Source organism: Bufo bufo, chromosome 2, assembly GCF_905171765.1.
Source record: "Bufo bufo chromosome 2, aBufBuf1.1, whole genome shotgun sequence".
NCBI lineage: Eukaryota > Metazoa > Chordata > Amphibia > Anura > Bufonidae > Bufo > Bufo bufo.
In genome coordinates, this window is record NC_053390.1 from 125,701,572 (window position 1) to 125,845,750 (window position 144,179).

At 40.8% G+C, this 144,179-nt stretch overlaps 1 protein-coding gene across 3 annotated transcripts; it reads left to right on the plus strand.

The window, feature by feature from the left end:
* Positions 1–29,128: 29,128 nt before the first annotated feature.
* On the plus strand, positions 29,129–116,587 carry VCAN (versican). Of its 3 annotated transcripts, none has more exons than XM_040421512.1 (16): positions 29,129–29,369; positions 38,214–38,289; positions 59,654–60,031; positions 60,298–60,472; positions 61,729–61,856; positions 67,697–67,984; positions 73,478–75,697; positions 81,604–88,752; positions 89,185–89,463; positions 90,024–90,140; positions 92,772–92,885; positions 99,759–99,917; positions 100,015–100,097; positions 112,395–112,539; positions 114,302–114,484; positions 115,859–116,587. In XM_040421512.1, exons 2-16 carry the CDS (start codon positions 38,220–38,222, stop codon positions 115,987–115,989), a joined length of 11,619 nt encoding a protein of 3,872 aa, XP_040277446.1. In that variant the 5' UTR covers positions 29,129–29,369; positions 38,214–38,219; the 3' UTR covers positions 115,990–116,587. The 3 variants fall into 3 exon arrangements, with proteins under 3 accessions (XP_040277446.1, XP_040277445.1, XP_040277444.1); XM_040421511.1 differs by having other exon boundaries at positions 81,604–88,320; positions 88,753–89,463; XM_040421510.1 differs by having other exon boundaries at positions 81,604–89,463.
* Positions 116,588–144,179: the final 27,592 nt, after the last annotated feature.

The following is a 144,179-nucleotide window of genomic DNA, read 5'->3' on the forward strand; positions in this document are numbered from 1 at the left end:
CTCCCCGCCTACTAAAGCCCCTCCTCCATCCTCACTAATATAAGACGCAGGGGCACTTTTCCCCCACTTTTGGGGGGGGGAAAGTGCGTCTTATGGGGCGAAGAATACGGTATATATATACACTATATATGTATATATATATATATATACAGTGCCTTGCAAAAGTATTCACCCCCCCCCCCCCCTTGATTTTTTTCATATTTTGGTGCCTCACAACCTGGAATTAACATTGATTGTTTGAGTGTTTGCATCATTTAATTTACAGAACATGCCCACAACTTTGAAGATGTTTTTTATTTTATTTTTTATTTTGAAGCATACAACAAATAGGACAAAATAACAGAAAAAGTCAATGTGCATAACTATTCACCCCCCTAAAGTCAATACTTTGTAGAGCCACCTTTTGCGGCAATCACAGCTCCAAGTCGCTTTGCATGAGTCTCTGTGAAGCTTGCCACATCTTACTACTGGGATTTTTGCCCATTCCTCCTTGCAAAACTGCTCCAGCTCCTTCAAGTTGGATGGTTTGCGCTTGTGAACAGCAATCTTTAAGTCTGACCACAGATTTTCTATTGGATTGAGATCTGGGCTTTGACTAGGCCATTCCCACACATTTACATGTTTCCCCTTAAACCACTCAAGTGTTGCTTTAGCCGTGTGTTTGGGATCATTGTCCTGCTGGAAGGTGAACCTCCATTCTAGCCTGAAATCACGCACAGAGTGGGACAGGTTTTGCTCAAGAATATCCCTGTATTTAGCACCATCCATCTTTCCCTCAATTCTGACCAGTTTCCCAGTCCCGGCTGCTGAAAAACATCCCCACAGCATGATGCTGCCACCACCATGTTTCACTGTGGGGATGGTGTTCTTTGGGTGATGTGATGTGTTGGGTTTGCTCCAGACATAGCGTTTTATTTGATGGCCAAAAAGTTAAATTTTGGTCTCATCAGACCAGAGCACCTTCCACCATACATTTTGGGAGTCTCCCACATGCTTTTTCGCAAACTTACAACGTGCCTTATTGTTTTTAGCTGAAAGTAATGGCTTTCTTATGGCCACTCTGCCATAAAGCCCAACTCTATGGAGCGTATGGCTTATTGTCGCCCTATGTACAGATTCTCCAGTCTCTACTGTGGAACTCTGCAGCTCCTCCAGGGTTACCTTAGGTCTCTGTGCTGCCTCTCTGATTAATGCCCTCCTTGCCCGGTCCGTGAGTTTTGGTGGGCGGCCGTCTCTTGGCAGGTTTGCTGTTGTGCCATGTTCTTTCCATTTGGTTATGATAGATTTGATGGTGCTCCTGGGGATCATCAAAAATGTGGATATTTTTTTATAACGTAACCCTGACTTGTACTTCTCAACAACATTGTCCCTTACTTGTTTGGAGAGCTCCTTGGTCTTCATGGCAGTGTTTGGTTAGTGATGCCTCTTGCTTAGGTGTTGCAGCCTCTGGGGCCTTTCAAAAAAGGTGTGTATATGTAATGACATTATGTGACACTTAGATTGCACACAGGTGGACATCCTTTCACTAATTATGTGACTTCTGAAGGTAATTGGTTGCACAAGAACTTTTTATTGGCTTCCTAACAAAGGGAGTGAATACATACGCACATGCCAGTTTTCTGTTTTCTATTTCTAAACAATAGTTTTATTTATATATTTTTCTCATTTCACTTCACAACTTAGACTATTGTGTTCTGATACATCACATAAAATTCAGATTAACAAAACATTGAAGTTGTATCAAAATACGAATAAAGTCATTTGAAAATATCTAATATATAAAGCTGAGTGTATGTATGTTCGCTAAAGGAATCCGCACCATTGCATTTACAATCACGAAATCTGGCACACATGTACATCAGGTGTCCGGAAAGGTTTTAGACTGGGTCTTAGCTCTCTAGCATGTACCGTTCCTGACAGGGCTGGTTTCAGACAAAATGTGGCCCTGGGCAAAATCAAAAGTTCTGTTGAGTTCAGCCCTCCCTCACAGATTTACACCCCGTAAAGCTCCTCACGCAGTTCTTTACCCTCATGGCCCCGGAATACGCCACATGCCCCCTCCCCTCACTCACGGCAAAAAAAACGGAAGCTTGGGATTCCTCTTCAGGTCCACTTTCCACCAGCGGAGATTGGGGAAAGCACCCTGTTCTTAAAATGAGCCGCAGCCTGTACTAGATATAGTGATTTCTTTACAGAGTAAGGCTACATGCACATGAACGTTGTTTGTTTCCGTGTCCATTCCTTTTTTTTTGCGGATAGGATGCATACCCATTCATTTCAATGGGTCTGCAAAAAATGCGGACAGCACACCCTGTGCTATCCGCATCCGTATGTTCGTTCCGTAGCCCCGCAAAAAAAATATAACAGAGTAACATAGTAACATAGTATATAAGGCAGAAAAAATACATTTGTCCATCCAGTTCGGCCTGTCATCCTGCAAGTTGATCCAGAGGAAGGCAAAAAAAATAACTGTGAGGTAGAAGCCAATTTTCCCCACTTTAGGGGAAAATTTCCTTCCCGACTCCAATCAGGCAATCAGAATAACTCCCTGGATCAACGACCCCTCTCTAGTAGCTATAGCCTGTAATATTATTACACTCCAAAAATACCTCCATGCCCCTCTTGAACTCTTTTAGTGAACTCACCATCACCTCCTCCTCAGGCAGAGAGTTCCATAGTCTCACTGCTCTTACCGTAAAGAATCCTTTTCTATGTTTGTGTACAAACCTTCTTTCCTCCAGACGCAGAGGATGTCCCTTCGTCACAGTCCTGGGGATGACCCCTGATATATTTGTACATAGTAATTAAATCTCCCCTCAGTCGTCTTTTTTCTAAAGTGAATAACCCTATTTTTGATGATTTTTCAGGGTACTGTAATTCCCTCATTCCCGTAAATACTTTAGTTGCCCTCCTCTGAACCCTCTCTAGCTCTGCTATGTCTGCCTTGTTCACAGGAGCCCAGAACTGTACACAGTACTACATGTGTGGTCTGACCAGTGATTTGTAAAGTGGTAGGACTATGTTCTCATCACAGGCATCTATGCTCCTTTTGCTGCAATCCATTATCTTATTGACCTTGGCAGCAGTTGCCTGACACTGGTTTCTACATAACATGTCCTATTCTTGTACTTTTTAGGCACTGTTACAAAGGATCCGCAAAAAATACCTGATGGCATACAGATGCGGATCCGTCATGTGCATGAAGGGTAATTGAGCGATTTACATATGATGATTGTAAGTTGTGGTCCTCTTTGGGGACTTAACAAAAAGTAAAAAAAAAAAAAGTTTTTAACCCCTTAGGGACCCATGACGTACCGGTACGGCGGGCGGCGATCGGAACCCGGTGCCTGCTCAAATCATTGAGAAGGCACCATGGCTAAATGCGTGGGGGGGTCCCGTGACCCCTCCATGTCGGCGATCTCCGCAAACCGCAGGTCAATTCAGACCTACGGTTTGCGGCTTTTACCTGGTGCGTCGCGGTGGTGCCATCGGGTCCCCATGGGGCTGTAGGGGGAACCCGATGGCATGGAAGGCAGCGCGATGCCTTCCTTAGGCATCAGCGCTGCCTTCCGGTGATGAGTCTGTGAGATCCAGCTCCCTGGATCTCACAGGCCGGAAGCTGTATGAGTATACACACAGTATTACTCATACAGCCAATGCATTCCAATACAGAAGTATTGGAATGCATTGTAAAGGATTAGACCCCCAAAGTGGGACAAAAAATAAAGGGAAAAAAAGTTGAAAAAATTAAGTTTTCCCCCCCAAAAATTTAAAGTTTCAAGTAAAAATAAACATAAACGTAATTTTCCCCAAATAAAGTTTAAAAAAATTGATAAAAAATAGGGAGGAAAAAAAAGTATACATATTAGGTATCATCGCGTCCGTATCGACCGTGTCTATAAAGATATTAAATGACCTAACCCCTCAGATGAACACCGTAAAAAATAAAAACTGTGCTAAATAAACAATTTTTTTGTCACCTTACATGACAAAAAGTACAACAGCAAGCGATCAAAAAGGCATTTGCCCACCAAAATAGTACCAATCTAACTGTCACCTCCTCCCGCAAAAAATGAGCCCCTACCTGGGACAATCGCCCAAAAAAAAAAAAAAACTATGGCTCAGAATATGGAGACACTAAAACATCATTTTTTTTTTTTAAAAAGCTGTTATTGTGTAAAACTTACATAAATAAAAATAAAGTATACATATTTGGTAGCGCTGCGTTCTTAACGACCGGCTCTATAAAAATATCACATGACCTAACCCCTCAGATGAACACCGTAAAAAATAAAAATAGAAAACTGTGCTAAATAAACAATTTTTTGTCACCTTACATCACAAAAAGTGTAATAGCAAGCGATCAAAAAGTCATATGCACCCCAAAATAGTGCCAATCAAACAGTCATCTCATCTTGCAAAAAATGAGACCCTACCTAAGATAATCGCCCAAAAACTGAAAAAACTATGGCTCTCAAAATATGGAGACACTAAAACATGATTTCTTTTTGTTTCAAAAATGAAATCATTGTGTAAAGCTTACATAAATGATAAAAAAGAATACATATTAGGTGTCGCCGCGTCCGTATCGACCGTCTCTATAAAAATATCACATGACCTAACCCCTTAGATGAACACCGTAATTTTTTTAAAATAAAAACTGTGTTAAATAAACATTTTTTTGTCACCTTACATCACAAAAAGTGTAATAGCAAGCGATCAAAAAGTCACATGCACCCCAAAATAGTGCCAATAAAACCATCATCTCATCCCGCAAAAAATCATACCCTACCCAAGGTAATTGCCCAAAAACTGAAAAGATTATGGCTCTCAGACTATGGAAACACTAAAACTTGATATTTTTTGCTTCAAAAAAGAAATCATTGTGTAAAAGTTACATAAATAAACAAAAAGTATACATATTAGGTATCGCCGCATCCGTGACAACCTGGTCTATAAAAATATCACATGATATAAGGCCTCTTTCACACTTGCGTTGTCCGGATCCGTCGTGTACTCCATTTGCCGGAAGTGCCCGCCGGATCCGTAACACCGCAAGTGAACTGAAAGCATTTAAAGACGGATCCGTCTTCAAAATGCGTTCAGTGTTACTATGGCACCCAGGACGCTATTAAAGTCCTGGTTGCCATAGTAGTAGAGGGGAGCGGGGGAGCAGTATACTTACCGTCCGTGCGGCTCCCGGGGCGCTCCAGAATGACGTCAGAGCGCCCCATGTGCATGGATGACGTGATCCATGCGACACGTCATCCATGCACGTGGGGCGCACTGACGTCACTCTGAAGCGCCCCGGGAGCCGCACGGATGGTAAGTATACTGCTCCCCAGCTCCCCACTACACTTTACCATGGCAACCAGGACTTTAGCGTCCTGGCAGCCATGGTAACCATTCAGAAAAAGCTAAACGTCGGATCCGGTAATGCGCCGAAACGACGTTTAGCTTAAGGCCGGGGCGGATTAATGCCTTTCAATGGACATTAATTCCGGATCCGGCCTTGCAGCAAGTGTTCAGGATTTTTGACCGGAGCAAAAAGCGCAGCATGCTACGGTATTTTCTCCGGCCAAAAAACGTTCCGTTCCGGAACTGAAGACATCCTGATGCATCCTGATGCATCCTGAACGGATTTATCTCCATTCAGAATGCATGGGGATAATCCTGATCAGGATTCTTCCGGCATAGAGCCCCGTTGACGGAACTCTATGCCGGAACAGAACAACGCAAGTGTGAAAGAGCCCTAACCTGTCAGATGAATGTTGTAAATAACAAAAAATAAAAACGGTGCCAAAACAGCTATTTCTTGTTATCTTGCCTCACAAAAAGTGTAATATAGAGCAACCAAAAATCCTATGTACCCTAAACTAGTACCAACAATACTGCCACCCTATCCCGTAGTTTCTAAAATGGGGCCAATTTTTCTACTCTAGGGGTGCATCAGGGGGGCTTCAAATAGGACATGGTGTAAAAAAAAACAGTCCAGCAAAATCTGCCTTCCAAAAACCGTATGGCATTCCTTTCCTTCTGCGCCCTGCTGTGTGCCTGTACAGCTGTTTACGACCACATATGGGGTGTTTCTGTAAACTACAGAATCAGGGCCATAAATATTGAGTTTTGTTTGGCTGGTAACCCTTGCTTTGTTACTGGGAAAAATGGATTAAAATGGAAAATTTGCCAAAGAATTAAAATTCTGAAATTTCATTTCCATTTGCCAATAACTCTTGTGGAACACCTAAAGGGTTAATGATGTTTGTAAAATCTGTTTTGAATACCTTGAGGGGTGTAGTTTCTTAGATGGGGTCACTTTTATGGAGTTTCTACTCTAAGGTTGCATCAGGGGGGCTTCAAATGGGACATGGTGTCAAAAAAAACCAGTCCAGCAAAATCTGCCTTCCAAAAACCGTATGGCATTCCTTTCCTTCTGCGCCCTGCTGTGTGCCTGTACAGCTGTTTACGACCACATATGGGGTGTTTCTGTAAACTACAGAATCAGGGCCATAAATATTGAGTTTGGTTTGGCTGTTAACCCTTGCTTTGTAACTGGAAAAAAATTATTAAAATGGAAAATCTGCCAAAAAAGTGAAATTTTGAAATTGTATCTCTATTTTCCATTAATTCTTGTGGAACACCTAAAGGGTTAACGATGTTAGTAAACTCAGTTTTGAATACCTTGAGGGGTGTAGTTTATAGAATGGGGTCATGTTTGGGTGGTTTCTATTATGTAAGCCTCGCAAAGTGACTTCAGACCTGAACTGGTCCCTAAAAATTGTGTTTTTGAAAATTTCTGAAAAATTTCAAGATTTTCTTCTAAACTTCTAAGCCTTGTTACATCCCCTAAAAATAAAATATCATTCTCAAAATGATCCAAACATGAAGTAGACATATGGGGAATGTAAAATAATAACTGTTTTTGAAGGTATTACTATGTATTATAGAAGTAGAGAAATTGAAACTTGGAAATTTGCAATTTTTTACAAATTTCTGGTAAATTTGGTATTTTTTTATTAAAAAAAATTATTTTTATGACTTCCTTTTACCAGTGTCATGAAGTAAAATATGTGACGAAAAAACAATCTCAGAGTGGCCTGGATAAGTCAAAGTGTTTTAAAGCTATCAGCACTTAAAGTGACATTGGTCAGATTTGCAAAAAATGGCCAAGTCCTTAAGGTGAAATAGGGCCGAGTCCTTAAGGGGTTAAAATATATTAAAAATTATTTTTATTTAAATCAAAAAAAGAAACCATAAAAATAGCATAATGGACATCGCCGAATGAGAAAACGCCCATACTATTAAAATATTAAAAATGTTAGCCCATATGGTGAATGGCGTAACAGAAAAAGATTTAAAAAAAAAGCTGAATTGAGTTTTTTTCATCACCTTATCTCCCAAAAAAATTGAATAAAAAGTGATTAAGTAATACACACCCCAAAATGGTATTGTCAAAAACTACAAAATGAGCCCCCAGACATCTCCGTAGAAATAACTATAAAAAATGTATAAGGTTTAGAATATCGCGATGAAAAGAAAAAAAATATTTTTTACAAAGGGAGTCCTGATGAGGCTTAGCATGCTGCAGTGAGCAGGCCTATAGACGTCCTGAGTGGGGGTGCTGTTAGGGTTGCTACCTTTTCCAACAAAAATACTGGTTACACAAATTAAAAAGGTTGACGTGGGTTAATACGGGTGTTATTTGATCATATTTTACGTTTTGCTCCATTTTTTTCTCTCAATAAAATCTAACTTTTCACTGTTGGGGTCAACCTGTGTATTTAAGTTTTATTTAGCCTCTACTTTTTAAATCATCTACATCGTGTTTGCATCTACATCTACAACCATCTACATCGTGTTTGCGTGGGTTTCCTCCGGGTACTCCTAATGATAGTGAACTTAGATTGTGAGCCCCATTGGGGACAGTTGTATGCTAATGTCTGTAAAGCACTGCGGAATATAGTAGCGCTATATAAGTGCATAGAATAATTAAATAAATAAATTAAGGCAAGAACCTTAACCACTGGGCTATAGAGCCCAATGCTAAGTCACTGCTGAAAAACCTCATAGAAGTTTTTCTTGTATTAAAAAAACCTCATAGAAGCTTATCTTGTATTATACAAGAGACACCTCTATAAGTTTTTTCAGCACTACTTATCCTTGAGCTCTATAGCCCAGTGGTTAAGGTTTTTGCCTTTAATGCAGATGGTTGTGAGTTTGAATCCCCACAGAAACATTCCAAAAATAGAGTCTAAATTAGACTTTTATACACAGGGTGTCCCCAAGCACAGTGACCATGCTTGGGGTGTGATCTGTCAGGACTGAAGAGGATTAGGATAATTGCCCAGTTTGCTGTCCCTGGTTCCTGAGATATTCCCAAAAAAATTCATTAGCCAATAGAAGCCTGGTCACATGACCCTTATCAGCCAATAGAAGCTTGCAGGCCCCTAGTCTCCACATAAACCCATGTTTCCATAAAATCCTAGCCATTCTTTTTCAGTGCTGGATGTGAGCTTTAAAGAGGCATGGCCCTGTGGATGACACTGTTAAAGGAGCGGAGTGCTGTGGAGGTCACAGTTCAGGGGCAGGTAGCGGGACCTGGGGTATGCGCGGTACGCTCCCATTCACTTCTATGGGGAGCTGGCTCGGTGGGGGCCGGACCAGAGTCCTCCAGCCACCACCTTGCAGGGCTTCGTTCTCGATATAGGTGAGGGTCCCAGCGGTGGAACCCACACCTATTAGACAATGGGGGCCTATCCTAGCTCCTAGCTATATGCCCCCATTGTCCATGATGAGACAACCCCTTTAATTATATAAATGGTGAAAAGTATAAATCTGAAGGTGTCCACCCTTTACAAAGGGATGAGGGGAGAGTTGCAGACAGCGATGAGGAGAAATCAAAGATATGAAATATTTTTTTTCTGTACTGTATTCACTAAGGAAAATAAACTGAAATGCAGAATGTAAAAGTAAATTCCTCATTAAAAGTGCCCTGTCTGACCCAGGAAGAAGTGGAGCTGCGTCTTAAAAAGATGAAAATAGACAAATTGCTGGAACCAGATGGCATACAACCCCGTATCATAAGAGAATTAAGTAATGTCATAGACAGACCCTTATTTCTGACATTTAAGGACTCTATATTGATAGGGAATGTTCCACATGATTGGCGCCTAGCAAATGTGGTGCCATTATTCAAAAAAGGTCCAAACACAGAGCCTGGAAACTATAGGCCGGTAAGTTTAGCATCTGTCGTGGGTAGAGATGAGTGGCAGGGGCAATATACGAATTCGCGATATTCCTCATATATTCGTAAATTCGCAAATTCGAGATTATATCCTTAAAAACGAAAATCGGCAATGTATTATTTGCGTAATGCGCGCAAAATATCAGCATGGGGTAGGCAACTTTTCTATTGGTTGCTAGGGATGTAGCTTAGCTGTGACAAAGCCTTCACATTGGCCCACAAGCTAGAAGAAGGGAGGGATGATCACCTGAAATGTACTGTGTTAAAAAAAAAAGAAAAAGAATATTCGTCATTACGAATATATAGCACTATATTCTAAATATTCGTGAATTGTCGAAGGGCCGATATTCTCAAAAAAAAATTAACTTTTCGAATATTCTTGCTCAACATTAGTCGTGGGTAAACTGTTTGAAGGTTTTCTAAGAGATGCTATCTTAGAGTATCTCAAATATCAGTATGGCTTCATGAGGAATCAGTCATGTCAAACTAATTTAATCAGTTTCTATGAGGAGGTAAGTTCTAGACTTGACCACGGCAAATCAAAGGATGTTGTATATCTGGACTTCTCCAAAACATTTGACACTGTACCACATAAAAGGTTAGTATATAAAATGAGAATGCTCGGACTGGGAGAAAATGTCTGTATGTGGGTAAGTAACTGGCTCAATAATAGAAAACAGAGGGTGGCTATTAGTGGTACACACTCATATTGGGTCACTGTCACTAGTGGAGTACCTCAGGGGTCAGTATTGGACCCTATCCTCTTCAATATATTTATTAATAATCTTGTAGAAGGCTTGCACAGTAAAATATACATTTTTGCAGATGACACTAAACTGTGTAAAGTAATTAACACAGAAGAGGGCAGTATACGGCTGTAGTGGGACCTGGATACATTGGAGGCTTGGGCAGATAAGTGGCAGGGGTTTAACACTGATAAATGCACATAGGAAGGAATAATGCAAGTCACCCGTACATACTAAATGGTAAAACACTGATATGGAAAAGGATCTAGGAATTTTAGTGGACAGCAATCTAAGCTGCAGAAACTGTGGGGTGGTTGCCGAATACTGGTGGTGTGTATCCTAGGCCATGTGTTGATGTGGCAGTGCACATCTGCCTCTGTCTCATGCACACTGCCCGTGGATACTTGTGGTGTCCCATTGTATGCTGTGTGAGCTAGTGGCCTTGTTGTGCATACTGGCCACTTATACTTTGTGGTGTGAAAATGACCATTGTGTATAGGTGGATTTACACAACCGAAATATTAGATTAAAGGGAACAAATGTTCCGGCAAACACGTGTTCCTGACAATCTGCCCATCTAATTGTCCAAATTACTTGTTTATTGGGTGATCCTGTCATTCATGCAGGCACATCAATTATTGTTTATGGCCAGCAGATAGTGCACTCTAAACAGCGATCTGCTGCCCAGAAACAAAGCAGTTGTATGAAGACGAGCGATGGCAATAGCGATACCTCGTTCTCATACTGTGAAAGAAAATGCTGCCTGTAAATGCAGCTGTCCCGTTCACTGAACAAGCAGCCGAGTGTCGGGAAGGAAGCGGCTGTACATTGCAGCGTGTAAACTCACCTTATGGCTCTCCTTTCTGTTCAGCAAAGTAGGTGTTAATATGCTCTGGCTTCCTGGGTGTTCTGTGTGCCATGTAACGGTTAATCCCTCTTTGTGCGCACCTGTGGGTGTTTTTGGCTAATGAGACCAGCTATATGTCCTGTCTGTGTATCCCTTCCCTTGGTTGAGCATTCGGTGCTGTTTCTGAGTCTGTTGTTCTGTTTGTCTGTCCAGTCCTTGCCAGTCTGTATGTCTGGTCTGTGTTAGATGTTGTGTCTGACCTTTCCCTGCCTGAGTTCCTGTCGTGGTCTGTCTGTGTAACCCTGTTTGTTCGTTTCAGTTTAGTTCTGTTCATGTTTTGTCATCCCATCTGGTGTTTCTGCTCTTGTTCCAGTCTGCCTGTTGTGGTGTTCCAGAGACCTGTGTTTTAGTCTTAGTTCCTTTTCAGACTGTGCCTGTGGTTCGTGCATTTCCTGTTCCTGCCTGTGTTCTTTAGCCCTAGGGTCAGATGCTAAGTCCACTGGGACTATCTCAGGAGGTAGCAGTCTGGTTGCTAACCCGCAGCGAAGGCAACATCCCTGTATGGGGGTTAAAGGGTGAAGACTGGGAAGGTGCTAGAATTACGCCCTTAGGGTTTGGCCCGGTAAATCCATAGTACACAGTACAGTGTGAAAGTACAGTTCCCAGTATGTCCGGAACAGGTGTAAAAGTATGCTGCAAGTTGTTTCATGAAAGAGAATGCTACCACCCATCATCACACTGTCAACTATACAAGAAACTACAGCACTCATCAGACACAGCCAGTGGCAAAATAATTTATACTTAGTGACTTACAGGGGACATCTCCTCTAGAGTTCTTTTTTCTTTTCTTTCCATTCGGTTCAGACCAACATAGTTGGTTTTTCCAGGCCACAATTCTTCTCTACAGAGTTTGCCACACAGATGTCTTTAGCTTCTTGCTTTACCAACTTTTGCAACGCACCCTGTTTATCACAAACAATGATATTACAGCAGCAGGCACTGTGCCCCTGAATACAATCATACTACATACTATGCCCCTGAAAATAATGTATCATACAATGGCCACACTGGAAGTGCCACACATTCTAGGGCCCCATGCCCTGTGCCCTCTATATATAGTAATACATGCTCTGTGCCCCCTTACTTAGTGCAACAATATGCCACATGCTTTGCGTCCCCTTATATAGTGCTATATTCTCTGTCACATGCTCTGTGCCTATATACTGTGCCTCATGCTTTGTGCCATTTATAGTATTACATGCTCTGTGCCCCCTGCTATGTGCCCCATTGTTTCATGCACCTATGTCCTGTGCATCCTGCTGTGTGGCCCATGGGTCTGTGCCCCCTGATATGTGCCCCATGCTCTGTGCCTCCTGCTATGTGCCCCATGCTCTGTGTCTCCTTTCTCTGTGCCCCATGCTCTGTGATTCCATACTCTTTGCCCCCTGATAGGTGCCCCCATGCTTTTTGCCCCAGTATACAGGGTACACCATGTAATACTTACCTTTTCCTACTTTGAGGACATCCTCCAGCGATAAAGTCCTTGGCTCTTCAGGCCAGGCCGGCATCTGCGGAATGTCACAAGAGGCATTTCGCGCCACCATGCGTCACAACAAAGCTCCGAGTGGCAGGGCAGGGAACTAATAGTTCCTATGGATGCAGATACAAATCCTGGTAAATCATCCCAGTGACCAGGTGCCTGGGAGAGGGATTCATCTGGCTCCCCCTTTAGGACTTAGAGTTGATGCATCCTGTTCAACGGTCGCACATCCCTAAGTCCAGCCCTGTTTGCATTCGTAATCTGGGCTGAATATGTTGAAAACTGTGTTGTGCCGTACAACACAACCATTTGAGAGGATGCCTTTATCTAATAACAAAATATTTTAATAAAATAATAATAATGATAATAGATGATTTCATTAAATGAATGCATCTAGCCATAATTGTAATAAATAAATAAATAAATAGTATAACTCATATCATACAAAGAAAAAATGTGGGGGATTCAGTCAGCACAACCCTGTATGCAAGTGCACATCGCTATGGCGAAATACATATGCAAACTCAAAAACACAAATGCAATAGCACTCTGCAACCAGCATTCTGCCCTGCCTCTATGCTGGATGAGGCATTGGTGTACATTTTGGCCAAAGCGTAATAAGCCACTCACCATGTCAAGGTCGCCTCTATGAGTGGTCCCTAACACTAGTTCCTACCTGTTTATGGGCCATGATAGCCACACAAAGTCCAGGGAGCGCAGGCACAGCATGCACGCCAGGCACACTCTGCTTTTAACCACGTCCGGTGCCATTACAGCTTTCATCGGATCCAGGGATGCAAGTACCAACATGCATGCTGAGCCCACTATATACTTCTCCTGGAGCCAAATGGCTACTGGTAGGCCCTGTAAAAGTAGACTCAGTTTTATACAGACTTTAAAACCAGCCTCCAGGGCAGACTAACTGGTCAGGTGTGCATGACTGCATGGAGATCGCCACGCCTCCAATATATACTACAAAGAAAAAATGTGGGTGATTCAGTCAGCACAACCCTGTATGCAGGTGCACATCGCTATGGCGAAATACATATACAAACGCAAAATACAAATGCAATAGCACTCTGCAACCAGCACTCTGCCCTGCCTCTATGCTGGATAAGGCATTGGTGTGCATTTTGGCCAAAGCGTAATAAGCCACTCACCACATCAAGGTCGCCTCTATGAGTGGTCCCTAACACTAGTTCCTACCTGTTTATGGGCCATGATAGCCACACAAAGTCCAGGAAGCGCATCATGCATGTACAATGTGCTACTTGTTGACAGGGATAGACTGGCCATAGACCCTACATGGAAATTTCCCGGTGGGCCAATGCCCATGGGGCCACCCAAGGCCTCCTCATGACCACCAGCTAGGTACATAAAAATCTGATGCTCTCAGCATTAATGTATGAGCATCAGGCACTTATGCACCTGGCCAGGGGTCACAGGTGCCCTCTTGAATTCAGCTGTAACAACATCCTAAAGAAGCTGATACAGTTTCATATTGGGGCACAGGGGCAGTATTATGTACTGCACTTTGGTATTTCGTTCTGCAGAGGCGGTATTTTTTTCAGCACTATGGTATTTCTGGCCTCTTCTACTTCTGTTGTTCCTGCCTAGAGGTGTTGGCCCTGTCTACTTGTATTGCCCCACCTTTTGTGAGTTTAGATCCACCTACAACATAGGGCCACTTTTAGGTTTTTCTCCAGGGCCACTTTAAGTTCCCTGTCCACCCCTGCTTGTTGATGTGGCAACATATTAAATTTTAGAAATAAGTCAAGAGAAAAACCTACAAAGTACAGCTTCATGAAGAAGAACGTTGTATGATTTCCAGCCACTTATTAAAAGATACTGTATGCTTCCATTCTCTCTGGACTGTAAAAATATAAAAGCTTGACCTTATACTAGGCATTTACTATGGAAATTATGACTTAATTATGTCTTAGTCATTTTGGAGGAAAAACCCTTCCTATCACTATAATTCTTACTTTGTTTTAATCAGCTTTGTAGCAAATAAAATGAGTCAAAAAGGAAGGTCCAACAGACAAAGAACAGAACCACCCGGATAAAAAAGTATTGTGAAATACAGCTACCATGAGAAATCTCTCATATGGCTATAATTGCGCCACACAAAGAACAGCTCCCCTGTAAATGCAATATTACTATTATCAGGCTTTGTCTAGCTTAAGGGGGCATTCACACGACTGTATGTATTTTGCAGTCCTCAAAACGCGAATCCACAAAAAATACAGATGCGTCCGTGTGATGCCCGTGTTGCATTCAGTTTTTTACAGACCCATTGTAACAATGCCTATTTTTCTCGGCAGAACGGACAACAATAGGACTTGTTCTATCTTGTCTCAAGGACTGCAGAACGTACGTACAGATGCGGACAGCACATTGTGGGCTGTCTGTTTTTTTTTTTTTTTTTGCAGACCTGTAGAAATGAATGAGTCTGCATCCCATCCTTAAAAAATGGGGATCGGATAAGGACCAAAAATACAGTCGTTTGAGTGGAGCCTAAGATGGTTTGGCAGTGTCAGAGATGTGTAAACGACGCTTCCAGAATGGCAGGGTTATGTCACTGAAACTGAGATTTAAGCAACCAGGGGTGAAACTGCCGCAAAGCTTTATTGGAGGTTTTTACAAAGGGCGGGGTTTGCTGGAGATAGGGGAGAGAAGGGTGGACTCCCAACTCCTCTAAAGTCAACTCCTGCTTTGGATCTGATGAGGCTCATTAGTAGCCTGCCCGAAAAGCTCAAGAGCCCCCACTCTGGGAAGAAGACAGGCATTGTAGATGTCTATGGGATCCACGGCACAAGATGTATTGGTTTGAACTGTGACGAGTTTTGGGGACAATGGGTGGTAGACCAAGGTCCTGGTAGTGAGGGAAAACTACTGTGTAGTTAGTGGCCAGACAGCTGAGGATTTTCTTTGTATATTTTGAGCAGTGTAGTGTACAGTGTTATGTGACCACCTTTTTAGCATATAGACAAATAAAGCTGGTTTGTACCCAAATCAACAGTGTTAGGGTGACTTCTTGATATGTGCCAACCATCTCACCCAGAAGATGGTTATCCCAGAAAACGAAGTGGCCCTCAAATTGTCACAAGTGTTATAGATTATAGCTGGAAGTTTCCTCATGTAGTGCTGATTGGGGATCCTGATGTCTAATATGGAGGAGAACATGAACCCAACAAAATGTTTTCTTCTTGTACGAAGCCCCTTATTTGCTGTGGAGTTTAGTAATGTCTGCTACACAGTTCATGTGTGTGCCCTATTGAGATTGGCCAAGCCAAATGTGTACATCAGTATATCCCATGTTAATGTGCCCTAGTAGGTCACATGGATATTCTATTAACTAAAACAAAGAGAAGAAAGAGGAGGATGGATGCAAACATATATTAAGAAATATAATTATTATCATTCCAATTAAGGAAAATGTATCATTCTTATTATACTGAACACCTTAGTTTCATGTATTATTGCCACATTCACAACTGGATGCACTGGAATGCATGTAATATCCATTCAAAAGTCAGATGGAAGATTGCTTGAGTAAAATCACCTAACAGTTCCATGAGTGATGGCATTAGCAATCCTTCATTCTCATACTTTGCAGGAGATCGATGCATGTAAATGCAGAAGTCTCCTTCACTGAGCGAGCAGCCGACTGTAGGGAAGGAACGCTTCCTTCCCTACAATTGGGCGCTCCATCGACCTGTCTAAATCCGCCTTTAGGCTTTAGACCACTGTATGCATTGATATAACCCATGGATTCGAGTAAGGGAGGCAATTGCTTTCTTTTCACAAAGGCCCATACCCCTTCTTCAGTAAGAGTGACTGATAGTACATTTTCTGACTAACAAGGTACATGCTATATTTAATGATATTAGGAAAAGGATATTTTAAAAGCTGTTGTTGGCAGACTGGTGAAGGGATGTACAGTATGTAGGGAAGTATGAGCGTATGAATGAATAGGGTATAGAAAAATGGGTATATAAGAGAATAACGGCAGCGCTCTCAGGTCTCAGTGACGCCTATTGGCGTCATCTCGTGAGACCTGAGATTTCCTGTGAACGCGCGTTCACAGGAGCGCGCAGTATACAAGTTGAACTACAGCCTGCCAGCAGCGATCATTGGCTGGCAGGCTGTAGATTTTTAAAAGAACCAATCAAATAGGTATATCAGACGCTATTTTGTAAATAGCGTCTGATATACCTGCTACCTGGTCCTCTGGTGGTCCCTTTTGCTTGGATCGACCACCAGAGGACACAGGCAGCTCTGTAAGTAGCACCAAGCACCACACACACATTGCACCCCCCCCTGTCACTTATTAACCCCTTATTAACCCCTGATCACCCCATATAGACTCCCTGATCACCCCCCTGTCATTGATCACCCCCTGTAAGGGTCCCTTATCACCGTCAGCTAGATAGCTACTTGTTAGGTAGTTAGCGCCCAGCCTACCGCACCGCAGTCACTGATTAGTCGCTGATTAGCACTAGTACTATATAGTATCTGTAAGTGATCAAGACTGATCACAATCAGATCTATATCAGTACATTAGGGTCACCTTAGGCTCTACAAAAAATGCAGTGTTCACCTGATCAGGCCTGATCTTGTGCCCACACTTGCGTTCAGTCGGCCCCACCGCAGTGACAGAATATATATTTTTCTGATCTTTGCAAAAACACCGTAAAATCGCTGCGGCGCTATAAAGATCACTTTTGAGCTTTTTGGATCTTTATTAGCGATCTCAGCTTTACTTCACAAGCGGCACCACATGTGTGACACTTTTTTGCAGCCTAGGTGCGCAAAGGGGCCCAAATTCTAATGAGTACCTTTAGGTTTTCACAGGGCATTTTTAGACATTTGGATTCCAGACTTCTTCTCACGCTTTAGGGCCCGTAAAATGCCAGGGCAGTATAAATACCTCACAAGTGACCCCATTTTGGAAAGAAGATTTATTTTTTTGGCACAAGTTAGCGGAATATTATTTTTTTTTTTCATACAAAGTCTCATATTCCACTAACTTGTGACAAAAAATTAAATCTTACATGAACCTACCATACCCCTCACGGAATACCTTGGGGTGTCTTCTTTCCAAAATGAGGTCACTTGTGGGGTATTGAGAAGTAGTTTGGAATCCAAATGCGTAAAAATGCCCTGTGAAATCCTAAAGGTACTCATTGGAATTTGGGCCCCTTTGTGCACCTAGACTGCAAAAAAGTATCACACATGTGGTATCGCCGTACTCAGAAGAAGTAGGGCAATGTGTTTTGGGGTGTATTTTTACATATACCCATACTGTGTGTGAGAAATATCTCTGTAAATGACAACTTTAAAAAAAATTTTATACAAAGTTGTCAATTTACAACAATGGGCAGCACATTGAACACATTTTATAAGTGGTCAGAAACTTGTAAATAACTCATGAAAGAATAAAGTTACTTGATGTGACCAATAAAGTTTTATGTGTCACATGACCCTCTTCCTATTGAAAAAAAAAAAGTTGGATTTAAAATGGCCAACTTCAAAATGGCCACCATGGTCACCACCCATCTTGAAAAGTTTCCCCCCTCTTATATACTAATGTGCCACAAACAGGAAGTTAATATCACCAACCATTCCCATTTTATTAAGGTGTATCCATATAAATGGCCCACCCTGTACAGTACCCTGAAAGATTATCAAAATTAGGGTTATTCACTTTAGAAAAAAGATGACTGAGGGGAGATCTAATAACTATGTATAAATATATCAGGGGTCAGTACAGAGATCTATCCCATCATCTATTTATCCCCAGGACTGTGACTGTGACGAGGGGACATCCTCTGCGTCTGGAGGAAAGAAGGTTTGTACACAAACATAGAAAAGGGTTCTTTACGGTAAGAGCAGTGAGACTATGGAACTCTCTGCCTGAGGAGGTGGTGATGGTGAGTATAATAAAGGAATTCAAGAGGGGCCTGGCTGTATTTCTGGAGCGTAATAATATTACAGGCTATAGCTACTAGAGAGGGGTCGTTGATCCAGGGAGTTATTCTGATTGCCTGATTGGAGTCTGTAGCGGAGTAATAGTATAATCCACGGTGTCTCCGCTGGTAGTCCTATCCAGCATACAAGATACAGGTAGTGTAAGTATAATCCCTTTGTCCCAAGAACTGGCCGACACACAGTCTGGGAGTCAACAACAACTTTTATTGAAATGTAAAGGTTTATTTACAAGTCCCTATGCACAGGGTTTCTATAATGGATTTCCAGGGGTTTCCTCATGCACAGGGTTTCCATAATGGCATTCCAGGGGTTTTCCCCTGGTGGACTCTGTGGAAAACCTAACCTGCAATGCTATTCCCTCATTGTTCATGACTTGTAAGACAAAAGTAATCAGGGACCCGCCGAGCCCTCGTCTGGCTATTCAGCAGAAACACAATGGCTACAATGTCAATTGGGTTATCCATCAGCGGGGGGGGGGGGGGGGATGCCCTCAGTCTTGTACAGTGAAAAATTGACACATGAACCCAGTCCTTGATATACTGAAGTGGCTAGGTTTGCCACAGAGTCGGGAAGGAATTTTTCCGCTAAAATGAGGAAAATTGGCTTCTACCTCATGGGGGGTGGGTTGCCTTCCTCTGGATCAACTTGCAGGATAACAATCTGAACTGGATTGACAGATGTCTTTTTTTTGTGCTAACAAACAATGTATTATCAAACATGTTACGTCACCTAGCATTAGGCCATGTTCAGTTGTAAAGTGATTTATCGACTCACAGACAAGTTACAATCGGAGTTATAGAAAACTAGCTCACATAAGAAAAAATAAATTAAAACATAGCTTTTAATTATATAATATAGACTATAAAATAAATGACCCCACAAAGAATGATTATTCTTAGATTAAATATATGCCCACAAGAAAAATAATGTGACTAGATATTATATACAGATACATTGGCATGCCAGGACAAATTGTACACGAACAATACAATGTACACACAATGTGGGCCACTAAGTCAGGTTACTCACGGTTCCTGTGAGTGAGAAGTAGCGCCACTTGATGAAAGTACTCACGGTTCCTGAGATAGGAGAATAGTATGCAGGGTATGCTGTAACCAGAGAAGCAAGGTGTTGTCGGGAGATGACCTATCCCTGGGTGTCCCTTTTGGCTATCCCTGTCTAAAAGCGGAGCACCCGCCCCGAAAGGGCGACCCCACTTCTCGGTTGCTAAACCCTAAAGATGCCCTAAAAGAATTTGTCAAACTGAGTTCTGACGCGTTTCCCCATTAATGATAGTAATGGTTCATCAGGGGACATAGACACTGTCAGATGAAATATTGGATGCTGGCAACCAGGATAATGAAGGCGCCTAATGTTCTCAGGAACCTTAAGACTTAGTGGCCCACATTGTGTGTACATTGTATTGCTCGTGTACAATTTGTCCTGGCTATGCCAATGTATCTGTATATAATATCTAGTCACACTATTTTTCTTGTGGGAATATACAGGGAGTGCAGAATTATTAGGCAAGTTGTATTTTTGAGGATTAATTTTATTATTGAACAACAACCATGTTCTCAATGAACCCAAAAAACTCATTAATATCAAAGCTGAATATTTTTGGAAGTAGTTTTTAGTTTGTTTTTAGTTTTAGCTATTTTAGGGGGATATCTGTGTGTGCATGTGACTATTACTGTGCATAATTATCAGGCAACTTAACAAAAAACAAATATATACCCATTTCAATTATTTATTTTTACCAGTGAAACCAATATAACATCTCAACATTCACAAATATACATTTCTGACATTCAAAAACAAAACAAAAACAAATCAGTGACCAATATAGCCACCTTTCTTTGCAAGGACACTCAAAAGCCTGCCATCCATGGATTCTGTCAGTGTTTTGATCGGTTCACCGTCAACATTGCGTGCAGCAGCAACCACAGCCTCCCAGACACTGTTCAGAGAGGTGTACTGTTTTCCCTCCTTGTAAATCTCACATTTGATGATGGACCACAGGTTCTCAATGGGGTTCAGATCAGGTGAACAAGGAGGCCATGTCATTAGATTTTCTTCTTTTATACCCTTTCTTGCCAGCCACGCTGTGGAGTACTTGGACGCGTGTGATGGAGCATTGTCCTGCATGAAAATCATGTTTTTCTTGAAGGATGCAGACTTCTTCCTGTACCACTGCTTGAAGAAGGTGTCTTCCAGAAACTGGCTGTAGGACTGGGAGTTGAGCTTGACTCCATCCTCAACCCGAAAAGGCCCCACAAGCTCATCTTTGATGATACCAGCCCAAACCAGTATTCCACCTCCACCTTGCTGGCGTCTGAGTCGGACTGGAGCTCTCTGCCCTTTACCAATCCAGCCATGGGCCCATCCATCTGGCCCATCAAGACTCACTCTCATTTCATCAGTCCATAAAACCTTAGAAAAATCAGTCTTGAGATATTTCTTGGCCCAGTCTTGACGTTTCAGCTTGTGTGTCTTGTTCAGTGGTGGTCGTCTTTCAGCCTTTCTTACCTTGGCCATGTCTCTGAGTATTGCACACCTTGTGCTTTTGGGCACTCCAGTGATGTTGCAGCTCTGAAATATGGCCAAACTGGTGGCAAGTGGCATCTTGGCAGCTGCACGCTTGACTTTTCTCAGTTCATGGGCAGTTGTTTTGCGCCTTGGTTTTTCCACACGCTTCTTGCGACCCTGTTGACTATTTTGAATGAAACACTTGATTGTTCGATGATCATGCTTCAGAAGCTTTGCAATTTTAAGAGTGCTGCATCCCTCTGCAAGATATCTCACTATTTTTGACTTTTCTGAGCCTGTCAAGTCCTTCTTTTGACCCATTTTGCCAAAGGAAAGGAAGTTGCCTAATAATTATGCACACCTAATATAGGGTGTTGATGTCATTAGACCACACCCCTTCTCATTACAGAGATGCACATCACCTAATATGCTTAATTGGTAGTAGGCTTTCGAGCCTATACAGCTTGGAGTAAGACAACATGCATAAAGAGGATGATGTGGTCAAAATACTCATTTGCCTAATAATTCTGCACTCCCTGTATTTAATCTAAGAATAATCATTCTTTGTGGGGTCATTTATTTTATAGTCTATATTATATGATTGAAAGCTATGTTTTAAGGGTTTTTTGTGAGCTGTAAAGTGATTTATGTTGCATACTTTGAGTGATGTGGTGATACTTTGCATTTTATTGTTCCTGCCAGTTACCAGAACTGAGAAAAAATGATGTCTCCTTCTATGATCATAAGATGGACAGGAATGCTTTTGGAGAAGAAGAATTAAAAGGCCAGAGCACAACCACTAGGACAACCACTAATCATGAGACTGAGGGTCCCCATGCCCTCTGTGTGAATGGAGCAGCAGTGCACATGTGAGACCATTCACTGTGTATGGTGGAATACATATGGGGAATACAGTGGTCAGCTATCTTCATCAGTCCCGGAGAGTGGTGGTCACACATGCACACTACCGCTCCATTCATACCGAGGCATAAGAGACCCCCATTGTCATTTGGGTCCCAGTGGTCGGACCCCCCGAGATCAGACATTTATCACCTACCCTGTTGATAGATGAATATTATTCGGAAACCCCTTTATGGTTTTGTAGTGGAAACGTCTGTGACTTACAATCTATTCTCTGCTGCCCTTATGGGGGGTTTCTGCAGCTTGTGCATGGATTTCTGCATGCCTAATCCAGTTGAATAGGACAGTTGCCTAAATTTCTGCAACTCTGATGTTCATATCCTGATCTGGGGAACGGTGAGAGATAAGTGTTTTCATTGATGTATATTTATGTATTTGTTCACATGTAATAGTGCAGGCAAAGTAACACTACTCCCCTCCCCCAGTAAAGCCACTGCTTAACCCATTGTGACAATCTCAATGAGCAGTATCCTTTACAACTATAAATAACTCAATTGTATTAACTAATTCATATTATAGTCAGACAGCACATTTACTATTTAGTTAAAGGCTGTCAAATGTACAACTGGCCATTAAATACACGGATGTGGTGGATCCACCAGATTGTAAGGCACTCTTTGTGGCACTCTATGCCCCCCACTATCTGGAGTGGGCACGGCTGCCGCTTCACTCACCTAGCTTCTGCCCAACCATCAGACTCCTGTGTCCCACGCTGCCGGCCGTAACTTGGTAGCATGGACTCTTCCTGAGGCTGTGTTAGACCTCTGCCTGTTTCCTGACTACGTGTATTGCCTGATCCCTCTGTGCCACATACTGTTCCCGTGACCCCTGTGGTCAGCAGCCAACCACATCAGGTGCATTCCAAGAGGTAGTGGTCTGGTAGCTGCCCTACAGAGAAGGCCAGATCTCTGTATAAGGCTTAAAGGGTGGATACTAGGGATAGCCCCCTCAGGGCTAGTCCAAAGTCAGATCGGTTGGCTGGCACGTTGGGTCTGCAACACTCTTTATTAGCAACTCCCTGCTTTGCCTGGTAGATGATCTCCATATGTCATATTGTATATACAGAGGAGTATCTTCATGAGAAAACCATTTTAAAGGTATTTTTTTCCAGAAAGTTACATTTTAAAAAAAGAGGGCTCCTTTACCTTAACCCCTTCTGAACCCATTGCCACCAATTTCTTTCCTGTTGGTAAACCCCTTTAATATCCATGACCCCTATTTGCAGATTCAGCCTGCAGGCTGTGAGGAGAGGTGGCCCTTTTCATGGAAGTCTATGGGAATTAAGGAATGAACATAATACAGCTTGTTCGGCTCTTTTGGCAACTCCGTAGTCTAGAGGGTCACAAACCTATCAAGTATCTATGGCAGGGATGGCCAACCTGTGGCTCTCCAGCTGTTGTAAAACTTTAATTCCCACCATGCCCTGCTGTAGGCTCATGGCTGTAGGCAGTCTGGGCATGCTGGGAGTTGTAGTCAGGGGTGCACCTAGCCTTTCTGCTGCCTGAGGCAAAAACTGAAACAGCCCCCCCCGTGCCAATTTCTTAACTTAACCTCTTTGCTACAATGAAACACTTCTGCTGCCCCCCTCTTCCCCCTACCAGGGGCTGCCTGGGGCGATCGCCTCACCTGGCCTCATTGGTGGTGCATTACTGGTTGTAGTTTTGCAACAGCTGGAGAGCTGCAGGTCGGCCATGCCTGGTACATGCAGTGAATATGCCGCACATTTCTATGACGGTAGCCCTCTTTTAAATAGTCGGTTTGGATGATGTGTGCCATTTTCAATGCATGTATTAATGTGGTCACTTCTTTTTTATTAAAAACTATAAATTGATTTTTGTTGTTCTGTGCATTTGATATGATTTATTATAGCGTATATACATTTTACTGTGCTACTACAGTCCACGTGCCTCACAGACTGTGATTTTGGAAGTACTTGATTATGATGATCCATAAAAAATGTAAGAATTTCTGCTAAAGTTTCCTAACGAATCACAAGCTTCTGATTGTATTAAGTCCATACCATAGATTTAGGAATTACATCACGTCAGACTAAAGAAACATAATAAAAGTATATTGTATCTCTATGACGTCACACCGTACAGCTTTAGCCTGCAGACCGCGCCATTCTAATACCTGGCTGAAAGGCTGCAGCTCATTTCCCTAAATTCCTAATGATTTTTTTCCCCCCATTTCTAACGCTAACAAGTTTTCACAAATCACGGCGTATGAAGCGCTAACCTTTCCTTTCTGCCTGTGTCATTGTACTTAGCAGCGACAGTTCATAGGAAGTAATTAGGGCTCAGGAGATGCAATAGTGTTTGATTGATGTGACTGGATGACTTGATGCAAAACGGGAGACAGGGGAGACAAAACCCTGAGCTCAGGGTGTGTTGGGATTTGTGCGGAGAAGGGAGATTAACAGACAACAAAGGATATTAAGGGAAAGAGAGGGAAATGGTGAGGAGTCTGCCTTTCTATGCATTAACCCTTTAAGGAGTTCGCTGGCTGCATCATCAGTAACCTTGTCATTAATTAGCTATGTGACGCATCTAGCCAGGGCTGCACTGGGGCGCTATTCTGCCTCCTCATCCCACCCCTGTAGCATGTTAAATTGGTCTTTCTTCTCTCTGGCTTGGTTTAATTCATTGTGGTTCCCTGAGCAGCAGGGACGTGTACAGTTAATTGCTATGTACAGTGAGAGCCAAGCGACCTCTTACAATGGAGACGGAGCCTCCTGTTTCCAGATCTCTACTGCTTCCTTGTGTTCAGATGCAGGCCTAACTCATACAGCTAGCGAAGCAGTCCATCCCTGGATCTACAGAGGACGAAGGAAGACACCCAAACTATTCAATAAGTACGCAGACGTGCGAAACGCGTCTACAAATAAAACTTACTAAGGACTATGTGTAATATTGCGATAGATAGATGGACGTATATATGGTAGATAGATATTAGACAAATTGTACACAGATGATATTAGATAGATGATGGTGCAGAATATGTCAGCGCTATATAAGTGAGTATACAAAAAAAAATAGATCGATAAAAATAAGAAAAATGGCAGCACAGACAAAAGACAGCGGCAACAAATGGGTGCAAAGCCCGATGGGAATAAGCAATTACCCACAATAGAGCCCGAGAAAGGCTTTATTGTTGAGCTGAAACGTCGCTGTACCACTTGGGTGAATACAAGTTTTTTCTTTTTTACTTTGGAGTGCTGCCCTCCTTTTGATTCTTAGATAGATAGATAGATAGATAGATAGATAGATAGATAGATAGATAGATATTAGGTGGGTAGGTAGACTGATCGACTGATATATAATATAACAGATAGATAGATAGCTATAGACCGAGCTACATTTTCACTTGCCCTTGTGGTCACTAGGGTATATTGGTGACTAAGCACAGACAGGAGCGTAGCGTTCCTTCACTGCTGTATCCTATCAGCTCTCGCACACCAGCCATTGATTTCGCTCTTGCATTGCGCAGATCAATGGCCATTAAGCAATAAGACAACCAATGTCATTCCCTTATTTAAAACTGAAAGATAAGAATGTCTGTTGAATATCTGCACACGTCATGTGAAGGGTCAAGGTAAGCGCTAAGCACCAGAACCTGTGTACAGGGCATGTTATCACAGGATGTCCATATATCTCCACCATATTCCGTAGCGCTGTATCTCCGTATACTGCAGACAGCGTGTGACGTCATGACACTTATTTTTAGCTATCACTTTCACTTACAGGATAGCTGGGACTATTTTGGGCACCAGGGCTGGCATTTTCCATTATCTGTAGGAAACCAGTTGGTGACAGAAATTCTACATGGGAGGTAGCTGCTAGCCCGGTACCTGACATCTGTCTGCATCATTAGTCCCTTACATTTTACTGCATGTCATGCCACTAGAAATAATGTTTTTCTGTCTGTGGCCAGAAATTCTATAAAAACTATTAAAATTCTGTATCTTGCATTCTATTTATTCTAGCCTGAACAGTGTAAAAAAAAAGCTGAAAAACTAACTTTTGATGCTGGTCAGAGATGTAAGTGTGAGGCCACACGGTCAGGTTTCCTGATGCAGTTTTGGAAGACAAAACCAGGAATGAATTCGAAAAAAGAGGAGAAGTATTCGTCCTTTATATGTTCTCTCCTTTTATGATCCACTCCTGATTTTGGCTCCCAAAACCGCATCAGGAAACCTGACCGCGTGGGCATACCCTAATAATGGCTAATAATGATAGTCATATCAGATGATATCATATCACAAACCTTATAATTGTCTAACCATGGCCTGGTGAAGGACTTCTAAGCAGACCACCAAGTCTTTGGCATCATGGAGGTTAATCTCTCAGTCTACAGCAGACGTATTATGCACCTAAAGATTTATAACAGAAAATTGCTACATCTATGGCCGATCAGAGTGACCATAGAGATCAAATAACTGAAAGCAGATCACTACAGTGTGAACTGCCGACAATCTGGTGTCTAGTGAGCTATCAGATCTTCTCTTGGAATGGAAATTGGACAATAGATATTGAGCTGTCCAAATATGATATTTCCCTGAGTAAGACCACCTTCACATGGCGGTATTTTGGTTAGTAAATATAAGTCAGAACCTTGAATAGCTCCAAAATAGAAGAGGTGCCATTTTTTTCATAATTAGTTATCTCCGTAGGTTCCAGTCGTGGTTTTCACTTACAAATACTGATCTAAAAGTCTGACAAAATACTGGTCATGTAAATGGGCTATAAAATTGAGAAGATGACCAAGGACCCTTCTAAGAGGCCGGAAACACGCTATTACCTGCTGTATGCGTTTTAAAGTGCCTCAATAAATTCTAATTTTCCGACAAGTCGTGGTACTAGAACATATTTGGACATTTCTTGAAGTGGTGCTCTTCTAGAGACTCAAGGCAGTAGCTAGGTATCACTTTCATTGTATAGGTTTCAGAAGAGTGATGAAGAAGATTCATCCAGTGCATTATGAAAGGGCAACTACATACCATAAGGTTTAAGAGCGGAGTTGGATATTTTGGGCAACCGTTATTGAATGTCTAGTTGTCCAACATCTGGAGAGCTTTTTCCACCTAATCTGTGATGAGTCAAGTTTTAGTAGCATCTACATCATTGTGTGACAGTGAATAGGAGAATGACCACAAGACATTCCAAGTCTATTTACCTTCAGGTATATGTGATCAGCACTGCTTGCTTAACCTCTGGGTTGAATCATCATTGTATGGGGCTGTATGCAGACAATGAATGCTTTACTACTGTGAGGGCCACAGTCAGAGGAAGAGTGCCTGTTAACAAGGATCACTAAATTCATTTATTTGTTTGCCCTGCTTTCACTTCAACAGGTGTGAACACAGCTTCTAGGGCTGCAGATATTTAAAGTGCATGGGTGTTCAGAGTAAACCGAAGCCTTGTCTGTAGCAAGCTCCCCAGGGAGTCAATGCAGATAATACACACAATGCAGAGATTTCCATCTAATCGTGTTTATAGCAACCACAGTGGTCAGATCACATCGTTCGGCTGGGATGTCTCTCACAAACGAATCCAAAGCGATTACACGACCGTCCTGGCTTCATTCCCAGTCTTCCATCTGTGGTTACACAAACTTCTCTTTCTTCTTTACTAGAAGATCATTGGTTTATCTAGGTGACAGCTGAAAAGACTCATGTGTCATTAAAAACACATTAGGTGCATAGGCAAAACCCATCCCATTCATCTAGGTTTCTAGCAGGAGGTGTTACCTCTAAGAAATACCAGTGCTGTGTTTCCAGTAACCAAAGCCAGCAAAGACAATACTTACATCATGGGAATCTATTCTCTCCTTCCCAGTAGAAGACCTGTTTGTACTGGGAGACCATGCAGTCGCTATGTAAATGCTGAGGAGCGAGGGATGCCAGAAGTTTTAATCACCAGATGTACGAAATGTGTATTACAATCTGCATAACGTAGAGGCCAAAAGGGATGTGTTGGGGGGAAAGGGGGGGGGGGGGAGGAAGACATGGTTTTGGCTCTGGGTCTAATGTCTAGGCGTTTTCTTGGACTGTCACACAGGAGATGATCAGAGGCTATCCCAAAAAGGGGGGTAAGGGGATGTAGAAAAAAAAAAAAGTGGTCCAAAAATGTTCTGATCAGCGTCGTTCCAAAATCCATTCACAGAAATCATCTGCCCTCACGTGAAGGTCTACTGCATTCACATACAATCTACGGGTCTACTGTACTCCATAACAATTAGATACCTGCAAGCACAATGAATTCTAAATGTACCTAATACGTTTTTATTTTTTCGAATAAATCAATAAGGTTGTCCCCAATATCCTAATGGTGGTTATTGTACAAAAAATGATCAGCTTTACAGTAAAGATGAGGAATTCCTCCTGTTCATGTGACATTGGAGTTCTTTTATAATAACAGCATTCATATAATATATATATATATATTAGGCTACTTTCACACTTGCGTTTGGTGCGGATCCATCATGGATCTGCACAGACGGATCCGCACCGATAATACAACCGCATGCATCCGTTCAGAACGGATCCGTCTGTATTATCTTTAGCAAAGCCAAGACGGATCCGTCTTGAACACCATTGAAAGTCAGTGGGAGACGGATCCGTTTTGCATCGTGTCAGTGAAAACGGATCCGTCCCCATTGACTTACATTGTGTGTCAGGACGGATTCGTTTGCCTCCGCATCGTCAGGCGGACACCAAAACGCTGCAGAGCGGAACGGAGGCGAACTGATGCGTTCTGAGCGGATCCTTTTCCATTCAGAATGATCCGTTTCGGAGCGCTTGTGAGAGCCCTGAACGGATCTCACAAACGGAAAGCCTAAATGTCAATGTGAAAGTAGCCTTAGATTGTGAGCCCCATTGTGGACAGCGCGATGCTAATGTCTGTAAAGCGCTGAGGAATATAGCAGCGCCATATAAGTGAGTAGAATAAATATAATAATATATATATATATACTGCTACACCACTTCACAAGGTAAGGGAAGGAAAAATGCTATTTAAATATATATATAATCTGAAGATGTTAGTGGTAATCAATGGATGTGATTGGGTTGTGCTGATCAGGCGCCTCTGAGTGGATTGAGCAGTATCCGGGGATGCAGTGTGAAGGGCTGGTATTCAGGTCTAAAGTGCTGGGGAGGGCTGGTGCTGTATTTAGGATCTCCTTGGAGTCTGGGAGGGTGAGTGAGCCCTCCTCTTACATTGAGTGCCCCTCCTTCTCACAGTGCTGACGGTGTAATGATATAATCATGAGGGGTGTCAGATCCCGCATTTGAACTTGCAGCCAACCAGACTCTGGTTCTTCTTTCACTAGGACTCTGTACAGACACAGGCTGGAGAGAGCTCTGCCATCTGCTGGGAAATCTACACCCCAGGGCGACTGATAACAGCAGCACAGGAAAGACAATAGCCCTACAGCATCCTTTGACCCGGGGAACTACATAGGCATCATCCAGCAGCCTCTCTGGACTACATCCCTGTATAAAACTGGACTTGATGAAGCTAAGACAATATTAAGTCACCTTTGAAGGTAAAATTTTTTTTAAAAAACTACTTTTTCATTATTTTGTGCATGGTGATAATGGGTCAATTGTGGCTACAGCAAAATGAAAAAAAAAATATATAAAAAAATTATATATATACACCAAAATTTGGGGAAAACAAGTGGTTGTAGTGGGGAAGGGTTACACTTAGGATATAGATGCTTTCAATGTCTTTTCTGTATTGTTCTGTGATACTATGTGCCAAGGTGCCACAGAGATGCCGGTCTTCTGAGGATGGATGGAAAGGTGCTTGTCAGGGGTGACATCCGGCAGGTCCTCTGGGCTGCTGTTCCTGGAAAGCTGGGACACCCCAAAAGTCTATTCGAGAGAGCATCAAGGAACATGCAAATGGAGGGGGCTAGCACAAGGGGGTGCCTGCCCCATGAAGCAGAGCGCTAGACAAAGAAATATATTAGGGGAAGGGTATATATATATATATATATATATGTGTGCACTATCACTACCCCACCATCATTGCAGCAGTTTCTTTAGTTCTGTACTTACCAAGATGCCCCTCCAGATGCCCCAGGGCAGGGGTCAGCCCTCGGTACAAGGTAATGAGTACATTTCTCATGCATCCCCCAAAGTCTATGTACATTGACCATGCTGTGTGAACAATGCCCATCCTTACAGGCAATATTGACTCCACATATGTTACACTGTCTTGCTGCATTTTAGTACAGCATGGGAGCAGTATTTGCACTGGTGTTTGACTTTATGGGGTTAAGGATCAAGGCTAAGACAAGCAACACAAATAAACCAGTGTTGTAACAAAAAGAGTCAGACAAGAGCCTATGTGACCTATGGCTCATTTCTGATGGGGGGGATCACAGCTCTGGGGGTATTGTTCTGGATCAGACCCCGGCACTGGGATGTCTAGGAATGTAGAATACTGCTGTGCTAATGGGAGGCGCGACCTCTGCTGGCGGAGAGGAGGACTGCCTGCTTACCGCAGCATCTTGCAGCAGAGCGCCGGGAGCACGAGGTGTTCGCACACCCCCTTTGTGTCAGATCACTCATTTCTGGTAGAAGTCAATGGGGGCAAATTATTAAGGCTTTTCTATGTAGCTAAGGGGTTAATAGCAATCTTGCATCAAAGAAGCGATCTAGTGGACAGCATCCCTGGCACTGAAAGGGTGAAAGGCAGGCACCTGGACTGTAAAACTACAGTCTCTGACTGGCGGTGCATGCTGGGACTTGTGGTGCATCGTCTGCTGGGAATGCCTGTGTCACCAGGGTGGTAGGCGACATTGTGAGGTTATACAGGGACCGGGGACATCAGTGACACCCCAGAGACTGGCACAGGGACCTCTGAGAAGATGCAGCCCAGTGTCAGTCTGCCGTAACAAAAGCCAGCGGTCTCCGTCAGCCACAGATAGGGCGGGGACGGCTATCAGAGGTGGGAGGGAGGCCGGGAACACGGCCGGGAAGAAGGTGCGTATTATGACCGCCACGTGGACCACAGCCGTATAATCACGGATAGTTCTGAGGGAGGCAGCAGAGAAAAGCCGCCCCTTCTTATCATGTGGCCTGTGTCCTGTGCCCATGTGAGCTAGATTTCTGTATCTTATGACACATGGCAATAATATAACAAAGAACAAGATGATGAGAGTAGTAATGAAGAGAATAGTGTGTGTGTATACAGAGAGCTAGATAGATAGATAATAGATAGATAATAGATAAATGTATAATATATAGATGATAGATATTAGATAGATAGGAGACAGATATATATATATATATATATATATATATATATATATATATATAATAGATAGATATTACATAGATATAGATGATAGATATTAGACAAATGTATAATAGATGATAGATATAGATGATAGATATAAGATAGATAAATATATAATAGATATTAGATAGATAGATACAGATGATAGATATTAGATAGGAGACAGAGAGATAAATATATAATAGATAGATATTACATAGATATAGATGATAGATATTAGACAAATGTATAATAGATAGATATAAGATAGATAAATATATAATAGATAGGAGACAGAGAGATAAATATATAGTAGATATGATATCAATAGAAATATATTAGACATACACAGATAGATAATAGATTTATTGAATGTATTTCGATTGTTGTCCCTTGAGCTGTCCAGGGCAGACCATCATAGACCACCACAGACACAATGCTGGGGGACACCTCCCCTCCCCCAGGACTTACAATCAGAGAATTCTTCCTCCCCAGTGTTGATGGAGCCAGTTACACACAGTGCGTTATTGTATGACCTGTGCCCGCCACATGCATTGGGGTCACCACCTCTGGAACAACACAGGGATTGCCCCTAGAAGTCCACATCTTCACCACCCACTTGGAGGAAAGGACAGAGCTTGACAACTGCTTATTGTTAAAGACCACCAGTAACACTGAGGAGGGGGCTGTGTGAACGTGCAGGCTTCAGGAGGAGGGGGCTGGGGGGGCTTTAAAAGGATCCCAGGACTCTTCATCCTCCAGAAGGAGAGGTAAGGATTAGACTGGGTCACTGGAGCAGCTCCATAGCCTACAATGGAATGGCTGTCACTTGAGGCTCCTCAGTCACCCTGACATCAAAGACTGGAGCTGGAGACACAACTTATACCATAGAGACCAGAGGTAGGCAATCCATTTCCAGTTTCTTTTGTGTTCAGTGCCAGCGTGCTTTGCTAATAAGCAGGTGACCTGTTGACTCTACAGATGTAGCAGTGCTGAATGTGTTATCTTTGACTTTGGAATAGTGCAGTAGGTTTGCCAGCAGCCCTGTGCACAATCACAGCTAGGTCCTAAGAGTGCCAGTGGCTTCATCTCTCGGCAGCCCCCATTATCTGTAGCCGCGAGGTCATTTATGCCCTAATAGTCTGCAGTGGTCTTGAACTTTGCCAGGTTCTTACAGCTTTGTACATGCTGGGATGAAATGGATAGGCAGTGTGATTGGAGGCATTCTGCCAGGCTTACTGCACATTTCCGTGGATTATATGTCTAGTAACCAAACAGTGGAAGCCATTGTGTAATGCATGATGCATGCCGTTTCAATTCGTTTGCATCTAAACTGGACAAATCTATATTTGACTACATTTACAATGTATATTCTCTTGGTCCATAGCCAGGGGTGGATTGGCCATAGACCCTACAGGGTAATTTCCCAGGGGGCCACCCAAGTCCACAGGGCTCTCCACAGTAATTAATGCTCATGTACCCGGCCAGCGACCGACCGCATAGACCCTCCTGAATCCAACTGCTGTAGCCCGCACCTCACCTCCTAAGCCCCCTGCTCCATAGACAACTGGAGGAGGAGGGCAGAAGATGGCAGCTATTGATGGCCACCACGGAGGGCCAGCTTTTGGGGAAGTACATTGTGCTACACTGTGTTATTTGACATCTGCTGGGATGGTATTTTGCACCATGGTATTGCTGACCCCGCCTACTTGTGTTGCCCCGCCTTCTGTTAATTTGGACCCGCCTACAAAATGGGGCCACTTTTATTTTTAATTTTTTTCCAGGGCCATTTTAAGTTCACAGCTCGCCCCTGTCCATAGCTTAGTTTAAAGGAGTTTTCCAACTTTTTTTTATACTGATGACTTATCCTCCGGATATCAGTATTTGACCGGTGGGGAGGGGACAGCTGGAACCCCCACCAATCAGCTATTTGAGAAAGCCGCAGCAGCTTTTCCTAGGCCAGTCACGTGGCCTAATTATTCCGTCTCTCTTTGTATATGGCCTCTTTCACACTACCGTTTTCTTTTTCCGTTTTGCGGTCCGTTTTTTGCGTTCCGTATACGGTCCGTATACGGAACCATTCATTTCAATGGTTCCGCAAAAAAAAACGGAATGTGTTCCGTATGCATTCCGTTTCCGTATTTCCGTTTTTCCGTTCCGTTGAAAGATAGAACATGTCCTATATTTGGCAGCAAATCACGTTCCGTGGCTCCATTAAAGTCAATGGGTCCGCAAAAAAAACGTAACACATACGGAAATGCATCCGTATGTCTTCCGTTTCCGTCCGTTTTTTTCTGAACCATCTATTGAAAATGTTATGCTCAGCCCAATTTTCTCTATGTAATTACTGTATACTGTATATGCCATACGGAAAAACGGAACGGAAAAACGGAACCGAAACGGAAACACAACGGAAACAAAAAAATGGAAAAACGGATCAGTGAAAAACAGAACGCAAAACACTGAAATGGACATACTGTAGTGTGAAAGAGGCCTATGTTATAGTTTAAGGGATTGTCCTACCATAAGAAGTTATCGTCGGTGATGAGTATCTGATTGGAACATCGGAGGCCGTTGGGCAACTCAGGGACCCCGTTCTCCTGATCTTTGGGGCTCCCAGTGGTCAGACCCCACTGAGTAGACACTTGTCACCTATCCCGGGAACTGTGATAAAATGTTGTGGTGGGACAAGCCCTTTCATGTCTACTTTTACTAAATGCTGATTAATGATATTGAGGAAGGTTTGAGTCCTGCCGGATTTCCGTGTCCTCAGCTCAGCAGTCCTTTAGATTTGAGCTGAGTAATCTGGGACAGGCTGGTTGCTAGGGAATTGCAGCCTGACAATCCCCTTGAAAATGTTATGGTTTTGTGGCAGCCTACCCCTAGCGACGAGCCTGTCCTGCATGACTGAGGTAGGTACCTGAAACTTGTGCTGTCACTGTGCTAGCAGCAATCAATGGGAAGTCATTCTCTTCTGAGTCTATTAATCATAATTTTCTAAAAAGTCAAGTCTTCTACTTTAGATAATTCTCCTCAATGTTGTACCTGCAAACACAGTATTACCGGAAAAGGCCGGAGCACCGCCAGGACCCATTGACTGTAATGGGATTTGGTGTGGATCCAGTCTGTTTCTGACATTAGTGTTGGGATTAGGCCGGACATATACCGCAGCAAAGTTGCGTTTTTTTGTCCTGCTGAATCCCGGCACTAATGCCGGAAACAGACTGGATCCACACCAAATCCCATTATAGTCAATGGGCTCTGGCAGGGTCAGGTATTATCCAGCTATGCCAGATACAATGTCTTTCGGCAGGCTGTTCCTCTATCTGAACAGCCTCCAGAAGACTATTACGCTAGTGTGAACCAAGCCTTAAAGGGGTTCTCTGGGAATTAAGAAATAAAATAACTGAAAAAAACAAAGGGGTTCTGTCACTTCGGCAAGTGGCATTTATCATCTAGAGAAAGTTCCTACAAGGCACTTACTAATGTATTGTGATTGTCCATATTGCTTCCAGCCTCTCTGGTGGCCGGGACTGTAGGAGTGCACACACTGTAGGTCGGTGCTTTTTTCTATAGCGTGCAAGCACGGCCACCGCTGCTGGATTGCATGGTGGTCATAACCATGGAAACAAGCAGTGTGTTATGTGATGGAAAAATGAATCAAGCCAGCAAAGGAGGCAATATGGATAATAATAATAATAATACATTAGTAAGTGCCTTGTATTAACTTTGTCTACATGATACATGCCATTTGCTGAAGTGACACAACCACTTTAAAGATTACTTTATTATAAATATATTCCCAAATACCTTTCATTAGTTATAATGTCTTTTTTGTCTGGGGAGCAAACATCAGGGAAAATAAAATGGCCGCCGTCCTATTTGTACACAGAAAAGTTGTCCTAATCACACAGGAGAACAAGTTACTTCACAACACTGAGCTAAAGAGCTGCCTCATCCTCCTCTCTGCTCAGTATCATTATCCCTGACAAGTAGGAGAGGAGGATGAGGCAGCTGTTTAGCTCAGTGCTGTGAAGTAACTTATCTTGCTGTGTGATTACAGCCATTTTATTTCTCCTAAATGTTGCTCCCTAGACAAATCGAACCATTATAACTAATTAAATGTACAGTATATAGGAATATATATATAATAAAGTAATATTTTATTCTCATTTTCTAAATTCCAGGAGAACTGCTTTAAAGGGATTCTGTCACCTCGTTTTAGCCTATAGAGCTGCGGACATGCACGGCTAGATCGCCGCTAGCATGTCCGCAATATACCTGTCCCATAGCGCTGTGTCCTTTTATTGTGTTTAAAAAAATTATTTTATAGATATGTAAATGAGCCTGGTAAGGAGCCCAAGGGGCTGTACTAACCTTCTTGGGGCCCAGCCACGCCCCCCTGTGAAGGAGCCCAGCACCACCTGCGCCCTCCGAATATCCTCCTTGCTCACAGTTAGATCACCGTGATCTCGCGATGCACGAGCTCGCGCATGCGCAGTGTCGGCATACTGTTCCTTCCCTGTGGAAGGAACTGCACATGTGCGAGCTCGCGCATCGCGAGATTAGGGCGATCTGACTGTAAGCAAGGCGGAGATTCGGATGGGGGCAGGCGGTGCTGGGCTCCTTCACAGGGGGCGTGGCTGGGCTCCAAGAAGGTTAGTACAGCCCCTTGGGCTCCTTACCAGGCTCATTTACATATCTATAAAATCATTTTTTAAACACAATAAAAGGACACAGCCCTATAGGACCGGTATATTGCGGACATGCTAGCGGCGATCTAGCCGTGCATGTCCGCAGCTCTATAACCTAAAACGAGGTGACAGAATCCCTTTAAGCATTTCTCACTGTTTCCATAACTCCCATATAGTTTCATGGAGGAAGGTGTGCACAAGTGTGGACACCTCTTTTGGACTATATGGAGAGTGTGACATCCAACAGTCTTCAATCATGATTCACCAGAACCCCATTCTCCCAATAAGTGCGGGTCCCAGTCAGGCATTTATGACTAGCCTGTCAACATGAATTTGTTTATGTATTTATTTTATTTATTTATAACTTACCAGAATTATTTTATTACTTATTTATTTTACTCACTTATCATCACTGTCCCCAATGGGGCTCACAATTTAGGTTCCCTATCAGTATGTCTTCATACCATAAATACCTAACATCATAGTAACACTTTATTACTGTTGGACACAATAGTCAAAAAACAGTGGTGAAAATAGGGACAAAAGAGGTGCTCTGCTGTGAACCAGGCCTTTGTGCAGGTTTTCTTCAGGAATTTCTAAAATGTAGAACATCAGGGAAGGAAACAGAGGATAGACTGACTTGTAAAATTTTCTACCCAAGAGTTGGAATCAGCCCTTTTCATGTATCTTGTTGCAATGTAAAGCTGCATTTAGACACACCAATAATCGTCCAGATTATCGCAAATGACCGTTCCTTCGAACGGTTGTTCCTGACCATCTGGCCGTCTAAATATGCGGCCGATCACCCCATGAACGAGTGAAACACTCGTTCACCTGGCGATCCTGTCACTTGTGCAGGCACCACCATTCATGGCTTCTGAGCAGCAGATGGTGCGGTCTAAACAGCGATCTGCTGCTCAGAAGCCATGATTCGTCCCCAGTCCTCATACAGTGAAGAAGATCGCTACATGTAAAAGTGTTGTCTCCTTCTCTGGACGAGCAGCCAACTGTCGGAAAGGAACGCTTCCTTCCCGACAATCGGCCACTCAGTCGGCCCTTCTAAATCCACCTTAATTGTCTGGTATCTTTGAACAGTCAGCAGAGAAGCAGAAAGTGATGTCAGAACAGGGTCCCCATGACAATAGGTCTTATCTATACATGTGGTCTGTATTGGAGCTTGAAGGGCTCAGTTAATTCAAACCATCAATGACCAGTCATAGTGACTGGATCACTGCCACTAAGCATTTTGCTTTTTAGTTTGATCCAGTATGTTATGTAGATCGTGCACATTTATGTCACTGCTTTGTCCTGACGATTTACAGATGGGTGTGACGCAATGCTGGGCATTTCCGTTTTAAACTCTTAGCTTTTAATAATTTACCATATTTGAAGAAGTATCTCCCAAGAAAAGAGAACCATCTTTGCTAGTGCCACCTTGTGGAAGTGGCTTCCTATGAGTCTAAATTCTTTAAACTTTTTAACAGGCCTTAGGACATGACACGGGAAAATAGCCAAGCCAAGTATCCCCCCGTAGACAGCTGATTTGGGGTGCTTGCCCCTCGCCTGTACAGAGTAGGATTGTGGCTGGATGAGTGCAATACCTTGGATGCGGCTTAAGCATGATATTGGTTCTCCTTAAAAAGACCAGCTGTGTATGGAGACTTACTGGAAGTGATCCGTAGTATGGAGACCTATAGACAATGCTCCATGGGAATCGAATATGCAAAGAGGTATCTCCCAAGGAAAGAGAACCATCTCGCTAGCGCCACCTTGTTGTAGTGGCTCCCGATGAGCCAAAATCCGACATTTTGAAATGTTTTATGATAACATGGATAGTATTGTCATTTTCTAAGGTTCTCTCTTAAAGAGTTACCTGTCAGACCATGCTATAGGGCCGGTTTTATGAATTTTTCCTTGTTTAGTAATTAGTGGAACCAGTCACTTTGCTTTGCATTGCTCTCCTTATATATTTCAAATAATACAGCACACAATGCGTACGGCTTCAGTGCTGAGAGCAGCCTTACTTTCTATGGTTTTTCCATTTAACAAGCTATAATACAAGTACATTTTCAGGGTCCAGTCCCGTTAATGAAATGAACATAAACTTTTACTTGAAACGCAGATTTTTTTCAAGGTGTTTCCTTTCCTCACATCTGTTTATTGTCACTGACCAGAACACGAGGTTCTCAGCCGTCCTCTCCCTCGCGTCTCTGACATCATCATGGGGAGCAGGCCAGAGCAGCTGATTGTCAAGAAGTCTAGGGCTCCCACAGATCAGTCATTGTGAGCTAGTAAATGCACGCCAGCTTTGAGACGCCATAGCGAAATTGTGTTTGTTTGTTCCTAAAATATCAAACCCAAGACTGCGAAGCTTTACTTAATGCAATACTTTCTTTTTTTCTCCCCAGGTCAATATGTTGTTAGATCTGAAATATATATTCTGGATATGCTCAGCATTCCATCTCTCTAATGCATTCCGTTCAGGTAAGCATTTTATTGGATTATTTCTTAATGAAACTTTGTTTTTCAGGATAAACAGTTTTTCGTAGTCATGTATCCATCTGCTCTTTTCATACTACAGTATGATGATTATCATAGAGTGGCCTGTAGTCATGGGACTGTCTTCTTATGTAGAACTTGCAATCACAACGGCCCAGATTTGCTAATGTGTCTGCACCTAGATTCTGTGTAAGGGCTCATGCACACGGCCGTATGTATTTTGCGGTCCGCAAAAAATACAGATGACGTCCGTGTGCATTCCGTATTTTGCGGAACGGAACAGCTGGCCCCTAATAGAACAGTCCTATTCTTGTCCGTAATGCGGGCAATAATAGGACATGTTATATTTTTTTTTGCGAAATGGAAATACGGGCCTACGGAAACAGAATGCACACGGAGTACCTTCCGTTTTTTTTGCGAACACATTGAAATTAATGGTTCCGCATACGGTCTGCAAAAAAAACACGGAAGGGAAATACGAAAATACATTTGTGTGCATGAGCCCTCAAAGTGGTGCAAGTAGGGTTTCTACAATTTTCCTAACTTGCTTGAAAAGTGGATGGGGCTTATCAGGGAGGACCGGAGCTCATCATGGACGGAGTGTGGTCTAAGGCTACTTTCACACTAGTGTTTTTACTGGATCCGGCAGGGTTCAGCAAAAACGCTTCCGTCATGATGATACAACCATCTGCATCTGTTATGAACGGATCCGGTTGAATTATCTTTAACATAGCCAAGGCGGATCCGTCATGAACTCCATTGAAAGTCAATGGGGGACGGATTCATTTTCTATTGTATCAGATTGTGGCAGAGAAAACGGATCCATCCCCATTGACTTGCATTGGGGGTAATGCCGGATCCGTCTTGCTCCGCATCCCAAGACGGAAAGCAAAATACAACATGTTGCGGTTTTCTCTCCGGTCTGGGAACGCAACTAAACGGAACGGAATGCATTTTGGAGCATTCTGTTCTGTTCAGTTCGGTTTTGTCCCCATTGACAATGAATGTGGACAAAACTGAAGCATTTTTGTTTCGGTATTGACATTGAGCCCCTATGATGGAACTCAATACCGGAAAACTTAAACTCTAGTGTGACAGTACCCTAAGATGCTGTGTTTATGGCCAGAATTGTGCTGCAAGTTCTCAAAGTAAGCCATCCAATTGTTGGTATAAGGCTAGATAAAAGTATCCCTGCACCACATTTGATACATCTGGTGCACGTCTAAACAACCTAAGTTTATGGCATTTTTAGGATTAGTAAATCTTGGACAATGGCTACAAGTAGTCTACCCCTCACCTTCTGCTTTGTGTAGACAGTAGATCGGAGTGTCTTCCTTCCTAGATAAATCAGAGATTGATGCCCAATCTAAACTACATGGCACAAGGATATCATTATATCATTTGAATTGGTACTCTGCAGTGATTTATTGCATTGGCATTGTATTCATGCCACCAGGGACATGGTCAGCTCTTTTTGGTACTCATAAGGTTTAAGAATGTGACCCTCCATCATTGGTTCCTAAAGGTCAGGATGATATCTGTTGGTCATACATTTAATTGCCCCTATTTATCCCTCTTTCCCACTATTCTTATTTATAATGCATAGCCCCAATTTTCTTCCATCTCCTAAACCCCTCCACACATGGACACCTATCTGTGGTAGGGTCCTCTAACATCTATAGTTCCTCTCCCATTGCTCACATGCGTTTCTTTTTTTAATTAACCCAAGTGCTCATTAACTTATATACAGCCTCTAAGAACCTTGTACAAGACTAATACCTGAAAGCTGGCCAAATAGTCATTTGGGTGACAGCCAATTCCCCCCATCCTCCTCCATAGGCACACATGCGTGGCTCGGTCCCAGTATGCTTGCGTTCTGACTGAATGGGCAGACACCTCTAGTCGTGTCTTATCTCCCCTGAGTACAAAAGGAGCAGACATGTTGAAATCCAACAGCCTGATCCTTCTTTCCCCTGACATATCCCGTCAGGGAATTTTGAGACATCCATACACACTTGAAAATTGCAGCTGGGCATGTCAAATTGGCCAATATTAATGTGAATTGGTCATAGAATAAGTCCCTCCAAGAGCTCATTAGGATTAGATGAGCTGTCGTGTATTTTAGGTCATAGAAATGATGGCTCCTTGATGAATATTGAGGCTGGATTGTATATATTTACAGCTTTATATTCCCAGCATTCATTGTTTTCAATTTGTCCCATTGTCCCTTTTTATGTAGATTATACAGTAATAATGATCTACTGTGGAAAAGGATTAATATGGTATCATTGAATGAGAATGTACAATTACTAAAGTATTCCATGACTTGAGCTCTGGCAATTACAGTTAGGTTCATGCCAGGGAGAAAAATCTTTCCTTGGTATCTGGAAAACTAAAGTGATTGTTTGAGCAAGTAGCCGACACATTATTTCCAATTTTAAACATTTCATATTTTTCCATCCTTCGTTACACACACAGCAGTTCATAAGGATTAATTGTGAACCTGGTTAGGGGAAAAATGTGGTTAGCTTTGTTCTTTCTTTTATATTATTATTTTTTTTGCATAGAATTTTTTACTAATAAAAAAAGAAACATCTACGTAGGTTCAAAAAGTTTCTGCTTTAGAAATCCCATTTCAAGGAACCTGTTAGGAAGTTCAGGATGGAAAGAAGGGTCCCATTACAAAGGTATTCCCATCTCAGATGCATATCTCTAGGCTATGCCATCAATGTCAGATAAATGCAGGTCCCACCTCTGGGACCCAGTCCTATCTCCAGGAAGGGCCCACCAAAGTGAATTGAGATCAGCCATACTTGTGTGGCCACCATCTGTTCACCACTGTGGGAGCTCTGACAGTCCAATAGCAGTAAATGAACAGTTGGATGTGCATGGGTGGTGTTCTCTACATTTACCTCTATGGGACTTCTGAAAATAGCTGTGTGATGTTGTTTGGCTATTTTCAGAGCTCCTAGAGCAATAAATGGAGAGCAGGCCTTGCATGTACAGCCAACTCTCCACTCACTGCTATGGGACTGTTGGAAATAGCCAAGCCAGCAATCAGCTGTTTTCTGAGCTTCCTTAGAGGTGAACAGAGGGTGGCCGCGCACACCATCAGTGTCTGAGATAGGAATACCCTTTAAGGAGAAGAGCAAAGAGTGGGAACAAAGAGTCTCTCTAGCTCTGGAGGACCATGGATGTCCATAGAATGCGCAGTCTATTGTGTAATATATAATTTCTCCTGTGGTGGCACTGCAGAGAAAATGAGCACATGGTGCTAAATTATCCCATAGACTACAGAAGATCATTGGGGATCTCAGCAGCAGGACATCCTGCTTTCAGCAGATTGTCAGGGGACCGTTCTAATAGAATAATAATAATAATAATAAAATCCAACTCTTTTAAATTTGCAAAATAGTATTGTACTTGAACAAAGTTATTAGGGTTCATATATAAAAAGTACAACGACCAATCTGATCACAGGAGAAGTGAAGCCTGGAAACTCAAAGTCAACATGAGGCCGTCAGTGTGTGGGTGATCTAATGGTTATGTTGAAATTTATGAAAATAATTAAATGAGATAAAGTAATAAGAGGCACTTGGCCGTATTATGCCATCATATTAGAATTGTATTTTAATGAATTTAATTAACAAAGAAATATTATTATGGGTAAAATTGAGCGAATAATATCAGTTGTGTTCATATTTGTGAGCCCTGATCGAATTATGCATGAGAAAACTAAGTCTGTAATTTGATAACAGGCAGAGGTCTAGTTAAAAGGACGAAGCATACAGATTTAACCACATCTATTGAATGTGCTACAATAGTTCCTCAAATGCTGGATTGTGAGCACAATTAATTTTGCCAGAAATTAAAGGAAAGATCTACTCAATAATTAGGCAACAGAAGATTGGGTAAAAAATAATTTAGTTCACAGCAGAGCTTAATGGGCCAAACAAAATGTCTTTAGTGCTGATTAAGGAAAGCAAAATAAATCGTAAAGGGGTTCTCTGCTTTGAGCAATTTCTTCTTATTAGAAGGGTCTCTTGGAAATACGCAGATCATAGTGTCCCCATGCTGAGACCCCCAGTGATCGACTGTACTCTGTGGGGAAACCTTGAACTAAGTGTTCCATTTTCCAGTAGCGCCACCACAGGGGAAAGTAAGCATTACACAGTGTCCATTCAAATCAATGGTCTATCTGTGTATCACAGAACAGAACAGGTCCTCCAGAGCTAGAGACTGTCTTTGTAACCACTCTCCAACCTGTGCATGAGATGAGGACCTCAAACAGAGGATTCCCTCTAATAACTCAGTATTCCCTAACAGGATATCTGAAAATGTATTTTTCTAAATCGGACAACCCCTTTAATGTATCTTAAAACTATTTGTTGTGTTTCACTAATTTTCTCAAGTTCTGCTTTTACCAAAGGTCCCTTTAAATGCAACAACTTTTCAAACCACTATCAATGATTTCAGTAGTTCTTGCAATAGACTTGTTGGACATTTCCATCTTTGTGATCTTTACAGCTTACCACGAGGAAACACTACTTCCTGCTTGGCGAGTTGTGTCATTAATGCTTAAAGATATTTTCTGGGACATTAAAGTGGTTTCTAGGAATAAAATATTGATGACCTATTCTTAGGATAGAGCATCAATATCAGATTGGTGGGGATCCTACTCCCGGCACCCCTACCAATCAGCTGTTTGAAGAGGCTGCGGCACTCCAGTAAGGTTCTCTTGCACTTCCTAGGCCAGGTATGTCACGTTTATCAGTCACATGGCCTAGGTGCAGCTCAGTCTTATTCAAATGAATCGGCCTGGGCTGCAGGCTGGAATGCTTTGAGGAGGGTTGGTGAGGTTCTGGAGTGTTGCGGCCTGTTCACACAGCTGATCAAAGGTGGTGACAGGTATTGGAACTGATCTGATATTGATGACCTATCCTGAGGTTTCAAATAGTTGGTCCTCCTTCTTGGGAAACTTATTGTGAACAACAATGTTCACTGTACATTATAGGAATGCAATTCCTCTCCCTGTCTTTTTGAAGATATCAAAATAGAATGTGTCCACCTTTACTATCACGGCATAAGGCAGGTGTGACATGAACACCAGAGGTTGAACATTGGGTATATCATTCTATTTTCCAACAAAACCAGGAATTTTTGGACATACACGTGCATTAAAAGTTTGAGCATTGAAAAAAAGTGATAGATAGAAGATAAAATAGTGACAACTGAAAGCTTATAGCTAACGTATATTTGCCATTATATATGCATATATATTTTGGAAGCTAGAACTTCAATGCTGCTGGGCAACCTATGCTTCGCACTGAATAACCAAGTCACCTGCTCTCACATTGAGATCATCATGACGTTAATGAAGTTCAAAAAACATAACTTGATTACCACATTAAGTACAATTCCCCTTATTGATGCACTACAGCAGTTATTGCTTTGTGCTTCGGTATCTAACCATTTAGCGTAAAATGGGTAGATTACCTGTTTTCCTGATTTCCATTGAAAGGTTATTCTAATACAAATAAACAGAGGAGGTAAATCTAATCTTATCAGTGGAATTAAAGCTACCTATAAATGGCAGCTATTTGGATAGCTAAATTGACCATCTAAATCCCAAATGCCATGTATTGTATATGCGTGATTCCAGAACATCCAGCAGTTGTCAAAAACATCTTGGCCAGCTCAACGTGATCCAGCTAATCTTTCTGATAGCCAACACTCAGTTCAATCAACTTGGTAATCCACATGTGTCAAGAACCGGAGTCTACAAGGAGACTTGGACAGTTGAAGAGATGTTATTCCTTGTTTAGTTTTTCACTGAGGCCAGAGGTTAAGAAGACAGACAAAGGGCTTAGTGTGATGTGATATCAATATAATTATAGTTTTAAGACATCAGCACAGAGGTATTGTACGAGGTGGAATTGTTGTATCTGAAGCATATTCTATTCAAATGTAAAGTGCTGCTAGGAGACTTTTTGCATACATTTTATGATGGTGAAAATGAAGAATTTTGTAAAACTGATCTTGGTATATAAGTAAAATAATTTAGAAACTGTCTGATTGGCCTACATGAGAACCAAGGGTCCAGCACAAGAGAAACCTACTTGGAGTTGACTTTGTAAAGATGGAGGGTGGATCTTCACAATTTGGTGGGCCCAAACATCCCCAGTAAAAAGCTGTCTAAAAATGTTTGTCCTTAATTACAAGAAAGATGCTCTCACCCTTACCTTTATTTAGTTCCTAATATAATGTTCAATCTGTATTTTAAGCTATTGTCTCACTTTGATCTTTACTGAATTTACTAGTTTGATCAGTTGTGTGCTAGGAACCATTTACATGCCCACAGGGCAATGACTGAGAACAAACCATTTGTTCCTGATCATTGCCTGCTCATTTAAACTGCATTCAAATGCAGCAATCATCTTCCCTTTCATATGGGGATGAACAATCACTACTACGATCATTTGTCCCCATACAGCTTCACTGTTCAATGTGCTTTTGGCAAACAATGATTTTGTTTGTCATGTAAACAGCAGATCACCTTAGAAACAAGAGTTTTGCTAGTTCTTCAAGTGATCAGTGACACATTAACTCGGGGCAATCATCCAAACCCTCGTTCCTGATAATTGGCCCAATAGTCGTTATTTTAATTAACACACAATTGACATTATTGCTCTTTCAGAGATGTGAAAAAGGTAAATGCTAGTGATTGATAATAGCCAGAACCCCTATTATTAAAGAGTCTTTGTGTTTGTTACATGTCTGCTCACAGTCTAGAGTCTTATCTCCCTTTTACCTCAATTGTTATCTCTCATTGTGAATTAATGTCCTCGCCTTATAGTCATGGATTTCCTCCTCCACTTAATTCGTGGCAGGTGTCATTATCCCAAAAGACAGTTCTCAGAGGAAACCTATTTTCATCCCCTCTGGATAAGAATACTTGTCTTTGTTCATTGAGCTTTTAAGCAGAAAAGATGTCAATTTTGAAAAAAAACATACGGTAAATGGAAAAGATCTCAGAAGATGTGAAAAGTTGTATATCTAGCTTTCCCTTCTCCGATGATCTTGTTAAAATGCAGGAGCAACGAGAATGTATATTGGCTGGTTTTTAAATTCCAGAAGAAATTTGTTGACTTGGTGAGGTTTATTTTCTTGATATCTGAGGATATCATCAAAGAAAATTCTTAGATTTTTAGGTTGGATTATAGATACAATTGAACTTTTGATGAAGAAGCACTCATTATAGTTAATAGGAATCATGTGCAATGTCATTCAATGGCAATATGAGGAATCCAAGGTCTAAGAAACTAATACAACCTTTAACCCAACCTTGTCTCCTCTTTACCTCAAAAATTAGACCTATCCTTCCCCTATAGGACATCCTGAAACATAAGGCAATATAGTGTATGTCTTCAGAATGAAGAATATTTAAACAGGGCATGCGTGGCGGACTGGCCATAAACCCCAAAGAAAAATTTCCCAGTGGGCCAATGCCCAGGGGACTGCCCGAGTCCTCCTAATGGCCGCTGGCTGGAATCATAACGATCTGATGCTTTCAGCATCAGTTAATGTTAAGAGCATCAATTTCTTATGTGCCTGGCCAGCAGCCGAAGGTGCCCCTATGAATTCAACTGCATTGCTGTCCTCAGTATGGTGATAGGACAGTATTTAATGCTGCATTGTGGTATTTAGTTTTGCTGGGGTGGTATTTGGTACTACACTAAAGTATTGCTTACCCTGCCTACATGGGGACACTTATAAGTTTTTTTTCCAGGACCACTTTAAGTTCCCAGTCTGCCCCTAAGGGGAGGTGACACTTAAACAGTATGCACCATCTTTTATGGTGGCCAATATATGTTGTACATGGCCCCTAACAACACCGATATCTTTTAAACCTTATTTCAAGTAACTGTGAGCAAAATGATACTTGATATGTCTTTTAAAGAACATATGTCTCCTAGATTAAGTCAGTTTTTATAAATATAGCAATTCTGGAGAACCTTTTCTTAGAAACCTGCCTTGTGCTGTTCCTCTGTTATCTCTACTAGAAATGTATGCATATTTTGATTACTGGGTATGGCTATTCTTCTGTAAAAGAAGTGTGTCTTCCCAATTAATGCACTACCAGTTCTGATTGGACAGTGTCACAGTATATAGGGACACACACCCAATTGGTAGTTGGCAATTATTCATACATTTATAGTAGCAATATACAGAGTTCTTAGAAAAGATGATCCAGAATTGCTATATTATAGGGACTATGGGGGTAATTTACTAAACTGAAATATGCCTAATTAGGCAGTTAGTTGCACTGCCATCTGCGGCTTTGCCCTGCTCAAGCCAAATTGTGGGTGTGATGTGGTCGGGGAAGGGGCCCATCTCATTCATCATTTACTACTCCTGTTTTAGGTGTAGAAAATGGTCTAAATGTCAGACAACTCGGAAGCTGTATTACATTTAGAACTGGCACTGGATGTGCCGGACTTCAGCGATCCACCGCCAGCTATGGGGCTTTATTAAGACTGGCATTTAAGTATTTACAGATATGTCAAGAGAGCTTGACTTGACAAACATAACAGTGTGTAAGTATGGTAGCTATACCATCCCAGTATTGTTTAGGATTTATGGATCTTACCTGGTGAACATCTGTCAATCCCTTCTCAAAAGAGATCAGCTACTTCAATACTGACTCCTAGGATATGCAGAGAAGTATTTCCTGAGACAAGAGAACCATCTCGCTAGCACCACCTTGTGGAAGTAGCTCCCTATGAATCACAATCCAACTTTTTAACAAGCCTTGGGACATGATAAGGGAAAATAGCCAAACCAAATATCCATCTGTAGACAGCTGTTCTCAGGCTGCTTGCCCCTCATCAGTACGCAGTAGAATTCTGGCTGGCTGAGTGCGATGCCTTGGATGCAGCCTAAGCAGGGTACTTGCTCTCCTTAAAGGAACAAGCCTTACTGGAGGTGCTCCATGTTATGGAGACTTACTGACAATGCTCCATGGGGAAAAGGGAACCGTTTCTCTAGAGCCACCTTGTGGAAGTGGTTCCGTATGAGTCACAATCCAACTTTTTAACAAGCCTTGAGGGTTCTCTTTTCTCAGGAGATACATCTCTGCATATTATTTTCCTATGGAGCACTGCCAATAAATCTCTATACCATGGAGCACTTTGAGTTGGACTCCACTCAGGGCTGGTCCATTTAAGGAGAGCCAGTACCTTTCCTAAGCTGACTCCTAGAATGTCCTGCTGTTGACCCCAACTGTGACTTTGTGAAGGACCAAAAAACCTTTATAATTCAATACAGCTCTCCTAAAATGTTTTACATATGGATTTAGTCCAGGAAAGTCAGTGCCAACTTTCCTTCTCCATACATTGGAAGTAGAGTTCAAAGTTTAAAGCTCTGTCTGAGTTTCAGTCTTAGAGGTTTAAGGTGGGATACACAGAAGTGTATTGAAGTCCATTGCTCTGTAGTTAATCCTCACAGTAGCCTTTCAGGCTGTGTCTTTCTAGGACTAGTTAATGGTCATAAAGTTAAGATGAAGTGTGCAGATGGAATTTCAATTAGCTTGGTTTTCAATGATTTATAGAGAGTCTACATCAAGTAATTGATCCCTCAGCACCTAATGCCTGTTTAACATCCTCCTCCTTACAGTATAGTAGCCTTTGCCACAATCCATCTGGTGAAAACACTGAGGCTTTTGTTCCCTTAGTATTTATTACCTTCAAGTCCAAACCCCAGGTATGTTCCCATTGGATGTACTCTCTCTCCCAAACTGCGAATGACAAATTGTTACGTTCTGAAGTGTGAAAATTCAATTCCCAATTATTAGAAAATAGTGAACTGTTGTGTGTTTAGCTGGGGAAATTGAAACATTTCCAGCAAGAATGCATTACTGGCATCACTTCTAGTTTTCACAAAGCCATAAATATATGCGTGAAAAGGATTTTTGATTAAACAGGGTAGAGATTAGTTAAACATGTTCATGTAGACAACTAAAACCCGCAAGAGGGCAATGCACATTTTTATAAGGCAAACCTAGACATTGTGATTTTTAGCCGTTGGTATTTTAATCAAGTATGTTACTGATCACAGGATTTGGGAAAATCAAGGATTCGGTGATTGTTTTTTTAATGAGGAGTTAATAATAAATGGAACAATAATAAATAAATCATTAAATAATAATAATAATAAAGACGAATGTTAGATCTCCCCCCCCCCCCGACCCCCCCAAAGATACAGTCATGGCTATGGCTGGTTTTATCAAGAACTTGTCACCATGAAATGCAATGTAATCTGCAGGCAGCAGTTCATAAAGCAGGAGAAGCTGAGCAGATATACAGATTTGTGGGAAAAGATTCAGCAAAAAAATCACCTTGTAATTTACAAGTGTTGGCTGTTTCTCAACTTAAGACCTCCCTGCCATGCACAACTATGAGTGACTATACAGGGAATGCTATCGCTGATAAGATGGTCCCCGTGTACAACTGAGATCAGAAAGAGCATAGATTTAAATATATAAATTGCCAGTTTTACTGAATCTTTTCCCACAAAACAATAAATCAATCTGCTCAGCTCCTGCTCTGCTCCTGCTCTATGACATGCTGCCTGCAGATTGAACTGCATTTCGTGGTGACAGGTTCTCTTTAAGCTGGCCATACACGCAACATGTACGATCCAAGCTGACCGTGTTATGTGTATGGCAGCCTCCGTAATCTTCTATAGCATAAAATTTTGAGATGAGAAGGGTCAACATAATTTCAGCTTGGCCGACTCTTTGTTCTATAGGTCATAAGCCATCCGCCAGAGATGTCTGATAGTAGCTTTCTCCACTCTCCCAGTCACAACTGTTTGGCCAACAGTTACCTTGTATATATCCAGTTTTACAACTTAGCACCAATTTACTTGAATGGTGCTGTTTTTTCTAATCCTAGTCAACCCCTTAAAGAATGGCCTACTATATGGACTGTCATCCTATTTTTGTCTCAGTGCTACAGTTGGTGTAGTTCACTGCCACAGAATTTTTTAATTCAACATACAGTTTTGATCTTTCCAATGATGAGCAGGTTAGGCTAGTTTCACATCTGCGGCACATAGATCCAGCCGCCTCATCCGACAGACAATGCTGGGAATCGTTTGGTTTTATCTGGCTGATTCTCTGCATTTTTGCTGAAATGTGGCAGGTTCTCTGCTGGACCTCATTAAACCTAATGGGGCTGGTGGGCATTCTGCTTGTATCCGGCAGTGCCAGATCCAGAGAATTCCAATAGGCTGTTCTCTTCTAGAACAGCCAGACGGAATACACGCCACAGATGTGATAGTAGCCTTGCAGTTTAATTTAGATTCTTGTATCATGCCCATGTGGATTACTATACTGGATATCAAGTGATGCAGTTTCAGTGGAGTGCTGAATATTGGTGCTCTTGGCCCTGAGCTAGTTAGTGCACCATTGCTACACTAATGTCAGGATGTACAAATGGCATGCCATATGACAATAAAGAATATGTGGGCAGTTAACAGACTATACGTCTGGATGAGTATTGATTTACACGTATGACAAAAGCTACTTTAAAATGGTTTTCCAAGATTTTATAACTGATGACCTATCCTTTGCATAGGTCATCAGTATGTGATCGGTGGGGGTCCAACACGCAGGACCCCCACTGATAAGGTGTTTGAGAAGGCACCAGCGCTCCTGTGATCACCACGGCCTTCTCTGTGCATACCAAGCACAGTGCCTTACATTGTATAGCAGCTGTGCTTGGTATCTCGCTCAGCATAACTTCTATGAGGCTGAGCTGCACCTAGGCCACGTGACCGATGAATGTGTTGTTACTGGCCTAGGAAAAGCTGAGAGAAGGATGCGGCCCTACTGCAAGCATCACTGCCTTCTCAAACAGCTGATCGGCGGGGATCCCGGGTGTCGGACCCCCATGATCAGATACTGACAACCTATCCTGAGGATGGGTCATAAGTATTAGAGTCTCGGAAAAACCCATTAACCTGTACTGATAGGACAAGTATGTTGCATTGTCAGTTGTTGAGTAGTTATGAGTTACCAGCTTTAGACTATAGCTATACACTGAACATACTTATTCTGCTGTTAGCTGAAAACCAGTGGAAATGAAAAATTCCAAAACAGGGGGAATAACTTATGCCCTGTAAAAAACCTCCCCCCCAAAAAAAATAAAAAATAAAAACAAGATTGAGAAAATGGACAATCTGTGTCGGTGTTTCAAGAAATATTAGCAGTGTGTACTTTTCATCAGAAACTAAGTGGTTTCTTAGGTCATTTTATAAATCAGTTGTTTATATGAAGAAAACCTCCTGTACAGGTTGGATTCAGCCATTGTGGCCAAGTCTCCCCTAGTAATGTTATTTGAGTAGGTGGGACTGTGTTGTGCTCTGGTAACTTCTATAACATCAAGTTAGAGTGAAGGATGAGTAATTATGAGCTAATTTATGAAAACAACGTGCCATAATTAGTAATTTGTCAAATACCAATCACACTTCAAATTTTTGTGTGTGCATGTTTTGGTATTTTTTGGTCATTTTCTGTAACCATTGCACAAACTCTGAACGCCTTTAACCATGTGCTTCATTGATTCAGTTAATAACCCTGTTACCCAGATATTTTGGTTCTGTAATGTTTGTTAGAACCCAAGATACTCAGCATCTATTCTTCACAGATTTGCATTAAGTCACAGAATGCAGTTTAACTTTTGTGTGTCTCAAGTCCATTGTGTTACAATTGTACTTAAAGGGAACCTGTCTAGCAGCCCATGTCCTCAGCTCTATACCCAAAATCCAAATGACAGGTTACCTTTAAGTTTAAGTCACTGTAAATTTTGCCTAGCAAAGTGTACACTAACTTGCACTGGAAAGCTGTTCAAGAAAACAATCTTAAAGGGATTATTTAATAAAAAAATTATTTTTAAACTAAGTATTCATAAAAAACAAGTTTTATTAGAATTTTTGGCAGTTTTATTTTCTTCATTTTGGCAGTACTAGCTCATTAAAAATTAAATACAAAATGTTGCACAAAATAGACAAAGCCCTAGAGGTCATAAAATCTAAAGGTTGCTGTACAAATTAGATGGACGTAGGTTGATAGTTGAACAACAACAGAACGAATGATCATCTGGTGAATGATTATTTAGAAACCTATATTCAGTGATGCTTGAAAGTTATAACCTTTCAGAATTTTCTATATTTGTGCATAAATTTGACCTAAAGCAACATCAGTTTTTAAAAAAACTCCTAAAAGTAGATAACCAAATAGAAGATAACCAACTTAAATGACTAAAAAAATATTAGACTTGGTAATTTATTGTTTGGGGAAAATGATTCAATATCACATATCTGTGAGTGGCAAAAGAATGTAAACCTTTATATTTTGAAGATAAAATTTGAGTCAGATGTTTTCAATCAATGGGATGACAATCAGTTGTGCTTGGACAACCCTTTAAAAAAAGAAAAAAAAAAAAAGAACAGGGATCGATAAAATCTAATCTTCACAACACAGGTTTGTGGAAGTGTATCATGGCATAAACAGAGGAGATTTCTGAGGAGCTCAGAAGAGTTATTGATCATCAGGTTTTAAAGGTTGCAAAACCATCTCTTAAGAGTTTGGACTCCACCATTCCACAGTCAGACAGATTGTGTACAAAAATAAGTAATTCAAGACCATTATTACCATCCCCATTATTAGTCAACCAAGGATCCAAAGATCACACCAAGAGCAAGGCATGTAATAGTCTGCAGGGTCAAAAAGGAACCCAATGTAAGCAAATAAAGGCCTTTCTCACATTACCTTATGTTAATGTTCATGACTCCGAGTCCATCATTAGGAGAGCACTGATCACCTATGGTGTACATGGCAGGATTTCAAGGAAAAAGCTGCTGCTCTCCAAAATGTATATTGCTGAGTGTCTGTAGTTTTCTAAAGATCACCTGGACAAGCCAGAAGGCTATAGTAACAATGTTTTTGAACGGATGAGACCAAAATAGAGGTTTTTGTTTTAAATGAGAAGGGTTATGTTTAGAGAAAGGAAAACACTGCATTCCAGCAAAAAAACAAACTCATCCCATCTATGAAACGGGGGTAGTAGTATCATGGTTTGAGCCTGTTTTGCTGCATTTGGGCCAAGATGGCTTGACTTCATTCATGGAACAATGAATTCTGCATTAAAAAATGTCAGGACATCTGTCCATCAGTTGAATCTCAAGAGAATGTGTCATTCAGCAAGACAATGACCCTAAGCACACAAGTCATTCTACCAAAGAATTGTGAAAGAAAAACAAAGTTATAGGCAATGTATCAGCAGAAAATGAACTTTTTAAATCACATTTTATGGTGAGTTTTTTTTTTTTTTTTTCATGTCTTTATATTTTTAAAATGTATACAGTGTAATCCTGCAATTTTCACATTAGCCACTAGGTCTAACTTTTCAGTAGCTATTGTCATTATCACCACAGTTAGAATTACAATGACAAGTAACACCTCTACATAGATAACACAGAATCTACCATTCACAATAGGTGATATCACAGCTTATCTTCTCCCATCTGACCTCTGAACAGGTCACAGAGCATGCCTAGAAAACTATCCCATAGAAGTCAATGAGGTCAGCTCCTGTCCATTATGTCTGTAACCCATGTAACATAGTAACATAGTTTATAAGACTTAAACAAGACATACATCGATCCAGTTCAGCCTATTATCCTTCAAGTTGATCCAGAGGAATGCTACTCTCAAAAGACAGGAAGTCTTAACATATTTGAGGCCTAGTGATCATTGTGAAAATTACAGGATTATTAAAAATTTTATAGATGTAAAAATTAAAATAAGTTCACCATCAGTTCAAAAAAAAAAATAACCAACAAAAATATAAACCATAAAAACATGATTTAAATTCTGATGATACATTTTCTTAAAAGTTTTGGTATGGCCATATCAAAGTCCTGACCTTAATCCAAGAAACATGTTATAGAAGGACCTGAAGCAAGCAGTTTAGGGGAAGAAACCTACCAACATTAACGTTTTATATGGTGGAATGGCTAAAATAACTCTGAGCCGATGTGCAGGACTAATCAACAATTACTGGAAACGTTTAGCTGCAGTTATAGCCGTGCAATGGGGTGACAACAGACACTGAATGCAAAGGTTCACATACATTTGCCACTCACAGGTATGTGATATTGTATCATTTTCCTCTATAATTGGACCAAGTCCAATATTTTTGACTCATTAGTTTGATTTGGTTATCTTCATCTACTTTTAGGACTTGTGTAAAAATCTCATGTAGTTTTAAGTCGAATGTATGCAGAAATATGAAAAATTCTGAAGGGTTCACAAACGTTCATTTTGCCCATTGCAGTCACTGAAACTGGTCATATATACTCAATGACACTGGGCAAAGATAATCACTTTTTTGAAGAAAGATCTTTTATCATTGAAGATCTTTCTTTGAATGAAGGATTATTTGACCAGTGGAGGAAAATTTCAAACACGGTCAACTTCTTTTCAGATGATGATGGCCTGTCATCAATCCATCATTGTTAGATCTCATTAGACGAACAATTTTTTTTTTTTGTCGAAATCATCCATTTTGTTCAATTTAAGACAAATGTGTATGGGGACCTTTAAAAAACTTAGGACCATGCTATACCTTGACCAGAACTAATTGGCTTATCAGACTGCTGTTAATGATCTGATGACTTTCCAGGGGCAAGATTCTTAAGCTGGCCCTACACAAGTGTCCTAGCAAAATGCCAAACTAGATGGGTCCACCAGGGAGTCATTTTTTTCGACTCAAGGTCAATCATGCCATATACATGTAGTTTCAGACGACCATGGCTAAAATCAAATTCTGCAGTTTCAATAGACTTTTGAGTCGTGTGTATGACATGTCTTCTGACCTTCTAGGAAAGCTTGTGGTTGGAATACAATATTAATGACCTATCCTTAGGATAGGTGATCAGTATTAGATTGCTAGGGGTCTGACTCAGGTTTTAGACCGAGGAATTCCGGTGACTGCCGTGACCTTCTCACAACATTCCAAGCACAGCGCTGTACATTGTATAGTGGCTGTGCTGGATAATACAGCTTAGCCCCGTTCACTTGAATGGGACTTAGCTGCACGTAGGCCATGTGATCAATTAACGTGATGTCACTGGCCTTGGAGGAGGCTGCCACGCTCACGGGAGTGCTGCAGCCTTTTCAAGCAGCTATTCATGTGGGAGCTGTTAGTCAAATCCCCACTTGTTTGTTATTGATTAACTATCCTGAGGATAGGTCATTGGTATTATACTCCCAGAAAACCCTTTAATCTATAGTAAGATGCTTTGAAAAGAATTCTGCTCTGGTTGCTGGTCTCCAATTGTAGGTAGGTTTATGTGCTAAACAATGACAATGTAGGTGTTGTAGATATTTGACATAAATGCAGTACCATATGCAAGATACATTGACTTGGCACGGCAGTTGCCTTTTCACTGTTGGAAAAGAAATGGGCCCTGGCTGTCATATGCTGTGGTTAGGATTGTAGATGTAAATCACTTTTTATTGTTTTTATTGGCGCAATGTTAGTCAGCAGGGTAAGTATTTGACAGCTATTACCTTGTTGTCAGCGTGTGACACCGTTAAGCTCTTAATGAAGTCTTTTATATTGTTCTCCTCTACTGAACATATATATTCTAGCTAGCCTTCGCCTATATGTTACTTTTAATGGCAGTAACTTCTTCTATTGCTACAATCCCTACCCGTGTCTCTAAGGAAGTCCAATTAAGACTTGTACTTTGCCATTAATGCTGGGAAATTCTAACAACAGAGTGAAAAGTGATTTATAAGTTAGTTTTGTTAGAATAAAATCCAACTCTCGCATTTAAAAATAATTTAGTATTTCATCATCTAACAATAGCTTTTGTGCCAAAGTGCATTGAACATTAAAATGAGACTTGTTTCTTTAGTTTTTTACAGACGTATGGACAATCCAATGGGGTTTGCTCAGCAGATCCCTAATGATACTAATAGGAAACAAATGTTTTTTGGGTTTTCTTCAGCATTTAAGCTTATTTTATTTCTAGAAATGTTTCATTTCCATGTTTGGTCATAAACTGTTCAGTAAAATGCATAAAATGCGGCACGTTTCATTCTGCATTAATCCTCCAGTTATAAAGGTGAATGGAGGGTCAAAAAGAATCTTCTACTATTGAGAGTCCTGAAGTGTCATGATGACAGACACCATTATCTCAGTGATCACGTGCGGTAATGTGGGTGATAGACAGAAAGTAATTGCGTCATTGTATCTGCCTTCAGGCTGTAAGGTGCATACGTTTCATGACTCTGCTTAATTACTACTGAAATGGAAAGCTTGAACAAACCGACTCCCATAGTGAATGTCTAGCCACCTCGTAATCTTACAAAGTAATGTGGAAAGAAATTACATTCAACCATTTTCAAGCATTACACACACAGAAGTTTCTTCCTCCAAAATTTTTCATTTACCATTGCCTTCTCAACTAGAAGTCATATGCTCAATTTATGTGAATGCACATTATACAAGTGAAACTCGAAAAACTTGAATATCGTGCAAAGTTCATTTATTTTAGTAATGCAACTTAGAAGGTGAAACTACATGCAAAGCGAGATATTTCAAGCCTTTATTTGTTTTAATATGGATGATTATGGCTAACAGCTTATGAAACCCCAAAGTCTAAATTTTTTGCTCAGAAGGTATGGATTAATAAGCTAACTAGAGTGTGAAACTTTGAGCCTAGAATATTGAACTTTTTCACAAAATTCTAATTTCAAGCTGCATTAATGCAATTCCTTTTCATTTGCATTACTGAAATAAATGGATGTTTGCACGATATTCTAATTTTTTGAGTTTCACCTGTAGATCACAAAGTCTTAAAGCGGTTGGCCCATCTAGGACATTTTAGGCATATCACTAGGATATGACTTCAGTGTTAGATAGGTGCAGCTCCCACCTCTGGAACTCGCTTCTATCTCCGGAACAAGACCCTTGAAGTGAAGGAGGGCATACGGCACTTGCACGGCATGCTTTCCATTCACTTCTACAGGATTGCTGGAAATAACCAAGCCAGCATTTGCCTATCTTCGGAACTTTCATAGCAATGCAGAGAAGGGGCTGGGCATGAGCTGTTGTTCTCTGTTCACTTCGGGAGCCCTGGTCTGGAGAAATGAGTGGGTCCCAGACGTGGGACCTGCATCTAACATTGAAGGTATATCCTAGCGATATGCCATCAACATCCCAGATGGGCCAACCCCTTGAAGGCTAGTATGCACTTTAGAGTATTATTGACAGAACCCACCATGTTCAGTAGAAGCAGTCAACAATCTCATTTCTATGAGGAGTTTGACTTGGTGACACATCTGATCTCTGGCCAGAGGGAGCTGGAAGTGACAGGGATGGAGACGCACCACAGGAAATGGGACATCCAGAAGAGATTATTATGTTTTTTTTTTAATCTCGTTCACCGTGCTTAGCCATTCCCGGTTATTTTTCACAGCCTTAATGGGAAAACTTCATCTTTGCAACTCCATAGTACCCAAAAGTTGAAAAAAAGAAAAACATAACAAAAAGAAAATATCTAATAATTAACATCTGTTTGTATATCTACTAATGTTGTGTTTTAAAGATATGTTTATTATAAACCTCCCTTTTCTCAGGGCTTTGCGGAAAAGTCCTATTATTTGTACATTACTATGAAGGTTTTGCCTGTGATACTACATTATTAAGTGTATTGCTAAATAAGAAACATATGTATAGTTTGGAATATTTTTCACAGATGTGACTGTGGCAAGCATACCAAACTTCTGGTTCCATGTAACCAGACCTATTACATGCCATGGACACTTTTGCTTTAGCAACAAGAGACAGAGACTAATCATTCATGATATTAATAAATTATATATCTTATTAACAAGCCAGAAATCGTATTGGGTTACTTAATGTTATGCTGGATATATGCTGTTACAGCAGAGGCACACGACCAGCTCTGCTCGACTCACCTGTCTCGGGTTTCTGTATCCCGCCAGTGCTGATCCACCTGTGTCCCTGCATGCTGCAGCCTGCTTGCTGGAGAGGCCCTTCTCTTATGCCCATAGGGCATGTGCATCTGCTCTTAAAAGGCCAGTTTGTGCACACTAATCTGCTCCAGTCTGTTGCTGGCTGCCTTGCAGTACTTAAGGCACCTTCCCCTGTGGGAAGATGCCTGAGCACTAGGTTCCCTAGGTTGCTAGTATCATGTGAAAGTGTGTTGTTTATGTTTTCTGCCCTTGTACCTACTTCCCCCTGCTCCCCATTTCCTGGATTGTGAGTCTCTGCTGACTGAACTCCGTATTGAAATTTTGCTGCCAACCCTGACCTTGGACCATTTATACCATGCTTCACATACTATGCATGGCCTGACCTAGGCTAACCCCTGACTATGATTTTGCCTTGCAGCTGTGTCTCTTGATCCCATGAGTCAGCTTTCAATCATAGAGACTACTACAGAAGGTATCGGCATGGTGTTTCCCCTGCAGAGAAGTCCAGATCTCTGCACAGGGGTTAAAGGGTGAAACCCTGGGATTGCCAGGATAATTTAGTTAGAAGTAGCCCAGAGTCAAATCTGTTGGTTGTCCCAATGGGTCCACATCCACAGCCATAACATATGCATTATATCCACCAGTATATGGCAATGTGTAGCACAAAGAGGCATACACCAAACTCCACACTACTGTGGTAACAGATCAGAGGCATGTCCTGTTGACCATGGTGGTTGTCAGACATTTTACCTTGGACCAAACTATTGAATCTTCTTTTAAACCAAGACTTCACCTGACATTGAGTTCATAATAAAATAGGAAACACTTTGTCAAGACTGTCTTTTGAAACTTATAGCCAGACTTTGACATTTTGTTACTACTACCCTTGATTCTTCCCTCCCCCCAAGGAACTGTGTCATTTTTGCTCATGGACTGTCTCTGGTAATGCTGCCCATCCTTATTCAAGTGAATGGAGCTGAGTTGCCATACCAGACACAGTCCATTGAAAAGAATGGCATGGTTTATGGAATTAAAGCAGACACTCTACTTTCATCCTGGACAATGCATTTAAATAGTATTTTTTATATTATGAAAATCCATGTGAATTTTACATACAGTTCACTCAAGGACATCATACTGGCTGATGGATACAGTTGCAGACCCTGAAAAAACGCCTTGTAGCCACAAATCTCAGCTGGAAGATGGTATAAATTACCCTTGGAGTATTTGTAGTATTATTGTTCTCCTTGTGGACTATTCTGGGTCCTGAGGCTACAAAGGAAAATAGTATTCACAAAGGTTTTAGTAGACAACAATAGAGATGATTGTTTTATGCATTTACACTGAGCAGAGTAGTTAAACCATTATCCAAATCACTTGGCAGCCCACACTTACTTCCTATACATTCCAGACAAATATGATGTAATTTGTTGAAGCAAAGTAGGAAAATAATGAAACCAAATTCTTTTGATTTGTGGAACATAAAGGACTTTATACGTAGGCAATCTGGGGGTCATTTGGGATGGTTATTGCACATGCAGCACAATTATGTTGTTGAAAATGTTCTGCCCACTTTTGATTGTTTATGACTGTTTTATTTTTGCCAGCCGGCGATTACGGGCAATCACTTCTGATGGGCACTGGCATTGCATTCCGTGTGGGCAGAAAAAACATTTTTTTGTGGTTTGCTTTTGGAAAGATAAAATGCAAAATTGAGGGGAAAATTATGCCACTATGTACACCTTCGGAAGCAATTGTTATGATTGCATTTTACAAATTTTTGGCTAAATGTCATATTTTCAATTGGCCTTTATTAAAAAATATTGAGGCATTTTGTCACAAAGGGTTAATTGTTTACTAGCTGTGTGATTGGTACTTTCTCTTTGTGCCGGTCATCAAATAAACCTTATCTCTAAACTACTAAGATGTCATAAACAGGTATTTAAGTCACATTCTTATCAGTAAGATAAGAACTGAGCTATAATGGGTGTTTATAAGGCCAGAGAGCAGAGATAAGGAGCCTGTCAGCTCCCACATGACGGAAAAAACAGACTATCCACGGGCTGCTACTACAGCATCTCAGCTCTGTACAGAAAAAAGGATTCCATATTTTTAATTAAGACCAATTGAAAAAACGATTTTTAGCTTAAAATAAGTGCAATGCAATAATAAAAAAATTACCCCCAAAGGTGTGCTGTACATAGCCTTTAACGTTAAATAACGTATTTGTTATATTAGGTTCTTATATAACTTATCTTTATCTTATCTTTTCAGTTAAATTGGAAAAAAGTCCTCCTGTCAAAGGATTATTGTCTGGAAGAGTGACATTACCATGCTTCTTCTCAACAATACCTACGCTGCCACCAAGCTACAACATTACAACTGAATTTTTGAGGATAAAATGGACAAAAATAGAGAAAAGTAGAGATGGAAAAGATCCAAAGGAAACTACAGTTTTAGTTGCCCAAAGTGGTGGAATAAAAATTGGCCAAAATTATAGGGGTAGAGTGTCTGTACCTAGTCATCCAGAAGACATTGGTGATGCATCATTAACAGTGGTCAAACTTCGTGCTAGCGACGGTGGTACCTACCGCTGCGAGGTGCTGTTTGGAATTGAAGATACTCAAGATACCATCTCTTTGGACGTTTCAGGTGAGGGTTACACTTATACTGGAGTAGTTTTCTCATCACGATCAATAAATTTATAGTCTACACATACTTCTAACTGCTTACATCCATCATACTTTGCTAAGCAATGGTTCTTTTTACTATATTTTATCCATTTCCTAAACAAGAATGTTATATGTTACCTTAAAACTGTAAAGCACCATGGATTGGTAACATTTTCAGCCATTTTGCAAATTGATAATTGCATCAAACTATAGTTGATGTTGTTATGTGTCATTCTTATTTTGCAGGTGTTGTGTTTCACTATCGGGCGTCGGTAGACAAATACATTTTAGATTTTGAAGGTGCCCAAAAGGCTTGTATTGACAATGGTGCCCAAATTGCAACACCTGGACAACTGAGAGCGGCCTATGAAGATGGATTTGAGCAGTGTGATGCTGGCTGGCTGGCTGACCAAAGTGTTAGGTAAAATATTATAACGCTTCACTTTCCATTGTATATTTTCTAATCAGTGAAATCACTATTTAGTTTGTGAGAAGCAAAATGCTAAAACTATGTAATTTATGGCCTGCAAATTGATGTTTTGAAATAGATGGGATTCTTGAGTCTGATTTTAGATGCTACGGGCACTGGTTCCCTGTTGCTTGAGACCAAGAATTCTGTAGGTATCCCTCCCTTTCTGTTAGAAGAGTTCCACAAAAATACCCTGATTGCAAGTTGTCTTACTGCTGAGACTCCTGCTAAAGATCAGATGTAATATACGGGGGAGACCAGCAGCAAGAATTGAATTTCCTGACAATGCCACCATATAAATAACAGTACATTATACCTATTGAAATGAATGGATCATCTGTTTAAAGGGATTATCTAACATTACATCATACTTACCTGGCCCTTGCTGCTGGGTTTGGTCTCCAGTTAGCTCTTCATCTCCCTGGTGTGCTGATATCAAGATCCTGTTGATGGTGGGGGAGGGGGGCAGTGACCGCTAAAGCTGATAAGTGGCTTCAGCATTGACCTTTTCCAAATAACCATTTGTTGAGACACAAGGCGATCAGGTCACTACTGCAGCCAGCACCTGGCTGCAGCGGTCATATGCCCCATCCCCTCATTAACAGGATGTTGATATCAGCACACCAGGGAGATGAAGGGCAGGCTGGGGAGTGATGGAGGCAGAACCCAGTGGTGGGGACCAGATAAGTATGTTCACTGCAGGTTGGCCACTCCGGGAGGTTAATGTTGGATAACCCCTTTAATGCCCACATATGCTGGGTTTTTGCAGTCTGTTACCACTGTTTGCTCTGGCTTACTGAATTCCTGAAGGAGGACCCCCATTTATCACCTCAAAGGGGATTAGAATGTTATTAGAAAGTGGACTTTCTCAACCAGGCTACCCCTTTTAGCAATCCATTGTGTTAAAAGTGATTTACAACCATCTCTACATTATACAGTACATTTATTAGAGGTTTCGGGATATCTTAAGGGTGCATTATCCTCTTTGAAAATAGTTAATATAATTTAAACTGTGTTCATTTTTGTTCTTGCATAATAGTTGACTGTATAGATGTTTGTGAAGTTTTAGCTGCTGATTTAGTGTCACCCTATGGTTGGAGTTATTGATCTGCATATAATAGGGTAGAGGAATAAAATGACTGTAATAATGATGACAGCCAGTAACCAAGAGGCACAAACAATATTTTCCTGTTACTGTCTTCTTTAAGGTATCCAATCCGTAATCCAAGAGCTGGCTGCTATGGTGACAAAAAAGGGAAAGAGGGAATACGAACCTACGGAAGGCGTCCAGCTGAGGAGCAATATGATGTATATTGTTTTGTAGACGAAGCAAACGGTGAGATTCTAAAACTGTGTGCTTTATTTTAAAGACACCAGTGAATTGAGGGTCAGGAAGCCTCACTTCAGAGCATTACATTTATATTGAGTAAAAAAAAAAAAACACTTGACCCAACCCTATAGTTATGTGGTCAGTTAGATTTCAGTTTAAGCAGACTGTGCAGCTAGCGCATTTAGAAAACACTATTAAAGGAGTTCTGCAGTTTTTTTAAACTGATCTATCCTCTGGATAGATCATCAGCATCTGATCGGCGGGGGTCCGACACGCGGGGCCCCTGCCGATCAGCTGTTTGAGAAGGTAGCGCCGCAGCCTTCTCGCTGTTTACTGCAGGCCCAGTGACGTCACGACTAGTATCAGTGGCTTGGGCGAGGCTAAGCTCTGTTCACTTGAATGGAGCTTAGCCCCGCCCAGGCCAGTGATATTAGTTGTGACATCACTGGGCCTGCGGTAAACAGCGAAAAAGGCCGCGGCACTACTGCCAGCGCCGCTGCCTTCTCAAACAGCTGATCGGCAGGGGTCCCAGGTGTCGGACCCCCCGCCGATCAGATGCTGATGATCTATCCAGAGGATAGATCATCAGTTTAAAAAAACTACAGAACCCCTTTAACGTTTGGTCTTTTATACAGTGTATTATCAGTAAGGGCTGTTTTCATGACTTTGTTAAATAATTAATATCTGATAGGATTTTCATAGAGGGTACGCCAGAATCGACTCTATGAACCTCTGGCTATAGCGTAATTAAGAAAAAATTTTGTTCTGAAAAGCCTTGTGGTCGTTACGTAAGCTGACACCTTTACCTTGCAGTAACTCATAGCATAAGTTGACCTATAGTTAAAGAGGTTGTATAAGGTTAGAAAAAAGTGGCTGCTTTCTTCCACAAACAGCTCCACCCTTGTCCATAGGCTGTGTCTGGTATTGCAGCTCAGCTTCAATGAAATGAATAGGAATGAGCTGCAATAACAGACCCGGCCTATGGACAAGAATGGTGCTGTTTCCGAAAGAAAGTACCCTCGTTTGCCTAACTTTATACCTTATATCTTATAACCTTTTAGTCCTAAAATGGTAAATGGCAGCTAATCAGAAAATATTAAGGTAGGACTTGATGTTTCTAACTGCATTATTGTCATCAATTTTTAAACGTCTTACAATGGTCATGTAGGAACCGATGTTTTGGGAATCTGATTGAGAATCAGACAATGTAAGAGCCTTAAAGAGTATCTATAAGCTCTCTTGACTTGTCTGTTTTGGTAAATACTTGTATCTTGCATGAAATAACAATGGAGAGTCTTTGGCTTAATGCCACTCCTTTGTTATTCCTATTAAAAATGTATAAATAAAGTAACAAATGTTTGTCACCACCCGCTTGTCAAAGGGGCATGCTCCATCAAGGTCTGCCACATCCAGCACTGATTGGATGGACAGATTAAGAGTGTGTAGAGGCACACCCCCAACTGGTGACACCCATTTGTCAATTTATTCATAAACCATTTCATTAACAGAAATATGAACGGAACGGCAAAATGCAGAAAATATGCTTCACAATTATTTACTAAATCAGATGCTTTTGTAGAAATGACACATCCACATTAAGTGCTTCTGGCACTGGAAAATGCTCAGTATCAGGGAGACTTTAACCTCTTCCCGACCACCCCACGTAAATTTACATCGGCGGTTGGGCATTTAAAAATGTTGTTTATAACGTCGATCTGATACATTTAACCCCTCAGATGCCGTGGTCACATCTGGGAAGTTAAAGACTGGGAGCACAAGCTCCTGGCTGTGTACCGGTTCCCCTCTAGGAGGGAGTCGGATGCAGTGTGCAGCGGCCTCTCTACTCAGGAGTGGTACAGAGCTGCCGCACATTAGTTTCTATGGAGACCCTGCTAGTGTAATTCTCATAAACTTCATATATATATAAATTTAAATCACCCCCTTTCCCCAAAATTTTAATAAAAATCCATAAATAATTAAAAAAAATTAACATCATGGGTATTTCTGCATTTGAAAACGCTTGTACTATTAAAATATGAAAATATTTATCCAATATAGCAAATGGTAAAACGATTTGCTGTTTTTTGGTCACTTTACATCCCACAAAAAATTTGAATAAAAAGTGATGCAAATCAAAAATTTGTTTTTTTTCCCAAAGTTAATATTAAAATCAAAGAAAAACTATACATATGTGGTATCGTTGTCATTTTACTGACCCAGAGAAAAAAGTAACAGGTCAATTTTACTGCATATGAAACTGTAAAAAAAAACATAAAACAGTGGCAAAATGATTTTTCCCCGCTTTCCACCATATTGTATGCAACTGTAAATGGTGCCATTAGAAAGTGCATCTTGTCCTGCAAAAAACAAGCTCTTATACGGCAATATAAATGAAAAAAAATTAAAAAGTTATGGCTTTAGGAGGGCTGCAAAAACAGGGATGGGCAGATACCTCGAAGACTCTGATGAATTGATCCTTATATGAATGCCTTTATATCTACAGTAAATCAGGTAGATTAAGTTTTCCTAAAAAAAATCCACAGCTAGAAATTAGCATTATATATTAGATATCCCTCACTGGCATCCTGAGATTCTTTCTGACAATTAATACTGCCAGTTAATGCGCATGGTCTAAAAATAGTTTCTTTTGCGCTAATGTATGAGGTCAAGTGAGGTTGTACAGCTAAAATCTCTAATAAAAATAAAAAGGACCTTGGGAAGCTGGCAGAAGACAGCAGGGGTTTATATTACATTTAACAGCTGAAAGCTTAGGGCTAAAACATACATATATAAATCTATTGTAGCAAAACATATTTTTATAATATTTGAGTATTATAATAATATTGATAATAGTCATAGTTCTGAGTGCAAAATTTCTAAACACTGTTTTAGTATCAACCAATAAACCTAAGGTAAAGTTTTCTTGTGCTCAACCATTATGCACTCTTTTCCAACCATGTTTTATAGACCAGTGTCTATAGTTGCTATGTCTATTCATCTCCATAGTAACAGACTACAAACAAACCCTGTGTAGTCTGATTCTGCAGTCGTACTGCTTCCCATCTGTCACCTGCTTCTTTCTAACCAACCAAATTTTATGTTGGGAAGAAAGTGATGTCAAATTTGGACACAGAAAGATTTTCAGTGAGACAAAAAAATTGGGATCTACACATGTGGGGCGAGTTAAAGGGGAAGTCCAGCTTTTATTAAGTGGTGGCCTAACTTCCAGCTGATCAGTGGGGTGCTGACACCCTACAACCCTGCTGGTCAGCTGTTTGGGTATAGCTCTGGCCTTATCAACTGTGTAGTGTAGGGCTGCTCCCACTGAAGTGATGAGCTTTTTTCACTATGCAGTTGATGGCCCTGTGTGGTTCCAATGCTGAAGCTACACCTGAACAGCGGGTCGGCGGTGGTGTGGGGTGCTGAAATTGAAGTCCATGATGTGAAAATTCGGGGAAAATTTGAATCGCCGCAAAGCTGAATTTCCTCGTGCTTCGTGATAGCAAATCGACTTTCCCTGAAATAGTGTAAAAAAAAAATAAAAAATCCTACTTACCTCATCTATTTGCTCGCAACGGCCCGGCCACCACCATCTTGATTAAAGATCTAGCAGGATCACAACCAGTTTTCATGCTAGATCTTCAATCAAGGTGACGGTGGCCGACCTGATGAGGTAAGTATGATTAAATTTTTATTTATTTTTTACACCCGATTATTGCTATCAGAGGCAGCGGTCACGTATGAACGCATCATCTGATGGGGTACAATGATGTGGAGCAGCGCAATCACCGCTCCCTGTCATTGGACTCACTACTTTACAAACAAATGCACTTCATGATGAAGTAATTCGTCACAAAGCAAAAAAGAATTTCAAATTTAGCGAAGCAGCCGAATCCAATTTTTTAATACTTCGCTCATGTCTAGTTGGAACCTATAAGCTAGTGATACGTCATCCTTTAGGGTAACCCCTTTAACTAATTGCACTGATATCCTTATGACTAAAGCCTAGTGAATTTGCGTAGGTCTTGTATTAAAAATACTGATCACAAACTTAAATAAAGGGAAAAAAAGTTGCCTGGAAACTTGCACCCTAACTATAAACTGCAAGGCATGTAAGATTTTGCAAGCCGTCTATTTAATATTCTCCAGGCATCATAAAACACATGCATATATGCTTGGGGATAAATAAAGTGGCAAACTAAACAGGTGGGATAATATTAATAAGGAAACATGAAAGCAGAATCTAACTCCGGGTGCTTAAGCTTTGACAGACTTTTGAAGAACAGGCTAATAAGACAGCGTCTAGCACTTTCCAGTGAGATGATTCTGAATCAGCCTTTGTCTGGACCAGAAAGCCTGCCTCGTAAGTCTAGTCTGTGGTATTTAACAGTCATAAAATAGAACCCGTACATAGTCAGGTGTTTTTCTTTCAATCCTAAACTGCATACACACAGAACAGGAAAATCCCGTCAATTCTTCGAGTGCTGACTTCAACCTGGATGGAAAAGCCCGCCAAAGTTAACACACACTGCATTATTGTCTACAACATTAACGCTGTCATGGTTTCCATCTTCTGCTCTGCAGTTATAGCATGAGTCTGTATTGCATATGGACTTTAGCATTATTCTACCATCCTGATGTTGCTAAATTCTTTATACATTTAGCTATAAAACCTTGTTTCTGCTTTTTCCATTTCCCTTTTCACTTATAAACAGGAAGCTATGCCTTGATCATTAGGGTATAGTTTTATTTATTGGAATAGGTTGAAGCGTCGGTTTGGTTGAAGAAAAAAGATTCATATTAACTAGGAAGCTAAATAAATACTTACATGGTGACCTCCTTTCCACCTTTTTAGTTGCAGGTCCTCTAGTTCTTGGGCTCCTCTTCTGCCATTCAAGATGGCTGCACCACTTATCAGGCGCACGATCTGCATAGGTAGCCCAAGACCCTTCCTGTTTGTCTAGCCCTGTTCTTGGATTGGCCAGCACTGTTCATGTGAGCAGTGCTGGTCAATCCAAGGGCATCAAGATGTGTTAAGACAAGCTGAGAAGCGGTGTGGCCATCATGAATTTTTTAGAATAAAATGAAAATGAATAGCACCACTCTTGCACATAGGTTGTGTTGGGTATTGTAGCCCGACCCTTGAATGTCGATAAGTTGCAATGTCAGAGTGGCACTGTTTTTGGGTGAAAAAATAGTGGATCCTGCCTCTTAATTCCAAAACCTCCTGTTGAGGTGTTTGAGGTGGCCTTTTTACTGGTTGATGCATTAATCTATTAGATACTGGACTTAGATGAGACAGTTCTTGTTTTATAATGATTTATAGAACGCTAATACAATGAGACTAGTAAGACATTAGAGCTGGTTCTTTAATTATCACATTTTTCCTGCTGGTTCCTTCTGTCTGATTGTTCATTTCACAAGATGAAGGTCTAACCTGGTATTTACACATGAGCGCACAACTCACAGCTACCAATAGTTCCTGGAGAAAATCCTTCCCAAGTAAAATACCTCATTGTTTGTGTTTGTGTGCTGGGGATACTTTTGCTTTTAGCAGTGGTTTGTTCTAAGATTAAAGCTGCAACTTAAAATTGGAAGAGAAAGACGAAAATGACTTTTGGTTCCTGCCTTAACTTTCTAAGATTATTTAGACTTCTCTGAGAACCAGTCTTTATTATGTGAAATATCATAGTCTAAAACTTTGATGTATTTGATTTATAGAAAGTTCAGTAACTCAGTCTCTGTTGTTCTTATTTTTCATGGCTGAGTTTCATTGGTTATATAAAATGAAGGTAAAGTATGTCCGCTGGTGAGTGGGCCAATAATTAACTTTATATTTTTTTCAGGTGACCTATTCCACCTGCCCAAAAAGGTGACATTTGATGAAGCCAAAAAAGCTTGCGAGGAGAAGAATGCAGTCTTAGCAACAGTGGGAGACATGTATGCTGCATGGCGTGCAGGCTTTGACCAATGTGATTACGGCTGGCTAGCAGATGGTAGTGTCCGTTACCCAGTGTCTTTGGCAAGGCCCCAGTGTGGAGGTGGCCTCCTTGGGGTGAGGACTAAATATCGATTTACCAACCAAACATACTTCCCTCAACCAAAAGAAAAATATAATGCATATTGCGTCCAAAGTAAGTACTCATTTATACCTAGTACTAGTAATGCTGTGCTATTTTATTGTTCTGCTCCTAGTGTCTTGTGATTCACTAACCCTGGTGAAAGCTGCCCAATGCAGAGTATGTAGACATAGCTTAATTATATTATTAGTGTCCATGCAAGAAGTCTACATATCCAACCTCATATTACTGAAGTGCACTTACGACATTTCACAGTAAGGCAGTAATATTTTGTACTCTTTACAACCATTACAGCTTGACATGAATCAGTAATAGTATTTGCAACTATTGTCCCGAAAGCTACATGCAAGCAAGCCATGGGAGACACCATCGTCAGTGACTGCACTAAGACATATTTAAGGCTCCATTCCGATGTTATGTTGTCCTTCAATGCAAATTTGTTAATAAAAAATATGAAACCTATAGACGTGGAAACATGGAAATTTATTATATGAGAAATCAGCATGCCAAACTCATAGACATTCAAATATTGTATTAGAAATGTATATTATCTATACTCCTCAAGTTGACCCCGATGCTCTCCTCATTTTATCATTTGGAACCCTATCAGACTGCCTGATATTATAGTCGACAAGAAACACGTTGATCGTCGCTCGTCTCCATCAACCTATTATGCAGGCCGATGCCATCGTTCTTCTCCTGTTTAGTTCTAATGATTACACATGGAGATGTGCTGCTTATAATCCTGAGTTTTTCCTCCTGATGAAAGATGCCAATCAGCCAATAAATGAGTATCACAATTATACAAGACAGTTATTGAGATTGAACCTTCACTTGTTCCCAATACTTGGCCTGAAAATCATCCAGTCTAATAGGCCCATTACTGAAGTGTTCGCTTGGGGCATGAACCTTTTTAGACAGTGTAAACTGTGAGTCTTATCAAAAACTTCTATTTCCTGCTTCAGTACTGATAAGATCGCACATTTTTCAATAATGGGTCGGTGTGGAGCTAGAACAATTGTTCAAACACACACTTTCGTCCCATAATTTACATTAGCTATACTTAAGGCCTGTGATCCAGATGTTACAAGAAAGATGATGTCACCTTTTGCAGCTGTTAACAGTAAAAACCTTCTACTCCTCCCATGGTAATAAATGAATCCCTATGACCTTTAATTCCAGTGTTGGAAATTTTCTTCAGCTGAAATGTTAGTCACAGAAACTAATACAAACCATTGTCTAGAATTTCTCATATTTAGGTCAACTGCTAGGATATCTTGAGCTTTCTTCAAGATCACATGCAGATTGTATAGCTATCTAATCTCCTCTATATACACATTTTGCTAATAGGGTAAAAGTACTTTTAATCATTTATCTCCTGAAGGTCACTGTCTTTCTCTCTCTCTATTTATATATATATAGATATATATATATATATATATCTATCTATATATATATCTATATATATATATATATATAGATATATACATATACATATATGAAGCTTCTAAGGATGGTCCAACCAATAAAACTGTTGAAATAATCACAACTTTGTGCTGATATTTTAGGAATAAGCAATTGGATTTTTTTTTTTACATAAGATAAGAGTTACATGAGATATTAAAGGAGATTTCTCAATAAAAATACATATCCCTTATCCACAGAATAGGGATAAGTGATGGATCAAGATTTCAGTTGCACAGCCATGAGAATGGTGGTCCTGGAGTGCTCCGTTCCATCCTGGGGATTGGTGGAGATAGCTCTGAGCGCTGTACTCGGTAGTCCCATAGACAGGAATGAAGTGGTTTTCATGGGGCACTCTGGGACCTTTGTTCTTGTGACCTGTGGATAGTGGATAAGTCAATGGGGGAAAATCCCTTTAAGTTGATAATACACATTGGACAAATGTGAATTTTCAATAACTACCCATATTTATCATATGCACAACATTCTATATACAGAATTAATAGATAAGGCTTCTAGGCCCTGATGTACAATTGGGCCCCTCAACTATCTCATGTCATTTATTTTAGAAGTATAGCCTATATGGAAGAGAATGCACCTCATAGCAAAGATTATAATGCCCCCATAATAATGTTTTTTTTCCTACCAAGTACAGAAGTGCCTAGTGACTGTTTTCCTCTCTGCATCCTTTTTATGACATGTACGCCAATATTTTACCCCCTTGTTTGTTAAGAATGCAGTTTTCCTGGTAAGAGGAATCCTGTACAGGTTACAAATTGTTTATTAGCCAATATAAAGTTTTGAATAGAGGCAAAAAGTAAATACAACAATAAAAAGGCCAAAAATCTCTAAAGAAAAAACATCAAGCAAGTTAATATACATCAGTTGCTCCTCCTGTATTTCATATCATCAATATACTAAAACTGTCATGATGAGCATGCCTTGCATGATACAAGATAGATGTATTAGGAGTGGCCACTTGACCCTGTGCTGAGTAAGCCTTTAGAACTTTAACTTTTCATATAGACTAAAGTCAAACATTGGAACACAGAGTAGTATAATTACCTAAGAATGTATGGGAAAAAATGTGATTCATAAATACTTTCCCCATGAGTTTGGTCCCTTGATACAGAGGAACTAATATATATATATTTTTTTTGCATGAGTGTTACTTGCTTGAATCACTTTCTGTCTGATGCATAGACATGAGGTGTGTCTAGGACCCTTCACTGCAGATAATATATACTTATATCTATGAACCAGCGCCTGCAAATAATTTAAGCGTATCTCCTCTTAATTCCTGTCTAGGCGCAGAGAAAAGAAAGTCGGTACTGTCCCGCCTCTAACTAAACATTTAATAATTATTAGTATAGTTGAGTCCTGACTTGTGTTATTGTTGAAGATCTCAAATCAGATAAAAATTGCCAGCCAACCATTTTTCCATAGTCTATAGCTATAAAGGAGTTTTTTTTACAGCTTTTTCTGACTCTAACACACCCTCATATTTTACAGTCTTGTAATCATTCAATGACATCACTAACATCTGGATTTTTGCAGGAAAACACTGACTAAAAAGGTGCAAGGTGATAAGCAGTGTAGATTTGTGCAAGCATTTCTTAGAGCAAATCAGATTTATAGTTCTAAAAAGCTTTGAGATAAATAAAAAAAAAATAATATAAGAAAAAAGTTCACAATGGAGAAAGCCATTTTGTTTCATATGTAGCTTATTAAGTAGGAAATCAATATGGTGGGGAGATACTTCCGGCACTTAAGATTCTTGAAAAACTAAGTCGCGGAGAAAACCATTTTGTCCAGACATATGGAGCTCTATTTGGCCCAAAGCTAGTTACCAGAGCTGGATTAATCTGGAGACCATCTGCTGTTCTTTATAAGGCCATAGCTGAAGTATCGGTATATATCAATATGACAACTGTGCTGCTTAAGGAGTTTGTTGAAAAAAATATTCTGCATGCTACCACTGGTCACAGTGGATTTATCATGTATAGACAATGTGGTCTCCAATCCAGGAAGTCCTTTATAACTGAAAAGACAGCTATTTCTTCTGAATGCCCCACCCATATGCACATGAATGCTCAGCTAGGTCAAGAGTGCATGCTTTCTCTATAGGGAGAGGTGAATAAGTCACTGCCAGACACCTTTCTTGGCATATGTCCTTTCAGGCCAAAATGATTAGGTATGTTTAAAGGAGTTGGCCACTTTCTGTGTAGTGTTGATCAATGTGTATGTAAGAGGACTATATGGCACTTACTAATATAGTCTTTTTAGTGCCGTTTGCTATATTTCATAAGCCATGTTTCCTTGTTAGGCACATCTTCTGCTCTGTCTGCTCAGAGATCCTGTCCATAATATGGCCACTGATGGAGGGTCATGTGAACAGACACATCACTCAGCATCCATACCAACACACTTCACCTGTACTAAACTCCCAACACTGCATGTGCCATGGATTTGCCTGGTCACATGACCCTCCATCAAGAGCCATCTTATGAACAGGGCATGTCCATGTGGACAGCAATAAAAGACTTGGCCAACAAAGAGGGCATACCTTATCAAATATAGAAAATGGCACAGAATTTCAACAAAGGCTACATTAGTAAGTGTCATATAGACATCTCAAAACACATTGGTCAACAGTAGCCAGAAAGAGGCCAACCCCTTTAAGTGCAACTTGCCCGACCCTTCTTTTCCCTGACCACTACACACATTAAATCATTGGACAGTCATTCCAGATTTAGGAGTTCTGTTAACATTCATCTAAATTGTATGGCCATCTTAAAGGGGTTGTCTGACTTCAGCAAATAGCCTTTATTATGTAGAGGAACTGAATACTAGCCAGTTACTAATGTATTGTTATTATCCATATTGCTTCCTTCGCTGGCTGGATTCATTTTTCCATCACATTATACACTGCTCGTTTCCATGGTTGTGACCACCATGCAATCCAGCAGTGGTTGTCGTGCTTGTACATTATAGGAAAAAGCTCTGGCTTCTCTGGTAGTCGGGTACTTGGAAGTGGGCCAGTGCTCTTTCCTATAGTGTGCAAGCACGGCCACCAATATTGGATTGCAACCATGAAAACGAGCAGTGCATAATGTGATGGAAAAAGGAATCCAATCAGCAAAGGAAGCAATATCGATAATAACAATACATTAGTAACTGGCTTATATTAAGTTCCTCTACATAATGAAGGCTATTTGCTGAAGTGAGACAACCCCTTTAAGAAGAAATGTACTGATGCAATATGAAGAAAATTTCTGCAGATCTTTACTACAGAGCCATGCTAATGTACAATCTTGGAACTCATACACATACACCTTTGGTGGAGTAATCCTCAATTGATCCTCTAGTCACATCTGTTTAGAAATAGATATGGTACATACATAGAGACATATAAACCAAGGAGTCTGCACAAAATTATTAAATTTAGCATTCGTCCAACTGACGATGTTAACATACAAACTAATATATAAAAAGAGAACAGAAAGAAGTAGAGAGAACGAAAGTGCTCACTTGCCAAGCATGTAGTTTTAAGAGACTGCTTTCTAAGATCTAATTGCATACTTGCTCAGTGAATATCAAACTGGTATTTTCTTACTAAGTATACTGCATTGGAATTGTACGTTATACAGAAACCTGAAATAACATCCACAACATTTATGGTACAACTAATTTATAGGACCTTGCAAAAATAACCCAACAGAGATAGAAGTCGAAAGAAAATAAGTCTATCTTTAAGCAGCACAGGTATTTACCACATGATTTGAGACAATTTACAAGAACAGGAAATTGCAGTTTAAAACTATGAAATGCAGTATAAAAGTATAATTGTTTGGCAGTAACTCCTGAGAATAAGGAAGCTATTGAATATTGTATATATTTTGAGTAATATTTTGGCAAGGGGCCTTTACAGGCTACTGAAACAACATAATAAAATCCAACTTTATTTCACATTTATTGTAAGACTTTCCACATTTTTATAGGAATCCATAGCTGGAAAGTCAGATACGATAAACAGTATGATTTTGATTTGTGTTTAATGAAGTTTTTGTTTTGGCTTTACAGATAGAAAAAATATCACAGAATCAGTTTCTGTCAAGCTAATATTACCTACAGAAGCTATAACGCAAAGTACCATAAAGAAACTGGATGTCCAACCAGTTAATGTGACACCAAAGCCCAGAATACCTACAGAGCAACCAGCTGTAAAAGAAACTGTTGTGCAATCTACTTTTCCAGTAAGTTCTGTGCAGGAAGCTAGCAGTCAAGCAACTGAAACATCAACTGACTCAGAAAAAGGCCCCCTATTGCTCATACAAGAACTAACAACATTGAGTCCTGTGACGTCAGAAGAAGCTGCATTTCAAGAAGAGGGTGGCACAATTGCACAGACTTCAGATACAGTGGAACCATCACAAAGCACCATCTTAGAGAAAACTTCAGAAATTGAAAGTATTCAATCAATTGATGACATAATAGATGATGTACCACCATCTGAGGCAACTCGTGAGGCCACAATTGAAATCCATGTTGTAACATCAAAACCAGAAGACACTGCAGAAACTTTCAGCACCATTACATTGACTAAAGAAGTCCTACACTTAAGTTCTTACTCTCCCAAAGAAACTCTAGAAGCTAAAAGTGCAGAAATTATTCCAACAGTTATTCTTCCACATGAGATTACTGAAGACAAAGACGAAATACCTGCATCATCAACTATTGCATATTCTAGCAGCTCTGAGACTTTCAGTGTATCAGGAGCAAGTTCAGAGCAGGTTAGCTTGACTACAAGGGACTCATTAACACCACAAGAACCTGAGGTCCCCAGTATCCAGCCTGAGGTGGATGTATTCACAGTGTTCAAACTCTCTGCTGACACAAGCAGGCCATCCTCAGAGGAAGATATCACACTATCTTATGAGAAAGAGACATCTGCAAGTCAAGTTACAGAAATCCCAGATATAGATACAGCCACATTGTCAAAGCAATATGTGGAGTTCACAGATAAAGTAGAAAAAGAGCCAGTATTGACTTCTGAACCAGAAACTTCTACTGACCAGGTTTTAACTGCAAGAGAACAAGATCACACTACTAGCATACACAAAGAGGTCATTGCAGAAACCGAGAAGCCATCACCAGTTGAGACAGTTGCAACTGCAACATTGTTTTTCCCATTTGATAAAACTGAAGGGTCTGGAATAATTGAAGTAGATACTTGGTCTAAAGTGTCCATTTTGGATAAAACAGAAGAACCAATTTCAGTAGCTCCCAAATATTTTACTACACAAGAAACTTTACAAAAAGATTTAGAAGATGTCACTGTGGTACCTGGAGAAAAAACAGATGATGCAACTATTTCAACTGAAACATCATCTGCACACGTGATCCTGACATCTGAGATATCTGTTCAGTATGCACCAGTATCAGAGAGTAAAAAATCATATACTGTTTCACCCACAACATCTGAAATTTTAACAGAATCATCAGTTACAATAGAGAGTTTAGTATCAATTAAACCACTAGACTTGACTTCCGAAGGAAGTGGCCTAGGACAAGAAGGAGAAACTCCAACTGTAACAGACAGAATCCAAGTTACAGCAGGGAAAGAAATTGTTGCTGCTATCACTACAGAGAAACCTACTGAAGATGAAACCACAGAACGTTCCATCACCATCAGTTCCACCGTGCCTGTTAGTGTCACAATCAAAATGGCTGATACAGATTTGCAGTCAGAAGTTGAAGGATCATCAGAGGTAGATGACAAAATAGTTGTTGGCACGGTAACACTATCAGCAACAGAGCTTCCACACAGTCAGTATGTTACTGAATCTGTACCGTCTTCATCAGAAACTCCTACTGTCACAAATCATTCTGATGAAGGTCACAAATTAATTTTAACAGATGTTCCGTTATCTGCAGTGACTGATACAATACAAATTGCAGAAGGAAGTACTGCCTCTGATGAGACTGTAGGTCTGCATACAACTTTATTACCTCCACCCATTAGTACTCAAAAACCAGTCTTGTTTAATGTAGAACCAGATGAAGACACTAGTAAAGGAACAATAGTGATTGAGGAATCAGTTTCTCCTGTGAAAACCACCTCCGAATATGATATGACAAGTATAAAGGCAGAAGGAGAAATTGATTCAGAATTTATCTCAAGTGCTGATAAACCTTGTGAGGAGTCTAAAGATGTGTCAACAACAAGTTCTACAGAAGATGATATTCATGTACCTCCAGCTATCAATGTCATTGTTGTTGATGTTCCAGAAAACTACACAGGTACAATTTTTCCTCTTATTTGAATCTCACATAGTTTACTTTCATAGGCTTTTCTATTTAAATCCATCTGTGCATAATATATTTTAAGAAAATTGTTTATTTCAGGAATGCTATGATTGAACAGTAATGTAAAGAAATCCTCAAGCCTAAAATTTGACTATGCTTGAATCATGTATAGTAAACATATCCGATGCTCTCCCCTCTCACCATGCTGTTGTTTTCCTCTATTCTTGTCCCCTGTTGATTTCCTTTCAGGAGGGCTGCCTAAACTTCCCACTACAGAACACATTGGAAAAGCCTAAGACATCCGTTTCCATTGGTCTTGGATGGACCAGCCAAGGTGGACCAGCACCAATAACGTATAGAACGACATCCAACTTTACTACAGTGTTCTGAATGGGAAATTTTGAGAAATTGGCAGTCCTCTTCAAAAGAATCTGATGGGGGACCCTAACAGAGGAGCAAGAGTAGCATGGAAAGAGGAGCATGGGGTGACAGGAATCTTGACCACATGTGTTATTTATATTGTCAGGTTTTTGGTTTGGACAGAATAGCTGCTTGAAAAGTGATTTACTTTGGATAGAATATGTGGTGAAATTTTGTTGGCTCCTGGTTCATATAAAATGAAGCATATATTTATAGCTTCATAGTTTACACAGTTTACATGCAGGTGCATGTGTTTATAGGTAAAACAAATGCTCCAGATTCCCAATGTGGCAGATACAGGATTAATGCATGTGTAAAGATTAATAGAGGATGGGAGGCTCTGATGACTTGGTTATGTTTTGTATTGTCCATGTATTTAGTATGTGTCTTGTATTGTGCTGTATACACTAGCAAAAGTGTAAGCATTTTATAGGGTAAAATATAGGATTTCATTCAAGTACTGATGGCCTTATTCTCTTCTAGGGGAGAATAGCTCTAACTTATAGCCCCCACCAGAGTATTGTATGGCAGCACATGGAGTCTCTACTGCTTGGTACTATGGAGCACATCATAGATCAGTATATATTTTTACTCCATAAAGGCCTTGCACTAGAAAGCCTATTTAAAGTGTTTTTCCACAAAAAACATACACATCACATGGATTTGATAGGCCATACGTTTTCTTTATCGGTACAGTAGTGGTTCAACTGCTGTAACACCAACCAATTACAACAAAGTTTCTTGTGGTCTATAGATATGTAAAACAGCTAAATGTGCATACATGGTTAATTCAGGGGACCATGGACCCCCAGTAATCAGACTTTAATGACATAATATGCCATAAATGTTATTTGTGAGAAAATCCTTTTAAGTCTTCTAATTAGGACTATAACAGGTGATGAACACGTTAAGTAGCTGTTAAGGTGCAGAAAAGGTTTTACAATGCTTGGAGTTATGTTACTGGCATGCCTCGTATAGTCCTGGCGTCTGAGCGGTATTTAGAAACTTGTCACTACTGGATTTTACTGACTCTCCCACCATAGAATAGATTTCACTGGGACACTGGATTGGATTTACGGCTTAGACAAAAACTTTCATAAAACGGGCTGAATAGACCAATTCTTTTCTTCTTACCGTGGTATTGAAAATGCTTAACAAGCCGAAATGTCTTTTATGAGATCACCCGTCTTCTTTCACAAGTTAGTCGGCTTCGTTTCGATAGTTTCACCATATTTTAGCGTCTTTTGTAGGCTTCCTTAGAGACAAGGATGTGTGGCCATTATACAACATACAGTGCTTAGAATACATACACAATCCTTCCAATCTTTTGTTTATTGCCAAGGAAACACGCAATGTTTTAGCAGTGATTACACACTTGAAGTATTATTCTTTAATTCCTTTTACACCGGGACTGTATAGAGCCCACCACTGCTCTGCAATTGTCTGGTGGCTTTCTAAGTGTAATTGGACTGCATTTACCAACATGGCTTCTGACAAAGCATGCCTTACAACTCATGCAGAGAGAGATTTGTAAAACACTTTTAATATGAGCACATCCATCTCGATAAGGCATTTAAGTCTAGAAAAAGTATCTACTTTTCAACTTTTTTTGGTATGAAAATTGTTGGTTTAAGCATTGGCAAATGTTTAACTTTCTTAAGGGAAATCAGAGATTAAATGCATATAGGCATAACTAACATGGGGTCTATCTGGGCGTAAACACGTCTCCTTTCATCTCACTTTCCCACAGTAGTGTCGGTACTTTTCATGCCTGAGATGCTTAGTTTAATATTCATGTCCAGGTGAGGACTCTGAGGTGAGCTTCTCGAAAGCAATTACCACACGTCCAAGCCATTAGCCTGGAGGATGGGAAATACAAATGTGAGCTCCCCTTTGAAATCAGAGATGAATTGTTTGACATCTTTGACTGCTGTTTGCATTGAGTAGCAGTTTCCAGAAAGACATTATCATTCTTTACAAGCTGTCAGAGTTCAATGGCTCTTCACACTTGTCAATTCAGAGTGCAGTGTATTACATGGGAAAAGTCACATTGAGCCAAATATACTAATAATTATATATAGTCAAGTTCTAACAATCTCCTTAGTAAACACACTTTCAAATAGAATAATAATAATAATAATCTTTATTTATTGGTACCTTAGCCTCAGCACTTTACAATTCAGAGGGTTCCTGTACAAGACAAGACATCTCAAAATTACAGGCTACTATACAACTGATACACTAGTAGTGAGGTCCCTGTTCACAAGAGCTTACAATCTATCAGGAAATAAGGGTGACACAAAAGGTAAATTGATTATTTTATAAAGTGGTCCAACAATCTTTGTACTGGGCAGATGGTAAACGAGGAAGGGTCAGTTTAGGGAACATGATAAGCCTGTCTGAAAAGATGTGTTTTTAAGGCATGTTTGCAAAGGAAGTTGGGAGTTAACCTGATTGTCCAGGGCATTGCCTTCCAGAGAGCATGTGCAGCTCGTGAAAAGTCTTGAAGAGGGGATGAGAAGTTTGAATTATGGAGGATGTTAAAGAGGACCTTTCATGGTTCCAGACATTATGAAATAAGTAGGGGGCAGCATATCAGTCAAAGTGAACAGGGGCCACAGCGGGGGAACGGAGCGCCGGACAGACACACTAATTCTTTATATTTAAAATATTTTTTTATTGGTTATTATATATTTTATGGTTGACAAATCAAGACACTACATTTAAGTCAATAAATCCCAACCTCTTTACCATGAGGCTACCCCTGTAAAACTCTTCCCTTTTTATGAACCCATAAAACTACCCTACCCCTAGTATAAAAGTAATAACTCGCAAATGTCTTGTAGGGAATACCTAATGAGTTGACAAGGACCACCTGGTAGAGAATCACTGTCACTCACCGACATTGAGTAAGGACTCTGAACCATGAGAAAAGATAACCCAAACTGAACTACAATATAAAGTACTATGCCAGCAAGGGACATTGTTTCTTTTGTAATTTCTCACACTTAAGAGACTTTCTGAGGTGTCTCTGTGTTCTAGATGTCTATATGCCATGGAGTTTTGGAACAATGCCAGACCTAAAATTTTCCAGAGGTTTTGGCTGTTGTTTCCCTGCTAATTAGACCTTCTAAAGGGGCACATGAGATTACACCAAACAATTAGTAATGTGATCTTTTGAATACAAAAATCCCACTTCATAAGATGGTGCGAGTTTGTCCTAGTTAACTGCACATCTATGAAATAAAGTGCTTCCCAGGTTATAAAGCCCCTGTGGAAAACAGATGTCAGCATGTGCTATATCTACTGACACAGGTGTCTGTTTTGCCTTCCAAGCCAATAATCTATTTAAACTAGTTCTTGCGGGAAGGGCGTAATTTAGAAACACACCGCAAGAAGAGACTAAGGGTTATTGTGTTTTATAGAGACTCTTGTGTACTCCTATGTATTAGCCTAGCAGTTGGGAGATAATAAGGTGACTGCCCACCCACTTAGTGTGTTATTTTATGGGTTTTTTAGGCATAGTATTATATGGTCATTGTATTCAGATTTATAACAAATTTCAAAATTGAAAATCATATCCAGTATGTGTGCGGAGGGTTATAACAATCATCTTCCTCTTTGTAAACAGTTTGGAATAATTCTCTAAGGGCGCAGACAAGATGTAGCTGCTGTCTGGTCAAAATGTGTCTGAGAAACACTCTGACATGTGATTTTATTACACATCTGCCCTTTTTGAAGTGATTGTTAATGTTTGTAGTTTTTTCCAATTAAAACTGTTGTTGCATTGTGGCCACGTTTTAACCTAACAGTGGCTGCCATATAAGCCATTTATTATTTGATCTCTTTAGAATAGTTTCATGGAATATCTCAATTGATCTAGAGAGATTTGTGAATTTATATTAATGTCAGGGATTTATGAAAACTGGCTAAACAAAGGCTGACACTGTTGTTCATAGCAACCAATTACAGCACAGCTTTCATTTTTCAAGAGCAGACTATGAAATGAAAGCTGTGATGTGATTTGTTGCTATGGGGAACAAAAGTTTTTGTATGCCACAGGACATGCCATAAATGTCCAATAGGTGCAAGTCCACCTTTGGGATCCATACCTACCAATCTCAAGGATGCAGGTCGGTTGTGAACAGAGAGGTGGCCACGGATGCATGGCCCTTACTCTTCACTTCTATGGGAGTTCCAAATATGGCCGAGTGCTTAACTATTTTGAAACTCCCATAGAAGTGGAGAGCCATGGCCTCCACTCCCTTTACAGCGGGGACCCCCCATTTTGTAGATAGTTGTTCCCGCTTCTAGCATATGAGTCCCACCTCCTGTGGATATGCCATAAATGTCCCAGATGAGAGTAACACTTTAAGAATCTCATTCTTCATAATATACAAAGTTACATAGGTTTATGATTTTAAAAAATCTACTATTTCTGATTTTACCTGAATGTGTCTTATGCCTTATGCACACAAGTAATAACGGCTCTGTATTACAGATTTGTACAGCATAGATCCACAATACAGCCATGTGCATGAGCTTTAAGACTCCATTCCGTTTTATTCCATTTTTTTAAATAGTTACTCAGCACTGTTCTCGATAGGATGATGATGTGACAAATCGCAAAAATGCGGCATTGAGAAGCTGCTTAATATTCTCAAAGTAACTGCTTGTTATATTGGAAGACAGCAAAGAAAATATATTATAAAGGAAAGTGAGATGTTGAGATTATTGAAAATTATATTTAAAAAAAGCAAAAGTATCTCTGGCTCTAAACGTCTTTTCCAATAGTAACACAGTGGTCTCGGGGGACTCACCTCCGCCACCTCAGAAGAGATCAAGGGTAAGAACCTCTACAGTATTCTGAGCTCAGCTGGGAGTAACTTTCTACCGCTGGTGTGGCAAGCAGTGATTGTGAGACATCTGTGCCAAGCTTGTATGTGCAGTTGGTGGAAGGAGATACAGGACTGAATATGAGGCCTTCCTACCCTCAATCTCTTCTGAGGTGGTGGTGGCGAGTCCCCGAGACCTCTGTGTTATGATTGGAAGAAACGTTTAGCGTCAGAGATACTTTTGCTTTTTTGACACAGTGTGAACAGGAGCATTAGACCTGGTCCTAATCTCTTAGTGCTCCGTTTCTTCCATTAGTTGGGCGGATCGCTGCCCAACTAATCATATATGTTTATTGAAAATGATAAAATTATAGTATACTTTCTAAGTAAAAAATGAAACAAACCAAAGTTTTACATTAGTCATGTAAATTAGGAAGAGAGTATGATGTTGCAGACACCTCACCTCATTGTTTGACAATGTTGTCTGCTTTGCTACATTGCCTTTGTTCGTCATGTTTGTTCATAGTAAATATCACACTTATTAACTTCATTAACTATATTTACAGTTCATTGGCAATAATACAGCCATATATGCGTGTACATTAACACATTCACAAGCTAAAAACATTATTTGTTTTTCTACAGGATCAGTGGAACATCTACTTCATAAACTGGGTATACCAGAACACAATGCTACCGATGATTCCAGTCAATATCCTTTCATAGAATTTTTACCACCTATTTTAAGTTCTTCTGAGGAGGAGACAGATTGTGACAATTCAACTGCTGTTGCTACGTCCCCATCCTTAAAGTTTATTAATGGAAAACAAGAAATTACACCAGAGCCAAAACACTCAAAAACAGAAGAGGCTAAAGGAGAACTGATTGAAAGTGTTACACCATCTTTAAATGCATCAGTTATTCAGCTGAGTGAGGTTACTGAGCAAAGTGTACTTCAGACAGACACACCAGAATATACTTCTGTTGAAACTCAAGAACCTGAAGCAAGTGGTGACATAGACATTAAAATTAAAGACTTACCAACTACTCAATCAATTTTACAAGTTGAAGACTTGACATCAAAAGAGCCTGAAACATTATTTGAAGCTAGTTCTACACCCAAGTTGTCTATATTCACGGTAAAATCATCGGGCGATGCAGAATCGGATATTCCTCTAACAACCACTGCTAAACCAGTTATTGAGAGTTTGAAACCAGTAACGACAGAAGGTGAAGACTTGACATCAAAAGAGCCTGAAACATTATTTGAGACTAGCGCTACACCTAAGTTGCCTATATTCACGATAGAATCACCTGGTGATGCAGAATCTGATGTTCCTCTAGTGACCACTGCTAAACCAGTCACTCAGAGTTTGAAACCAGTAATAGCAGAAGTTGAAAACTTGACATTGAAAGAGTCTGAAACATTATTTGAAGTTAGTTCTACACCCAAGTTGCCTATATTCACGATAGAATCATCTGGTGATTTAGAATCTGATGTCCCTCTAACAACCACTGCTAAACCAGTTATTGAGAGTTTGAAACCAGTAATTACAGAAGGTGAAGACTTGACATCAAAAGCGCCTGAAACATTATTTGAAGTTAGTTCTACACCCAAGTTGCCTATATTCACAATAGAATCATCTGGTGATTTAGAATCTGATGTCCCTCTAACAACCACTGCTAAACCAGTCATTGACAGTTTAAAACCAGTAACTGCAGAGTTGTCCTTTAAGCCATCTCCAACCCATGGACTTCCTAAAATTGTAACACAAGACTCAAGTTCAGTATCAATCCTACCTACAACTAAAATTATTCTAAAAGAGGATGCTTTATCAGTTACTGATTCACATGTAGAGCTAGGAGTTGCAACATCTGGTCCACTGAAACTTAAAGAAGTCCCAACTGCATTTCTCCTTCCGGAAGGTTCTGGTGATGTGGATGAGACCATCATTAATGTAACATCACCGATGCAGGTATTTAAAGACAGTGAAGAACATACAACACAGGCCACCAAGGATGCAAATATTATCCTGTCTGCAGTAGTGCAAGACTCTCTATTTCACAGTACTCCACAACCCTCTGAAGAAGTTGCAGAATCCTGTGCTACAGTTACGGAAATAAGTGAAGAAGAAAGCATTTTAACTAAAGCACCAGAAAAATTGTTGTTTAATGAAACAGAGGGGTCACCTTTAGATTTATCTATTGCAGAAATACATACTACTGAAATGAGTCAAACAGTAACAAAAACTACTTCTCTTGAGACCACCATAACAAGGGGGAGTTCAGTAGATGGTGATGCTGTAGGTGAATCCGTTTTAAGTACAACATCCCAGGTTGAAACAGAAAGTATTGATACTGATTCCACAGAAACATCTTCAATAGATGTGAAACATTCTATAGAAGTAGAGAAAATTACTGTTATACCTGCAAAACCAGAAATACTAACGGATAAGGAAATATTAACAGATGCCATTACAGAATCCTCTATCACTATAACAGAACAGGCTGTAGAGTCACAACCTCCAAAACATACAAGTGCTCAGACAATTTTTGATACCGAAGCCTCAGGAGATATAAAAGAACCAGATGAGGATATACTAGCTACGGCTGCACCAACAGGCATCCAATATGAATTGCTAGATAAAGAAACTACAGCAAAGTTTGAACCGCTGGATAAAGATACTGAAACAGTACGAGATCATGAAACATTCTCTACCTTAGTTCCAAAGACAACTGTAAAAGATGGTATATATGGTGTATTTGGATCAGGTGATATTGAATCAACTACTGTAGATGATGCCATAATATTTAGTACTCCAAGAGCAAAACTCACTGCAAGTGATCAGAGAACATCATCTGTAGAAGAGACTTTTACTCCTAGGGTCACAAAAGATTCAGTCTCAGATACTATCAGCACCATATTTCCTTTCACAATTGAGGGCTCTGGAGAGGAGGTAATTTTTACTACTAAGCCTTTTGAAGTTGAAAAAAGTGAAACGGATACTTCCGAAATCTATGCCACAACATCTTCTATTACTTTTGAGGAGCCCAAAAAATTATCATCTGAAACAAAGGAAGACTTTTTTGGTTCTGGTGATTTTCAATCAACTCCTGATACTAGTTCTACAAGTCCTCTGAAAGAACTTCAGTTTGAAACAGAGACAGAAAAGTTGTACGAAACAGTATCTAGTTTACCATTATCACTTTCCACTGTAACGTCTGAATCCCCTGAGAGTGATAAAATAGAAGTCACATCATCACCCGCTGTTTCCGATACTAAAGCCACAGTTTCTATCACCACATCTCCATTTGCTGAAGAAGGCTCAGGTGAAGAAGAGAAGGTGCTTACAGTTTCATTTATAACCAGTTCTGAATCTGAAACAAAACCAGAACTGGAAGATACTACTACAGTTTTGCCAAGTATAGAAATATCTAAGAGTGCAGACGAATCAGTAACTGAATTTGAACTAGAAACATCTTCAACTAAGACACCACAAGTGATTATTCAGTTAAGCACAGGAGAACCTGGATTATCAGGAAGCTTGGAGTCAAAGCTTACAGCTGTGTCCACCATCAGTCCTTCAGAGGTGATCACAGAGATCAGTTCTCAGCTGATAGCCACTAGCGACACAGCCAGCTCTGAATATGGCTCAGGTGGAGATGAGGATATTCTGTTTACAACCTCTTCAATTAGAACAAGTACTGAAGGTGCTAGTGCTATGCCAAGTGAGGAATCCATACTAAGCTTGAAAACACAAACCAGCTATGCCACTGTAGACATAGTAACTACTGGTTTACCATTTACTGATCTTGGGTCAGGAGGCTCAAGTGTCACTTTTGAAACTTCTTCAAGTAAACCTGAAACAGTCTTCTCAACTACAGAAGTAGAAGATTTACAAACTTATACCAAATCACTCCAGCTAAAGGAACAGATCAGCACATCACAATCATTTGTTGACTCTGGTTCTGGAGTAGAGGAAGATTTGCTTAGTACAACTGCTCCCAGTGGTGAAACTGAAATAAAACAGACCCGGCAGCCACAGCTTTCTGATCCTGTTAGCACAGAACATGAAGAGAAATTTGAAACAGGCTCATCTAAAGTGGAGATAGAAACAAGTAGCGTAATCACAGATGAACCTGAAGTCATCATAGAGCATAGCACTGTCTCAACTCTTCAGAAACACTTCAGCACTGAATTTCATGATTTAGGCTCTGGTGACTTGGTAGAGATTTCACGTGCTGTACCAACATCAGCCATTGAGCCTGAAAAAGTATCTACAGTTAGCTATGTTGATAGCCCTAAAACTGTAGAACTTCAGCTGATTTCTGAAAAATCTGAAACATTACAACCTGAGCACACTTTAAAACCAGATATAACATATGCAGTAGATGTGACTGAAACTACCAAGGTTTATACTGATGAAAGCACAGCAACCTCAGATTATATACCAAAGAAACTAGAAAAAAATGATTCTCATTTTGATGGTTCAGGAGAGGAGTTAGAAACACGCACAGGTTCTTTTATTGCAACCTATGTTTCAGAAGAGCATGTTAGCACAGTAACTGTACCTGCAACAAAGACTGATTTTGTTAGTGATTTGCAAGATTTAACCCAAAAACCAGAGGTGCCAGTATCACTAATCAGTCTTAGCCCCAGCATATCTCAGCTATTAACAGATAAAACAAAGTCATTTACAGAAGCAGTTTTGCAAACCAATGTGGTAACTACATCCCCTATAAGTGTTGAAGATGAAAAAGAGTTCATGATTGGTACTGGTAAAACATCTAGTTTAGAAGTAATAGAAGAAAGTACTATTAGCATATGGGGTCTCTCACACCTTAATGACACTATAAGCGAAGTAATTAGTTCTACACCCATTCCATCTGAATTTATTGTGGATGATAAATCTAGTACACAATTTACAGAAGAACTCCAATCATCTACTTTGGAGTCAGATGATAGCTTAAAGGCAACTGTCACTATACCTCAAGAGAAAGTTGTTTACACTGAAAAATTTGATGTCGAAGGCTCTGGTGAATTCATTTCTGATATCCGTACACCTGCAACAAAACTCTACACTTCAACACAAGTGGATCTCACTGATTTGAAATCAACTTCACCCAGTAGAGAAGACCAAGAAAGTATCACACCTATTTCACAACACTTGACCGATGACCATTTTCCAGAAAGTTCAACCTTGGATTCGCCATCAGCCATACAGTACACAGCTACTACTTCAGTACCACTTGAAGAAACAGTTGGTCATGATATTTATGTTACAGAAACTATAGATAAAGGTACACATTCATGTGTGCAATCCACAGCTGAGCCAGAGAGAACAGAACCTACAGAGCTGTTTACAGAGCAAACTTCTGGGGATGATATAATTACTGAAGAACCAATTGATGCTAAAGTTACCACTCTTAGTTCCATTAAAACAGATGGTGAATATACTACAATATCTCCAGAGACACTACAACCATATCATCTAACTAAGCTTTCAACTTCACAACAAACTGAGGTTTATGTACAAGAAGAACTAAGTTCTGGAGATGAGACACATACTGAGGAACCTATTGTAGTTAAAGTTACCACTGTAAGTTCAGTTAGTGCAGATGCTGATTCTACTACAATATCTCCAGAGACATTACAACCATATGATCTAACTAAGCTTTCAACTTCACAACAAACTGTGGTTCATGTACAAGAAGAACTAAGTTCTGGTGATGATACACATACTGAGGAACTTATTGTAGTTAAAGTTACCACTGTAAGTTCAGTTAGTGCAGATGCTGATTCTACTACAATATATCCAGAGACATTACAACCATATGATCTAACTAAACTTTCAACTTCACAGCAAACTGAGGTTCATGTACAAGAAGAACTAAGTTCTGGTGATGATACACATACCGAGGAACCTATTGTTGTTAAAGATACCACTGTAAGTTCAATTAGTGCAGATGCTGATTCTACTACAATATCTCCAGAGACATTACAACCATATGATCTAACTAAGCTTTCAACTTCACAAGAAACTGAGGTTCATGTACAAGAAGAACTAAGTTCTGGTGATGATACACATACTGAGGAACCTATTGTAGTTAAAGTTACCACTGTAAGTTCAGTTAGTGCAGATGCTGATTCTACTACAATATCTCCAGAGACATTACAACCATATGATCTAACTAAGCTTTCAACTTCACAACAAACTGAGGTTCATGTACAAGAAGAACTAAGTTCTGGTGATGATACACATACTGAGGAACCTATTGTTGTTAAAGTTACCACTGTAAGTTCAATTAGTGCAGATGCTGATTCTACTACAATATCTCCAGAGACATTACAACCATATGATCTAACTAAGCTTTCAACTTCACAACAAACTGATGTTCATGTACAAGAAGAACTAAGTTCTGGCGATGATACACATACTGAGGAACCTGTTGTTGTTGTTAAAGTTACCAGTGTAAGTTCAGTTGGTACAGATGCTGATTCTACTACAATATCTCCAGAGACACTACAACCATATCATCTAGTTGAGCATTCAACTTTACAACAAACTAAGGTTCATTTACAAGAAAAACTAAGTTCTGGTGAAGAGGCACATACAGAGGAACCTATTGTTGTTAAACTTACCACGCTAAGTTCTATTAGTACACATGCTGATTCTACTACGATATCCCCAGAGACACTACCACCATATAATCTAGTGGAGCTTCCAACTCCACAACAGACTGAGGTTCAGGATGCCACATTAAGTGAAATGACAGATGATTTATCTGTCATGGAAACCAGAACAATCACAAGTGATGATGATTTCCAGCAACAGACAACACAATTTCCAGTGAAGGAAAGTAGTGTTATCCAGTTCACAACAGCTGGAGCAGTAAGTTCAGATGTCAAGAAAAAAACCACTGTGCTTCTTACTGATATATTCGAGGGTTCAACAGAAGGATCTGGCTTAGAACAACCTTCAACAGCTACAGATGCAACCCACCAGCCAGATCAAACAAGCATGTTTGCTTCTACATTTCCTGTTACCACTCAGAAAGATGGGATATCAACCAGCTTACCAAGTGCAGAAATCACAGGAGCTATTTCATCCACCATACTAATAATTGTTAGCAAGGATTTGGATGAGGTGACAACAGCTGACTTAAAAATATCTGAATTGCCTAGGACTAAAACCACATTGGAATCAGCTATAGATGAGCCTAAAGTTGGTCAAGAAACAACAGAAGCAGAGCAATATCCCACAATTAAAGAACAGACTAAGCAGGTCAAGGTTCAACCTACACCAAATATTCTTTCTGTTGAGGACTTTAGTCAAATATATGAAGACTTAACAAGTTTAGGTGCTGAAGATGACAAAGTTCAGTCCACCTCAACAAGTACATCTATTGAGCACTCCACTGATTCTGCAACAGTAGAGGAGAAATTTGTCACAGATCTGCAAGATGTGGATTTTGTATCTTCAGCCAGTCCTAAAGTCACCACTGAAATAACTAAAGGTGAATTATTTAGCACAGAATATTCAACAACAGATACTGATGTTGTGGTTGAAACCTCTAAGCAACCAGAAGTATATGTAACGGAAAGTATAAAGGAAATTGTCCACTCAACCGAAGAACCTAAAGATCCTGTCACTGTCATTCTTGTCAATGGAGCATCAGATTACACTGGAAAAATTATTCCAAGTACTTTACCTTCCTCCGGCAATGAAACTGACCATGTTGTCATAGGGCAAGAAGCTAGCGCAGATATTACTGCTACTTACAAACCAGTAGGTGCTGAAGAAGACAAAGTTCAGTCCACCTCAGCAAGTACATCTATTGAGCACTCCACTGATTCTGCAACAGTAGAGAAGAAACTTGTCACAGATCTGCAACATGTGGATTTTGTATCTTCAGCCAGTCCTAAAGTCACCACTGAAATAACTAAAGGTGAATTATTTAGCACAGAATATTCAACAACAGATACTGATGTTGTGGTTGAAACCTCTAAGCAACCAGAAGTATATGTAACGGAAAGTATAAAGGAAATTGTCCACTCAACCGAAGAACCTAAAGATCCCGTCACTGTCATTCTTGTCAATGGAGCATCAGATTACACTGGAAAAATTATTCCAAGTACTTTACCTTCCTCCGGCAATGAAACTGACCATGTTGTCATAGGGCAAGAAGCTAGCGCAGATATTACTGCTACTTACAAACCAGTAGGCTTTCAATCAATTGATGCAACAGGAAGCCCTCCGGAACCTGAAGAGGGGGCTACACCTGGTCCTTCATTGCTGATTTACTCTACAGAAAGTATTGCGGTAGTACCAGCTGACCCAGATTCTCCTACCTCTCTTCAGCCTGGGGAGCAAATTCAAGAGACTGAAATAGTGGAAACAGGAACTGAAGATACTCCTTATGAGAGAGTAACACCACTTCCAGATCTTGACATCCAGATTTCCACTAGTAATAATGTTGATGGAACTGAAATTCGCATAACAAGTAAGAGACAAGCATACTATTTTATTTAACTTATTAACATTAGTATTTATGCAATGTTATTCTTTTTTTTTCATCCTTTTGAGTATAGGTTTAGAACATAAAGTTAGCATCCAAAATTTACCCTGTGTGGGTGATTGCTCTTTAACTCTGTGTGTGTATGTATATATATGTGTGTACAGTGTTCATTAATAATCATTACCTCCTGTGTGAGGACAGTATTAGCGTCAGTGCTGTAGTCATTACCATTGCTTGCACAGCTTTACTGGCAATGTTTCTCACTGGTCTCCATCCATATGTGCTCTATTGTGTATGTATCTATGCATCGCATTAATCAAGCAATTGCATTTTAAATTGAAATTTCTACTGAATTAATTTTTGGCTAAGTGGTAAAGTTGGGAGTGACATATCTATGTATAATAAAATAAAAGCATAGCTGCTACGGTTGCTATTGGTTTATGTGAAACATATATTGTATAATTTATATTATGAAGTTTAATAAATTGTAAAAGCTTTAACTCATACAGTATTATACCAAAAGTCTTGATATTTTCTCATTGCAGCTCAAGATCCTTGCAGGATAAATCCTTGTCAGCAGGGAGGAACATGCTATGCTCGTGGGGCTTCCTCATATGTCTGCACATGCATGCCTGGATTCACTGGAGAGCTATGCGAAATCGGTATGTAAAGGAAATATATACAGTACAGACCAAAAGTTTGGACACACCTTCTCATTCAAAGAGTTTTCTTTATTTTCATGACTATGAAAATTGTAGATTCACACTGAAGGCATCAAAACTATGAATTAACACATGTGGAATTATATTCATAACAAACAAGTGTGAAACAACTGAAAATATGTCATATTCTAGGTTCTTCAAAGTAGCCACCTTTTGCTTTGATTACTTCTTTGCACACTCTTGGCATTCTCTTGATGAGCTTCAAAAAGGTAGTCCCCTGAAATGGTTTTCACTTCACAGGTGTGCCCTGTCAGGTTTAATAAGTGGGATTTCTTGCCTTATAAATGGGGTTGGGACCATCAGTTGCGTTGAGGAGAAGTCAGGTGGATACACAGTTGATAGTCCTACTGAATAGACTGTAAGAATTTGTATTATGGCAAGAAAAAAGCAGCTAAGTAAAGAAAAACGAGTAGCCATCATTACTTTAAGAAATGAAGGTCAGTCAGTCAGCCGAAAAATTGGGAAAACTTTGAAAGTAAGGGCTATTTGACCATGAAGGAGAGTGATGGGGTGCTGCGCCAAATGACCTGGCCTCCACAGTCACCAGACCTGAACCCAATCGAGATGGTTTGGGGTGAGTTGGACCGCAGAGTGAAGGCAAAAGGGCCAACAAGTGCTAAGCATCTCTGGGAACTCCTTCAAGACTGTTGGAAGACCATTTCAGGGGACTACCTTTTGAAGCTCATCAAGAGAATGCCAAGAGTGTGCAAAGCAGTAATCAAAGCAAAAGGTGGCTACTTTGAAGAACCTAGAATATGACATATTTTCAGTTGTTTCACACTTGTTTGTTATGTATTTAATTCCACATGAGTTAATTCATAGATTTGATGCCTTCATAGTCATGAAAATAAAGAAAACTCTTTGAATGAGAAGGTGTGTCTAAACTTTTGGTCTGTACTGTATGTGTAGCTGCTCAGTCACAAATGGACAGGATTTTAAAGGGTTATTCCGATCTTAGTTTTTTGTTATATCCACAGACTATGCCATAAATATCTGATAGATGTGGTCCCACCTCTAAGAACCCCACACCTATCTACCATTCTCATATTTTATAGGTAGTAGTTAACAACAACAATAGTAACGAGCCTTATAGAGAGGCCAATATAGAATGCATCTATGCATATGTAAGGTTTAATAAAGAGAATGTTTCACTGTGTCGCAGGGTGGTCAGTGGTTACCCTATTGCTTATGTACTGGCCCAAAATAGTACTACTAGTGGATCTCCAACATGGATGTTTTGGAGCCAGTCACTTACCACAAACTTTTTTTTTTTTTCATCTTTTTTTTTTTTTTTTTTTAATTACCTGATAGACCTTTTTTGGTGCCCTAAGTGTGCGATGATAACTAAGCTTGAAATGCAATTAAAAAAGGATGTGCAGATGTTCTTTGTAGATGCGGTGCGGGTCCTCAGAATACCGCTGTTGGGGACAAGGAACCCCTGTCTAAGTGCTCATACACACGAATGTATTTTCTTTCCGTGTACGTTGCGTTTTTTTTGCGGACCGCATGCGGAACCATTTATTTTGATGGGTCCGCAAGAAAACGGAAATTACTCTGTGTGCATTCTGTTTCCGGATGTCCGTATGTTCATTTCACATAAAATAGAACATGTCCTATTATTGTCTGCATTACGGACAAGGACAGGACTGTTACGGAATGCACACAGACGTCATCTGTATTTTTTGCGGACCGTAAAATGCATACAGTCGTGTGCATGAGCCCTAAATCTGATCACACATAATATCACCCTACAGGGGGATACAGGTGAGAACACCTGTATGTTGATAAACTACTATGCTTCCATCTTTTAAAGCTTTCCTCTTCCATTTCAGAGATTTTCTTACTTAGGCTACTTTCACACTTGCGTTCGGAGCGGATCCGTCTGGTGTCTGCACAGACGGATCCGCTCCTATAATGCAAACGATGGGATCCGTTCAGAACGGATCCGTCTGCATTATCTTTCAGAAAAAATTCTAAGTCTGAAAGTTAGTCAGACGGATCCGTCCAGACTTTGCATTGAAAGTCAATGGGGGACGGATCCGTTTGAAATTGCACCATATTGTGTCAACCTCAAACGGATCCGTCCCCATTGACTTACATTGTAGTCTGGACGGATCCGTTTGGCTCCGCACGGCCAGGCGGACACCCGAATGCTGCAAGCTGCGTTCGGGTGTCCGCCTGCTGAGCGGAACGGAGGTCAAACGCTGCCAGACTGAGGCATTCTGAGCGGAACCGCATCCACTCAGAATGCATTGGGGCCGTACGGATCCGTTCAGGGCCGCTTGTGAGAGCCTTCAAACGGAACTCACAAGCGGAACCCCGAATGCTAGTCTGAAAGTCTTTTCCCATATCTGTTGGTGTCATAATACTCAAATTGTCAACTGTCTAGAAATATGTTGGGTATGAATGTTTGGCTTCCACAATGGTCTGGATTAAAATAAGTTTTATATTCTTGGGAAGAAATTTCTTGTGGGATGTCACTATGGAGGATACCTCCATGAGGAATATGTCCCCACTAATAGAATTGTCTTTTTAGTCTTACCTGTTTCTAACTCAGCTTATCTTCTGCAGACATTGATGAATGCCAGTCAAACCCCTGCCGTAATGGAGCTGCTTGTTTTGATGGCATTAATTCGTTCAAGTGCATGTGTCTCCCCAGCTACAGTGGAGCGCTTTGTGAACAAGGTAAAATAATATAAAAGTCATCAATTATTTCATATCAGAAATCTTTTTTTTTATAAAAATGGCTTGTCAATGTTCGTCATATACTGTACATGCCACATCTGTTTCACTTCACTGTGACACGGGTTGCCGTGTTTCTCACTTTCGTACTGGCTGCAGTGGTTTCCGTGTAGCTGGTTGCTTTGACCTTTGTGTAGTTGCGGCAGACTTTGTGTATACTACTCCTAGTGTATCCTTGCTCCCCTCCCTGTCTCGGCTCTTTTAGTGTCACAGTGTGGTCACTGTGACACAGGTTTTTTGTGCTCTGGCGTACTGGCTGCGGTAGACTCAGTGTATGCTGGTTGCCAGGGGCAATGTCCAGTACTGCAGCCTGTGCTTTCACTTCTGTGATCATGCAGGCTCCTCTCCCTGTTTGGTTCTGATGAGGTTACTGGTCTTGGTCTGGGTGTCGTCACTAGGTGCTCTTTATATTCCTGTGAGCCTGGGTTTTGGGGTCAGTCTGTTTCCATCCTTGCTAAGTTCAGGACCTAGGTGATTCCATCTGCCCTGTTTGTGTGGCCACCTACTATGTCATCGAGGTCGCCTAGCCTGGTTCTGTGTCTGGTTTGTTAGTGTCATGTGTTGTCTTGCATGGAGTCCAGACATTTGCATGTCTATGCCTTTGTGAGAGGGCTCCTGGGTTCTCTCTGTAGGGAGGACATTGAGTTTGTGTGCAGCTCTGTCTGTTCGCTCATGGACTAACTACACATGGGGAACAGGCATCTGCTAGTCCTGTCTAGTATGTCCCTGTTTTGTTCACAGCTCTGTCTGTTCACCCATGGATTACCTATGCATGAGGAACAGGCATCTGCTTATCTTGTCCTTGCCTTCATGAGAGGGCTCCTGGGTTCTCCGAAGGGAGGGCATCTAGTCTATGTGCAGCTCATCCTGTGACTGCCATGTCAGTCTACATGGGGTCCAGGCAGCTGCTTGTGTACTGGTTCTTGTTTGTCCTGTCTTATTGGTCCTGTAAGATTGTTCGGGTTCCAGTCCTGTTTGTGTTGACTGCTGGTGCTTCTCCAGCAGTCTCTGCAGTGCAGCGGGACCATCCTGGAGGTGCAACCAGTGAGCCTCAGCTAAGTTCATCCCTAACATCTGAGGCTCTGTAAAAAACAGGGCTCGCTGTGTCTCTGCCCTCTGGGTTTGGCCCCTAGTAAAACTGGTGGACTTGGTCCAGTAGTATTTCTTCCCACTGATGCCTTACCTGCTGATCCAGGTTCTGTCTTACTGTCATGTCTTGCCTCTGTTTACGCTGTGTGCTTGTGTGTTTGTCCCAGATATGTTCTAGCGGTGGTGGTTCCTCATTAGAACGTGACAGCCAGTAGTTCATTGGAATGGGGAACCCTTAGGCCCCTTTCAGACGAGCGAGTTCTATGCTCCGGACTCGCAACATAAGTCTGCGACCCTATTCAGATGAATGCAGCAGTTGCATAAATGTCTGCAGTAAATCTGCTGTGTGTGAATTTCCCCTTATTAAGCTGTGCCCCTGTGTCAACTGGAAATAGTATTTGTATTTTTTAGCCTCTTGTCGGGAGTTTTTCACTGACAACAAGCAGAAACTTTAAAATGTTTATGACTTTCAATTCATTCCTCAACAGTATAACAGCATGAACTGTTATTTAAGTTCAATTGAGAAATAGGTAACAGAATAATTGGGAATTGGGAGTTTTTTGGGGGTCAATATTGATAGCCTATCTTCAGCATAGGTTATTATCTGATCGTCAGGGTTCTGAGTTTAAAGAGCCCACGGTGCTCCGTTGAGCACCAAAACTTCTTTCTATGCTAGTAATGTCACATTCACCGGTCACATGGCCCATTTGCAGCTAAGTCCCATTTAAATGAATGGGCTTGGGCTTTAATATCAAGCACGTCCGCTATTGGTATACTGTGAGGAGGCCTCTTAAATCAGCTGATTGACAGGAGGCAGGAAGTCAGCCCCCCACGATCAGATACTGATGAATTGAATGAATATTGAACACCCCGATGATCACTCTGTGGAAGATCTAACTTCAGTTCAGCAGAATTGTGCAGGTCGGGATCTTGTAGCAGTAATATGGATGAACCTTAATCTTGGTTTTGCATTGGACTTCAGGTTGGAGAGGCTTAACAAGCAAATTCAGCTCTGCTACATCTTTGTATTAATTGTGGTGACCCCTTTAGCTGGCAAAGTAGGAACATGTTGATTAAAACTGTCCAGTGCTTATCAACAGATGAAATCGTTGGTTACAAGATGCAACATTTTATTAGAAACACTTGTTTTCAAGTGGTTAGTTTCCAAAAAACATCTGTGACATTTGGACTGCTCTTACTGTACAGCCCAGAACACTTAACCCTGTATTTACCCCCTAGACCATTTCCAATACGATGATATATTACAATTTCCTAATATAAAGTGCAGTCCAGGAATACCATGTCACCTGTCGTGCTGGAAGAGAAAGAACATCTTTATTTCATTCAACACTTTTCACTTAATGGATAATTAGACTTGATTAAGGATGCCGACTCATGCTATACTTTGAAGTTTCGGTGTGGTGCATCGGTCACATAAGAACGGCAGATGTTATAATGTGCTAATAGCCATGGATCGAATAGAAAACACATCCCATTCTGTAACATCATCAGCAAATCCAGGAAACTCATTACTTAAATCTGCACAAAGCCCATAGCAACTAATTACATATTTCTGTTTGTATGGAACTTGGCAGACAGGAGCTGTGTGCTGATTGGTTGCTATATTCCTATTGTTGTAGTTTTTAGCCATACAAAATGTGTCATTCCAGCCGACGCCCCTCCTTGCATTGGCAGCCTTGGGCATGGTAGTCACCTGCTTATGGCTTTGCCCGTTGCTAGGCAGTTTCTCAAACATATTTTGTTCAAATTTATTTCAAGTATTCCATAAAATCTAATAAATGATTTCAATGTAAAAATTTTTTTACTGAACTAATCGAAGGACATAATTATGCCTTTTGGATTTGCATATTGCAAATCTAACATGTATCATACTACATGGTCCATGGTAGGAATCCACATTGATGCAGATGTGCAGCAGAATCTCAAGAGGCCCCTATTGTCATCTGCAGGGGCCAGTCCTCCACATTTCCACAAAATAAGTAGCTACTACGGTACTTATGTTCTTAGCAGAGACCACATTCACATGTATGGGATGCAGATTGTCATTGCATTAGACATGGATTTTGGGGCTGTATCTGTGCCGAAAGCTGCATCAGATCCAACTCATGTGAGTGGACCCTAAGGCCTCTTGCCCACGACCGTATGCCCTCTGAGATATACGATTCCGTGAGTGGGCCATATGTCCCGGAGCGGCATTGATCGTGCGCACGGGAGTACACAGCATTATAGATTACAATGATGCTGTGCAGTCGGGCCGCCCGCGTGACTATTGTGACTATGATTATATAAGTGTGGGACAATAGTCCTGCGGGCGGCCAGACGTGCACAGCATCATTGTAATCTATGATGCTGTGTACTCCCGTGCGCACAATCAATACCGCTCCGGGACATATGGCCCACTCACGGACCGTATATTTTGGAGGGCATACAGTCGTGTGCAAGAGGCCTGAGAGTCAGCTGGCATTGACTTTCAACTGATGTTATCATATTAAGGGTATATTGAAATTTCTCTCAATTGTGATACTGGATGGGACCAGAGATCAAAATCTGAACAAGATGAGATGTTGCAACATTAAAACATCTGCCGCAAATTACAGATTTTCAGCAGTTAGAAAAAGTAAGTTCATTCCCAGTTTGCATTGCCGTAAATTAGAAATTATCCCATCGGTGACCCCCATGATTGTACTGACAACCACTAGGTACAACTAGTAGCCAGCAGGTAAATCCATTTTGCAATCAATAAGATGGTTTGTAACCGACCAAGTAAATTATTGGTGTGTCTAAAGTCATCTTAAAGGAATTGTTCACTTCAGAAATTCCCTTTCATTGAGCAGATCTTTTAGTGGCTAGCTAGTCATGAGGCTGTGTGAAATCAAAAGGCATCTGTGTAATTCACTGCTGGTCTACGGGAGTGAAAACTGTGGGCAACCCCTTTAACTGAGATATCCCATCATATAAGGATAACGCGGACCAGCATCGCTGCTTCCATAGATGGTTAGAAGTTTCCTATTGTATCATTCAGTAACAGAATTCTTGGTTCCTCATCTCTGGATTTATTTTTTCCTTTACTTGATGGCTCTGCCGTGGTTTGGGAACCGAGCAAGGTATCCCCAGCCAAATTTCCATTCTGCCAGACAAAATAAAGCTTTATTAGTGATGTAGACACTCTTGTCTGGCAGGAGACTACGTTTTGCCGCGTCAGTCCTGAATTCATTGGAATGAAAGAACTGCCAAGTAGATTGATCATGTACCACGTTGTACCACAGGATGGGTGTGGGTTAATACTTAGATTAACTTTTACTACTTGCAATTTGGTCAGACTGTATTTCACGTGGAACAATAAGTGTTTTGCGTCTCTAAGCTGCGTTCACACCTAGAAGTGTCCTGAATGATCTCATGCTGAAAAGCGACCAGATCCTAACACAGCACTGACATAAATGATAAATCTCTTAGCTTTCTATGATCGTCTATTTCTTCAACTTTTTATAGACATGTTACAGTGCAGGACAAAAATATAAATCATATTTTGCTGTTTTGCATTATTGTAGACTACGTTCTGTAAAATTTGCCAAGCTTGCAGAATTTACAGTATCACATAGTATCAGCTCTATGTCCCGGCGGCAGATGGGAGCTGCGCTGGCGAGTTTAAGTGCTACATTTGCAAAATTGTACTGCTGAAGCCATCACTTAACATTACAAAGAGAAAGAACACAGGTGCAGGGAATATAATAGAGTTCATATTAGCGGAGGCGACACCAATAAACCAGCACCAGATAGCTCTGTCAAGGCTTTTGACAAGCCAGATGTGATACAATGTTAGTAACAGGTAGTAGACAACCCGGCTGATATCAGGCTCCAAAATTAGAAGGCACTTGTGACAGAATGCTGGCTATGTTATATGTGATTGTATGTGCAGTCTCTGCACTATAGATATCAATGGGAATCTATGGGATTCTAAGAAATACTGCCTGTGATTCTTTTCCACTTAACACGGCATAGCTTGCACTCCAATGCATAGCCTGACACAGGACCGCCTCAGCTGTCATAGGTCATTAATACAGTAGTGCTTGTCTCTGAATATATGACAGATATTTTGGTTCATCTTCGGTCCTAGGTGCATTTACAATTGCGATCACTGCACCCCATACATTACATATGTTACATCCCTGATTTTAACATACATAAACATATCAAGGGGTGCAGAGGTTGCATTTGCACTTTCATCCTAGACCTTTGTAAGCATAATCAACCCTATTAAATCAGGCTTATTGCCTGGTAGGGTTGATCATGCTGATTCAAATGATACCTTTCTTTTAGCTTTCTAAGCAAAGAAAACCTCTAAGCATAGAAAACTCGATAATGAAAGTAGTCTATATGATGTGTACATGCTATGACAAAAGTCTAGGACACAGCTCTGCCCTCAGCATGCTGATTCCTAGCCCTGTCAATCAAGGGGAGGGGGAAGTGTGCAGAGAAAAAAGGGATGTTACAAAAGCGGCTCCAATGATCCAGCCTTGCCCCCTAGTGCTCCATTGTGCTCATTTGCATATGAATAAAAACACAGATATCTCTGCGTACATAGAGAAGTAAGGGCCCCATAGCAAGGGTCAAACCAAGCCCTCCACACAGGACAGAAGGGTTTCTGCCTAAACCCCTTTCAATGACCCTTGGGCCATTTTTCCACTGCCTTTTTTGCTAAAAGTTCTTGCTTTAGAGGGTGTATTCCTGACCAAGTTTTCACCTCCAGTAGAAGAGGAGATAACCCCTATTAAGACTGGGCCCACTCTTGCCCTGGGCCCCATAGCAGTCGCCTGGTCTGCCGCTATGGTAGTTACACCCCTGAACCCTACCTGGTTTTATAGGGTTCATCATGCTGACAGATGCTCTTTAAGAAGCACCAAAAATCCCTTCTTCCTAAGATGTACATGTGTCCTGACGAAGAGGGGGAATCCTTCTATCCTAGATATAAGGAGAAAAAGTATTATAAATGAGCCATGTGTTATCTGGAGCTCCTTACCAAAGCTTATGACTTTCACATGTCCAGTAGAGGAGGAGGGAAGGCTGGTTACAGTAATACCTTGTATTACAGAACAGCATCTGTAGGGCTCTTTCATACTGGAGACGTTCACGTCCAGGCGCTGTCCGAGTGTGAAACGGACAGCACCCAGACTGAACTCTGGCACAATATTGTGAATAGGCGAATTCACATACCTGATATTCTGCACGAACCATCGGCCCATGGAGTGAATATTGTACTATTTATATCCAATTTTCCCTACAAGACTCGCCCAAATCAAGTGAATAAGTGTGCAAAAACAACGGACCACGCAAGGACGCCGTCCAGACCATTTAAAAACTTGTTTGTGTGTACTGGCCACAACTTGTCGAAGAGCCTTAACACTTATACTTTGATTACAAATATTTGCAACCAGGAAAAACAGAACTGAATTTGTTATTTGGCGCAGTGCATGTCTTACAGCAGGCAATGCTCAACCTCCGGCCCTCCATCTGTTGCAAAACTACAACTCCCAGCATGCCCGAATAGCCTACAGCTATCAGCCTACAGCAGGGCATTGTGGGAGTTGTAGTTTTACAACAGCTGGAGGGCCGCGGGTTGAGCATGCCTGCCTTACAGTGGTTTAACTGTGGTGTGCACAGTATATAAATACCATTTCTGAAAGGTAATATCTTTGTGATGCCTTTTAGACTCAGAAGTCTGTGACTATGGCTGGCACAAATTCCAAGGCCATTGCTACAAGTACTTTGCTCACCGACGCACTTGGGATGCCGCTGAGAGAGAATGTCGTGTACAGGGAGGTCACCTAACCAGCATCCTATCACAGGACGAACAAAACTTTGTGAACCGTAAGTAACGGTTTACTAGTCACGGTGCTATTGGTTTCTGTCCTGTACCGGGTTTTTTTTAACAAGTATTTCTCTTTTCTGATATCCTCTCACCAAGGCTTGGGCCATGACTACCAGTGGATTGGTCTGAATGATAAGATGTTTGAGCACGATTTCCGCTGGACTGATAGCAGCACACTGGTAAGTGACTGTATACACGTGGTGTTGTCTTTATGGTGCCACTAACTGCATTTTTCCAGTGATCTTGATCATGTAATTAGAAAAAAAAGACAAGATATGGAAACATGTATATAAACACTTAAGAGCTATAAATAGCTGCTGTATGAAAATGAATTAAATAAAAAATTCTATTGGCCTTTTAAGGCTACTTTCACACTTGCGTTGTTAATTCCGGTATTGAGATCCTCTGCCGGATCTCAATACAGGAAAACAACAACGCAATTTTGAAAGTAGCCTAAGAAGGCATTTGTAATTGCAAATTCTATCAGAATTCTATTACAATGTTTGCCACAATGTAATACATAAAAATTAAGCCATAGAACATTTGCCCTGATACATTGATCAGATCTGACCATTATGACTAAAGGCCCCCATACACATTAGTCTACTGCTGGCTTAACCTATCTTTTTCGACAGTCTGATGTGTGTGGGAAGCTCCTGACCATCCCACAACGGAGGAGGATCAGGGACGTTAAATTTCAATTTATAAATAAATAGAGTCCTTATCTTTAGCCTTCGATTTGTGAGCCCTGCTGGATAACCAGGGGGTAGGTCCACTCCCCAGAATCAAAAGTCCAATATTTCTGAGATTACACAAGGGATGAGAGTGTGCTCCAGAAATACAGTTTTTCTCAGGATAGAGCAGCGCATACACAGAAATATTGGACATTATATTTCACTGCCTGATCCTTTTGCTCTGCCAGGAGATAATCTAGAAGAAAAGCTGTGTCAGAGGATAGCGACTTTCTCCATTCTCCCTATTAAAGACACATGCTCTCTGAGAAGAGCCATGTATATGTGTACGGTGGAGTAGGGAGGGATAGCCATTGACTGGATGCTATTGGAGGTGTATGGGCACCTTTAGGCTCTATTGTCATTTATAATCGGGCCATAGCAGATATGCCAGGTCGGTTTTCAAATGAATGCCAGCAAATTCTTGATCCCATAAACTTGAATGCAGTCCATGTTTGGTTAATAGTGCTGTGGTTTGCACTAATCTTGTCATCAATTCCTGGTAAAGCCTGAAGGAAATCTGATGAATCCCATTAAACCTAAGTCACCAAAGCCATATGAACTCATCCATCATTCTATACAGTATGAGATGTGCTATTAATAAGTGTACATAGTATACAAAACTTTGTAGAGTCGCTTTGAAAGAGTGCTCCTGACATGGACATCCTTAGCACGACAGTTCTGCCCCATAATTCCCACATAAGTGAATGCAGTGGCCGACGACCATCTCACCAGAAGGGTCAGGGTACACTTTTCGCATAGGTGTAAGTCCCAGAGGTGGGACCAGCAAATGTAGAGCTTGGGATCACTCTGCTGCTTCAGTGTTACTGGAGTTAGACCGTTTTTACATAGTCAGTGTTTGGTCAGTAATTTCCATCAGTGATTGTTAGCCAAATCCAGAAGTGAAGCCTCCGCAGAGATAAGGTATAATGGAAAGATCTGCACCTGTTTCTGTGTTTTGAGTGTAAACCTGGGCAATCTGAGACTTACTAGGAGTCACCAGCGTTTTACTCTGCTCTTTGATACCACCTGTGCTTCCGGAATTAGCACTTCATTTATGAAATTTATGACGAGGCACACGCTTGACACATGCTCCTGTATTTAGGGTTCTTGTGACTTTTTTATGCCAAAAACTGGCGTGGGGTCATGATAAATGAACCCAATGACTTTCTAAGTATGACTACACTACAAGCAAAGAAAATTAAGAAATGAAGCAGAAATGTAGTTTTTGTTCCATGTCACACAGTGTATTTCAAGAACTCCATGTATTATACTCTCCATGTACATTTAAAGAAGACTCACGTATCAGGTGTCTCCGCCATTTACCATTTTGCCAGTAAATACTAGAGCAAGCCAAAAAGCAGACAATGTCCCAGCTGTAAATCCTCCTAAGGCGTGCCATAAAACGGTGTTGTGAGCTCACATAATCTGCACCGAGGATAGGGCCGCTGTAGAGCCCAGCGCCACTTTTCCATAAACATCATATCTTGGAATTTAATGATTCTAACATTCGACAGATCGGAGGGTATGTTGTGCCAGAGAACAGTACCTGGCAGAGGCCTCACATTGAATAATTGTAGCCGGTCTTCACAGCTCAGCATTTTGTCCATGCTCTACATATCAGGCATGTTGCCACTCTGTCAGACTCACTTAGAAACCAAACTCTAGATATTTGGAAATGACACAAACTTGAGGTTTGGACATTATTCAGCTTCATTACTCGCCTAGCTACAGCAAATGTTACTCAACATCTCCACATAACAGAAACTTGTGTCCAGCAAGACAGATCGATACCTGAGAGGAAGACAATTATGGGATTACACAGAAAACATTTTTACGGAATTATTTAAGAAAATATTATTTGAAACGTTTTCATTATTTAAAGGCCCCTGTCAAGAGGCTCCCCTTACATTAGCACAGCTGCTAATGCTTCTTCACAACGGAACCAGCTGGCGCATTCTCATGCCCTTGAATGTCGTATTGTGGCAGTCAGTTGGTCAGAAGTAGTGAGCACCCACATCTATCTCTTTTCTCCTGTTTCCTTTGATCGTGATCTCTAATATCCACTGAATGATCCAGAAGGCTCACAAAGGGGAGGGATATACATAGCAAAGTTTATTCTTGCCCCATAATTGGCAATGCTTGCCCTCTTGATCGCCAATATTAGGAATCCTAGGAGGCTTCAAGGTTCCCAAATGTATAAGTGTCTTTCCTGATAACATACCCTTTAAAATCAACATTATATAGAAAATAATAATTATTACTGATATATCTGAAGTATCCTTATGCATGGGACACCAGTGCTTCCATAGCTTATTCATCAAATGACATGGTCACGTAAAGCTCTTAAGAACCTTCAGAATGTTGTAATATAATAAATGACCTTTCCAATCCCCCCACATCTGGTCATCACTTCCTGGGCCCCCTACTAGCCTTTGTACTTCTTTGTCCCTTTCGACATGGATATGTGACCAGTGATTGGCTGTAGTGTGTCATGTCAAGAGGGACCTGGAAGTAGAGGCCAGCAGAAGACCCCGGAAGGAAGGGAAGGGAGTAGCCAAGTTGGTAAGGTCAGTATTACTTTTAATGTTTCACAGCATTCTGAGCAGTTATTGTTTACTAAATTGAATGTTACCCCATTATTCATGTAAAATTAAAATCAGACATCATATAGTAAAAGACAATCTCTTTCTAATAAGGCTAGAACCAGCCATGTACCTCATATGGATCCAAAGATCTCCCCATTCATGGCTTCAATTGCTGTGGTAGATTCTGGTCTTTTCTCAGGGGTTGTGTCCTTTCTCAAGAGGCATGTCCGTTCTCAGGGGGTGTATCCTTTCTGATGCAGCTCTGTCCTTGTAACTACCACAGCTTCTAACTGCAGATGTGGCTGGTGGCAGTTGAAGGATGGAAATGAGCATGTACGACCACCTTAGTAGATGGACAAGCACATTACTATACCAATCAAACACCAGGGGGCACAATTATATTAAAGTAAGGAGAATATCTCACAACTGGAAAAGATTTGTAACAGAAAGTAAATTAAACAAAATACTTACTTTTTCATGCAGAATGAATTATAGTAAACTAACAAGTAATGTTGGGATAGCCCCTTAAAGTGGCCAGACAACCCCTTTAACAGGGTTTCATATTTACAAATATTTTATTTCCCACACAATCTCATTGTCAAGAATAGACTAGAACAGGCATGCTCAACCTGCGGCCCTCCAAATGTTGCAAAACTACAACTCCCAGCATGCTTGGACAGCCTACAGCTATCAGTCTACAGCAGGGCATTGTGGGAATTGTAGTTTTACAACAGCTGGAGGGCCACAGGGTGGGCACCCCTGGACTAGAATATTCCAAAATTTTGGTAGAACATATTTTTAAGGCTAATTGAAAAGTAAAATGTCTATAAGGCTACTTTCACACTAGCGTTTTTTGCGGATCCGTCATGGATCTGCAAAAACGCTTCCATTACAATAATACAACCGTATGCATCCGTCATGAACGGATCCGGTTGTATTATGTCTTCTATAGCCATGACGGATCCGTCATGAACACCATTGAAAGTCAGTGAGGAACGGATCCATTTTCTATTGTGTCAGACGAAACAGATCAGTCCCCATTGACTTAGATTGTGTGTCAGGACGGATCCGTCTTGTATAGCATCACATGGCGGACAGAAAAACACTGCAGGCAGCGTTTTGGTGTCCGCCAACAGAGCGGAATGGAGACGGAACGGAGGCAAACTGATGCATTCTGAGCGGATCCTTTTCCATTCCGAATGCATTAGGGTAAAACTGATCCGTTTTGGACCGCTTGTGAGAGCCCTGAACGGATCTCGCAAACGGAAAGCCAAAACACGAGTGTGAAAGTAGCCTTATTCAGCCAGAAATCTGTTTGCAGCAGGTGCTTCTACCTTTTAGCGCTTTACCTAAAGTGCCGTACTCAGCAGGGGGCGACAGTGAGCATGTCAGAAAGCACAACCCTCTGTAAAAAGGATTTGAATTCTTGATTTCACTTTGAAGTTGAATATTCTGTATAATAATTAATGAGACTGATCCATCTAGGGTGTAATTAGCCAGCATTATCCAGTTGTTCTACCAAATACTAGCCCAGCTCGATGGATCGTCCATCGTCCATCGTCCTCCATGTTCACCAGCAGAGGTCATACAAAGAGCTATTCATGAGATCTGGAAAATGCTGGTGATAAATGGCACTTTGTAGAGCGGTGAGGTCACTGCTATAATGTAAGATTAGCGTCCTATCAGGAGGCTGTTTCATGTCCTACATCACTTAGCTTATAGGAAGGAAGTGTGCGGGCCGCAGATTAGCTGAGGATGGCAAATTCACCGGGAGCCGCACAAATGTATCCAACAAGTTACAGCTAGAGATTCTTTCTTATTATTCCATTACACAGATCCAGCATTGAGGCTCCTCTCGTCTCTGATGTCTGTACTCCCAGATTTCCGGCCATTAAACCTCTTCTTGCTTTTAGAGAAGGTTAATTACAGAAAATAGATGCCATTTCATACAGGAATTAACATGTTATAATACAAAACTGCTACTACTTTATGCTAAGATCGTGCTTATAACGGCTTACAAATAATACAGTTACTTCCCACGATGCAGCGATCTGTAATCCTTAGCGTTGCCAGTTCTGCTCTCCCGAGTTTCTTCTCTCATGTGCCTCCTGTATTTTGCCATTGTGAGCCCCATTATCATGAGTTGCCTTAAAGGGGTAATCCGGTTATATAAAGTTATTCCCTATCCCTCAGAAAAGGGGATAACTATTAGATTGGTGAATGTCCTACTGCTGGGACCCCCAGTGGTCTCAAGAACAAGGGCCTCGTACCCTGTGGAGCCCCCTGAAATGGACGGAGCGGTCGTTCGGGCATGTGAGGCGCTATTCTATTAATTTCTGTGGAAGTTCTGGAGATATTGAAGCACTGTACTCTGGCGCTCCCATAAAAATGAATTGACCGGCCATGCGTGTGCCTGACCAGCTGCTCTGTTAATTTTGGTGGGCTTCATGGAGTACGGGGCCCCGTTATGGTAATTGGTGGGGGTCTCTGTGGTAGGATTCCAGCAGTCTAATAATTATCCCCTATTCTGTGTCAAGGGAAATCTCAATGCTTCAGCATATCGAGACATTTTGGATAATTGTATGCTTCCAACTTGGTGGGAACAGTCGCTAATATAGTTTTATTTTAAGACATTTTATAACGCTGGACTGCACCTCTTTAACATGAGGCCATTTGGTAAAAAAAAACAAATAGCTCATGCAGTAATATTTAATTTAGGTATTCTTAGCGCCTATATTCTCAAAAGTAAACATCATAAAAATAACCTACAATTCCTCAATACTGTACATGTCTAATAATAATAATTATTACGGTATATAATGGCTGGCTGAGAATGAACTTCTGCACCTTCCAAACATCTGTTGTGAAATAGCACCACCTTGTGGTAGCTTCTGATATGGAGGTTCTCCCGTGTATATGTATCATTTCAGCTTAGATCAGACTATTACACTAATTACAGGACTATAACTGTCACATAACTGTCCACTAAATATTTCTTTACTGTAGAGTCACAGATATCAGCAGCAGATATTAGACAACATTAAGGCTGGTTTTCCAAAAACTGACAAATTGTGGATCATTATTTTTTTTTTCATTATGGTGTTTACCGCGCAGTAAAATATTTATATATTTATATTTTCCTATTGTTTATTTTTATATGTAAAATTGGAAAAGGGGTCGATTTGAATTTTTTTATGTTTTTTTATTTTTTTATTTCTCCACAGTAACTTTTAGTCCCCTTAAGGGACTGGAACCTGCGATCTTCTGATCGTTTATCCCATTACTTATAGAATACTATTGCGGTCTATGGTATTCTGAGACACTGCCTGCTGAGCCGTGCCTCACACATGGCTTTATAGGCAATTAAAGGGGTTTTATGAGACTTTTATACTGATGGCCTATCCTCTGAGTAGGTCATCAGTATCTGATCAGTGGAGGCCCGACACACGGTGGAGGTCCGACTCAGCAGTTTGAGAGGGCATCGGCGCTCGCAGCAGCTTTGTTTAGACCAATGATGTCCCATTTTTTGGTCACATGGCGTAGGAGCAGCTTAGCCCCATTGAAGTGATTGTGGCTGAGCTATGATACCAAGCATAGCTGCTGTATAATGTATGGCGCTGTGCTTGGGGAGCTTAGAGAAGACCGTGGCACTACTGCGAGCGCCGGTGCCTTCTCAAACAGCTGATTGGCGAGGGCCCCAGATATTGGAACTCCACCGATCGGATACTGATGACCTATCCAGAGGATAGGTCATCAGTATAAAGATCTTGGAAAACCGTTTTAACCATGACAGGCTTGGGAACCTTTAGAAGAAGAATGACAGCCCCAGGCTGTCATGGTAACTGATTAGAGCCGCACGATTTTACTGCGGGGCTCCGATCGGAAGGCAGAGGGTGCCCTCTATTTCTGCCTAACCACACAGATGCCACAGTCACTATTGTCTGCAGCATCTGAGAGGTTAAATGGCCATATAATACAGCAGGCATCTGGCTTCTATGACTGGGATCGGCGATGATGCCAAAGCCGGTCATTTAAGTTGGGCATATGGACCAGGCTCAGCATGGCAGGCTGCTTCATACAACCCTCTAAGTATAATGATATACATGTACGTGATTATGGGTTAAGGGTTTTCTATAGGGAAATAATATTATTAAAATGGATGAACATGTTGGAAATAAATAAGAAAGGCATACTTACCTTACTGATCCATTTCTTGCTGCAGTGATGATGTCCCGACACAGGGACATGTGACTGCTGCAGCCGATCTCTGTAACTGTCGTAACAAAACCTTGCGACATATCAGAAGTTGTGATCGGTGGATGTTGAGACCCCCTCACTGATTTCTAAAACAAAGGATCAGAGACACTCTTTTTCAGCCATGAGTGGCTTTGCTCCGCTGTCCTGGCAGAGGAGAGCATTCACTCTACGGATCCATAGAAAGACTATGGCTTGATTTGTAAAGACTGGCGTGTGCTACACCGGTCCTGATACGTCCTGCTCAGCTGGAGCAGGCATTTCATTTATGAGGAGGCACAGGCCTTGTCAGAAATGAAATGTCTCCTCCGGCATTCCATGCGCCAGATTGAAATCTACTGTAAGCCAGCTTGTGTAGCTGGCGTAGATTTCAGTCATTATTTCTGGCATAGATGTGATAAGTGTGCCGGGACCAATGGCCTTTCCCACACCCCACCCTCTTCACACCGCTTTTTCGGAAACTGGTGAGAGTGGCGTAAAAATGCCAGTTGCACCTAAAAAAAAAGTCATTTAAAAAGTCACAAAACTGGGTTTTGTGACTTTTTAACACCAAATCCATTGTGCAGCGGGATGATAAATCCCCACCTATGAGTTCATATGTTCTGCCTCTTAGTCTCAGCAATCAGTGGGGTTCTCAGCACCATGACCCCACAGATCAAATCGTCTGACAGGTTAAAAGTTTTGTGAAGTGATAGGTGCCCTTTAAGCATCTCTCTAGTAAGTTCTTGCCTAGTTTCAGTGTCCTCTTGGTGCCAGTGTCTTGAGCATACTTCTATCAAGCAGTCACACAGACGTTTATAGAGAAATTTCTTCTGTTGAAGTCAGCAGTTCCCTTATATGGCATCCGAAATGTAACCAAGTCCACGGCGCTGTTTATGTAACCCCGTAAAAGATCTCACTGCCCCTTAGACATCTGTGTACGGAAGAAAGCCTTTATAAACCATGTCTCTTCTCTACACGTGTAATTTATGACGAGCGCAGAATCCAAGCTGTCATCTACCTGATAAATGGGGAGAAGAACAAAGACCAAATCTATGTCCCTCATCATCGTCAATATGGCTTGCATATAAGGTTATGACTATATGAGGAACCTTTACATCTAATAGAAGCAAGGACTATAAGGTGAAATGATAAGATAGATATTCAGCTTTCTTGCTCCATTATATAGTTGACAAAACTGCAAAAATATTCACGGAGATTGAGTTTAACATTTACTATATTCAGTCATTTGAAGATCCAGAACTTGGGTGTATTGCACCATGATGTCCACAAGGTGGCACTGTTCTTCTAAGAGAAAGTTTTCGATCTGTGGATTTTGCAAAGAAAACTAAGCTTGCGGCATAAAAAACCTAAAGGGCTATAACATATGGCTATAAATATTTGTTTATTTACTAGGTGTTCTAAAGTTCCAATATATATATATATATATATATATATATATTTATACAGAAAAGTACAAAGATCGGACAAAGCTCTGTTCAATAGGCAGAATAACAGGATTGGCATCATTCATTGCTGGTGTTATTATTAGATCTAAAAGCTACATTGTCATGCGCAGAACCTAGCAGAGCTGCTTTTGGTATGCAGTGCGGTATCTCTTGTCCCATTATAAATTTCTGGATTAAGACAATAGTTCTTATATCACAACAGAATGGTAAATTTGGGTCTGCTCAGCGCTACCTAATGCCATGCTAACTGCACAATAATATCATTATGCGATTGCCGTAGAAAAAAATACCAGCCTCAGAACCCGTACAGCTTTCTCCATTCATCATACTTAAATACATGACAAGACTTTATAAAGGTTATGTTAGGGCTTGTTCACATCTCCTGCACTCATGCAAAATTACTACTGACATTCTATGTAAAGTGAAGAACAATGACCTTCTGAATGGAAAGGATGAGCACCGCCTATTAATTTGTTGTACCCATCCAGCAGACTTCTTTTCTAAAGAACTGACTCCACCGCCTAATATATGTGAACGAGCCCTTAGTGGTTTCATAATTAACTTTAATGTCTCCAAATTTTCCCAAAACTTTCAGATGCCAGTTTTATCCTAGAAAGTGGACCAATGCCAACAATAAAAATCAGTAGACCGTTCATTGTTCTGCAATATCCAGATTACAGGGCCCCTGGATTTATAGGTAAAACTGGGCAAAAATTACATACAGTCTAGATACCAGCAAACTCATAAAGAGATGTTTTGTCAAATTTGCTTTTCTTGGAGCTTTTCTCCAAGTTTATACCTAGTAGCAAACAATATTGTAAAGTAATTTCAAGGGCAAACATGATCAAATGAAGCAGTTCCTGGAGCTCGCCCAGAATTGCGATCAATGCTTTCAGCTGCCTGACATCTAATCTCTAACAATAAATGCAAAGAGTGCCATTTAATCTCCGACAGGTTAGATATAAAAGAATAGCGCCCCATGTCTCAATATTAAATTTTCTTGCCATTATGCTTAAAAAACCCTGAGTGACTGCATTGACATTAGTGAACTCAAACAACTTTATGCATGAAGCCAAAATGCTCAGTCAAGGAGAATTTATTTTGATAAAAATGCAGTTTTCAGAATATTTATGGCTGAATCCATAAAGCTGCCATATTCACTAATTATATAAAACTCAGGCTTAGGAAAAAATTCACAGACTGCAAAAAATAATGGAATTTGTGATGTCTGAGGTGAAACGCATTCAGTAATACAAAATTCAGTGGATGAAAGATATCATTCAATGGGTATGGTCAGGGTATAAATGGTGGCTTCTTACTGGCTGTTACACATGGATCTCTGGTGGTCCTATTTCTCCTCCTAGTAGGCGTACGGTGTCTTAGGGCGCCTTCACACTCATCAGATTTTGTTGCAAAAATTTCGGCAAATGAAAATCAGTTCCATTCATTTGAATGGGGCAGCAAGTACATGGATTTCTGCAAGCTCCATACAGGTGAATGAAATTAATTTTCAGCAAAATCTGTAGTGTGTCAATACACCTTTATTGGCCAGGCCTATAAGACAAAGTTATCTAAATTAGCTTTTAAAAGCTGAACTTCGGATGCCACCAGATGTAAGGTAGCTATCCCATACGTCAATGCTCAACCTTGAGACATAACTTGAATTAAAGTTAAGCCAATGTCTGCTGTTTTATGGTGACTCCCCCTCATTAGTGCAGAGCAGAAAGAACTGGTTTAACTGGGTGAGAGGCCTTTGTCAGGATTTGGGGGGTACAGATGTAAGGTAACTATCTTATAAGTCATTGCTCGACAATTATGGAGAGCGCCTATTAGGTGGAAGGAGCCTTACAGGCCTGGCAATGGTCTTCTGGAAATAGCTACCTTACATCTGGTGGCACTAGAGACTCAGCTTTCTTTCCTTTTTGGAAAGGAGCTACTTTGCATGCATGGATCTCTAAAATGTTCAATTAAACTAATAACTCATGAGATTCCATTTACACAAGAAAAAAAAGGCAAAGCAAAATGGAACCTTCTATTCTTCATATTGGGTCCCCAAACCTTACATCCCACTGTGATAGTGCTCAGAACCTGATCAACCACTGATTGACAGAAGAGTGCTATAGCCCTTCTGCTCGCCTTGGTTTTCTTTTGGTGGAAAGGGAACCATGGGCAGTTTCACACCACCCATTGCAGAGGGCAAGCTTAGGTTAGGGCCTCCTTTCAACAGACCATAGCAGTAGAGGATGCCCTTTTAGTATATGCAGTAGGGCTATAAATTATTATTTTCTTTATTTAAACTGTTAGATGTCAAGAACATTGTATAATTACCTAATGTGTTAACAAGACCTACAATAAGTCCTTCAATTTCAACTTTTTATACAAATCCGAGTTGATCAAAAGGATGGCATAAAACATTGTTTATTGGCAATGACCATTTAGCCATAGAGTGAAAAAAAATCTTTACTCCATATTGCAATTTAGACAGATCCCTGGATCAATATTCTACTGTTTTAATTTCAATAACTAGAGATAAAAAATTGATTCTAAATGTAAATGAATCAAATTTGACCAAAATTTTACAAAAATTTGCTCAACACTACCAGTAACTCTAAACCAAATACTTCCCCAATACAATATACTGTATTACACATTTGAGTATAGATAGCTATGAGTATATTACACTGCTGTGTTTTTTTATATCCTTTTGAAATGTTATTCTTTAGATGTATTTATCTTTCTTTATTTTGTATTTCTATTTTAGTATTTAACCTTGTATGCAGACTGAATGAATTGATTATATTTGTTAGGGTTCATCTTTTTTAATCTACAACAACATATTTGTGACAGACATGCAAATTACTATAAAAAGCTCGAATTCCAGTATGAGTCACAAAACCAACATAAATGTAATACTTAAACCTTAAAGTGTTATAAAAAATGACAAACTATCTGTGCTATTATCTCTTTGAAATTGTGGCAGAGTATTATGGTATCAGGCACTGGGCCAAGGTGCTAAGAGAAGATTAAATGCTTAAAAAAAAATAGGATGGAAAGTGAGCTTGTTCTTGTTTTGGCATTGGCCTTGAGAAATGCTAAAGTAGTTAAGCCAAGATAAAGGTGTTTGATGATGTAATCAGCTGTGAGGTCATAAAATGTCACTCATGGAGATGTTGAGAAAACACAAACTCTGAAGCTCGCTAATTTTTATAAGTAAAGAAAGGGCGAGAAAATAAATAATCTGTATATTGTTTTGGAGCCTTTTCAGTGCCAGTCATTAGCCTGGCAAATTTCAGAATTTAATAGAATCACCTTGTGGACTGTTCAACCCGAGTAGAAAAAAGATGATGTCAATTATAATAGTAACAACTTCTTTGTAAACTGAAAAAATGAATTTGCTAAATTTGAACAACAATAAAACATACAAAATTAATGTTATTTATTTATTTTACTTTTAGCAATATGAAAACTGGAGGCCAAACCAACCAGACAGCTTCTTTTCTGCGGGTGAAGATTGTGTTGTAATTATTTGGCATGAGAATGGACAGTGGAATGATGTACCCTGCAACTATCATCTCACATACACCTGCAAGAAGGGAACAGGTATTTTTACAGTGCACTTTTAAAAATCTTTGGTTAGGTTATATGTTTTTTTTTTTTTGTCTGTAGTATTATTATTGTGTTGACTACGGTCTACATTATGTCACCAGTAGAGATTAGCGGATTGATTCTAAACAAATCGTGTTTGTCTCGAATTTCCCAGAAATCCAGATTGAAATCTATTCTGATTAGATTCCGATGAATCTCTCAAAGTAGTGTTCACTAGAGATCAGCGAATCGAATCCAGCGAAGTGGAATTCGATCAGAATTTCAGGATGAATTTGATTCTCTGTGAAGCCCTATTCCTCATGCTTCGTGGTAGCGATTCGATTTAACCTGAAATAGTGTTAAAAAAATAAATAAAAATCATAATTACCTTCTCCATTTCCTCGCGACGGCTGGACGCCGCCATCTTGATTGAAGATCTCGGACGAAATCCTGTGCATTATGACATCATATCTGGCCACACGAGATTTCGCGCAAGATCTTCAAATAAGATGGTGGCAGGTCGCAAGCAAATGGAGGCAGTAAGTATGATTTCATTTTTTAATGTTAATTTTACACTGTATTATTACTCTCAGATGCTGCGATCATGTATGAAGGGTACAATGATGGGGAGCAGCGCTATAGCAGCTCCCTGTCATTGCACCCACTACTCGCAAAAAAAGCGCTTTGTGGCAAAGTAAGTAATTACAAAGCAAATTTTTTTGTAACATTCAGTGAAGCAGCTGAATCGAATTTTCCAAAACTTTGTTCATCTCTAGTGGTCACCATTTTGCAGGTCAGAAGACAGAGAAGAAGGAATCTACCACTAAAAAAGGATAATTTGTGAATCATGTTTTAATTTAAAAATAAAATCTGACTGTTTGTTACCACCAGCTACTATCCGCTTACCCATAGCCATATATGTTGCTGTTACTTTGACATTACTAATACTTTCATGGTGTTAAAGAGCACAAAAGGGGTTGGATACAGTCCTAGGAGACCTCAGAGTGCCCTACCCGACTTTTCAGGGAAATCTGAAAACTTACGATTTGGGATTTTATTATTTGTACCCAAATTGAGTCTTGAGACCTATTAGAATCGGACCTGAAACAAATTTTAAGAAATTCACTCATCTTTTGTCACTATGCCTATTTATGGGCGGAATCTGGTATATGCCAGAAATACTTACGATAGCAAGGTCTCATTAAAGATTTAATATGAAGTCCATTTTTCTAAACTTGAAAGTAAAGGATTCACCTTTATTGCTAAACAAAGGATCACAAAGCTATTTACTAGGGCAGTGGTCTCCAACCTGTGGCCCTGCAGCAAACTACAACGCTTAGTATGTCATATGAGGAAATTGTGATTTTAACCAGTCCAGATTATCCCAATAATTACCCAAACCACCTAGTTTTGATTACTGCTTTTAATATGTGATATAGATATCGACCTGAAATATTTAAGTGGTGTGTATGAAATAATGAGGTGGTTATTCATTTCTCATGTTCCTGTAGTATAAAGCTGATGTTTAAACTTATGAACTTTTTTGCGGCGCTGAGAGATAATTGGTTTGCAGAGACATTCGACTTTCTTTTAGCAAACAATTAAGTCATGGCTGGCTGAGAAGTGCAGCATTGAATTAGAAAGGAGGGTGGCAAGTTCACGTTATGATTTCACTGGACTTTTAATGCATGTCAGATTTTCCCAAAGGCATAAAATGATTTGTAAATTTTAGTGCAAAAAGTGCTCAGTAACTCATACCTGGTCATTTATTTTTCAGTTGCCTGTGGACAGCCACCTCTTGTTGAAAATGCTAAGACTTTTGGAAAGACCAAACCGAAATATGAAATAAATTCCATGATCCGATACCACTGCAAAGATGGGTTTATTCAACGGCATATGCCAACTATACGATGCAGAGGGGATGGAAGGTGGGATCTACCTAAAGTCACATGTATGCAACGTAAGTATATAAATTCAAAGGTGAACTACTTTTGGGTATCTTTAGTGTTGCAAGTGTATCATTCACATTCCATTATAATTAGAGCTACAGGTGTATTTCAGGGAAATACTTTGACCTGCAGACTACAGCTTTCATTGGGCAGTTACAACTGGAAAATTGCTGTACAAAAATACTCCATGTAGCCCCAGCCTTAAACTCAACATTTTACTCAAAGATGTCAAACATCTTATTAGATCGACTGGCCAGCCTTTAATCCCTGGATTTGGTTTCTTCTGCTCTCTATGTGCTTCCAGTCCCAACTATCCTAAACTACAAAAGTGATTTTTGAGTTAGAGGCTATTCAAAGCTAAAGGGGTCAAACCTGGGTCTACCCTGCTGTGAAGACACCAGTGGAGGTGTCAGGTCCTAGGTTGATATGCACAAAACTTTGATTTTACTCTTTGAAGAATTTTAGCAAATGAGTAGATTTCCTTTTATGTAGTCATATACTGTGAGATGAAGAAATCTTATATTCAAGGATGTTATCCAGGAAATTATGAAATTTGCCTGCAAGCTGGGAATGGTATAAAACAATGAAATGACCAATATCACCTGCATGGCCTCAAGTAAGTGTCACAGTAGTATGTGACATCACTGCTTCAGGACTGGGGGAGACTGCCAAAGTGGCGCCACTGGAGTGGAAAGGGGATTTATATTTATTTTATACCAAGTCAAGGACTTGGTTCTGTTCTCCATTGCCTCCTCTTTAAAGGAGTTGCCTCATGAACAGAAGACTTTAATATAAAAATAAAAACATTAAGCAGGTCTAATGATGTGGCTACACCCCAGTGATCACTAACTTTTCACACAACTTTATGTAAATCCATAGTACAGTTGTATATAAAACATTTTGTGATATCTCTATGTCTATTGCTCCACTTATTGGGTACTTTTCCTCCCCCTCCTAAACTAACATTCATCATTTTTAGACTGAGATTAGACATCAGCTCTGTCCTCCTACTCCATTTCTTCTTCAAAGTCTTCTATGGACAGCATGTAATATGATCCTTTAGTGAGCTGCCAGCCCTTCTTGGTATTTCAAAATGGGTTGTTAGTTTGTGGGAGGAAGAGTAAAAGACCCTGATAAGTGGAGAAAGAGGTATTTTTCTCTGCTAAGATATATTACAGTGTTTCTTACATTCAGCTGTACTAATGATGCATGTAAAATTTGTTGAAGGGTTAGTGACTGTGTAAGAGATTTTGTACTTAAAGTAGTGATCCCAGACAGAGGACCCCCTCTGTGAAGTCCCAATAAGGCAATATGGCAAGACAACCCATTTAATGCTGTGTTTATGTACTTTATATATGATGTAAATATCTCTATTACATTTTTAGCTTCCATTTACCAAAGGACTTACTCCAAGAAATATTACTACAAATTTAGCCCACCCGAGATGAGGACTCCTCTAAACACACCTAAACATCTTCACCGTTGGAGCAGGACTTGGCAGGATTCCCCTCGCTGAATGCATCGGACTTCTCTTGAATGGACATCCTTTCTGCCAAAGTCCTAAATTACAGTGCCTTTCTTTCGAATTTCAAGAAGCATTATCTAGCTGATCAGATCATGGATGTATTGGACAATGGCATCACTCAGACAACAGAAGAAAACACGAACATTTTGTAATCAAACATTAAAAACGTATAGGGAACTAAAGAGATGTAAGAGTAATATCCAGCCTACTAGAAATTGTACTGCTAGTATGAAATATAGTGTATGTCACCAAGGCAAGCAAACATTGTATTAATGCAAGCTTATGTTAATATTTAAGCAGCTTGACCCTAGCTCCGATGACTTATGTAAATAAGATGATCTAAATATGTTTTCTAATCATGTATATAAAATTGAATAGTCATACTAAAGTCAGGCGTATTTAATAGCTGCAATATGGCTTAACTGTTAAATCACTAAATAAAGCCAATACTAGTTGATCAAGGCTGGAGAAAACCTAAAACCTTGGCGTGAAAAAAAAAAACTGTGCCACACGAAGCATTTTTTTAAATTGGTGCATTATTATGACTTGTGCCATAGAACATTATTATTTTTAGTGTTGTGGAAAAAAACCTGAAAAAGATACATGGGGAACAACATTTCCACACGATAGATTTTTTTAATTGACTGCAGTAAAATTTTTACAGTTTTTTATCCGTCCATGACCACTCAACAAAATGTATTTGCTGGATGAATAATTTTTCTTGTTTAAGTCTTTTTTTTTTTATTTGGCATTTTATAATGCTATTCCATAAAGAGCTCTATTTGTAAGGGTCATTGATGCAAACTCAGACCTGACATACACGCTCCCTATTTGCATCAGATTATATGTAAAGATTGCATCATTTTATTTGATGCAGGTTTTATAAATGATGTCTAGACTGCTGCACAAATAGATGCAACACAGGTAAAACAAGTTATGTCAGTTTTGAATTTGTACCACATAACTCGCACCTAGTGGGAGATTCCCGTTGTTTTCACACAAAAAAAAATAAAAAGGGGGGAATTTCAGTGACTTCAAAAAGACTAAAATTCTAGGTGAGTTCTACAATTTTTGTAAAAAAAATTAAAATAAAAAAGTTAATAATTTTGTACATATAATCATTTTCTAGGTCTTTTTTAATGAAATTATGAATGTTTATTGATGAATGCGGCAGCTGTGAAGCATACTGACATAAATTTAGGAAGCCATACTGATTTACTTTATAGGGTGCTTCCGTGCCATGCATGCTGACCATGAATTCTTAGCATCAGTATGTCATCTCTTGTTTTTAGGAGCAAGTTGAATATATTTTAAGTTACAGTAGGTTTACAAATTAAGAAGTCCAGATACTTGCTCACTTGAAATATGAATAGACAATTCCTATAATGGGCAGTCCAGAATGGATATATGACCTTTAGGTATGATCACTCACAACTTTGGTATAATTGCCTAAAATGTAAAAAGAAAAATCTTTATATTCATTTGTATTTAACATACATTAACTTATCTGCTTTTAAAGATCCCTTTATAGTTATTTATCAATGTATGAATGTGTACAGTTTGCCTACACAAATATTTATGAAGCCATTTTGTAGGCTCTGCCAATATTTAATGACATGACATAATGACTCTGGAGGCTATACATTCCAATTAATGACCTACAAAATGGCTGCTTCTACTTTGTGTATGTGACAAGTGCACTTTAAATAAGGGAAAATGATCGACATCAAGCAAGGAGTCATCAATGTCATCATGAAGTATTCAGTCTATGAAACAATGCATTGTGTGCATGCTTTAAAGGGGTATTCCCATCACATACAATGGGGGCCTATCGCTAGGATACTCCCCCATTGTCTGATAGGTGCGGGTCCCACCTCTGGGACCTGCATCTACAAGGAGAACGGAGCGGGGAGAGCTGTGTCCACCACCAAGTGCTGCTCCTATACAAGTGAATAGGAGCGCACCGCGCACGCGCGGCCCCTGCTCCCGTTCATTTCTATGGGGCATACGGAAATAGCCAAGCCAGCGCTCCGCTATTTTCAGCGGCCTCATTGAAATGAATGGAGGGTAGCTGTGCACGTGCAGTGCGCCCTCCATTAGTTTCCCCGCTCCGTTCTCGTTGTAGGTGCGGTCACCAGAGGTGGGACCCGCACCTATCAGACAAGGGGGGCATATCCTAGCGATATGCCCCCATTGTATGTGATGGCAAAACCCCTTTAAGAAAGATGTGTTTTGAAGATAATATGTATGTTATATAGGCAATGTTTAACCATTATGGTTTTGAAATATTAGCAAATTCTAAATTTCACTGCCAGGGGGCCCTATGACTTACTGGAAGCTCCTCTGGACACACAAATCTATTATTTATTGCAATAAGCCAACTCATTTGAAGACTTGGCTATTGCTCTGATGCTGGAAGATAGCCACTCCATAAAGTAAAATATCCATAGCATGGCTTCTCAGCATATAGTCCTTATTACTTGTTGTGTGATTGATGCATTCCTCTGACTGCTGCACCTTGTGTTATCATACTTTGTACTTGACAGCAATGCACCACAGTGTTGACCTGTATGTTTTCTACTATTACAATGCACATAATACTTTTTTCCCCCTGTATTTATATTATAACTTGTATAGTATATAATGTGAACCTTTGGGTATTTGTGAATGAAAGTCTAAACCTTTGTAACTTTTTATATCTGCTTCTGTTTCACCAAAGAAATTTTGTTTGTTTGCTAGTCTGTGGTTTATAGCGTTTTTATTTATTCATTTTTAATTATTTTCTAAATAGAACGATATGTAATTATAGATAACAAAGTCCAATAAACCCTCAAATGTGCAAGTGTCTCGTGCAGGTATCATGAGCCTGTACACTTATCTCATATATGCCATTCTGGAAGAAAAGAATATTATAAAGTCTTAATGAGATTCTTAGTGCTAAAAACACTGGTCCTTAAGTGAACAGTTAAATACACACACAAAAAAAATTCCCCTAACCTCCTCCTTTCCTTTACTCTGATTCTGAAATTGCCAAATTTGGAAATGCATTAAGAATTTACTGTGTCCTAGCCATTTCCCCAGTCATCCTTTTCCAATTCTGTGTCTGGCTGTAAGACAAAGGGCTGCAAAATGAGCCTCATCTCTCTTCTCTATTTGTAGTAAGAGACAAATGAGTTAAGTTAAAGGCCATGGGCTCCTTTCCATTGATCTTTTATTGTTCATTTGCTTCTTAAATGCAAAATGAGAACTCTTCTGAATAGTCTACATTACAAATTACCTACCGTTTTGCTACTGCAGAGCTGCATTCGTTACTGTATCTGACAGACATGGCCGGGCCCCATTCTTCAGACAGGAGTGGGTTTCAGAGGTTTTCATTTATGGCATATCCTATGGACGTAACTATAATTCTTATTGTCTCGTTGCAAAGTAAGATGGGGCCCCCTCCACATAGTATAAGAAAATTAAACAACAGCATAAGTAGCAATAATCAAAGATATGCATAAGCACCATATAATAGATAACCCACATTAAAGAAAAAAGCCAAAACATTTGTATTTCCCACAAAAAGGTACAATGTTCTTGCACCTGACAGGGCCTCTGAGCCTCATAGCAAATGCTATGGCTATTATGGCTATAGTTACGCCTCTGATGCTATTGATATGCCATAAATGTCCAGATGGATCATCAACCCCATTAAGCCCTGTCCCAACTTTGATCATCTGACACTCGAAAATGAAAATGATCATATGTATTTTGCAAGATTTCTACTGGACTATTTGTTACAAGAGCATAAAAAAAATCTACTCACTAAAAAACAGTGTTGACAAATGTGTCTCCTGATTACTTTTATCATTGATTTCTATAATCAATAGTGTGCCTACCTTAAAGCAATTTTACATCAAAGCACATTTTATAAAAATGAATACCAATTAATATTTGTGCCTAGCAGAGCCGAAGATGCACCAGACCTACTAAATAAAATAAAAAATTATAAATGTGTAAAGTTAATACATGCCACATCTTCACATATTCACCAGACCTGAATAGACCAAACTCTGTGTGATATGGAGAGCAGTAAACGTTTGAGTGGGCAAATAATTTGATTAGGTCCAGAGGTGATTAGATGTGTAACTGCTCACCTCACTTATTCTGTATAAAAATGTATATACTGTATAAATATATATATATATATATATATATATATATATTTATATACACTCACCTAAAGAATTATTAGGAACACCATACTAACACGGTGTTGGACCCCTTTTGCCTTCAGAACTGCCTTAATTCTACATGGCATTGATTTAACAAGGTGCTGATAGCATTCTTTAGAAATGTTGGCCCATATTGATAGGATAGCATCTTGCAGTTGATGGAGATTTGAGGGATGCTCCCGTTCCACCACATCCCAAAGATGCTCTATTGGATTGAGATCTGGTGACTGTGGGGGCCATTTTAGTACAGTGAACTCATTGTCATGTTCAAGAAACCAATTTGAAATGATTCGAGCTTTGTGACATGGTGCATTATCCTGCTGGAAGTAGCCATCAGAGGATGGATACATGTTTTCATTCTGTTTACGCCAAATTCGGACTCTACCATTTGAATGTCACAACAGAAATCGAGACTCATCAGACCAGGCAACATTTTTCCAGTCTTCAACAGTCCAATTTTGGTGAGCTCGTGCAAATTGTAGCCTCTTTTTCCTATTTGTAGTGGAGATGAGTGGTACCCGGTGGGGTCTTCTGCTGTTGTAGCCCATCCGCCTCAAGGTTGTGCGTGTTGTGGCTTCACAAATGCTTTGCTGCATACCTCGGTTGTAACGAGTGGTTATTTCAGTCAACGTTGCTCTTCTATCAGCTTGAATCAGTCGGCCCATTCTCCTCTGACCTCTAGCATCCACAAGGAATTTTTGCCCACAGGACTGCCGCATACTGGATGTTTTTCCCTTTTCACACCATTCTTTGTAAACCCTAGAAATGGTTGCGTGTGAAAATTAGAGTAACTGAGCAGATTGTGAAATACTCAGACCGGCCCGTCTGGCACCAACAACCATGCCACGCTCAAAATTGCTTAAATCACCTTTCTTTCCCATTCTGACATTCAGTTTGGAGTTCAGGAGATTGTCTTGACCAGGACCACACCCCTAAATGCATTGAAGCAACTGCCATGTGATTGGTTGACTAGATAATTGCATTAATGAGAAATAGAACAGTTGTTCCTAATAATTCTTTAGGTGAGTGTATATATTATTTGAGATGAGCAAATCAATTCTGAAAGAATTGGATTAGTCCCAAATTTCACAAAAATTCTCCTTAAAAGAATGAATCCCAAATATTTGCAATATGCTTTGGACAAATCACGCGGAATAACATCCGCTCCATTTTACTGTGAAAATATGAAGGAAAAACATCAGGGAGGATGCAGATGTGTAAATGGTGGATCACATGACTCTGGAAGGGAGGCTTGCTCTGATTAGCTCAGAGGCTTACAGACAGCCCTTGAGTCAATCAGGCAGTAGGATGTCAATTCCTTCAGCTCTGTGCTATGTTTAAGCCACAGATGCCATTCTGAGTGTAGTTGTGAGAGAATGTGTATTGAATGTGTGTAGCACCCCAGAACAGGGTTACTTCAAAATGTTAATTGTTGCAAGTGAAATTTATTGTAATTGTATACTTAACAGCATTTTATGGATAGGTCAGGGTTAACATCCTGGCTCAACCCTTTTAGGTTGCTAGGAGATGGATCTGGGTCCACTCCCTGGTTCATCAGTCAGTTGAGAGTCTGAGCTTAGCTGAGGAAGATGGAAGCCCTATGCTGTACAAGCTCCTAAGAGCTACAATTCATTTGGAAAGTATTCATGCACTTTCACTTTTTCACAGAAGATGTCCTCCCAGGTTTTTTTCTCCATCAATGTACACTCAATACCACATGATGACAAAGTGAAAACAGAATGTGCGAAATCTTTGGTAATTTAGTAATTTATTGAAGCGGAAAAACTAAAATCTTACATTGTGTTCAAAAATGTCAAAATGAATCAGGCACATAGATCTGTGAATATTTCCACACATCTCTGCCTGGTGACAATGAAAAGATCTGCCATTCCTAACAGTGGCTGTTTATCACTGGCCCAATTATGCTACTGCTGTTGTCTGCCTGTTAATAGTCTTATTTATTTTACTCACATATAGCGCTGACATATTTCACAGTTCTTTACAGACATTAGCATCATGCTGTCACCAATGAGACTCACAATTTAAGTTCCCTATCAGTTGTGACACAGTGAAAGGTTTGGTCTGGGGAAACAGGTATTTTCCTCCCAGCATGTGCTGCTGAGCTGATTTACAGCCAGATGAGGTCAAATACCGGACCGGATTTGAGGTGCCTGTCTGGGTTTTGGCAGCACCTGGCTGTCCTTAAATAGGCAGCTGGGCTCAGAAGCGAGGTCTCTGTGTTGGGATCTGGGAGCCTTGGGTCTGGATGAAGGCTTGCTACCTGTTTGGCGCAAAAACAGGTTGGTGCTGCTATGCTCAAGGACTCTTTGAGGCAGAATTGCCGCATGGTGTGAATTACCACCAACACCGCAAGGTGACTTTTTGCTTGTTTATGACTGCTTGTTTTGTCACTTGCCTAAAGTGTGAATAAAACACTGAACTGTTGCCTCTATACTGCGTCCACTAATCCTGTCTACCAGAGCGAAACCCACACAGTATGTCTTTGGAGTATGGGAGGAAACGAGTATCTGGAGGAAATCCACGTAGATACGATAACATATAAACTCCATACAGATGTTGTCCTTAGTTGGATTTGAACCACTGAGCACCTGTGCTGCCCACATAATTTCTTCCGCTGCTACTCCTCCTGCTGCCGCTACTACTAACCCTAAATGGCTCCGTATCTGCTACCTTGTCCATGAAGTTCCTCACTGCTATGCTGCTCCCAGAAAAAGCAAGAATTTTTGGATGTTTGTTCAGTATAAGCCACAGATTTTTCCAGCGCTACCATGTGTGTATAAACACCAGCAGGTACCTTCCCCCAATAAGGGACAATTTTTGGAAGGTTTTTCATATTTAAAAAGCATAGTAAAATCATTGCCGCAATGCGATTGTTAACACTGTCAACCATCTGTTTACCCATAGCATTATACAGTATGTCAGTGTCAATCTAAAAAGAGGGAGAGATAAAGAGCAAAAATGTAATAGAATTAATAAAAGAAAAAGAAAAGAGAAAAAAAAATATGAGCCCTAGGAGACCTCAGAGTGTCATATACCAATTTCCAGTACCATTGGAGCAATATTGATTGGGTTAGAATCGATTCAGAAATTGAATCTAGTAACATTTTTTGAATTTGGTAAACCAGACCAGAAATTAATTTCAAGAAATTAGCTCTATGTATATACACTCACCTAAAGAATTATTAGGAACACCATACTAATACGGTGTTGGACCCCCTTTTGCCTTCAGAACTGCCTTAATTCTACGTGGCATTGATTCAACAAGGTGCTGATAGCATTCTTTAGAAATGTTGGCCCATATTGATAGGATAGCATCTTGCAGTTGATGGAGATGTGAGGGATGCACATCCAGGGCACGAAGCTCCCGTTCCACCACATCCCAAAGATGCTCTATTGGGTTGAGATCTGGTGACTGTGGGGGCCATTTTAGTACAGTGAACTCATTGTCATGTTCAAGAAACCAATTTGAAATGATTCGAGCTTTGTGACATGGTGCATTATCCTGCTGGAAGTAGCCATCAGAGGATGGATACATGTTCTTATTCTGTTTACGCCAAATTCGGACTCTACCATTTGAATGTCTCAACAGAAATCGAGACTCATCAGACCAGGCTACATTTTTCCAGTCTTCAACAGTCCAATTTTGGTGAGCTCGTGCAAATTGTAGCCTCTTTTTCCTATTTGTAGGGGAGATGAGTGGTACCCGGTGGGGTCTTCTGCTGTTGTAGCCCATCCGCCTCAAGGTTGTGCGTGTTGTGGCTTCAAAAAATGCTTTGCTGCATACCTCGGTTGTAACAAGTGGTTATTTCAGTCAACGTTGCTCTTCTATCAGCTTGAATCAGTCGGCCCATTCTCCTCTGACCTCTAGCATCCACAAGGCATTTTTGCCCACAGGACTGCCGCATACTGGATGTTTTTCCCTTTTCACACCATTCTTTGTAAACCCTAGATATGGTTGTGTGTGAAAATCTTAGTAACTGAACAGATTGTGAAATACTGAGACCGGCCCGTCTGGCACCAACAACCATGCCACGCTCAAAATTGCTTAAATCACCTTTCTTTCCCATTCTGACATTCAGTTTGGAGTTCAGGAGATTGTCTTGACCAGGACCACCCCCCTAAATGCATTGAAGCAACTGCCATGTGATTGGTTGACTAGATAATTGCATTAGTGAGAAATAGAACAGGTGTTCCTAATAATTCTTTAGGTGAGTGTATATTGTGGGGTTTCTCTCTGGTAGATAGGGTAAGCGGATGCAGTACAGAGGCAAAAGATAAGTTCTTAATGCAAAACTTCAGTGTTTTATTCACACTTGAGGCAAATGCACAAAACAATGCGTTACTTTGCAGTCTTGGTGTTTACTTCACACACAATGGAAAGTACATATTGGTGTTACTTCACACAAATTGGAAAGTTCATATAAGACAAGTCACCTTGATGTCAGTTCTGCCTCCAGCAGTCCACGGCAGGCTTTTGGGGGCCTGTTTCCTTGGCCCATGAGTCTCAGCTCTCCAACCTGGCACCAAGCCTCAGATCCCAACACAGAGATCCTGCTGCTGAGGCCAAAGGTGCTGCCAAAAACCCGGACCGGCAATTAAAATCCAGTCTGGTATTTGACCCCACCTGGCTGCAAATCAGCCCAGCAGTAGTGATGAGCGGCATAGGCAATATTTGAATTTGCGATATTTTGAAAATTTTTGGCCAAATATTCGCCATAAATTAGCAAATTGGAGAATTCGTGATCTCCAGTCATTGTTTACTTGATTGCGAAAATCGGCAATATAATATATTCGCGATTAATTCACGATTAATTTGCAATAAATTTGCGATTAGAATATTAAACACTATTTGCAAATATGAATATATAGCACTATATTCTAAATATCCGTGAATTGTCGAAGTGGCAATATTTGCGATCAAAATTTGCATTTTTAATATTCGTGCTCAACACTACCCAGCAGCACACGCTGGGAGGAAAATACCTGTTTTCCCGAACCATTCCCCTCCCTTTGTTCAACCCTAAAGGAATGAACACTCGCCAGACAATGTACTCGGGACAGGGCATCTGCGTTTCCTTGCAACTGGCCTGCCCTGTGCTCCACTGTAAATTTAAAGTTCTGTAGGGAAAGGAACCATCTGGTGACCCTGGCATTTCTGTCTTTGGCCTGGCTCATCCACTTGAGAGGGAAGTGGTCGGTTACCAGGCGGAATTTTTTCCCCAACAAATAATAACGGAGAGACTCGAGTGCCCACTTGATAGCCAAGCACTCTCTCTCCACTGTACTGTACCTGGTCTCGGCTGGGGTGAGCTTACGGCTGAGGAAGACAACGGGATGCTCCTCCCCGTTGATTTCCTGAGACAGTACAGCACCGAGGCCTACTTCGGAGACATCAGTCTGTAATATAAATTCCTTTTTGAAGTCAGGCGTCACCAAAACTGGGGACCCGCACAGGGCCAACTTCAAAACCGAGAAAGCCCCTTCCGCCTGATCATCCCAGCGATCCATCACCGATCTGCGTCCCTTCAACAGCCCTGTCAATGGCGCGGCCATGGTAGCAAAGTGGGGGACAAACCTCATGTAATAGCCCACCATTCCCAGGAATGACTTTACTTGCCTATTAGTGACAGGTCAGGGCCAATTCCGTATAGCCTCTATTTTGTTCACTTGGGGTTTGATGACTCCGCGCCCAATGACATACCCCAGGTACTTAGTCTCCTCTAACCCTATCGCACATTTTTTTGTGTTAGTCCAGCCTTCCGAAGTGAGTCCACTACAGCCTGTACTTTGGGTAGGTGACTTTCCCAGTCACTACTGTGGATGACAATACTGTCCAGGTAAGTCAAAGCGTACCGACGATGTGGACGAAGAAAAATGTCCATTAGTCATTCAAAAGTGGCAGTGGCAACATTCAGACCAAATGGTAACACCTTATATTGATATAGCCCCTCAGGCGTGATGGAGGCAGTTTTCTCTTTGGCAGCCTCCGTTAAGGGCACCTTCCAGTACCCTTTCGTGAGGTCCAAAACAGAAAAATACCAGGCTTGTCCTAACCTCTCGATAAGCTGATCCACCCGGGGCATGGGATACGCATCAAATTTGGAAACCTCGTTAAGTTTTCGAAAGTCGTTACAAAACCGCAACATCCCGTCCGGCTTGGGTATCAATACAATAGGACTGGCCCACTCACTTTTTGACTCATTGACGTCTAGCTGCAACATTAGCTGCACCTCCTCTGATATGGCTTGTCGCTAAACCTCGGGTACCCGGTATGGTTTTAATCTGACTTTTGCCTGAGGCTCAGTAACAATGTCATGCTGGATTATGGAAGTGCGTCCAGGGAGGTCCGAGAACACATCTGTGTTCAGACTAACAAACTCCCTAGCTTCCTGAGTCTTTTTAGAGGAGAGGCTGTAAGCTATTTTTACTGTCGCAGCCACCTCTCTTGCATCAGACAGAGGGTCCTCTTCTCCTAGAAAACCCAACCGCGGGCTGTCTTCTGTATAGGTTTCCCTATCTTTCCACGGTTTGAGTAAATTCACATGGTAAACCTGCTCCGCCTTTTGCCGCCCTGGCTGGTGTACCTTGTAGTTTACATATCCAATTTTATCAAGTACCTCGTAAGGCCCCTGCCACCTAGCCAGGAACTTACTGTCCACAGTCGGCACCAGAACCAAAACCCGATCACCCGTGTTAAAGATCTGGACCTGAGCCTGCCGACTCTGGGCTCGCTGTGCTGCCTCCATATGCTCCCTAACAAGAGGCAACACTGTCTCTATCTGATCTTGCATCTGGGTAACGTACTCAATGACACTTTTATGTGGAGTGGGTTGTTGTTCCCACGCCTCTTTGGCCACGTCCAAGAGACTGGGAGGGTGTCTGCCATATAGCAGTTCGAAGGGCGAGAACCCAGTAGAGGCCTGGGGTACCTCTCACACTGCGAACATGAGATAGGGCAGAAGGAGGTCCCAGTCCTTCCCATCTTTAGATAATACCTTCTCCACTGGCTGTAGCGCTATTCAATTGCAGCAGAGAGCGTCACCTTCTCGCTGGATGTGACGCTCTCCGCTGCAATTGGACAGCACTAAAGCCAGGGAGAAGGAAACGCCCATGAAGAAAGACTCAGTCTCCTCCTCATTGTTCCGATGCTAAAATTTGCGTACAAGGCGAGAGAATACAACGGGGGCCACAGCGGGTGAACGGAGTGGCTCCCAGAAAAAATAGTAAGTGCAGTTAGATCCCTGCACTATGCCCTAAGTATTCTGATACTTAGTTTATAATGTCTGGACCCATAAAAGGTCCTCTTCAATGGGCAGATACATTGTAGTCTAAGGCAGTCAACGGTTAATTCTCTGGTGCTCTATAATAGGGAATGGTTTTATCCGAGGTAGTCTATGGCACACCTCTAATAGTCCAAGGCAGAAAAGGGACTAATGGGATTATTTTTGGTGGTCTAGGGTAGGTAAGGGTTTAGTATGCACCATTTTTAGTGATCTAGGGCATGAGGGGCTACTTAGGCTGATCCCTGGTGGTGCTGTCCTCTGTCTGTTGCCCAAGCAGCAAAAGAGAGATCCTTCTGTATAGGAGCAGGGTGGGACAGTAGGACAGCCCTATAACAAGTCAATACTCTTGTCCTGCAGTCAAACCTCCCTCTCTGCACCATGCACTTACAATGGTGACCAAACTTTAAATATAAACTGTTATATTGATAGTGCTTCTTTTTTGTTTTATTTGATGTCTTTCATTGTACATTATCATAGTAAGTCCTGTAGTTCATCAAGTTATAGACATGAGATATATTCCGTGTTGTAAATATAAACTCGTTACAGCACCATATTAATAATTTCATTGTAAACATGAAGGTTGAAGACCACATTATACGTCTGTGAAAAAAATGCCACTAATGTAATATATCAAATGGGGTGGCAATGAAATCCCAAATTCTATAATTTGAAGCATGTTCTATTTATTAGCCTGTGATCTTCTGGGCTTATAAATATGTGTAAATGCCAGTGGACTTCAGCTCAACAGCCTTGAAAGAGCTCAACTTTTATAACACTCAGTAAAAGAGATGCTACTGAAATGGAATAAAATATTGTTTTGTTCTCCATTACTAAACACATGGATGCTCAGAGCCCGAGGACAAAATGTGCTTAATATGTCATACAGTTATGGTGTTTTATCTTCTAGCGAGAGGAAATGTAGAGAAGACATTTTTATGATGCAGTAAAATGAAGCAGTAACATTTTATGAAAATCAGATATTTCGAATTTATTATCAGAGCAAATTATGACATTATAATAATTTGTATTGATTGAATGGTCAAAGAGTAAAGCGTCCGCAATGTTAAGGAACATTCGACAAGTGATAACAAAAATTAATTCAAAATGCAACTATTTGTATGAACCTCTCAATGTATTTTTTTATTGACACCGTTGCAAGCTCATTTAAAAAAATATAAAAAATAGAAAATATATAACAAAAGAAGTGGCGCCTTCTGAAAGCTAGAAGCTAGCTGTGCCTTTTTTCTAGGATTAATGCACATACATATCAGCTCATACATCTCAACCAGTAGCAAGCACATTAGAAGCCACTTAGCTGCTTACTGGTACACACTTTGTTATTACTATGATTTTGTAAGACAATCAATAATGAAAACTCAGAAGGATAATCAATACAGCCCAAATTAAATTCTTTGGAATCTTAGAAATAAAAAATAAGGAACATTTTACATTTAGTATAATGTACCATGCAGAGCTGCTGCCTGTGCCCGCTCTGCTCAGATAAAGCCTTGCATAGCACCGATGTAATATTCTAGGCTTCAGCGGAGGGGAAGGGGTACAGGCATGAGCAGCGATGTGTGCTCCTGCCAGTACAGTGGTCACTGCGGCCCCTATATCTGCAGCACAGTAGAATCTGTACACCAGTACATTGCTATATACACTCACCTAAAGAATTATTAGGAACACCATACTAATATGGTGTTGGAGCCCCTTTTGCCTTCAGAACTGCCTTAATTCTACGTGGCATTGATTCAACAAGGTGCTGATAGCATTCTTTAGAAATGTTGGCCCATATTGATAGGATAGCATCTTGCAGTTGATGGAGATTTGAGGGATGCACATCCAGGGCACGAAGCTCCCGTTCCACCACATCCCAAAGATGCTCTATCGGGTTGAGATCTGGAAACTGTGGGGGCCATTTTAGTATAGTGAACTCATTGTCATGTTCAAGAAACCAATTTGAAATGATTCGAGCTTTGTGACATGGTGCATTATCCTGCTGGAAGTAGCCATCAGAGGATGGATACATGTTCTCATTCTGTTTACGCCAAATTCAGACTCTACCATTTGAATGTCTCAACAGAAATCGAGACTCATCAGACCAGGCAACATTTTTCCAGTCTTCAACAGTCCAATTTTGGTGAGCTCGTGCAAATTGTAGCCTCTTTTTCCTATTTGTAGTGGAGATTAGTGGTACCCGGTGGGGTCTTCTGCTGTTGTAGCCCATCCGCCTCAAGGTTGTGCGTGTTGTGGCTTCACAAATGCTTTGCTGCATACCTTGGTTGTAACGAGTGGTTATTTCAGTCAACGTTGCTCTTCTATCAGCTTGAATCAGTCGGCCCATTCTCCTCTGACCTCTAGCATCCACAAGGCATTTTTGTCCACAGGACTGCCGCATACTGGATGTTTTTCCCTTTTCACACCATTCTTTGTAAACCCTAGAAATGGTTGTGCGCGAAAATCCCAGTAACTGAGCAGATTGTGAAATACTCAGACCGGCCTGTCTGGCACCAACAACCATGCCACGCTCAAAATTGCTTAAATCACCTTTCTTTCCCATTCTGACATTCAGTTTGGAGTTCAGGAGATTGTCTTGACCAGGACCACACCCCTAAATGCATTGAAGCAACTGCCATGTGATTGGTTGACTAGATAATTGCATTAATGAGAAATAGAACAGGTGTTCCTAATAATTCTTTAGGTGAGTGTATATATATAATATATAAAGCTTAGTGTCTGTGTGTCTGTGTGTATGTCCGCTAAAGGAATCCGCACCGTCGCATTTACAATCACAAAATTTGGCACACAGGAACATCAGGTGTCTGGGAAGGTTTTAGACCAGGTCTCAGCTCTCTAGGACATTCCATTCCTGAGATGTTCTCAAAAAATGCATTAGCCAATAGAAGCTTGGTCACATGACCCTTATCAGCTTATAGAAGCTTGTAGGTCCTCCAGCCTCCACATACACAGTTTTACTCCAGGTTTCCATAACAACCCAGCCATTTATCTTCACTGCTGTAGGAGAGCTTTAAAGAAAAATCTGTCACAAGGATAATTGCTATTGAAGTAAAGCCTAATAGCACTTAGTACCTTATTTCATGGTGTGCATTTGTTCCAGCAATAGATGTTTTTATCCTCTGAAAAGCCAGTTTATTTGGCATACAAATGAGCTAGAAAGGTGCCCAGAGGGGCGTCACTCTTGCAGGAAGGAGCCCAGACACGCCCCCTGCCACAATGTGTCCACCCTCAAAAGACTTAAAGGGGTTGTCCAAGTTATATTTATTGATGACCTATCCTCAGGATAGGTCATCAATATCAGATCGGCTGGGGTCCGACACCCGGCACCCACGCCGATCAGCTGTTTGAAGAAAAGGCGCCCGCCGTGCCAGTGCTGCCTCCTCTTCATTGTTTACCTGCTCGCCATTGCATCTGCAGTGGTGAGCAGGTGTAATTACACCCAAGCCGTCCCATTCATTTCAATGGTACGGATCGCTTCCATCCACTTGTATAGGTCCCGCTAAGCCATGCCCCTAATATGTTAGGCCACGCCCCCACTCCTGAGCTGACTGGGATTGAAAAAATGAAGGTAAAATTCAATTCTGTCAGCTGCAGGGGTGGGAGGGAGGGTGACTTTCTCCCTGCAGCTTACACTCAGACAGCACATTGCTGGTGTCTTAGAGTGAGCTGTTCAAAAGGTCATGCCCCCGATCCAGTTAGGCCACACCCCCTCCCACTCCTCAGCCGACTGAGATTGAAAATATGAAGTTAAAAATCAACTTCTAAGTCCTGCTAAGCCACGCCCTGATCCGGTTAGGCCATGCCCCCTCCACTCAGCCAACAGGGATTGAAAAAATGAAGGTAAAAATCAACTTCTCATCTTTGAAGAGGTGTAGCCAACTTACATTTACTAGTACCCTAAAACTGCTATGGACAAGCCATGTTTGGACCACAAAGAACAGCCAGTCTGCTGCAGCGCAAGCCGCAATTGTGTGTGTTGTAAGGAGAGATGGCACAACTGCTGTTAGACAAGGCAAAGTGAGGAACAAGGTACCACGGCCTGGAAGCATTTGTGCAGAATGAGTGTTAGTGTGTTGTGAGCAAGAGACTACCATAACTTATTATGGAGAGATAGCTGAAGCAGTAACTGCAGATAGCTTAAGCATTACACTGCTGGCCACCAAACTGAATGTATTACTTATCTGTCACTATCTGAATTTATTGTCAATAATGCTCGGACTGGGAGAAAACGTCTGTAAGTGGGTAAGTAACTGGCTGAGGGATAGAAAACAGAGGGTGGTTATTAACGATGCACACTCAGATTGGGTCACTGTCACTAGTGGGGTACCTCAGGGGTCAGTATTGGGCCCTATTCTCTTCAATATATTTATTAATGATCTTGTAGAAGGCTCGCATAGTAAAATATCAATTTTCGCAGATGACACTAAACTGTGTAAAGTAATTAACACTGAAGAGGACAGTATACTACTACAGAGGGATCTGGATAAGTGGCAGATGAGGTTTAACACTGACAAATGTAAAGTTATGCACATGGGAAGGAATAATGCAAGTCACCCGTACATACTAAATGGTAAAACACTTGGTAACACTGACATGAAAAAGGATCTAGGAATTTTAATAAACAGCAAACTAAGCTGCAAAAACCAGTGTCAGGCAGCTGCTGCCAAGGCCAATAAGATAATGGGTTGTATCAGAAGGGGCATAGATGCCCATGATGAGAACATAGTCCTACCACTTTACAAATCATTAGTCAGACCACACATGGAGTACTGTGTACAGTTCTGGGCTCCAGTGAACAAGGCAGACATAGCAGAGCTGGAGAGGGTCCAGAGGAGGGCAACTAAAGTAATAACTGGAATGGGGCAACTACAGTACCCTAATAGATTATCAAAATTAGGGTAATTCACTTTAGAAAAAAGACGACTAAGGAGAGATCTAATTACTATGTATAAATATATCAGGGGTCAGTATAGAGATCTCTCCCATCATCTATTTATCCCCAGGACTGTGACGAGGGGACATCCTCTGCGTCTGGAGGAAAGAAGGTTTGTACACAAACATAGAAAAGGATTCTTTACGGTAAGAGCAGTGAGACTATGGAACTCTCTGCCTGAGGAGGTGGTGATGGTGAGTACAATAAAGGAATTCAAGAGAGGCCTGGATGTATTTCTGGAGTGTAATAATATTACAGGCTATAGCTACTACAGAGGGGTCTTTGATCCAGGGAGATATTCTGATTGCCTGATTGGAGTCGGGAAGGAATTTTTTATTCCCCTAAAGTGGGAAAAATTGGCTTCTACCTCACAGTTTTTTTTTTTTGCCTTCCTCTGGATCAACTTGCAGGATGACAGGCCGAACTGGATGGACAAATGTATTTTTTCGGCATTATGTACTATGTACTATGTAATAATCGCCATTATGTATCTCTCGATACTTCATATTTGTTTGGTCAGCAGTCCCTACCACCAACTGCCCTGCTACCTACCACGACACCCGATGACCTCTGCCAGATGCCGTCTCCATTGCACTAGTCTTTGCTACCTTAGGGTGCACCCACCTGTGGTCTCTTAAAGGGACAGTGAGTGCATCTGCAAAACCTTCCCTAGCAAATGGCTAAGGTTCCCCTGGTATATAAGGCAGCTTTGGGTCTAGTCTAGTTACCAGCGAAGGTTTGATCTCTTGTCTGACTACCTGTGTACCATACCTTATCTGTCTACTGATTCCCTGGATTTGCTATTTGGAATACCCACGTACTCAGCCTGCCCTGACCTTGGACTGTGTTTAAACTATGTTGTAAATGATCGGGCAGCACTGCGTGGAGATATGGGTGCACGGTCAACGGGCGTCGCCCCGGGTACTTCAGTAAGGAACGAAACCGGCACTCCTTGCGATACAATGATATATTCTTTATTCGCCACTCATAAAGAGAATGACGCGCGTTTCGGCACGTGCAAGTGCCTTTCTCAAACACAATATATGTGAGCAGCAGAGTACATAAATGTGAACATAGGCGTGTATTTAAATAACCCGCCCTCGGTCACATGACCGGAACCATTCGGGTCATGTGATTATGACATCATGTTGGCAAGGTAACTGGGATAGTTTACAAACACTATCACCAGTCTTACTCGGAAAATACAAGTAATAGTAATAGCCACCGCGATTATCGGGGAGATGCGAGGATCATGGCTATTACTTGTATTTTCCGAGTAAGACTGGTGATAGTGTTTGTAAACTATGCCAGTTACCTTGCCAACATGATGTCATAATCACATGACCCGAATGGTTCCGGTCATGTGACCGAGGGCGAGTTATTTAAATACACGCCTATGTTCACATTTATGTACTCTGCTGCTCACATATATTGTGTTTGAGAAAGGCACTTGCACGTGCCGAAACGCGCGTCACTCTCTTTATGAGTGGCGAATAAAGAATATATCATTGTATCGCAAGGAGTGCCGGTTTCGTTCCTTACTGTGTTTAAACTATGTCTTGCTTGAGCCCTTGGTGCTTCAGATATTCTCTTGCAGCTTGCCTGCATTATATCTGCCTTATCCCCCACCTGTGTTCCTGTGTGTTCTCCAGTGTAGTTCTCTAGTTTTCAGTGTCAAGTGCTGTTTACCTAGTTCACCTGTATTGTCCGTGCTGCTGCGAAGTATCCAGCCTGTTTGCCTTGCTTGAGTCTACTCACCACCCTGCCTGCAAGCTTCTACCTGTGTCTTTGTATTTCTCTACAGTCAAGACTCCAAGTTACCAAAAACCTGTCTAAATGCATGTTTACACATACCTGCAATTTTGGTGTGTTTTCTGCATTCAGAGCTCCTGATGCTGGCACCGGAGTCCATGTCCCCAGTGGGTTAGCTGCCAACCACAAGGGGAACATCCTAAGAGGTAGTTGCCTGGTTGCTTCCTTACAGCAAAGTCTAGATCCATGTACAGAGGTTAAAAGGTGAATACCGTAGAAGTGCCAAGATAATCCCCTTAGGGTTAGTCCTAAGTCAAACTGGTTGGTTGGCACAGTGGGTCCACACTTAAATATCTATGACAACCTTTTTTCTGAAATTTTTTTCATCCTCATTTTGGGTAATTTTCTGCTCCAGTTACTGAAAACCTGGGGGTGAAGATCAATTCTTATAAACTGTGCACATTTTAGGTACAGTTTCAAGAAAAGCTGAAGTAAACCCAATTTTTCAAAAGGAAAATGCTGATAAGAAGCATTCTGCTAATCATTTGTTTTCTGTGGAGGGAAAAGTATGGTTATCTACAAAAAATTTGCATCTCAAAATACCTTCACATATGTTGTGTCTGACATACATTGGTCTCTGTGACATTTTTGAAGTTATTAATCCTGTGTCTTTCAGATTGGTTCTGCCCTCTTCCTTTAAGATTCACAATGTGTTTCACAAATCGCTTCTCAAAAAGTGCATTTCGCCTGTGACTTCAGCTAATGTGCCTTGTCCTTCTATCCAGGTGAAGGGAGATCTAGACTATGAAGTGTAACATTTTGTTGATTCTTGTAGAGTTAGAGGTTCCTTTTAATACCTGGTGCACTGGAAGAGTTATGGACCTGAAGAGTGTTCATGGGTACCAGCTCAATCTATCCCAGGTTTAAGGGTCCAGTGTCTTCTCATAGAAGAGAGGTTACAGTCAGGAGTTCACCCAGACGAATTAGTATGCAGAACTGTGCTGGAAGGGTTGCCATGCTGACCAGCCAAGTCCCAGTTATTGGACCTATTAGTGTGTCTGGAAGCTGAGCCAGTTAGGTTTCTCACTCTGTGCCCTATTCAAGAGCTAGGTGGGGGATTTAAAACTGCTTATTCCTAATTGAATTGCCTGTGACTAAGTTTGCATCAGGGCTCTATATTGTGCAACCTCCTATTTACTTCCTGGTGTACTGACTAATTGTTTGTTGCTGGATTTAGCCTATAGCTGTTGTTCCTGCTTATATCAACTCTCTAGGTAGCTGATCTTGGCCTGCCTCTGGATTAACCTCTCATGTACTGCATTGACCATGTATCTCCCTCTGTTGGTTTTGACCCTGCTTGCTGACTTCTCTTTTCACCTACATGGTGTGGGGATTTGCTCTGGTAGACAGGCTTGCGGACGCAGTATAGAGGCAACGACAACGTCTTTAACTTAAACAGTGCAGTGTTTTATTCACACATAAGTGAAGTGACAACAAAAAATCAATTTCAAGGAAAAACAGTCTCATTGAGTCTGGTGTTTGTTCACACCAGGCTGCAGCACATAAGTCCTTGGGTGAAGCAGAAGTCCACGTGCTTTTTCCCAAATAATATAGCAGGCCTTAGTCCCGGGCCAAACTCTCAGGCTCCAACACCCAGAATGACAAAGCTCCAGTATCAGATGGAGGATAATCCACACAGCTGAGACTGCTGGCTGTGTTTTTATCCCAAACCAAAACCCGGCCTGGAACGTGGGGAAAAGCCACCCACCCTGCTCCCAGTAAGAGCCGGCCCGGATCAGCTTTACAGCCAAACTAAATAATCAATAGTGTCAGTCAGCACTAGCTGCCGCTGACACTTAAAATTACCGGCTCTTACCTCACCGAGGCCAGGAACCTCGGTGACACATATCTTCCCTCAATGATGGCCCCTTGCGCTTTCCTACAATGGTTATTCTGGAAGGTCTGCCTCTAGTGTGCCTGCACCAGTTTTCTCTTAGCAACTGTGCATATGTAACCTGGGTCCCCAACAGCAATGTCTATCTGGCTTTGCAAAGGGCTCTGGTAAAGAACCTAGAGGTAGTCTTAGCTTTCTACCAACCCTAGTTGTTTTTAAAGATTTTCAAAACAGAAACTTTGTAGGATCCAGCGCCTTTAGATAAAACGTTACTTTGAATACATGAAGGTTAAAAACTTCCTCATGACATGCTCCAGACTACGAGTTTCATGCTTTAAATCATAGCCATGATAAAGCTCTGTATAGTATGAAACATGTAGCCTGGAGGACGCCATGTGGAAGTCTTTAACCTTCACGTATTTAAAGTTACATTTTATCTAAAGGAGCTGGATACTACAAAGTTCTGTTTTGAAAATATTTCCCACCCTTGATCCAGGGAGTGATCCGTGCTGCAATAACTATCACACCAGGACACCGTGCACATCAGTGGAGTTTGGGTGAGCTATGCAAACTTGTTTCTTTTTTCACTTGTTATTGAAGATTGTTAGACGTTTTAGGGTTTACTGGCTGTGGTCTAGATGGTGAACTTAATACACCCTAATAGTGTTGAGAGAATTTCTGTTTTAAGTTCGGCGTCTAAAGTTCGGCTTCCGGTTAGCGGAGAATCCCGATATGGATTCCGAATTCCGTTGTGGTCCCTGGTAGCGGAATCAATAATCGGCCATTATTGATTCCGCTACCACGGACCACAACGGAATTCGGAATCCATATCGGGATTCTCCGCTAACCGGAAGCCGAACTTTAGACGCCGAACTTAAAACAGAAGTTCGCTCAACACTACACCCTAACACTCTAGAACAAGGATCAGGAATATTGAAATTCAATACACTCAATAATTTAAAAGTATTATAGTAAAATAGTTTATAAGGCTAAAAAAAGACAACTGTCCATCCAGTTCAGTCTGTTATCCTGCAAGTTGATCCAGATTTATCTCCCAGAATGTAAGCAGAGTGTCAGAGACTTATCAAAAATCATGGAAAAAATATACAAAACATCCTGCATGATATGATAACTGAATATATGGATGTACATAGCAACATTTATAAAAGAAAAACCACAGAAAATAATGAACTCATTCAATAGATGAAAACATAATATATGGACTAAGCCCTCATTCTGATATGATAAAATCTGAGACTCTAAGCCAATATATTTTTATCAAACATATCTGTGCCCACCTACCAGCGCCAAGATGGTCACAGTCAGGCAGGTCCTACTCTAAACCTACCTATGCCATTGGCCATCTACATTCATGAGAGCAGACCCTGCAGATATAGTGGGCTGCTCCTAGTCACTTCTATGTGCATCAGCAACCAATGAGAGGAGGAGCCCGCACAGTTATATGTGCCACCTAATCAAGGTCGCCTATGGAATAGGTGGGGCAAAAGTGCACAAGAATGCTACTCCCAAGATAAAATAGGAGCATATTCACACATGAAGGTGCCACTCCTTCAAGTATCAGGGACACATTGAATGGCCCACCAGTACTGCTGAAATAAAGGGGTTCAACTGACATTAATGGCTTTCTTAACATTATTGTGCCGTAGTCTTAGAGATTAGTTTGATCTTGGGTACTGTAGCTGATCAGTAAAACCAAATATACAGATTGATAAAGCTCAGGATGGTGATGAAGTATAAACTTTGTGTGGTTTTAGTAAAATAAGCAAAGTTGCAGTGATATGCAAAAGTATGTGGCAAACATTAAACCGATATTTAATTCTATATATACCATTGAAATGAATATGTAACACATTTAAAGGGGTTGTCCGTGGTCAGAGCTGAACCCGGACATACCTCCATTTTTACCCAGGCAGCCTTCCTGACTTGAGCATCGGAGCACTTTATGCTCCGATGCTCTCCTTTGCCCTGCGCTAAATCGCGCAGTGCAAAGGCATTTTCAGGAGTTCCGGTGACGAATAGGGCTCTCCATGGGGCTGCCACGAAGCCCAGTGACATCGACGGCACTGATGGGCGGGCTTTAGCGCTGCCCTAGCCAGTAAAATGGCTAGGGCAGCGCTAAAGCACGCCCATCAGAGCCGTTGACGTCACCGAACAGACTGCCGGGCAGAAGAGCCCGTGCCCTGCGCAGTCTCGTGCAGGGCAAGGAAGCGCATCAGAGCATGAGATGCTCCAATGCTAACATCAGGGGGGCTGCCTGGGTGAAAATATGGGTATGTCCGGGTTCAGATCTGAATTGTTAGCGTTTATTACTTCTATATACAATACCTTTTAAACTCCTGCCTCTTTACACAAACTATGAAAAACATTATGTAGCAAACAGCAGCAGCTGGAGTGTTCCCGAAGCCCCAGCAATAGTTGTGTCCTCACAGGGAAATCAAACATCTCTGCTACTCTTGCAGAAAGACAAGCTCTATAGAGCAGAGTTGTGAAGAAAATGCCAGCACACTGTGATATGTGATTGATGATGCAGCCTTTATCACATGAGGGCAGCTTGTTTCAATAGAGCATGGCATGAAGCCACAACTGGGGATGACACATGAGGTACTAAAATAAGAGGGAGTATCAGATGAGACCTATTGTACTACAGATAATACAATTTTCGAGACTGATCTTCGGTAATGAAATATAATAGACTATATCAATGGAAAGGAGAATATAGAGGAACGTTTACATTTTGCTGGGGTTATAGTGGTACTCACTGTTTTACATTCACGTGCCATTGATGGCGAGTCACGGTAACATTCCTGGGGACAAAAATCATGAGATTTTAAGACTAAAAATGGAGGGCATAAGCTATAGATATTTACTAAGCAGCAATTACAATCATGTCTGCTAGAGCCTGGACTTTGAACATTGAAAAATACATTTGATGTTATAAACCACAAATGTCTTATCCTTGCACTAGTGACCAAAATCAGACATCTTAATTATCCACCAAAAGATCTTTTAGTGAACAGTCATTGACTGTCTGTGATACTGCATTTTCACCTATTTTCTTCAACATCCTAATATCAGTATCAATTGACATTTACACTCAGGGACCCTTTGCCATGATGGGAAGGATTTTACTAAAACTGAAAATCTTATCTTACCTAAAGAGATGACAGTATTAACCCCACTGATCATCCCAAACGGTATTTGTTCATGCAGGAAAGGACAATACAATTTTGAACGAAGACTGTTTGGGGGCTGTGTGCTTGTTTTTAAGCTGATAATCTAAGCTTTTAAATGAAACCAAGATTGTGGCACTAGCCATTATACATCACTAGGAATAGCCTTAGAAATAGGTCCTAGTGAAAGCTGTATATACCTGCAGCCTTTACTCCTGCCACAAATTCTAAAAGCTGTATCTCTACAGGTATATACTTTAGCTGGCTGTGATCTCAGCCAGCCTGGAAGAGGAGAGGGGGCCATGAGGGAGTGGTGACAGGCTGCAGAAAGGTAGGAAAAAAATCTTCTCTCCCTGTATAACTGCACATGGCCCCAAGGGAAGGGTAACATGGATCTCTGTGCATGTTATCTATCCCTCTTTCCTCCCATTAATCTCATATGGGTGTCTTTTTTTCCTGAAAAGGAGTGTGAAGATGAGTGCTTGTTCATCTAATCACCTCTCGTTGCAGTCCATTGATGCCATGATCCAGATGTTTAACAGTGTCCAGATTGCAGCGTCAATTAAGTCACACCAAACATTTGTACCCCACTGACAAACATCAGTAAAGTTCCCATTTTGCACTATCCTCCTGTCCATATCGTATTTTTAGTGTAAGATATGCTGACTGCTTCTCTTGCAATACTTGTTACATGCTGCAGTAATAAAGAAGAATATTATCTAATATATTTTTGACTGATCAGAAAAGATGCTTTCTCACTGATTGTCACCATAAATTATTATTTTCAATTAGTTTTACAAAATGAACAAGTATGGTATGAAAAACCAGGGCCAACTGGGCTCCTGCACAGGGCTGACAGTTAAGGGGAAGAAGTGATATAGGTGTAGGGTATTCCCCCCCCCACCCAAAAAATTACTAAAGTTATGTAATACATTGTATGCACCCAAAAATGGTTCCTATAAAAATGACAATTTATCCCACAAAACTCAAGGTCTCAGCTAAATATAAGAAGAATTTAAGAAATTATGACTAATGGAACACATAGGGGTTGGAACGTTACCAATCAGACTAAAATTAGTTACGTCACCAAGAGGTTAAAATGCACTTCATTCACCTTACTTTTGCACTGGCTATATTTACTTGAGACATAAATGTAAAATCTATAATAAAAAAGTGGCATTTTTAGGAGGGTTTTCCAATTTTGATGTGACTGTTGGGGGCTTATAGGAATATTTTAATAGTGCTGTGATATAGGACCTTAGATTTTCCCTCCAGCAGACCTGTTAGTCCTGTTAAATTGCTTTAACTATAAAATTGATCTTTACTCAATGGGGTGGTACAGTGGCTAGCATTGCATCCCCATGGTCCCGTGTTAAAATACAACTGAGGACAATATTTGGATGGGGTTTGAGCAATCTCCTCATGCTTATGTAGGATTTCTCCAGATACTCAATTTTTCTCTCTCACTCCAGAAACATACAGATGAAATTAACTCTAGTATATATGTATCAAAGAAGGGGAAATTTAGACCCGATAGCTTTGAGGACTGGGACTCATATGAATAGTGACAATCTTTATGGAATATGTTGACCCTCTTCCAAAACCAAAAGGCAGGAGAAGTAACCAGTGCCGTTCTTCAGTTCTATAAAAGTGATTTCATCTATATTTTCATTGTAAATGCTTGTAGAGTTGACATTATATAATGTTATTTACATATTTCATCAGAGACGTATAGCGAGCTCAGAGTTGATTGATATGTAATTGCTGTAGCTATCTTTTTCTTTGCTGCATGCTATCAGCAGAGCAGCTGAATACATAAACCAGTCTACAAAGCTGTGACTTATGATGGATTGCAGTGTCTGTCTGACATGCATTACTGCTGCATGATAATGATAACAGAATGCCTACAGTGGACCTGGACATGTGCCTCTCTCATCTCGCTATTGTTCATTTGTCTTCATTTTAAAAATTAAGAAATTACGACAGTGCCTAAATGAAATGGTAGAAAACAATGAATATATCATTATGTAGAAAATATGGAACATACATTGAAATCCATTATTTATAATCTCCATGCAGATGATGATATATAACCAGTGCCGCAGAATCAATTATTTGAAGTCCAATAAATCGTCATATCAATGGAACATTAAAAATATCCCAGCACTTCCTCCCTTTATCTCCTCCTTTCACTTGGTCCTATTCGGTCTTATATTGTGTTTAAGACTAAGAAATATATATATATAAATTTGTCTCTGTTCCAGGAGGTCATCCATATATCATGTACCCCTTCCTCCTCCTCCTCCCAGTCCTGTGACAAGCTGTAAGACAAGTGCATGGAGCAGGAGCCCCCTGCTGTGCACAATCTGTAGTGGGACAAAAAGATCATTAAGCCCTGTCGCCCTGTCCCCTAGCATAATTGCAGCATTCTGCTCCTAGAAGTCACTTATACTGCAAAGTGCAAAAGTAAATTGTCATCATGTCATCTATACATTCACTGTGTATTTCTGTAAGCACATGATAATTATAGGCCTTATCTCACAGCCACCACTATATGGGGCTAGTGTCACCCTCTTTATATGGAGAGGAGTGAGTCAGCATAGTGCAGTATGTAGTCTAATCCAGTCTGAGTTTAAGCCAATTCAGTCAAGTAAGGCACAGTGTCAGAGCAAGCACAAAGATGTGAAGCTGACACTCTAGCCACCTCTGGACCCAGGTACCAGCCAGGGAGAGCCAGCCTGAAGGAGAAAGGAACAACTACTGAAAGCAAGCCTACAGAGAGGTCTAGTGAAAGTCCGGTAGAGGTAAAGTGTCTAAAAGGACTTATGGACTCTACGGCATCCATGTTCAGGTGTGGCCTCCGGTGCCTGAGCATACCAAATTACAGTTTGGAGCACTGTGAGAATGTCCACATCCCAAGATGGATCCTGTGGAAGTGTCCTGTAAGTACAACAATCAGTTCAAAGAATGGAGCAGAGGAGTTTGCCTGCCATTAGGGAGAACTTCCCTGTTCGTTGCTAGAAGTAAAGTCTACACCCCTTGTGTACAAGTCATTTAGTAAAGTTCAGGAAAAGGAAGCATCTAAAGAGACAGTGGTTTGGCCTATGGTTATCTGTGTAGCTGTGAGACCTGTACCATCTGAGGAGACTGTATTAATTTGTCTGCATCTGAAGATTCAGTTTCGTTTGCTGTTAACCTGGACTCATTATTTCTATATCCATTTATTTTTATACTAGACATTAAGCCCGTAACGGGCGTTAGAACAGTAGTGCATAAATATTAGTAGGAACAGTCTATATTAAATGGCAAGGGAACATGACCACACTGACTGGTGGCTGTGGCTTGTGGCCGAGACTGGCGGCTGTGGCTGAGACTGCTGGCACTGACTGGTGGCTGAGACTGGTGGCTGTGGCTGGTGGCCCGAGACTGGTGGCTGTGGCTGGGATTGCTTGCTGTGACTTGTGGCTGAGACTGCTGCCACTGACTGGTGGCTGTGGCTGAGACTGCTGGCTGCGGCTGACACTGCTGGCACTGTTAGGCCCCTTTCACACGAGCGAGTTTTCCGCGCGGGTGCAATGAGTGACGTGAACGCATAGCACCCGCACTGAATCCTGACCCATCCATTTCAATGGGTCTGTGTACATGAGCGTTGTTTTTCACGCATCAGTTCTGCGTTGCGTAAAAATCGCAGCATGTTCTATATTCTGCGTTTTTCACGCAGCCCTGGCCCCATAGAAGTGAATGGGGCTGCGTGAAAAACGCATTGCATCCGCAAGCAAGTGCGGGTGCAATGCGTTTTTCACTGATGGTTGCTAAGAGATGTTGTTTGTAAACCTTCAGTTTTTTATCACGCGCGTGAAAAACGCATCAAAACGCATTGCACCCGCGCGGAAAAAACTGAACAACTGAACGCAATCGCAGACAAAACTGACTGAACTTGCTTGCAAAATAGTGCGAGTTTCACTGAACGCACCCTGAACGCATCCGGCCCAAAAACATGACGCCCGTGTGAAAGAGGCCTTACTGGTGGCTGTGGCTGTACGACTGGCACTGACTGCTGGTGCTGAGACTGCTGGTAGCGACTGGTAGGTCAGACTGCTGACAGGGGCTCCTCTGTATATGGCTGATAGTGCTTTGACTTACGAACAAAAGTGGTGGCTGGGACTGACGAACAGAAATGGTGGCGCTCCAACCGGCTTGTCGGAGCGCAGGTGTCGGCGATGCAGGCAGCATGTGGAGTGCCGTGTCCTGATTGGTCGGCGCGCTGGTGTGAGCGGTGCGGGGGGCATGTTATTATTAGGGCTATTCCTGCAGTATAGAAATCTTTTGCTAGAGGTAGTTGTGCATTGTGTGTGTGTATATGTATATATATATATATATTACTCTTTTTATGAGGCAAGGTAACCAAAAAATGGCTGTTCTGGCACAGTTTTTATTATTAGCTTTTTTTACAATGTTCACCTGACAGAGTAGATAATGTGATATTTTTATAGAACAGGTCGTAATGATGTGGTGATACCTAATAAGTCAATTTTTTTATTTCATTTTGGATTTACACCTCAAAAAATTGAAAAAAATGTTTTTGTGTTTCCATTTTCTGAAAGCCATATTTATTTTTATTTTTTGGGCAATTGTCTTAGGTAGGGTGTCATTTTTTGCGGGATGAGATGACGGTTTGATTGGTACCATTATGGGACACATATGACATTTTGATTGCTTGGCATTACACTTTTTGTGATGAAGGTGATAAAAAATGAATTTTTTGGCACTTTTTTTTTTTTTTATGGTGTTCACCAGATGGGTTGGATCATATGCTATTTTTTAGAGCAGGTCGTTACGACATGACAAAACCTAATATGTGCATTTTTTTTT

Bases quoted from the DNA above. Each gene is read 5' to 3' on its own strand.
- VCAN (XM_040421510.1), top strand. From the start codon at position 38,220: ATGTTGTTAGATCTGAAATATATATTCTGGATATGCTCAGCATTCCAT. The intron at 38,290-59,653 runs GTAAGCATTTTA...TTATCTTTTCAG, and splicing joins CTCTAATGCATTCCGTTCAG to TTAAATTGGAAAAAAGTCCT. The intron at 60,032-60,297 runs GTGAGGGTTACA...CTTATTTTGCAG, and splicing joins CATCTCTTTGGACGTTTCAG to GTGTTGTGTTTCACTATCGG.